The sequence below is a fragment of the Onychostruthus taczanowskii genome, unplaced genomic scaffold (genome assembly GCF_017590055.1).
Source record: "Onychostruthus taczanowskii isolate IOZ18803 unplaced genomic scaffold, ASM1759005v1 scaffold15, whole genome shotgun sequence".
In the NCBI taxonomy this organism is placed as follows: Eukaryota; Metazoa; Chordata; class Aves; order Passeriformes; family Passeridae; genus Onychostruthus; species Onychostruthus taczanowskii.
Window position 1 is genome coordinate 13,796,353 of NW_024498685.1, and position 142,355 is coordinate 13,938,707.

Sequence of the window (142,355 nt, forward strand, 5' to 3'; positions counted from 1 at the left end):
ACTCTGCAACCTTAAAAAAAATAGATAATTTTTTACTCATAACACCAGCACGATAATGCAGAAACAGCCCAAGCTCTCTGAAGCAAGGCTCACACCTGGACCAAGCTGTTGAAAGGACAGTGGGGAGGCAGGATGGGAGCACACCCAAACAAAGGTCTGTGGCCTTTCATCCTCTCTCAGCCCAAGCAGCAGGCAAGTCTTCCTCTGGACTCTGCTCCTGCTGAGGTTCCTCACCACACCTTTCCTTGGACAATCCCTTGTCCCTGGCTCAGTCTGCAGCCTGCTCAGCGTCCCCGTGCTGGTGGCTGGGATCACAGGAGGGCTTTGTCCCCTCCTCCTGGCTCAGGTCACCAGGCTGCCACCGTTCTCTCACCAAGGTGAGACTCATTCCAGTGGGTGCAGGCAGTAAATCTTCACAAAATGTCCAAGCTGGGTTGTAGCAAACGGAGGGTTGTGACACGAGCAGGAATTGAACCCTCGTGCTGTAATTTCAGTGAAATTCCAAATGCAGGATTTGAGAGGTTGCATGTCTCCCCAGCGGTGCTGTCTGTAAATGCACAGTCACAGAGGGTTTGTAAATGCATCCTTTTCCAACACACACAATGCACAGCTGCAGCAGTTCAATCAGGACGAGTTTCAAGATGACAAACGCCTTGTTCAGTGCCAAGACAAGTGTCTTGGGCCATCATGGCATTACTTTCCCAAATAAATCTCTGTTGTTCCTGTACAACACCCTTGGGACACCCCCTGCCCTCTGGATCATCCCCTCCCCAGCCATGTCCCACCCCTCCTCATCCTCACTGACCACCCTGGGGCTGCCCTGGGCACTGATTTTCACAGGAATTTCACTAAATGCCACTCCAATTCTTCATAAACTGAGCACACCTTGCTGCTGTTCATATTACGTGTGAAACCGGCTGATGTGGAAAAATCTGAGGATGAGGAAAAGTGGAACTGATCAGGGTTTATATGGAATTGAGAGGGGTTGATATGGAATTGATAGGGGATGATATGGAATTGATAGGGGTTGATATGGAATTGATAAGGATTGATGTGGAGTTTGTAGGGATTGATAGGGAATTGTTCAGGATTTATTTGGAATTGATTGGGATTTATATGGAACTGATAGGGACTGACATGGAACTGACAGGGGTTGATATGGAACTGATAGGGGTTGATATGGAATTGATAGGGGTTTATCTGGAACTGATAAGGATTGATATGGAATTGATAAGGGTTTATATGGAATTCATAGGGATTGGTATGGAATTGATAGGGGTTTATATGGAATTCATAGGGATTGATATGGATCAATATGGAATTGACAGGGATTGACATTGAATTGACGGGGATTGACATGGAATTTATAGGAATTGACATGGAATTGACAGGGATTAATTGACATTGAATTGACAAGGATTGACATGGAATTGATAGGAATTGACATGGAAGTGACAGGGATTGACATGGAATTGACAGGGCTTGACATGGAATTCATAGGTATTGGTATGGAATTGATAGGGGTTTATATGGAATTCATAGGGATTGATATGGATCGATATGGAATTGACAGGAATTGACATGGAATTGACAGGGATTGACATGGAATTGACAGGGATTGACATGGAATTCACAGGGATTGACAGGAATTGACATGGAATTGACAGGATTGACATGGAATGGACAGGGATTGACATGGAATTGACATGGAATGGACAGGGATTGACATGGAATTGACATGGAATGGACAGGAATCGCTGCTCCAGAGTATGCCGGGATAGGGCCCGGGCTATGCTGTGGGGAAAACCCGGACTGGATTTTGCCAGCATACGGAATGGGAGAAAACCGGGCCGAACTTCAGCGGAGCACGGAATGGGGGAAAACCCGGACCGGATTGCGGCTCGATCCCGGAATGGCGGCCCTAGGCGGGGTCTGACGCCCGTGGCTGGCACAGAGCCGCACACCGGGCGCACACCGGGCACACACCGGGCACACACCGGGCGCACACCGGGCACACCCGCACCGAACGGGCGGGCAGAGGCCGCTCGGGGCGGCGCACACGGGGCCGCTCCCGCCCGGCGATCGGAGGAAGTTGCGGCGCTGCCGCGCTCCGTAGGCGGAGCCGCGGCCGGGCCATGGCGGGGCCGGGCGGCGCCGAGCGGGGCCGGTTCGCCGTGGTGGGCGGCGGCATCGCGGGGGTGACCTGCGCCGAGAAGGTACCGGGGCCGCGGCTCTCCCTCCTTGCCCCGCTCGCTGTGGCCGGCGCGGGGCTGCTGCGCGCTCGTCTGCGCTGTAACTGCGCTAGTGTTCGCGTGTGTGCACGAGTTCCGTGCTCTGCCCCACACGCCCCTAATCCCCGTTTCCTAAAAATGATTTGTCTCGCTGGGGAAAAGCAAGCGCGGCCCCAGGGCAGCGTGGTGTAACATCAGGATGTTTATCTGTGTAGAAGTACGCCTCCAGAGGTTCAGAGTTTATAAGGTTATTTTGGGGCAGTTTATGGAACGCTTCGTAACAAGAGTTAGTTATGGATAACTAGAGAGCTGTCTCTCTGTGCCCTGGTCCGGAGGTCAGGGATTCAGGATTCCTGCTGGAATTATGCTGTGATGTGCTCCTTTTTATTACTGCTGCTCAGTTTTTGTAGGCTCCATGTTTTAGATCTGTATATCTCATCCACCCCTCTGTGAGCCCAAGCTCTAAAAATAAATCACTCTGTGTCTTGGTCTCAAGGCTTTTGGTTTAAAACAGTAACTGGAGTTAACTTTGTACCTGCAGAATGAAATCACGTGGGTATTAGTTTGATGAGGAATATTTTATCTCAGGGCTGCAGAGCAGCATGCAGACCGTGTTTTGGAGGCACGTCAGGGTCCCTGTGGCTGGCATCCCTTCCCCTCAGCAGCACCGCCTGTCACCTTGCCGTGTCACCTTGCCGTGTCACCTTGCTGTGTCACCTTGCTGAGCAGAGCACATTTAAAACCGCAGTTCTTCCCTTTGGCTTGGGGCTTTGTAAGTCTTGCATTGCTTTATAGCACCCTGAAGATGATCGGTTTACTAAATAGGGTATAAAATATCCAGGAGAAATCAGCATTTCCTCTGTGAAAATGAAACCTGTAAGGAATTAGTCACTGCTGTGCAGTAAAAAAAAAAAATGTATCCAGCAACTGGGTGTGTCAGAAATCCCAGGATCACAATCTGACCCATCAGATGGCCTTTGGAATATTGTGACAACAGTCCTTTACACTGTGGCTGCAGTTCTTGAAGGTGTATTTATGTGTGATTGAAATAAACGTTGTGTCTCCAAATTCTCCTCAGTCCTTATCCTTCTGTTACCCTCAAGTAGTGTTTTTTCAATAAGGTTCTACAAAACCAATACTGCTTTTCACCAGTAGTTTTACTGTGTTCAAGTCTCTCACCATGGTTTCTGTTTCTTTACAAGCTGGCTGCAGAATTCCCATCAGAAGACATTTTTTTAGTGACAGCTTCCCCAGTTATAAAAGCTGTAACTAATTTCAAGCAGGTAAGAGAGAGACTTCATTTTTCTTACATTAAGACATGTTCAAAGTTTATTTGTGCAGATAATTTAGAAGCCAGTGGTGAAGATGCTCACGACTTTGAGGTTGTTTTCATATTGTTGTCATTGCAGTGGTGTTAGTAAGATTGACAGGCTGTTTTACAATGATCAGTAATTGTGAATATATTCACACCATTCAGGCAAAGGTTCAACCAGGTACTTACACGACTGAAGTGTGTTCAGAGCTACTGAAGCTTTATTTCACTGCTTTATTAGTGAGTGACCACTTTGAAGCACTGGAATGGTATCACAGTCTTGCTTATGTTTGAATTTGGAGAAGAAACAGCAAAAGAAGGGATAGGCTTCTGGGGAATTGCTTTGAGCTTTGTCTACTCCAGCAGCTGCTGATTCAGTGACATCTTTCCTGCTGGTTTGAAAAAGAAAATCAAATGCATGCATGAATTTGTGGCTAATAGGGTGATGAAGCTGAGTCTGGGAGATCTCTGAGATTGCTGGAGTAACACCCAACTACAGAATGCTTTCTGAAAGTGCTGAGTGTCCAGCAAAGACACCTGCACAGTGCAGAGATGTCAAGTCTGTAATTCACATCAGTGGCAATTTACAGAGCTGAAGAATGAGGGAATAGCTAAGCACTATTGGGAGGCAGCAGCATCTGAGTTTTGGACATGAGCATTTTACTTTCTCTCTGAATTGCAAGCATGGTGTGGCTTCTTGTTCCTAGCTGTGTTCCAAACTCTGAGTATTCAACAAAGTAGCAGGCCTGGAGGTTTCCATGCAGCCACTCTCTTTTGGAAAAAACCACAAAATTGTCATCACTTACTTGAATGTTTTTCAAGTTCTGGCTTGCCTCTTTGGGGTTTTTATTTTGTTTGTGTTTGCTTTCTATTTGATGTTGTCCATTTCCCCCGAGGTCTCTGAAATATCAGATAGTGGCTCTGGACGAGTTATTTTATCCAAGTTACAAAAAAGAGAAAAACCAGGATTTTAACATAACATAAATGAAAAATACATACATACATCACATAAGTGGAAAAAACCAGTGTTAACAGCTCTGATTATAAACTTCTTTATGGAATAAAACATTGTAGCAGTTACAGCAACTGCCAGCCTTCTCAATTTTTTGCTTAATCTCTATATTTAGTATTAACATGTAGTATTGTGACTCTTCAACCAGGAACAGGCATGAAAATATTCTGTATTGAAAAAGAAACTTCCAGCACTTACATGATAACACATTTTCAGACAACATGGGCTTTATGTTGTGACATTTTACTATAAATGAACACAGCACCTTGTGTCAAAAGCTTTAGAAGAAGAGATGGATAAATGATCCATATTTTTAAATACTTCTCTTTCTCCTACAGGTCTCCAGAACACTTGAGGAATTTGATGTCGAAGAGCAACCAAGTTCCCTGTTAGAAAAACAATATCCCAATATCAGAGTTATACAGTCTGGAGTGAAACAGTTGAACAGTGATGAACATGTAAGCTCAGGTTTTCTTTTTTGTTTGTTTGGGTTTTTTTTTCAAATTATGTATATAAAAATAATTTAAGAGGTAGCTGAATGTTTTGGGTGAGAAATTTTGATCAAGGACATTTTGGTTATTGAATGGAAAAGTTACCAGAATTACAAGAAAATATTTCCTAATTCTAATTTCACTTACTGCTTAACACTGGTTTTCAAGTAGAAATATATATAGAGGACAAAACAAATCTGGAAAGAACCAACATTTCCACCTTTTCTTCCTTCTGTTTAGCAGGAAATATGTTGCAAATATGAGCATGTACACACCCTTGTAGCTCTGTGTCAGCATGTTGTTTTCACTTCAGCATGTATGAAAAATTCACATTCACATCCCAAACTGGTTTTGCTCACTTTTAAGGTTTGGAGATGTAATTCCAGGTAGATTCTGCTAACATTCTGAATCCAGTGCTTTTCTTACATCATTACTAGGATAGTGTTTTAATACAGGTCTTGGTGGACACAAATAATTAATCTATGGGGATTTAGAGGATGTTTTGCCCAAAACCTCTCTAAACTATGCAGCTTCTAGTTTGTAGAACAACAAATAATGCTATACAATGTTAAAATTTCAGGTCTTCTTTCTCAGAATGATGTAGCTTGCTGAGTGCCTCCACTTTTTCTTCAGCAAAGAACAGATTTGCAGATTTCTAAGCTGTGTCCCATCCTGTGCCTGCTGAACTCAGAGCACAGCCAGTGCTGTTGAAATGTTTGACTGAGATTCTCAGTTGCTGATGTCCAGCAGTGCACAGCTCTGTCCCTGGGCCTGAGGGACATCTGTCACATAGAAAACACAGAACTCTTTTGGCTCAGCCAGTGAGTACCAAGTGCCACCAAGTGGTTGATGTTGCTTTGAGTGCACTGTGGGCACTCCCCATTTTATTGGTCACATATTTGTGGTGAGTGTGGTGGGAATAAATGACACACAGTCATGAAGAGTATGGAGCCTTGTTCCTTAAGAAGCCCTTGCAGCTTATCTCATCTGCTAATTACTGTGACATTGAGGAAAGATGTCTCTTAGATGTCTTGATTTAGATGAATTCTCTTAGCTGGATTAATTTTTCTTTTTGTTGTTAACAGAAAATTTACACTGAAGATGGGAAAGAATACATATATGAAAAACTTTGCCTGTGTGCTGGAGCCAAACCAAAATTAATTGTGGAAGGGAACCCATATGTATTAGGAATCAGGGACACTGACAGTGCACAGGTAAATGTGTTTGGGACTTAAAAATGTGTAATATATTCCTGCAGCTGGTGCAAAATACCAGAATTATTGTGGAGGGAAATGGAGAAACAGAAAGTAATGTTTGTTATTATATATTCTTAAATAGGAACATTTTCAAAAGCAAAAAACCAGCCTTATAATGCCACTAAATTAATTAGCCAATATATTTGTTAAGTTTATAGATGGCTCATATGCATTATTTCTAACATGATAATATGGAATAAATGATATTTTTTCACTGTCCAGGCAGAATCCAATTGGAAAATATAAAGAAATTTCCCTGGGAAGGTGTGTGTGGTACCAGGTACAAAGGGCTGCTTCGTGCAGTGGAAAGCTACTGAAGGAATGACTTTTTGTTCTCTTGTAGTTCTACTGTAGCTTTTCCTCTTTGTACAGAGAAGAGGTAGAAATAGTCAAAGATGTGGAAAAGTTTTCACTTGAGAAATTACTTACTAGACTAAAAATGAAGCTTGGAAGGCAAAGGTGAAGTTTCACTGCTACAGGTCTTCAGAACTAGAGGTGCTCCATAACATGGAACTGCCATTCATCAAATGAAACTGGACCTTGAGGTAAATAAAGGAGTTACATTTTCAAAGAATCTGAAGTGACACTGAAATTGGTGTTTGTTACAACAACAGCTTCTGTTACAGGTCTCAGCCTAGCCAGATGTGTATCAGTAGTTGAGAAAATCAAGACTAAGAGCAAGAAAATACTGGAAAGGATATAGTTGATCAGTGTGAGGGAAAATGCTCTAATTGACATTTTTCCTTTCTTAATGCAGGCTTTCCAGAAGAATTTGGCTCAAGCTGAGAGAATAGTGGTGGTAGGAAATGGTGGGATTGCCCTTGAATTAGTGTAAGTGAACAAAAAATACATAAATAAAATCTCTACCAATGCAATTCTAAATCTAGTGTACATGAGTTTGGGAGAAGGTTGACTTGTAAAATTTTATCTCTTAGAGCATTTAGTAGCAAAACTGATTACAGGAGGGTTTTTTTTGCAACTGAATGGTTTCTACTGATACATAAAATTAGGAAAGCTGCAGAAGAAGCTTTGACACATAGATGTCAAGAATATACAGTTCATGTTCGATATAGTGCAAGCAATATCCAAATGCTTGTTTTTAACAGTGGGAGTCTGGCAGAAATGCACTTCTTTTTCATTGCAGGGAGCAGGAAATACTAATTATTAGTATTATAAATTGGATCTGCCCCCTACCCCAGTTCACTCAGGGTTGTGTTGGTGAGAAAGTATGACTTGTCAACTTGAAGAGATATTTTTTTTTGGCTTCCTTATGTAAATATTTAGAAGTGGATTTGACAGGTTGGAAAGTCTTGGATCCAGTCTTGGATCCCCTGGTTCTGGCTTCTGGAAGGAAAGTTGACACACTTCTGCTTGTGCTGCTGACAGTCAGATCCTTTCCAGGCAGTCTGTCACTTTATCCCTTGTTTCAATGCCCACAGGTATGAAATTCAAGGCTGTGAAGTAATCTGGGCTATCAAAGACAAAGCCATTGGGAACACTTTCTTTGATGCAGGAGCAGCTGAATTCCTCCTTCCAAAGCTCACTGCTGAAGGCCAGGAGACTCCCATCGAGTGTAAAAGAACCAAGTACACAGTGGAAGGTATGGGCTTTAGCTTCCTGACACTGCAGCAGCAGCATCTCATATTAAAGACAGTCTTCAAATCTCAATTTAGCAGCTTGGAATAAGGCTTACTGTTATCATTAAAGACATTTCCTTCTTCAAAAACTGAGAGTACAAACACAACATAAAAACCCATCCCAAATTTATGTAGACAATGTAATACAGTTTCTTGTGAGCTGTAAATTGCTTACCTTTGTGCCAAATTAATATTAATTCCCTGTATTCCTTCTGCTGAAGAACTTGTTCTATTTTTTGTAATGTTTTGATGTGAACTCACCATTACATAGGGAGGAGCTGTCATGTAGTAAGATATTGGAGGAGCAGATGAAACCACACAGATGATTACAGGTGGAGTGAAAGTGCAGTCTCAGAAACAAAAATTAACTAGGAGTGCATGAACAAACATCACACAAACACACGTAGGACCAAAGCCATAACAAAAAGAAGAGCATGGTTCTAGACATCAGGCAGGAAGAATGAGGATATTACCCTGGATGGTATTTTTCTGTTAATTGAGAAACCTTGTTCTGAATTCTGAGGACAAGGAAGGATGCACACTAAATCTGATACACTCCATGTCTTTGCTCCAGGAAGTGAGGAGAAGGGAAGACCTGCAGGAGCATCTGACAGGCTGGGCAGTGCCTTGGGCCCTGACTGGCACGAGGGCTTACACCTTAAAGGGACTAAGGAGGTATGGGCATAACCTTGCTGCCATATTTATTTGGGTCTTGTGGGCATGAGAACTGGGAAGAGTTCCATCTCTGCAATAAAGCAAAAATCCTCACATTTAATTTTGTTTTCATTTATGAATTCCTGAGCTGTTAGGTGTTTGCATCTGTTTTGCATTTAAAAAATGACCTGTCAAGGGTGATCAGTCATAAACCAGCTAAAGGATGTTCAGGATATTTAGCAGATTAATCAGTGGTGGTTTGGCTGTTGAAGGCTGTGGAACTGTATTTGTGGAGAATAAAACAAGGCCCAAATTCACAAAACAATTTAGAGAAACAGGCAACTTTCCAACTTCTGGCTGGAGCTCAGAATATGGTTGAAATGTGAGTTGATGGTACAGAGTATTTTTTCTTTTTACAGTGTTTAGAACATAAGCTTATTATTGTTACCAAAATTTAATTAATGATAGAAAAACAAAGGATTTGCAGTCCTGAAAGACAGAAAATATGAGTTTGCTTTCTGTTCTGGTAAGGTTTAAGATCTGATAAGGTTTCTGATGAGGTTTTAGGTCTCTTCCTGTAAGTTTAGGGTAACCTGTGTTTTCTGGCATGCCAGAAAAATCTAATTGTTATGAACTTTCAAGGAATGTGAGATAGCTGCTGAAAAAGCAGGTAAATTGCCATTGGCTGTGGTTAGATCTGTGCCAAAAAGAAACTGTAGGAATCCAGTTAACGGGCTGGGATATATGGTGGGGGGTTTTCCACTTTAGTATCAATTGAGGTGAAGATATCCTTGCTATTATCAATCTTGTGATCGCTAATCATTATGTTTATAATTCTGTCAATTTTTCTTTAGTTTTCTCATAAAGTACACATTGAAATACTGTGTGAAGTAAAGAAAATATACTTACAGCAAGAATTTATGCAACTGCAGCTGACTTCCTTGACTTTTCCTAAAGGAGAGAAAAATGTAGAAGCAGATGAGGGTGAGTGCCAGTGCTGATAAGATCTCGAAGATAAATCTGTGCTGGAGCATGTTTGATCTTGTTTGCTCTTTTAAAACAAATACAGTTTTGAAAAATAAATCTTTTATCTCTATAATTTGAGGTGTAGGAGTTTACAGTAATCAAATTTATGGGCTGCAATTAAATTACAAAATCTTTTGGGTCAGACACTTTTTTCCATAAAGTAACCAAAATCTTGTATGTATTCCATCCTAACACAATCCTTTAAATATTTTAATAGTGAAGTTCAAATAGGAGAAAAAAAATCACCAACATTTTGGATCAAAACTGAAGTAAACCTTCCAAGTAGAGGAAAATATCCATTTTTTAAAATGAATAATTATGCCTATAATTTCCACCTAATTAAAATGAATTTTTAAAATACTATTTTAGTAATCAGTTACTTTCAGCAAAAGTTGAATCTGTGCTGTTCTTTTTGCTAGTGAGGAACTTCTGTGCATCTTTAAATTTCTACATAAAAATATTTGGCAATTTCATACTTGAGAGAACACCCCACAGGACACAGTATTTACCCCCCTACAAATGAGGGCTTTAATTTAGGAAATTTCTGAAGAAAGGTATTAGTAGGATTTGGAGCTGAGATCCAAAATCTTTTTTTTCTCTAGTTCTAAGCGATGGTAAGAAAAGTTATAGGTAATTTCTGATAATTTTTTCCTTTTTAATTTTAACCTTTCTTTACCTATTCAGTTACCTCAAAGGTTTGTTTTTTTTTTCTTTCATATCTTACCATAAGATATAATTAATAAAATAACTTCTGTTGGTTACATTCTTGGGGCAAAATTTTCTCCTTTTTCAGTGCTCTGGCCTGTATATGTGGAATTAACTAATGGAAAAATTTATGGATGCAATTTCATTGTCAGTGCAACTGGAGTTGTGCCAAATGTTGAACCCTTTCTTGATGGCAATAATGTAAGTATACTGATTTCTTTTGGAGCTTTTCAAGTAATGTTAAAGAAACCTTTGCAGCTGGTTTGTGCTTCTGTTCTGACATGCAACATGGATTGCTACAGATTTAAATACTGTGCACCATCTCAAAATAAGGCAGGGCATGTTGATAGTGAGATATCCAAACGACACAAGTGTATTTGATTTGTGTCTTGGTTTGTTATGTTGTTCCCAGGTGTTTATATGCAGTACATATGCAGTATTAAGCTTAACCAAATAGAGAAAATCATCTGTATAATTGGCTAAAGTGGCAAAAACATAGAATAATTTCTGTGTTAGTTCTGTACCATAGTCTTACCTTGCTAATCTTGACATTTGGTCCTGGAAAGGAAGCAATTATTTCCAGTACTTTCCATCTGGGACACTGAGCTGTCACAGTGCTCATGTTCATTGAGGGAGGTCAGCACCTAAATGTGGATGGTGATTCTGGAGTTCATAACTGCCATGTGCATTTCCAACCTCAGGATCATTTTGTTTCTGTGTTCAGTGCCTGCTCAGCAACAACTCAAACATCCCTGGGTTATTAATTAACACTGATCACAAATCCAACAAACAGCCCCATACAAGCTACTACTAAAAAATGATCCCAGACAAACCAGGAGGTTGTGGTATTTCAGGTTAAGTGGTGCCATCTGATTAGGAAGTAAAAGGTTGTGCTCTGGTTAGAGTAGGAAATGTTGAAAACATAGATCTGATGTTGAGCTGTGAGATATTTCCAGGCCATGCATTTTGCAATGGTATTTTCTTGCCTTGGCAAAACTACAAAGTGATCTCTTAAGACTGGGTGTCCCTGTAACACACAGTGTGATCTGGAATTTGGCAAGCCCTGTGACTTCCTTGCCCAGGTATCAGTAATAGTCCTTTAAAAACCTGTGCTGTGCTCTAGAAATAATAACAGTAATGCTTTGTACCTTCCATGGAGCTCTTGCCACTCTGGATAGTCTCACAGTAAATAAAGGAACAGCTGATTGCTTAGGGTGGAGGGAGCTGGGTGCCTTGATGCCTCGTCTCACTGCTGATGTGTGAACCCTGCAGTTTGCTGTGGGCGAGGATGGAGGACTGAAGGTAGACAAGCACATGCACACGTCGCTGCCAGATGTGTTTGCAGCTGGAGATATCTGCACAGCAGCGTGGGAGCCCAGCCCCGTGTGGCACCAGGTACGTCCTGGCACGCGTGACCCACGGGAGGCACCCAGCAGCGCTCACACCGAGGAGGGAAAGGTTAACTGTGGGTAATCCTGGGGGTTGGTGGCTGCAAACCCAGCTGGGCAGCCCTTCTGGGAATTAACAGCACCAAGCGTGCACTGAGGACTCGGCGCAGCGAGTGTGTAGCCATGATATTAAGAAAATCCTTTGCTGGGATTTTGCCTCTCCTGAGAAGCTGAGGAGCCTCAGGAGAGAAATGTAAACACTTGCTATCTGCTGCTGTGGAATGCAACAGGTGCATCCATGATTGGTCCATGTGGATTGTTTTCCATTGATGACCAATCACAGCCACCTGTGCCAAGGCTGTGAGCAGTCACAGGATTTTTGTGATTCTATTCTGTTCTGTTCTTGTTGTAGCCTTCTGATCTCTCTTTCAGTATAGTCTTAATGTAGCATTTTAATATAATATCTAACATAATAAATCAGCCTTCTGAAATGGAGTCAAGCCTCGTGTCTCCACACACGGAGAGGAATCATCAACAGCGAGTGCTCGTGGCACAGTGGTGGTCTGGTGACTTCACTCTTGCCCATTCTCTCTTCCAGATGAGGCTGTGGACCCAAGCTCGGCAGATGGGATGCTATGCAGCAAAGTGCATGGCAGCAGATGCTTTAGGGGAATCTATTGAGATGGATTTCAGCTTTGAACTATTTGCTCACATTACAAAATTTTTCAACTACAAGGTCGGTACAGTCTGATAGTTGTAAACCACTGAGTAACACATACTGCTTGCTTATATTCACTTGCTGACAGTGAGCTTTGAGGAAACAGGTTTCTTTATATAGCAATTCATCCTAGCTTAGACTTTCTTGGTTTGTACTAATGTATAGGATATTTCAAGGGGAAGATTTTTGAGTCCATTGTGTGTTTGCAAGCCAATGATGGGGGGAGGGACCCTAGGAACGAATATTTCTCTGTTTGCATCATTTTTGAGGCCGAGAGCTGTTAGCAGCAGAAATGCTAAAAGCCAGTGCAGTGTTGTTGTGAGAGCTTTTTTTCCTTTTTTTTTCCTTCTGCTAGGTGGTGGTTTTGGGGAAGTACAACGCTCAGGGCCTGGGCTCAGAGCACGAGCTGATGCTGAGGTGTACCAAGGGCCACGAGTACGTCAAAGCGGTGATGCAGCACGGCCGGATGATGGGAGCTGTGCTCATCGGCGAAACGGACTTGGAAGAAACCTTTGAAAACTTGATTTTAAATCAAATGGATCTTTCAGCCTACGGTGAAGATCTCCTAAATCCAGATATTGACATAGAAGATTACTTTGATTGAACAATACCCCAGTCCCATTTTGTATGAAGCTTCGATAGCAAGTCATACATCTTAGAAAACTGTTTTCTCAGGATTGGGGATAAATGCAATCCTCTATTAAGGCTTTGGGTTGATCTTGCCAAAACACTGGCTGGTTACTGCCACAGGTACCAGCTAATGGTGCAAGCTCTGTTGAGCTGGCTCAGATGAACAGAGAACAGTTTTAGAGCACAGGGTGCTCAGAGCTCTTGCTACTTAGAATGTAGGTTGCAAATACATGGCCTTACTCCATTTTTTTTTTCCTTTTTTCCTCCTCATAAGTTTACTTCTGAAATAAATGCATTTTCTGCTCAGTTAAGTACAGAACAGAAGCTTTGCACAATGAAAGCCAGGATGAGATGTCAGTTGAGAGCAGCCTTTGAACTGCTTGTCCCTTCAGCTGTCCAGGTGTTAGGGTAGAGCTGTGCTGTACTGGACAGTGCCAGCCCTGGACAGCAATTATTTCATCCTGGCTTTTATTCTACGGTTGCTGCCTGAGAGTTGCTATTTATTTTGGGTCAAATTGGGAACCATTTATTGTACTCAATACAAAGCTGGCAGTACATATTGAGACTTGTCCCAGACAAATCACCTAATGTTTTTGAGGAGAATGACTGTTTTTAACTAAATTTTCATTTTTTGGCAAAGGTCTCAGCTAAAGGATGGGTGAAAGATTATAGGCTTTAGTCACCGTCACATTTTTACCAGAAAAATAAAGATGAAGAGCATGTTGATAATGGTATTAGTTGTGTATTTGTTATACATGTAAGTGTAAGGGAGAAGAGCTAAAATGCAACCACCCAGAATTTGCATTTATTAATGAAACTGAACATGCCTTTCTGATCTTGGGCTGCTAAGATGTTAAAAGTAAGAAAAGAAAATTGAATCTAGCAGTCAGCACAGGTGCCTGAGAATGCTTGCAGGCAGCAGTAGCTGTTGAGTGTTTCCTAGGCTGGCAGGTTGTCTTGTTTGTACACTTAAATTGAGGTACTTCTGCCAAGCACAGAAGTCATAAATTTCTATTTGAATAACAACCTAGAGAAGTCCAATTTTAAGAGCAACAGACATATTTCAAAGGAATAAATACACATAATATTTCACTCAAATACATACAATATTTCACTCAGTCATGCCACAGTGGGGGTAGGGACAGTGCCCACATGGGCTGGAACAACCAGCCCTGGCACAGCAGCAGCTCTGAGCCAGCCAGGGCTCCGGGGGAAGGATGCTGGAGCATCCCAGCCCCAGATGTCTGCTGTCACTCCCTGGGGCTGGTGACAGCAGCTGCCCTGGGGGGGCAGTGCCCTGGCTGCAGTGGAGTCACTGGTGAAGAGGAAAAGCACCTGCACAGCAGGCAGAAGGAACAGAGGCTCACAGGGCCTTTGTGCAGAGCTAAGGACCACCAAGTCCTGTGCTGCAAAGGAGAGAAATCTCTAGAGGACTCTCAGTGGAGCAGTGGGTGGAGACTCCCACAGGAAGGAAGTCTGGAAACCTCTGCACCTTTGGCAGTCCTTTCCAGACTGCAAGAACCCACCACAGTGTTACTGTATTCTACACTTCCAAAAGAGGTAAAAAGGCAACGTGGTCATTTATATAGCTTTTGTAATCATTGCTGTAACCCAAGATTGGCACCAATTATTTTGATATGAAACACTTTTTCCTCCTCTATTAGCCTTCTCGATTTGACAGTTTTTTAAGATATTTGTTCCCTGTTCAGTGTTTATTAAATAAAAACACCATTACTAAAGCACAAACTGAACTTACACACTGCACTGTCCATGGAGCAGCAACCATGATTAGATCCTAAATTTAGTCTGTGACACTCAGTCAATTAGTACTGGTTGGTCATCTGCACCTGCCTGAAGCTTAGGCTTCTTTGCTTTTAAGTTAGGACCACAGCTGGGCCGTTTATGTTCCTGTGATTTCTTCACCACTGAATCTTGGACAGTCTTTGTTCCAGTCTGGGCATTTTCTCTGCTTCCTTTTGAATTTGAAGATTGAGATGGTTTGACCTGTAAGATTTAAGAAGAGTTCAGTTAAAATTCTAACATTGTTTTCCTTCTTTTTCCATGTTCCCACACAAGAGAGAAGATATTTATGAGGTTGACTGCATTATTACAAAACATGAGCATATTACAAACATTTGGTATCTTTGAGCAGATACTAAATTAAGCTTCAATGGAGAAGATACCTATATGGCAAATCAGAACAGATGTAAATACCTTGAAAACACTTCTGCTGTTTGTTATCCCTTCTATGGTGATGACATGTCCCTCGTTTTTCAGCAGCCGGGCTTTGGGTCCCACCTTCAGGTAGGATATTGTAGCAAAGGCTGTGAAGCTGAAATCCTCCCTGCATGAATGAAATCACTGTTACAAGGGAAGGCTGGAGAATATGCAGGGGAAAAAAAATCATAGCATCAAAGTTAAAGACCTCCATGATTATCAAGTCCAACCATCAACCCAGCACTGCCACTACACCATGTCCTCAGGTGCCACATCTGCATGTTGTGTGAGCAGTCCCAGGAATGGTGACTCCACCACTTCCCTGCCTCCATCCCAACAACTCTTTCCATAAGGACAGGGACACATGAACCCTTCTGATGGATGTTCCAGAGAGCAGCTTCATTCTGCTTTATTTATTCTAGTAGACAGTCAGGTGACTTAGAGCTACTCTGATCAACACTTAACATAATTCAGTTTGTGGACCTTGACACACACAAAAACATTCAGATGCACACTTGTCAATCTCTTGAAACACGTGGAAGAAAATGAGATGTAGCAAAAAAGATGAAAAAGTCATCTGCTCACCCTCTTAATAAAAAGTTATATGGAGAGATGCAAAAAATTAAGTTAAAATAAAGGGATTAGATATTTATAGATATTCTTGAACTTAAAAATTTTATGAGAAGACAAGCAAAATACGTAGCACACAGCTTACAGAGGCAGCACTGTTGTTAGTTTCACTATGCTTTCTTAAAATTCCTGAGTACCACTTTCCACATTAGCCAGTCTCTCCTGACTTAGACATTGTGTGGGCAACCCCATTTGCTCTCCTTATCCATGGAATGTGAATGAGATCTGAATAACTGCAGACTTCTCCAAAATGAATCCTGCTGCAGATTTAAACATTCTACCTGAATACAGAAGACCCCAGCTTTTTAAAATTGCACAAGATGCAGCATCTCAACTGTTTCTCCCACTTTTGAAATGTAAATATAACAACACTTGAACGGTTTTTAAGAATACATTTAATGTATCTAAAATGAAAACAAGACTACAGAATGTATCCATTAATGTTACACAGAAGTAACAAGAGAGCAAGGAAAAACGACTACTAGGTGTTAAAAAACCAAAACAAAGAAAACAAAATAGTTATCTTACATACTTCAGATACTGCTGCAGCAGCAAATGGGCAATAATTCTCTCCAGCTCCTCTCGAGGGTGCTTGGGTGGAGTAACTTCAGGCACCCTGAACTTGGACACACCTTTCCCAGACCAGGCATCGATTAATTTCAGTGGGGTGAGTTTCTCACTCATGCTGTCAGCTTGCTCAAGGATCTTTATCAGATCCCTGCAGTATCCTGTAACATCCATCTTCTCACATGCTGCAAGTGAAGGAACATTTAAATAGAAAGCTCTTTGTAGTTATATATATAGTTATATGTAGCTGTAAATACATATCTTTGTGCTATATACAATAGCAAGGCTTTTTTTGTTTTGCTTTTAAACTAACTTGGCAACAGTAGGCCACCAAAAACTGATATTCATAACAAAATCTGCACCTTAAACAGTTAGTAATACAAGCACAGGTCCCAAAATTTGCTCAGTTTTTCTACACCAGGTATTTCTTTAAATCAACTTCTCCCATGTTCCCTGTCCTTTACCTACCATTCTCTCTACAGCAGTTATCACACATTCTGTTGCAGTTTGCAGAATCCCACACTTCATCGAAGTGGTGGGCTATGAGCACCCGGCGACACCTGAAGAGCAGAGGGGGGCTTTAGATCCCAGGTGAGTATGTCACACCTGCCTTCTACAGCATGAAAATGGCAGAAAAGGTCCTAGGGACAGCTCAGATCTCAAAGCAAGCACAAAGAATTATCAGAGGAAAAAAATCAGAGAACAAAGACAGCAACACCAGCATTCCCTACCAGCTATGCCAATACTGGTGTAGAACAGTTTGGTTGAAGCAGAGATTGAAAAATGGTTAGAATATGAACTCCTTGTTACACTGAGGCCACAAAAGGCTTTACTGGATTGCACCAGTTGTCCACAACACAGATACACATTTTCCATGAAGTATTCCAAATATCACAGTGAAGCAACAAATACACCTGGATTCCTATGTGGCCATTAAAGACTGTAGCTTGGAGTCAAAACCACAGAACTCCAGTATTTCCTCTGACTGGGACTTGAAATCCAAACTGTTTGTTGACAGGTACTTCATCTCAACACAACCACTTCCAGAGGTGTATCCTGAAGCTGGCAAGCTTGCTGCTGTTTTTGTGGGTGGCTTTGTTTGGTGATGGGTTCATTTTGGTTTTGTTTGTTTTGGATTTTTTTCCAAACGCCCCCTAAAACCCCCCTCACAAATTAGCCCATTTAAAAACTAAGTAACCAAGCCACCACAGTAACTTACTTGGTCATATTTTGGCAGTAAGATACCATATCATACAGCTTCTCTTGGCCAACATTTTCCATCACCACCATTGAGCTGATTCTGAATATATCTCCAAATCCATAATACAAAATGCAGTCAGCTTTTTGGTCATCTCTACCTGCAATGCATTAAAATGAACAGATAATTACAATCTCAACCCATTGCCCCTCAAATTCCTTGACAAGCTTTTCTCCACGTAGACTCAAATCTGTCTTTGAAAAAGTAACAAGATGAACAAAACCAAAAAAACCCCAAACACTGCAAAGTGTTTTTGGGGGTGGAGTTTGGCCCTAACAGGTATTTAGTGCTGCTTAACATTGATCAATCCCTCAAATTCCCTGCTCCAGACTCCCCATCCCACTTGTATTTCTGAAATTCATAGTGATTAAACATCATATAGAGGCAATCTGAGCAAATCACACATCCCAGGTGCTATACTATATTAAAAAATTATAATTGTACATCAAATCTGTATCATGTTATTCTGGTAAGCCACAGATTTCACAGAAAATCAAGTATTTAAAAAAATGCTGAGTGGAGGTGTAGATACCCAGTTATTTGTTACACTACAGTAGAGGCCTGGTCATGAATGTAGTTTATATTTAAGGCCTCTGTAAAGAGGCAAGTTTCATTACACCCTTTGAAAACTGTCTCAAAGGCAAGAGACTGCACAAATGCCAGGGAAACTGAAGGACAGGTTTCTGGTGTAATGGATGTAAGTGGCAATTTTGCAAAAGCCACTTCCTGCAATACCTGCACGTCCACTCTCTTGGTAGTAGTTTTCCATGGACTTGCTCATAGAGTGATGAATTACAAACCTCACATCAGGTTTATCAATTCCCATGCCAAAAGCAACAGTTGCCACTACAACCTGTGAAAAAGAAAAAGGTTAAAGAATCATCAAGATACCAAACCACAATTTGTTTACATAAAACTTGAAGTCCATGTAAAGTATTTACTTAACCTGGATTTGATTTGTTGCCCATCCTTTATGAACTTTGGTTTTATATTTAGCATCCATGTTTGCATGGTAAGTCCCTGCCTTGATTCCCAGTTTCTGCAAACTCACAGTAACTTGCTCAGAATCCTTCTGAGAAAAGCAGTAAACAATTCCTGCACAAAAGTGAAAGAATCCTCATTGTAATGCTTTAAAAAGACCAAACAATCCCCAATACTTAAAAACAATTGTGAAAGTTTTATTAGCTTATGAAATAAAGAATTAAAAAGCATTATACAGTCTTTGTGCCTATTTAGTCCATAGTATTGGTATTTATGAAGGAAAATTCAGTTATCAGGTTGGACCTGAAGGCTAAAGAGGAAATACAGGTGCCAATCCATAGAACCATGGAAGCATTCTGTTAATGTTCAAGGAGGACAGTGCTTAGTAAAGCTTTCTAAAGGGGTGCTATGCCTTATGACATCTATGGCATCTCAGCTGAGGTTTCAGTTAAATCTGCCTTTTGTCATTAGTCAGGCTGGGCTAAGCCAGGGATTACACACAAAGCCATGTGATTGTTGATCATCTTAGCACAGCTTGTGCTCAGGGAGCTGCTCCTCACAGCCACAGAGCTCCAAGCAGAGACAGGGACAGACTGCTGCTCTGCAACCTGGATTCTGCAGCCTTGGCAACATGCCTCTCCTCTACTTCCACTGCAGAATGTATTGATTACACAAGTCCAACTTCTACAGTTCTGCTTTTATCTGTAATTCACACCATGACACCCATTCTGGGCACTGAGTAACAGATGACTCTTCTGATCAAATATGAAAACCATGTTAAAGATAGCAGTATCCTGACACATGGATAGTAAACAATGTGTGATTTAAGAACATAGAGCCTTGCTTTTACCATCTTAAACCTTCCTATTACTACATATGTAAACATAGTTCTATAGACATCAACATTCCAGCCCAATACTTCAGAAGATAAAAGTAAACTGTAAAGACATTTAAACAGTAATGAATGAAGAGAGAAATTATTCAAGGTATGGATCTTACTAAATTTCACTTTTTCTAATGCTGGATGTTTAATGTATGGTGAAGGCAGAATTTCTCAACATGCTTCAAGATCATTTGAAAACATCCTAACATCCTTGCAATGCTGAAGGTCATGAAAGATAACATGTCTTTTGTGACACTTTTTACCTGACAGTCCTTTGTATCTTCCATTAATTGTCTTAACTATGTCCTCAATGAAATCTTCGTTATTTGAAGGCTTATGCCGAACCTCAAAAATATATTAAGCACATGTCAGAGTTCAGGTGGGCAAACAGTCTGCCAAACATCCTTATTTTACTTTTCCCAGTAGAATAAACACAACTATTCCACCATTTAAAAAGAAATACTATATTCTTTTTATGAACAGTTAGATTACAACTCAAAAGTCCATTGAAAAATAAACCCCAAAATAAACCTGGCAAGCTTTCCCCACCAAGAACAATAAACAAACCTGTGGCCAAAGTGAAAATACAGCACAACAGAACAATTCATAAGACATTTTCCAACAGGTTGAAGCAGTCTGAGCCTGCTGCCTGCCCCTCTCCCTGCAGGAGACAGCACAAAGCAGGTAACAAGACCTACCTCATAGTAAAGGTTGGGCCTGTTGAAGGAAGCAGTAAAGGTAATGCACTTCTGAACATGCAAGATGTTCTGAGCATCCTTTAAAACATGATTGGTAGCTGTTGCTGTCAATCCAATCAAGGGAGCATTGGGAAACTGTCTTTTCAGGATACCAAGAGACTTGTAGTCTAAGCAAGAAAAGAAAAAGGGAAAAGAGGGAAAGAACAAGATTTCTCATACCACAAATGCAAACTTAAAAAAGGCATTCATGTAGATCATATTTAATGGGGTAATACTGCAATAAATGTTATCACTGCTTATCTACTACAGAACTAATTTATACATCCAAAACAAGTAACAAGCAGGTTGCACTTAGGAAAAGAGATGTATTTCAAGTGAGTTTTAAAGAATCAATCACAGAATCATTTGGGTTGGAAGACACCTCAAAGGCCATCTTGTTCCAACCCCTGCCATGAGCAGGGACACCTTCCACTATCCCATGCTGCTCAGAGCCCCATCCAGCCTGGCCCTGAACACATCCCAGGGATGAGGCATCCATAACTTCTCTGGGCAGCCTGTGCCAGTGCCTCACCACCCTCACAGCTCTTCCCAAAACCCAATCTAAACCCACCCTCAGTTTGAAGCCATTCCCCTTGGTCTGTCACTCCAAGCTCTTGTAAAAACTCCCTCCCCAGTTTTCTTTCAGGCTTCCTCCAGGTACTGAAAGGCTGCAATTATCAGCCACAATTCAGAAGGCAAAAATGTATGGAAATAGAAAAATATGTGTGGCATTGCATTAACCAACATTCAGGTTATTTTGCAGGTCTGTTTTTACAAACAGCTTTTGAGTAAACAGAGCTTTTCTAATAAATAAGCAATGTAGAATTTGGATACACAGACCAGAGTGTAATAATAAAAAAATTTAAAGGCTCAGTACTGACAATCACCTGCTGCCTACAAACAGAAGTGCAGCCAGAGGTACCCATCCAAATTCCTCACTGCCTGCTGAACCAGCCTGGCTCTTGGCTCAGGCACCACTTCTGAGCAAAACTGCTAAGAGTGATTTTACAGTTAATATTGCTTCAAATCAGGTTTTCTTTCAAACACAAACAAACAGCAACCAACAATATTCTACAATCTCCAAGACAGGAAAAAGACTGAAGCACACTTTCTTTCCCTATAAGTGAAGGGCATTTGTTTCCACTTGCTTTAGAGATGATTAAAATATATCTCATGAATATTTACAAAATGCTCTGCCTCCTTCATCAGAAGTGCCAGGGAGTGGTGTACAGAATGACACTTCCATGTAGCAGATTAAAGGTAACTATTATCCGTATTAAAGATGCCAAATGAAAGTTTTGATTTTATACAGCTCCAATTACAGTAAGCAGAATAAGTAATTTTTCAGAATACTGACAGCAAAATCTATGTTGAAATCATCATTTGCATTAACCTAGCTGCTGGATGATTTGTGAATTAAAGTTCTTGAGTTAACACAGATATGTGTCAAGGATTAAAATTCACTTTACACACGAAGGAAGCAGCTGGCCTTGTTCAGGCCTAACCCAGGACTGACAGCTGCCTGAGCAGCCCTGCAAGGATTTCTGAGGAGCATACCAGGCCTGAAGTCGTGGCCCCACTGACTGCAGCAGTGCACCTCATCCACAGCGATGCGAGCCAGGCACCCGGCCTGGTAAGCCTTCTCCAGCTTGGACATGAACATTTTGCTCTTTGCAATCTTCTCTGGGGTCACATAAATGAGCTTCAGCTGGGAATTCCTCTTCAGCATTTCCGTGTGGACCCACTTCACGTGTTCCTGTTCAAAACAAAGTGAGACAGCAGGGGTAACAAACTGGGACAACACACTGAGGCTGCTTAGCGCTAAGGCTCTTAAGAGGGGATTAGCAATTCAAAAGGTGTAATTAACACAGACTGATCAAGTGTTCCACGGTATTGACCACTGTAAGCCATTGTAGAAGATCACTATATGTATAAATAAAATGGTCCTTTTAATACCTAGAAAATCTGTGCTGGAACTTTGAAGAAGCACATGTTGAATATGTGTTTTTGCTTCATCATATGGTATCAATATTTCCCCAATAAACTGTGATTACCAAACATCCCTGTGATACTGCAAGTGTAAAATAATTCCTTGCACACTACAGTGGTTTTATTACTGAGTTTGCAGAGTGCTCTGCATCAAAGCAGGCTTCAAGTCTGGCACATTGCATCAAGCCAATCAATCAAATCCAGTGTCATGTGCAAGTTAATGATCATGGCCTCCTGCTAGTCAGGAAAATAACTGTAAAAAAGCAACTGTAGTATGAGACTGGGAAATGAGTTGCTTCTTGGCCTCTGGATCAAACAGCTCACCACCCTACAGTAAGAGATAAATCATAATTATATGTAAAAGCCTGCACTGCTCAGCATGGTAAAAGAAGACAAAAATCATCTACTTCAAGTCTAGAAACTGAGTAAAAATCTACAACACTCATCAGCCAAAGGCACTTCACACCCTCTAAATAGTCCCAAGAGATCTATTTGTTCCACAGATGGTGTTGGTTCCCGTGTGTTGTTGTCACTAAAACATGAACACAAGATATTTAACCCCCTTCCTCCTATCACAGCACCCTCCTGGCCAGACACTGCTGCTAGAACATCATTAGCTGATAAATCTGTCTCATCCATTCAACATTCACAAGTGACTACACAGAGGGGAGACACCAGCACATTCACCACAAAACACAAGAACTTAAACACACCTTGCTGCTTGAGGCATTTAATAAAGCTGCAGAGATACCAAGCTGTTCCAAAACCATGAGCTGATCTTCCATGAGAGATATCAAAGGACATATCACCAGTGTGAAACCTGTAACAATCAATCATTGTGCAGTTCAGATGTCACAAATATCTCCTCTAATTCTTTATACTGATGCATCAGCCCTGCTCTGAAGAAACTGCCAAATGTAAGCTTAAGTTTTGTACACAGCAGGGGATTCCCCTCCCAGACAGCTGACAAGTGAGTGCCAGATCACACAGGGATAATTCTTATTAAATATCCACAACAAACACCTCCTCTTAGGGTCTAGACCACAAACACAACTGAGCTCCAACAGAGGATGAAAATACACAAAACAAAACAAGCTGGATATCTGTGTCATGAGGTGCTGATTTGCCACAGAACTAAGCAGTGACAGGGAGTGGTAAATTTGGCCTCTGTAAATAAGTAAACTTCCAAAGCAATTGGATGAGTTATTAAAAATACACCAACCAAACAAAACCAAATCATCCAAATAAAAACCACACCAAGCAATGTTCGTTCTCCAAATAATTATTAAAGGGAGAAAATACATGAAATTCTTTTTATTATCCTTTTTTCCCCCTTACATACCATCAGAACAGACAGCTGGTAACTGGTAACAAAGGCTCTTCCCACCACCTGTAGGCATGACAAGAAATATATCCTTCCCTGCCATTGCAGCATTTACTGTTTCAAGTTGCAGTGATCTGAACTTCTGGAGTTTAAATTTGCTCTGCAGTGCAGTTTTTATCTTCTCATACCATGGAAAATCTGTTAAGGGAAAAAACCAACTCAACAAACACATTTCATAAGCAAATTACAATATAAGAAGGAGGGGTAATTTACATATTGAATAACTGAATCTAGCAGTGACACAATTTTAGATCTGGGAAAGTGTTTCAGGATTTCAGAAAAAGCTTCACACAAGCTGATACACAATATTCTAGGGTGGACCTTTGAAAACTCAAATTGTAAACACAATTCACCTCCAGACCAAAGCTCTCATTGCACATGGATGTGAAAAGCTGAAAACAGATGAACTTCAGAGTGCTAATGAGCATGTTAACTCATTAGTCCAAAATAACTAGAAATTAGAATCCCACTCTGAAAAAAAATAAAACCAGACACTGAGCCCTACAATAGTTACTCAAATGCTTCCCTCATACAAATACAGAAATTACAAATAGCATAAAGAAGGAGGGATACAATTTTTCCATACATTCCATCAATAATAAGCATTTATTAAAAAATAAAGAGGGGGAAAAGTTGTTTAATCTTCCCCAAAATCACCACCCCAACATGCTTCTAATAGGTTTTTCTTTTCTTCAATAAAGACCTAAAGACTGCATTTTTAAAAGATGTAATGCTGTAAAAACTTAAACTATGCTTCCTGATGCATCTTTTTGGTACTATTAAAATTAAAATGCAGAAAAGCTGTGGGAGCTCCAGGTTACACCACGTGCAATGCACAAGAATTAATTCTGGGACTTGAGGTGACATTGCAGAGAAATTGACAAAGAGCACAGTTAAAATCCAAGGCTCTGTGAAACCAAGAAAAGCCTCTCACTGACTTCCATGAGCTTTGAACTGGCAACAAATTTAGCTGCTGCTCCTGTTTAATACACACACAGCATCTGACTGCAAAGACATCCATTTTCAAAGCACAGGAGGTGAGAATTAAGCAAAAACCTACACAAACCAAATTATTTGTTCAATAGCATAATCTGCATTGATAAAGTATCAGCATTCTTACATATGCATAATACTCCTCAAATACAGATAAATATGGATTCAACTACCACATTAATTTCATTTTTTAAAAGCCAAAAAAAGCTTATATATACAACATAGGCATTTAGAAATTGAAAATTGAATTAAAAAGGAGAAAAAAATTCATAATATCTGAGTCAAATTTGGCAAGGCATAACATGGCCAAGAAGCAGCAACTATTCAGGACTTCATTTAATGCCTGCCTTGAAAGACAGCAGCCCTCCCACCACCACGAGGCACTTGCCACTTGCACTAATTGTACAATAATAATGTATTCTAGGTTATTTTTGGCAGTCAGCATCTATCTGATTTGCATTAATTTGGTAAGACAGTGAGGCTACATGACCCATCATGAACACTACCAATGTCCTACCCACTCGAGCAAGAGGAAACACAAAAACCAACTCTAAGTGCAAAACTGTCATTATCAAATCCTGAGAAAATCCAGAGCAGTTTGCTTTAGAACACAAACAAGGAGAAGTATTGCAATATAAGCATTTAATATACAAGTACTGCAATCAAAATTTACTCTGGGATTTTAAGTGCAAATCAGATCAAATTGTGACTTTGCAGCAAGCAAAGAATTGAAGGAGTTACAACAGGCCATTCTGACAGAACAGATAGTTCTGCCCAGAACAGCTCAAGATTAGTGCTCAGGAATGTCCAGTGAGACAAGTACAAACATTACCCCATTCCCTGGCACGTCAGCCAGCTGACTAAAATGAAATAGGACAACATCATTATGCAAACAAAACTCTAAGTGCATTTCCCCCTACTGGATTAATTCACCTTCCTGTTAAAACATTAGACTTTGACTCTGCAAACCTTTTTTGTTCCATTCCTCAGCTGAGGTTTCAGTGTCTTTACTTCCACCTGCCTCCAAGTCTCCTGAGGACTGTTTTATCAGATTCTTCACCCTCATCTTCTTTTGAAGGAGTTCCTGCTGCTTATCCACAAGCTCCTGGATCTGCATCTCCACTGCCTGCAGCTCATTCTCAATGGACACCAGCACCTCCTCTAGCACTGCAGGGAGGAGCAAGGAGAAGGCACAACTGAGACCACAGCCACGTGCTGATGCCACTTTTAATTGTGTTAATTGTACTCCAGCCAACGATCAAGTTGCTCACAGAAAGCATTTATTTGCAAGTGAGAAGCAACATTAACCCCAGCAAGTTAAACTCCTCTGGGGCTGAAAACAGGGCCATTAGCAACAAGATGTGTTTCATGCACCAGGATCCCTCCTCCACAGAACAAGGGATGTGCTGAACAGGGTTTGGATGTAGAGGGAAAATGCTTTTACAAACACAAGCCAGCCTTCACACTGAAAGAAATGAAGTGCTCCCCAAAAGCTTGGGTTGCACAAGTGACTCTTTGGCAGGAATTGCCTCTTTCCACCCCAACACACACGTGTGTGAATTGCAGATTGTGTTCTAGAATCCAACCCCTGGAGTTTAAAAGAATAATTAACACACACACCTGCATGCCAAGCGTGTACCCCAGAGGCAGGTCACAAAAGCATCAGGAGGAATTACTGCCTCCCTCACAGCCAGAAAACCCCAAGAGATTTAGGCTCATCCAGAGCAGATATGGTAATATATAATGGTATATGGAAACAAAAATGTGTGAAAGGGACAAAATATCTTCATCTCAAATAGCACAAAATGGTGACTTGCTAAATGCTACTCAGCAGAAAACAGTTAGAGTGTCTTAAAATATGAAGCACATTTTTGAAATATTGAAAACCAAGTCATTTCCTTGACAAACTTGATTTTCATCATACAGTAGCTTGGGCTGGAAGGGACCTTAAAGCTCATCTCATTCCAACTCCCCTGCCACTGGAGCAGGGTGCTCAGAGCCCCATCCAACCACGCCTTGAACACTTCCAGGGACAGGGAATTTTGGTTTAGTTTCACCTAAGAAATAAAAAGCTAGCCAGTCAAAGACTTTTTTCCTTCAAATCTTAAGTGTAATAGCACAGATCCCACAAACTCTTTTATGTATACATTAAACCATGTAAATAACATCAGGTGATTGTGTTTTGTTAGCTAAGAGACAGCAAAATGAACATATGGAATATTAATTATGGATTACCTGCAACAGCTGTCATCTCTGGAGATTAAAGAATGTTATCTTTAGGAGATCTTATTTAGTCACTAAAAAGAAAATGAAATAAATACATTTTAAAATATATTTTATAAGTGAACCTTCTCAACTTAGAACAAATTTCCTGCAGGAGGTTCTTCGTTACCAGAGCTGTTAATGTAACAGTTTAGGTCCTGGTTAATTTAATTTGCTCACACAAAGAAGCCCCACTAGATGACAAATGCTTTTTCCCTTCTGCAAGATGGATAAACACAAACTCAGCTCCTGAGGCCACAGCTCACCAGGCTTCTAGATGAATCCAGGTGAATGTTAACAAAGTCATTAATTTCCTGCAGGAGGAACGGCCTAAGGCAGACCAGTCACTCACCAAGTGCCCATTGCCAGGTTTGATCTCTTCAAAGCTTATTTTACAGAAAAGTCTGGACACGTCACATTGTGCCCCTCAGAAAGGCAGCCACCATAACAGAGCATCTGTTAGGAGGAAATGAAAACGTGGCTTGGTTTAGAGAAGGGGATCGATTTTGAATACTCTTCAATAGAACTGAATTTATTGGCTCATTATTTGAACAATGGGTTTTGTCACGTTGTGCCTTAGCAATACCAAGAAAACAGCTACACAAGAAATTGATGTTTTCTGTTATTGCACTCTGAACTATTTATTACACGGATGGAAACAAAGTCCAATGGAAAATGAAAGGGAATAAATTCTGCATTACAATAAATACTAGGGGGAAAAATATCTCACTACCAGCTGATTCCACCACAACAATGATCTTCCCCGCTCCTATAAATGGAGGGAGAAATACATATTAAAAACAATGTGTGAATAAAACACTTCCACATCACCCAGGGCCTGACCCAGACACCTCTTAATCACCTCCCGGGGCAACCTACTCCAACGCGGCAATATTTACAGGCAAACAGTGCGAGCAGTATCCAAATCCAGTGCGCACACACAGTGCAACATTCGCAGCGCTCTCACCCGCACGCCAGCCGCGGGCACGGCGCTTGCCAGGCCTGAAGCACCCGCTCGGTGGGGCTGAGGGACGGGGCACGACAGACAGACGGACGGACGGGCAGGGCAGGCCCCGCTCGGCGGGTGGCAGGACGGATGGAGGGATGGAGCAGCGCCTCGCAGCCGTGTCCTCCCGCGCGGCGGGCTCAGCCGCCAGCTCCCACAGCTGCCCCGAGAGCTAGTGCCGGCCGCGCTGCCGCACCCCTTATCCTTTACCCCGCATCTTTTCTCCCTTTTTACCGCAGCTCCCCCTCCCCTCACGGCTCCCGCCCCGCAGCTCCCACCTGCGCCGCGCGCCGGGCCCCGCCCCTTCCGCCGCCCGCCCTCAGCCACTGCCGCGCGGGGCCCGGCGCCATCCCCGTCCCGCTGCCGGAGCCGCTCCCGGAGCCGCCGCCACCATGATCTCCCTGTCCGACACGCAGAGTAAGCGCTGCCGCCGCTCCCGCCGGGGAAGCGCGGAGGGGCCGCTCAGCTGCGGGGCTGGGGGCGTCGGGGGGTCCCAGCGCGGCCGGGCCGGCCGGGCCCGCAGCCTTTGTCCGCGGCGGGGCCTCCCTCCCCGGGCAGCGTCCGGCTGGAGCGCCCGGGGCCGGGGAGCTCTCCCGCGGCATGCCCGCGGTGGAAGGCGCGGCGGCGGCCCCGGGGCGCGGCTGGCGGGGAGCAGACGGGATGGAGCGGCCGGGCAGGGCAGCTCGGCCTTGGGGCAGCTCGGCCGCCTTCCTCCGGGTTTGGGAGCGCTCGGTGTACCGTGCAAGGGTCGGGAGGGACCCTAAAGCTCATCTCAGCGCAGCCCTGCCATGGCAGGGACACCTTGCGCTGCCCCGGCTGCTCAGAGCCCGTCCAGCCTGGCCCGGAGCGCTTCCAGGGACAGCCACAGCTGCTCTGGGTAATCTGTTCAGTGCCTGGCTAGCCTTACAGGAGAAAATGTCTTCCTTTACCTAACCTAGGTTTGTTAGGGTTTGTCAGGTGTGTGGGTTCGTACCCATGGCGCTTTGAGCGCCGTGAATGAATGAATGAACGAACGGTAAACAAAGTAACACTCAGCTCCACTCTTGCCGTGTCGTCAGTGGTCTGGAAGCGTTTAATTATCTCAGTAGTAAACAGCTTTGCTGCGCTGCTCTTGCTGGTACCTCACCAAACGTCTGCAGGTGACGCTGAGGGGGCTTCAAGGTGAGGCTGAGGCGTTGAAGTGGAAAAAAGTAAAAATACTTGTATGTGACCGTAGGGTTGTTGTTGTTTTTTTTCCTACCAAAGTGCTTGGAAATAGAGATCAAAGAAATGAAGGTGTGCCCGGCAGTCAGGGGCCGTGCTGCCCTCTGCTCGGCCCCACTGAGGGCACACCCGGGGGCTGTGTGCGTGCCGGGCTCCCCGCCGCGCCAGGGACACGGAGACGGTGAGGGCTCTGGGGCAGGGCTGGGAGCTGGGCCTGTTTATTCCGGACAAGGCTGAGAGGGGATCCATCCGTGCACGCAAACCTCTCGAATGGGTGCCAAGAGGACGGTGCTGGGCTTGGCAGACTTGGTGCTAGACTTGGTGCCCAGCGGCAGAACAAGGAGCGCTGGCCATGAAGCGAAGCACAAGGAGTTTAGCCATGGCCATGAAGCGAAGCACAAGGAGTTTAATCTCAACGTGAGGAAGCGCTTCCTTACACTGAATGGCAGAGCCCTGGAACAGCTGCCCGGGCGGAGTGTCCCTCTCTGCAGGAAGCCCAAGCCCCCGGAGCGCGTTTCCCTGTGCCCTGCCCTGGGTGGCCGTGCCCCGGCAGCGGGGATGCCCTGGCTGCCCTCCCCAGCTCGCTCCCGGCCCCGGCAGCTCCCGGGGCTCCGCTCCCGCCGGCCGGGGCGGCGCGGCCGCGCCTCGCCGCGCATGCGCAGGCGGCGCCCAAGTGAAGCACGAGGAGTTTAGCCATGGCCATGAAGTGAAGCACGAGGAGTTTAGCCATGGCCATGAAGTGAAGCACGAGGAGTTTAGCCATGGCCATGAAGTGAAGCACGAGGAGTTTAGCCATGGCCATGAAGTGAAGCACGAGGAGTTTAGCCATGGCCATGAAGTGAAGCACGAGGAGTTTAGCAATGGCCATGAAGTGAAGCACAAGGAGTTTAGCCATGGCCATGAAGTGAAGCACAAGGAGTTTAGCAATGGCCATGAAGTGAAGCACGAGGAGTTTAGCCATGGCCATGAAGTGAAGCACAAGGAGTTTAATCTCAGCGTGAGGAACCTTCCTTATGCTGAATGGCAGAGCCCTGGCAGAGCTGCCCAGGGAGGGATGGAGTCTCCCTCTCTGGAGCCATCCCAGACACATTCCTTTGTCGCCTGTTACAGCCCCCCTTAGCAGAGGGGTTGGGCTGGGTGATGTCCAGAGGATCAGCCCTAACCATTGTGATTCCCTGATAACAGCTTAAGCTGCAGGGTAAAGGACAATGACAGGCCTGTGGTTTAAATGACCATCTCATGGGTGATGCATTTCTGGTATGATTGCCACAGAAGGAAATGAGTCTGCCTGATAAGAACCGCAGCATCAGTTATGAAGGAGGGTGTGAAAAATCTAGAAAAAAAATTAAAATAACTTTGATAGCAGGGTACTGGAAATTGGAGAGCCAGTTAAGGCCAAGGATAAAGACAGGCAGCAGAGTTTAGCAGCATTCAGGGTCAATGATTTCTTGAGATACTCAGATATTGTGCTGTTACTAACCCTTGGGGTTAACTTTTAGGTTTCTGATTGATTAAACCCTTTTGGGCTTTGCTTTTGCCCTTAACTTCCTGTCTGGGGTATTCATTGGGCAAAAAAATAAAAATCTCTTCAGAAGGAGACTCACTGTTTTTATTTTGCTTAGTTCCTTATGTGGGACCATCAGCTATTTCCATGCTAAGACTGTTGGTTTTAGCTGTCAGAGACAGGAGTACTAAATAAAACACTCTGACATTTAGGGGTTTTAAGGGTTGGGGTTTTTTTCAGTTTTTCTGAAATTCTGAAGATAGTTTGTCATATATTTTAAAATTCACTGCTGTCTGGAAAAATACAGAGCTGGCCATAGAGTCCTGGTGGAGTAGTGTGATAAATACCTGGAGAGAACCACTGCAGAACCACTGCTGATGTTTGGAAAGTTAATTCTGCACCTGTAGTCTAGAACATCATTTTAAGCGGTGCATTGAATGGTGTTACAAACCACCAGTAACTGCAGAAGAATTCACTGAGCTTTTCCCAAATTAAATTTTCAATACTCAAAAATAGTGCTAGCAAAATAATAGTTATGCATTGAATATAAACTGTATTAGTTTTTTGTCTTCTAAAAGCCTGTAGCACGCAATTCCATTTTATTTTGCACTGTATTATGCACCATAAAAGACTGGGGATGTGCATTGTCTGCCCTAATCTTTCACAAACAATGTATCTTAATTTTGAATCTTAAAATCTACTGAGCTGTTTTGACACAGTGCTGCAGTAGTCTTGCACAGCTTGTGGAATTTCTGCAGAAGCGTTGATGAAGATTTTCTCCCTTGTCTCAGGAAGTCATAATCATCCAGAATAAATACAACCTGGCCAGTGGGTGTTTCTGCATTTCTAGGCATTGATATGTTGTATTTGACTAATGTGGGAAAGCTCTTCTGGCACAGAAGAAAACATTTTAAAATAGTTTGCTCCCTCTATAAATATTCATAGTTTGTTGTTGAAAAGATTTTCTACAAAATGCCAGCACTTTTTCTTTTCCTTCATCTGAGAAGCATAGTTAAATATATTTACAAATTCTGATCCAAATGAAGGCAGTAACACCCTCTGCTGAGATCTCAGCACTGGAGGATAATAGTCCTGGACCATTCATCTTCTTCCAGCAGTTATTTTGGGATAATGAGAATAATGTTCCTTTTTCTTTTCCCCCTTTCCCTCCCCTAAGCAGAGAACACGGGTGACTTGTGCAGTGAATCAGAGCCCATTGTGGCAGAATACAAACCGGTTTGGGGTGATCACAGAGGTGTCAGAGAGGGGATTGCAGCAGCTCTTGGGAGGTGGCTCTGCCTCCTGCCAGATCCATACCTTGAGCCGTGGCTGGGCAGGAGCAAATACTCACTTCCAGGACTGCATATTTATCTTGCTGGCAGCTGGTAGTTCCTCTGGAGTCCTGCCTCCAAGTGTTTTCCTTCCAGAATGCAGATTGTTTCTGCTCTTCTGAAGTAAAGAGTACTGGAGAAAAGGGCACTTGCAATTGTTACATTGCCTTCAGTCAGCAGATCCATTGAAAGTACAATTTTACAATTTGCAATTCTGTTTTCCATTGTAAACAAGTACGGAGAGCGCCTGTAGTAAATTTATTGGCTTGAGTTACTTAGTGCTTTTAATTGTGGGGTGTTAAAATGCTCACAGTGAAAGTTTAAAGTGGCAGGCTATACCATGGAACTACAGCTCTAAGCTGAAAACCAAGCCCTCAGAGAAGTCTGGGGAGTGGAATGTTGCTGTAACAAATCTCTGAGCTATGCTGAAATTTATTTCCAATAACTACTTGGAAGTCCTGAAATGGGCATAATTATCCTCCTTTACTCCCAAGCTCATCAAGCAACAGCAAATGACCAACTACATCAACAAAGTGCAATTAAAATACATGGAGGCAGGTCTGGCCAACAGCAGCAGTGAGGGCTGTGATTGTGGATGTGCTCTTTTGTTTGTTTCAGGACAGGCTTGGAACTTGAAAATAAATACACAGATATACAGGCATAGTATTAGGGTGGGTTTTGCTAAGCTGCTTTTGTTTTGCAGTTTACAAACCTGTAGGTTTCTGTGTCTGGTCAGTGAAAACAATAATAAATGCATGTATTTGCAGCCCTATTTACAAACCTGTAAGTTTCTGTGTCTGGTTAGTGAAAACAATAATAAATGCATGTATTTGCAGCCCTATTTACAAACCTGTAGGTTTCTGTGTCTGGTCAGTGAAAACAATAATAAATGCATGTGTTTGCAGCCCTGTTGCTGCTGCTCCTGGTTTTTCTCTCCCATTTGTCTGTGTGAGAGTCAAAGGAAGGCTTTGGAGATTAAAATTAAAAGCAGGATGTATTTCTAGTAGCAGTCTTTGATACTTTAGAGGCTATTGCCAAATGGTAGTTTTAATTCTAGCTTGGCATTTCCAGCCCTGTTTCTCATACAAACCTTCCATCCTACTCTTGGCTTCCCAGTATTTCTTGAGCATCCTTTGCAGAACTCAAAGTTTATAGAACTGTTTAGACTGGAAAAAAACCTTTAAGAGCATTGAGTGCAGCTGTTAACCCAGCACTGGCCAGTTCATAACATAAGCAAATATATGAACTACAAAAGGTAATTTTAAAAAATCTGCAAATTAAAATCATAAAATGAGAAATTTCATAAAATGAAACTAGCAGTCTAGAGATACTGTATTTATGTGTAATGTAGATCTACCATTTAATTAATAAAAATTAAATACGAAGTATGAAAGCTATAATTGAACATTTATCTCTCAGTATTTAATATCTACCAGTTTTGTGAAAACTGTCAATTGTCTGGAGACCCAGGCTAGTGTTTGATAGCTCTCAGCACACGTGTAACTTGGAAAAATCCTGCAGGATTCATCCAAGTTGTGTTCCATCTGGAAACTGGGGGAAATGGAACTGCTGTGCAAGTCATGGAGTGTGGAATGTGAGGTCTCAGGAGGATCGAGAGGACCAGGGTACTTAAATTACTATGGGAAGGAAAATGGGACAAGATTTGCAAATCCCAGTGTTCTGAATTAAAAGAGGAGGATCACAAGGATCCACTCAATGATCCTTGTCCAGCTCTTCAGTGAATGACTCATATGGGAATTAAAGCCACGATCCTGGAGTTACGTGTACCATGTTCTGACTGATCTAATCTGGATAACAAAGTTTCATTATCTCTACTAACAATCCTTTTCCCCATACCAGCAATTAATCAAAGCCATTAATTAATACATTTGCTGTATGTACATATATATATATATATATAAATATGGTTGCATTCAATTTCAGTGCCTTTCATTCCAAACATGGACTTTGTTGATAAACAGCTTCCAAAGATCTGTCTGTTGAAGTAATTGCTGTCTACAAGATTTACCATATTTGTACACTCAAGGAAGTTTCAAAATTTAAAATTTCTTTAGATTGGATGTTCTCATTTTTCCCCCAATTTTTATCCATGACTTTCTTTGTACCATGTTTTGTTACATGCCTGAATCTGCTTCTTTTTCAGAGATTGGAATGGGACTAACAGGCTTTGGAGTGTTTTTCCTCTTCTTTGGAATGATACTCTTCTTTGACAAAGCTCTTTTGGCTATTGGAAATGTAAGTGACTTTTCTACACTGCTTAGAATCAAGTATGTGATCTATTAAAGTAAAATTAGAACAGCATGTTATCAGTTTGAAGCTGCATGACAAAGATTACTGTGGTGACCTGGCATAAAGGAGGAGTTGTGCTCAGTGATAGGAGTGAATCATTTTTCCTGCTTGAGGTTAGAACAGCTCACACTGATGTGAATGTCACCATGGGTCAGGCCTGTGGGGTGTTGGTAGACAAGAAGCAGCTTGTTCCACAGTTGTGCTGCTGCAAATGTGATTTTTTGTGTTCCTCTGAGATCACTGTCAATTTAAGTATCTATTTGGATAAGAATCTTTAAGTACATGCTAGCAAATGTTGTTTTGCAGTGCTGTAGGAGGAAAGAAAGAAGCATGAATTGCTGACACTTCTGGCTTTAGAAGAGACAGACCTCTTTCAAAAAAGAGAGATTTGGTATCTGCAGCTTTTACCAAATCAAAGTTGTCGCTCAAAGCAGCACAGAAAATAAATCCTAGTTCTGGTACATAAATTTTCCAATCCAAATATCAAATGACAGGGTGTTTTCTGCATGTGCCAGTCTCTGTGCCTCTGCTGTTCCCAGCTGTGCCAGCCAGCCAAAGCACAGCCTGGTCAGGAAAGGTTCACCCCCTCTTTTCCTGATGCCTAAAAGTCTGCAGCCAAACAGATCACTTTCATTCTCAAACACTGAGATTCCCTGAAGGGAAATACAAAATTGTGGATCTGAATTTGGGTGCATTAGTTGAAGCATTGTTATGAACCATCAGATCAAGTGTGCAGTGGGAGAGTGAAAAATGAAATAATGCTTATTTTTTCTTTTCCTAATGTAAGGTGGAAATACAAGATCCTGTTTAGGGAAAATGAAAACGTAGGTAGGAAGAGACAATGACAGGCTATGTGGTAACCAAAGATAATGCAAGAAAAGGTACTGTATCCTTGCAGAGAATTGTTTTTATTAAAAAAAAAAAAATATCAAAAAGGGCAGGGGGTTCTAAGAAAGTGATTTATTAAATACCATCCAAAACTTGAGTTAAACAATCTTGAGTAAACCCAGAGATACTATTGCTTTCTGAGCAAAAATGTTGCTGAAATAATTCCAAGTCCTGTAGCTGCAGGACACCAGAAATAGTTCTAACTAGTTGGGACTGGTGTGATAGCGTTCAGTCTATACTGAACAAATAAATAAACAATTAAAAAAACTCTGCACAGTAAAAAACAACTGTTCAGCTTTTTCCTTCTCTGGCTTGGCACTATGAGTAGATCAGCAGAAGCTGTTGGAGATGTCAGTGGCACAGAACAGAGGTGCTGTTAGGTGTGCTGTTAGCTTTTAGGAACCTTTGCTGTCAGTGGGACTGAGCTTCAGCACCACCTGTGGTAAAGATGTGACAGGGCAGACACAACTGTTGTCAGCAGATCTTCTCTTTGAGTGTGTTTGGCAGAGACCACAGAGGACAGACCCTTTACTTTCAAGCAGCTGAGAGCTACAAGTGCTTTAAGATGGACCTTACAAAAAAAAAATCAAGAGTAAATTTATTCTCACCAACTGTCTCGTGGTATTAAAATAAGTTGTGCAAGAAAAGCAGTGTCATTTCATAAAATATATATATATACATAAGTGTTTACATCCTGTACTTGGGAACATAATTAGTTGTTTTCTTTCTTTGGTTTGTTTTTGTCTTTTCTAGGTTTTATTTGTGGCTGGCTTGTCTTTTGTTATCGGTTTAGAAAGAACGTTCAGATTCTTCTTTCAAAAACACAAAATGAAAGCAACGGGCTTCTTCCTGGGTGGTGTGCTCATAGTTCTCATTGGCTGGCCTTTAATAGGAATGATCCTGGAAATCTATGGGTTCTTCCTATTGTTCAGGTAAGTCTTGTTTGAAAACACTTTTGTGTTCATTTATCTCGGAATAAATGTATTTGTGTGATGTGTCTGTGTTAGAGTAGACAAAGCAGCATCCTTTAAATATTCCTTTTGGACAGATTTTATATGAAATTGTTTATTTACAAGTTGGTAAGTATTTTTCCAAGACTCAAATCTGCTAATGTTTGTGAGGTATTTATCAAAGTGACTTTGATAATGCTGATGTCTAGCCAAAGAATTGTAAAGCTTCAAAATGTGTGGGAGCCCAAATTGTTAGCAGTATGAAGTTTAAATATCTCCTCATGGAAAAGGGATACTTAGTACTTTCTTCAGGAGGGAGTTTGTTCTTTTCTTTAACAAATGGGGCAAAATATTTAGTTACAACCATCCTAGGTGTGTAACCTTACAATTTCATCACTGTGGCAGCCCAGGGAAAAGCTGTTTTCTGTCATGTTTTATTACAGTTGTGCCTTGGAGTCAGAACTGCTTGTTTGAGTTAGCAGGATCTAGACTGAGATAAGGAAAAATGGAAATTCTGTTTTTTTTAAACAGCAATCTTGAAACATGTTATAACTTTCACAATCTGTCATTTAAGTTCTTCATAAATGCAACTGTAATAGTGAAAGAATTTGACTTGTTGCAACCTGCATAGATATCTATATTTTTATCTCTATTTCCATGGTTGAAGTTCTATGCTTCCCTGCAGAACAAAGCAAAAAATATGCAAAAAAGTAGAAAGGGAGGCTTCTGGTTGTTCTTGGACTTCTGTCCAGATGCAGATTGTTTCTCTAATGGTTATTGATCAAGTTTCATACCCTGAAGTGTTCTGTGAATGGCTGAATAACACTGTTCCTGTTAATCAAAGTGAAACCATTGTTCTCGTGGAGGTTTTTTTTTGTACTCAGTAAAATTGTGTGTTCATCTGGTATTTCAGATAAAATGTTTATTTTTGAAAACAAATCTGAACTTGGCTCTTACTGGAGACAGCGACATTTCAGAAAATGAATTTAGTGGGGTTAATGTATTTCTTATTGTTCTGCTCTGTGTTACTCTGAATTCTGTCACTGCAATGCTGTGATAATCTCAGTATTTCACTGAATACATTGTCACTTCTTGCTTGGTTTAATCAGCCAGAGCAAAGCAAGTAGAACGTGTTTCCAACAGAACACCCTCCTTCTAAAAGATCTCAAGAGAGTTACAAGTTATTCTGTTTAGGCAGGTATGGTTATGGATTATCTAGTGGTGCTTGCAAGGTAAAACAATATTGAGAGGTTTATAAAAGATCAGTAGTTATCCCCAGGTCTGTCCCTTAGCCTGAAGGGAATCAACAAGGGATGGATAATTCCAGGTGTGAATGTTTACCTGATCTGTTTTAATTTAAAGCATCTGGAGACCAGTTGTTTGGACTGAATGATATTAATGTCTTTTCCAACCTTGATTCCATGATTCTGTGACCATCTCTTCCAGGGCTTATTAGTTGATAAAATCTAAATCCCTTGCTGCAAGGCTGACTAGTGACTACTTCAAGCAAAGCTTTTTGTTTTGCTTCAATCTCGTTCAGTTCAACCATCCTCCTGTTGCCAGCCACTTGCTCCCTTCTGAAGAAGTTACAAATGAAGTCTCTCCTCAATCACCATTTTTTACTGTTCCTCAGGATCCTGCTGCTTGGTGGCATAGCAGAAAACTGCCCTGCTATTATGGGACAGCTGTTGTAACCTAAGGTGCTTTTGGAGCCTTGTTCAGATGACAGCCTTGCGGAGTTAGGGCTGACAATACTGTCCCTGCTATTCCTTATTCTTGGACACAGCAGTTGTTTTAATCTGTTACAAGTGGTTTGTGTGCCCTGCCTCACAATTTACTGGGCTGCTGAAATGATCTGGTCTAAAAGAAAACAAACTCAATACCCCCCTTATTGGTGTGGGTATTACCCAGCAAATAGTTCTTAGCAGGGTGGTGAAGAGGATGATGACATGTGACACTTCACTGGTGCACTGTGGCTGGGGCCTCACTGCACATTAATCCTTATTCCAACAGGGAATGCTCAGCTGGAGATTGCTGGGAATGCCAGCAGCTGCCTGCAGACAGCTGAGATACTGCCACACAAAATTTGGTTTTGTGCTGCACAGGTTAGGTGGAGAGTGCAGGGGCTGCACCACAGCATCTGTGCCAGGCAACATCCCCGGGGTCACGACACAAACCACTGACCTAAATTTGGGAAATAAATGAATACACAACTCTGTCATGCTTCATTTTCTTTAGTTAATGTAAAGAGTGTCATAGGTGGTTTTAATTACTCACAACGAACTTCACTTGTTTCTACATTGGATCTTGAATGTATTTTCTATAACATAAAGAGGAAAGATATCAAAATATGTATGCTAATTTTGAGAAATCAGTTTTGCTGACTAAATTAATTATTCTCACTTATTTTTTGATGAGTTGTCTGAGAGTTGCCAGCTATGAGGAAAATTAAATCCATTTAAAAATACACCATTTCTTTCCTGGTTTTCTCCTTTCTCTGATTAATGTCTGTTGATATATTTGGTAAACAAATGTGCTGCTAACAAGTTGCAAGATTTTATGTAAACTTGGTTTAAAAATTACCTGCTATTTTTTCCATGTTACAGCAATATGAGAAAAGCTTAATTGCAAAAACTAATACAATCTTCTGATGTTTTACCTAAAGGGGGTTCTTTCCTGTGGTGGTTGGCTTTATTAGAAGAGTTCCAGTTCTTGGATATCTCTTGAATTTACCTGGTATAAGCTCGGTAAGTTTGGTATTTCATGCAACAACCAAAGCATGTTCTGGCTTTCATTCCACTGATATAGCACCTGTAGAAATGCATCAAAATTAAAGCAAATATAACTCTGGAGCAACAACTTCAAATGCACTCCTGCACAGTTCTTGCACCATGCACAGCCCATTCATTCCCAGGGAGACACTTGTAGGGGTAACAGGAACAAAAGGAGGCGTTGGCAGGAGCTGCCCCTGCTGTGGGCAGGGAAGTGGGAAGAGCCCTGCATTGTTCAGGGAATGCTGGCCTTCTTCTGCTTCACTCTTGGCCCTGGGTGACCACACAGGGGGATCCTGCCACTGCCTGGGCCTCTCCTGCCTGTACAATGAGGAGGGCACCGTGCTTGGTGCAGTATTTGGGTGAACTTAGGAAAAGTGGCCTCTAAAACAAACAGTGGAGCTCAGTGTTATGCTGCAGATAACAGAACCCAGAAACTCTCAGCATGCATAGTCATTCATCAAATATATTTATTAGGGTTCACTGCACCAGGCTACATATTTTTATTACTAAGATTTGTGTTTTTTCAAGTGGAGTTTTCCATTTTTTTAACCAAATGGCTGGGGATTTGAAGACAATTAACAGAGAGATGCTAAACTAGGGTGTTCCAGTCAACTGCTTTTACTGTGCTAATTTATTTATGTATTTTAACACAAGCATTTGTAATACCAGTTTTGAAAGCAACAGTTTTAATAGCTACTGCTGAAAATTAATAGTGGGAATAACTTACATGCATAGAGGCTGTTTTTTAAAAATGAGTGTTCCAGATCATCTGTTCCAGTCTCACAGTTAGGCCAAGTTGTGGCTCATAATTCATGATCAATTGAATGTTTCATCTGTCAATTGATCCTAATCATATTTAATTTGATCACAAAGGGGTTAAGTCTTGTTTTTAAAAGGTAATTGTTAATGTTTTATTCAAAGCCTACGTAGGCTCAGAAGAGAATCCACAGTAATGGTCAGTTGAAATATCTTCCTTGGTCTACTAATGCATGTGTGGCTGAGACTGTATTGTTTTGTTTTAACCATTAAGCTGGCAGTGTTATCTGCACTCTTCTATTTCCTTTCTCATTCTGTTGCATCTTCATGCTGCACTGTTAATGTCTATATGAGAAAAACATGTTATGCAGAAACACAATTGCAATTGTAAGAATTTTGGTTTTCACAAACCTAAACCATGAGACCTCGGTGAGTACTACTTGACTCTCATTTCCAGTCACATACTAACTGTGCAAGTAGCAAGCAGTATTTGAGAGCAGCCTCACTCTACACAAATGTCATCAACCTAAAACCTTTTTGTCTCCTTTTCCACAGCTTGTAGATAAAGTTGGAGAAAGCAACAACATGGTATAATGACGAGAGGGTGGAAGACTGATCTAAACTTTTACTGTATTATTTATAAAATCCCTTTGAAGAATACTCAGCACAAAGATTAAGTTGTGTACAAAGGAAAAAGCTTGTTACATTCTTTACATAACAGTTTAATTTAAAATGTATAGTCAACAATATACATTAGAAAAGAAGCTCAGCAAGTATGCTTCTAGGAAAGTAACTCCAGAGTTCGGGAAGTAAACTGAAGAGGGAAAAGTCATGGAATAATCCCTGTTCAAGACTATTTTTGTTGGTTTTGGAAAACATGCTAGAGGCAATGAACCCTTGTGGAATTAACGGTGCCTGTCCTTTACCTCCTTATTTTGAAGGTGCAGTAGAGCAAACAGGCCTACATTTTTAAGGGTGACCCAAACTTACCCAACCCTCTGCTTGCTATCCTCAGAGCGCAAAAAAATCAAACAGGAAACTTCTTGTGTAACAAGAGATGCATCTTTGCATGAAGGTTAAGATGACTATTCATCTACAAGTGTATTATGACAATAAAAAGGAAACCCTACACAGTTCTGTTGTAAACATTTTTGTAAATATGTGGCTGAAATACAGCATTTGTTATCTTAATGTTTCAAAGACAAATGTTAGTCGATTGTATTTGCCTTCCGTTTCGGAATATGCAAAAGGTCAATCTTTAATAACTTTGGTCTTAAATGTTGGTTCTGAACATGCAGAGCTCAGTGGGGAACTCTGGAAGCTGACTTGCAGGCCTTCCAAGTTGTTCTCCTTGAGCCATGTTCCACGTGCATCCTGATGAGAATGTAGCCCCTTGTCACTAACGTGAAAACTCTGTGAAATACGCTTAGTTCACAAAAAACTGCATTAGGCTGAGGTGCTGATGTGAACCCTGTGACATGTAACTTACCAGAATTTGGAGCTTTGTTTTTAAACAGTTTCAAACTAAGCTTTCTTTGTTTACTCTGGAACTACGAATTGACTTTTATTTTTTACGGTAATAAAATGGAAACTTAAAGTCCTGTGTACGTGAGTCTCTGGGGAGAAAACTGCTGGGGCCGACTACAGATCAAGTGCCAAGTCTCCAGGTGTTTGTAACTTGTTGCTGGGTTATCTGGTTATCTTCAGACAACTCCTGGCTACAGCAGCAGCTTTGTTGTTGTTACTGAGGATTCTTGGCTAACCTGGAATAAATGTCCCCTCCTAATGCACAGCTCACGTTTCTGCTCCTGTTGGAATGTTAAACGTTGTGCACTTGCAATGGTCTCAGTTACAGTGTCCTCACCTAACAAACCCTGCTTGTTCAGTGAATTGTGTTTGTGCAGGCAGGGGGGGTCTCTCTTGTGTTTCATTTTCTTTTCCCTTTCATGTAATCCTGAAATTATTACCCAATGTAGTATTAAAGGTAGCTATGTAGCCTAATGGTCTAATGACTGGGGTTTTTTGGGGGTGTTTTTTTTCTTTATTATGCAGTTAAAATTGGAATTTTCTAATGTAAGTTTTAAGTCTAAAAAATCCTCGTCTACCAAATCTTTTGAAAGTTGCTCTGAAGTTTATTTGTATAAAACAAGGGTTTTTTTCATTGTATAAATAGCCACAATCTACTACTATCAATATTTAATTTGCTTCCTTCTAAAACAGGCACAAAATTATCCAGGGGGAAAAAAAAAAAACACCTGTTATTTTGCAATTAATAACAACTGAAAAATCAGTGAGTTTATTTTATAAATAGCTATATTTGCTTGATGGCATGTGCATTACAATTTAGAGACAGGAGTAAATACGATTGTTGGCTCTACCTCAAGAGATAAACCATTTTAGATAACCCAATTTTAACTGCTCCTAGAGCTTTGCTGTGTGTTCCAGTGACTAGAGAATAACACTCCAGCAGCTTAGCCAACTCGTCCTGTTTGCTGTGCTGTGGGGAATGCTGTCTAGAGCAGGCAGTGTTCACCTTTTAAATCAGCTACCTGAACGTTTTTGTGCTTCTGTCTTGAAAAATAATGTGATGGAAAAGGTGGATTGCACCACGTGACCGTGGATCTCTGGCTGCAGCAACTTGCTTGGTAAGCTGAAGTACCTTCATCACAAGAAATGATGATGATGATTGATGATGATGGCTTTTGGAGGTGGTTCATGTGTGGCTGTGCATGATCTCAGCATCTCTGAGAAGCTGGGGTGTAGGCAGGTCATCTCATTATTTAATTCATTGTTTTAAATCAAAAGTCAATTTTTTGTCACATGTGAACTGTTGTGGAAAGCATCTGAGGGAACAGAATTGTGTGTTGAATTTAGCATAGTCTATCCCTCAAGGTAACGTTGTTTTTGAGACGGTTTTGCCAAGATAAATGTGGGTGGCAGCAAAGGTCAAAACAACTTAGCCTTAAAGTGTTTCTGTCCTTGTAAAAATATCTAACAGAAACATGCTTGGAATGTTTCCCCTTTTAAATGTAATTTATAATTGCTGCTTTAAAACTCATAAGGATGGATCTTATTCTGAGCAGATGAATACTGTAAATATCCTTGTCATACCTTGAATAAATGGGAACCTTTTTCTATAATTTGTCTTTGTGTCATGGTGTGCACATTTTAAAAAAGTCTGTTTACAAGTTTTCCTTTCCAGAGGGTCAGGAGTTACTGCTTGGCTGTCTTACACTGTTGTCACTTTTACAGTAAATAGGGGCTTGGGTTAGTCTTAAGGAAAGGTTTTCTCCCTTTTTTTTACAACAAACCTTTTACATAAGCATCCCCCTAATTTTTCCAATTCCAGTTTTGGACACAGCACAACAAAATACGAAATTTCAGTTTCATGGGAATCTACCTCCTTTTTTTCTGAGGAAATAACTGTGAAACTTCAGGAGAAAACAAGCAGGTGTCTAGATGTTGGAGCAGGTTTTTAGTCTAGTTCAAGGATATGACCATGAGTTCTGTGTATCCTAGAAAGTGGCCTGATAAGCAGGTTTACCATTCCGTGGTGTTCTGCAAGGTTGTAGCTCGTTGTGGAGGATTTTAGAGCCACAAGAGCAGCAAAGCAAAGCTTTTAAAAGGTTGTTGAGATGTTGTGTTGGCACTGTGTACCAGTTAGTACCCTAAAAACCTAATTTGACCAAAGTTGCTTGTATAGAAAGAGCTGGCACTTCCTAATTTGAAATGAAAAAGCCCCCACAGCAATGTGTGGTTACATCTGTTAAACTAGGAGAGGTATCATTTTAATCTGTATGTAGCTCATGGCCAGTTACTTTCAGTTGCCATTCATTAACCAGGAATACTTTGGCTTTGCTACTGCTCACCATGTGGTACCACATACAGTTTAGAGACTCAAAAGCAGTGCAAAGAAAGGAATCTTGTCCTTGTGGCAGATGTGAAAATGAAGGTTTTATGGGATTACTTTGAATTGTTCACTCACCAGATTTCAAGGCACAGACTCATCTACTTGCTGCCTTTCTGGATGACTGATTATCAGTCAGGCTGGAGAGTAGAGTCCATATCCCTAAACCAAACGTGTGTCTCCAGCTGGCTCTTCAGAGGTCACTGCTAGCCCTTGGGCTCCCAGCTCTGCTCCTCTGGCTGCTGTGCCCTTCAGACTGCCAGCACCAGCTGTGACATCACTGGCATGTCATTACCAGACTGATTTACCAGCAGAACTTGGCCCTTGTGGCCCATCTGTTCCAAGTTCTGCCCCTCTAGTGTTGATCTTGGCACATTAAAGCGTCTCTTAGAAGAGCTGGATCTCATGCTCAGCCCAACAAAGAGATTCTGCAGCTGCTGTAATCCCTCTCCAAGCCTAATTCACCACAATTATATGATAAAGCATCCTCCTCAAACAGAGAACAATTTACAGAAAAAGGACATGGCTACTGTGGGGTAATTTAGTGTGGAATTCATTAGCTCAGACTAAGTATTGTGCCTGATAACCTGGGATATGGCACAATATCTATTTATCGGAATGCATTTATGTGTTGGTTACCAGTCATTAAGCTTTAATTAATTTTAAATTTTAAATTTTCAGTTCACCTGCTGAGGTGGTGCATGCCCAGAAATGTGCTTGCCAAAAAGCATCTGTGCTGCTGCATGATACATTTCTAGCAGGCACCATTTTCCACAGCTTTTCCAGGGAATGTGGTGGATCTCCTATGGAAATTTATAACTTTGGGGTACCTTACTGCTCACAGAAGCTCTGGATTCATAGCTGAGCACCACAGGCCGAGCTGGTCCTGCAGTCAGGGTGTCCCCGTGGGCACCAGGAGGAGCCAGGAGGAAGGGAAATTCCTGGGGTCAGGGGTGGCAGGAGAGGACTGGGGGGTCCCCAGCTCCCCGGGAGCAGCAGCATGGAGCCAAACCAGGAGGGCAGATGGGGAGGGCTCGTCCTCAAGGACAAACACTCCTTTTATTGTCTTCTCTTCAGTCAGCCCCAGCACATGCTAACAGCTCCGAGTCCTGTTGCTCATAAGTGGAACCTGGAAAACAGCTTGAAGTCTCCTGCCTGGTTTTTTTTTTTTTTTTTTTTTTTTTTTTTTTTTTTTGTGCATTCTTTCTGCAGCCTTTTTAGGCACGGTTTAATTTAGGCTGGGGAACCGCAGTGTAGCTTTAGAGCACAAGGAGGATGTTGAGCTTTTCACAGAGTGCCATTCGAGCTGAAAGGCTGAACAGCCTTTCTCTGCCCCTCTCTGGGCTGGCAGGGATGGAAGCAGCCAGCTTGTACTTGGGAAGTTGGGAAAAGCAGGCTTTCCACCTGGGCACAGCCCAGCTGCCTCACTGCTTCCTTTCCTCCAGGCACTCCAAAGCTTCTCCAGAAACATCAGAGAAATCAGGATTTCACATCAGTTCCTACAATTTAATTCTACTACTTGGAAATACGAGGCTTTTTTGGACTCAAATGTTTTACACCACCAAACCCACACACCCATTAGGTCAGTCTTTAAATACTGATTTTCTTCTTATAACAAAACCAAGCAGTTCTGCATTGAATCTTCCAGATGCTCCAGCTGAGTGGCTTTTATCATTACGTGCCAAAGTCTGTGATCCAAAGGGTAACAAAGCTGGGGAAGGAGCTGGAATACAAATCCTGTGAGGAGCAGCTGAGGGACGTGGGGGTGTTAAGCCTGGAGAAAAGAAGGCTCAGGGGAGAATTTATCACTCTCTACAAGTCCCCAACAGGAGGGTCAGATGGGGGACAGGCAACCAGCAATAGGGCAAGAGGAAATGGCCTCAAGCCACGTCAGAGCAGGATCAGGTTCAACATCAGGCAGAATTTCTCCACAGAAAGACTAATTAGACATTGGAATGGGCTACCAAGGAAGGCACTGGAGTCGCCATCCCTGGAGCTGTTTAAAACAAGTGTGGATGTGGCTCTCAGGGACATGGTTTAGTGGTGGGCTTGGAAGCGTTGGGTAATGGTTGGATTCATTGATCTTAAAGGTCTTTTCCTACCTAAAAAGTTCTGTCATTCTATGAACCTGAGTGGAGATTTATCCTCCACTTGCTTCTTCCCCCCTGAACTGCACAAAACACTGAGTGTTTCCTCACTCTCACTTTCCCACCAGTTTTTAAGGAGTGGGGGACAAGGAAGCAACTTTGGGAGCAACATTGGACGGAAAAAATGGGCCAGCAACTCCTGGTGCTCCCTTTAAAAGAGAAATGAGGGCCTTGACTTTGTGGAGGTGGGGATTGACACAACCCAGGTGCTAAAGGCTCAAACAGAGCCAGCTGGGGTGGGGTAGGGCCTGCTGCCCGCCCTGTGCCTCCTCCACGCCAGCTCTGGAGCCCTAAATCCCTTTAAAAGCCTTTTGAAGGCTGTGTTCTGATGGACACGGCTTGAAGGAAGCCTGTTCTGTTCTACCAGGGCGGTGCAGCCACCCAGAACCTTCTGGAAGAGCCCCGGAGGAGGTAGCGGTGAGGTGAGTAGCTGGGAAGCGAAAGGCTGGAAGAGATGTTGGAAACAAACATTTCTGTTCCTGGTCAGTTCCCGGAGCATGGTGTTTTTCTTGCCTCTCCGGGCAGAAATAAGTGACACATTCACAAAGCGAGTGTTTAGGAGGAACGCGTAAAATGCTGCTTTTAGAGGGTGGGAACGAAGCGGGGGGAGATGTGTTTGTTTGCTTCCAATTACTCTGACACACGCAGGCCTTTCCCTTTCAGCCTTTTCCCCAGCATTTCCCCGCCTGTCAGACGCTGTGTGGCCGCCTTCCCTTTCATCTCCTCTCCCTCCCTCGCTTTGTGGCGTTTCTTTCCGCGGGGTTAATGGTGCGGCCCGTGCTCCTTGTGCTGAGGCTTTCCGCCCTTCAGCATCCCCGACAATCGCTTCCTACCCGCTCCCGGCCTTTGTGTCGGGGATTTCACACCCGGATCGCCCTGCTGATGGGTTTTACATTGGAGGATCAATCTCCACTCAGGGCCCGCACCCTGAGGGCTGGCACGGCCCGAGGAGGTGGAAGTGAGGAAAGGAGCACCGGGCGAAGGTGCTGCCGCAAAAAGATCCTGCTGCTCTGAAAAGAGCATCCCTGAGACCCTGCATCCCACCCCAGCCCTTCCACAAAGAGCCAGGCCACGCTGCTTTCATCTTTCTGTTGCTGCAAACAGTCCTTCCTCCTTTTCCAAAGGAAGAGCGTGTGGCAGGCATATTTTCTGGAAAAATCCCTTTGCCCAAAATTCCTTTCCTGGGAAGATGAGAAGCCTCAGAGGAAAAAAGAAAACAATATTATCTCGTTTGTTTCTGCTGTGTTTTGCTGCTTTGGAATGTGGTCAGAGATTGTTCATTCAGCAGGTGATTGTTTCATGTGAATTGTTTTGGCTTATTGGCCCATTGGGGCCAAGCTGTGTCGGGCTCTGGAGAGAGAGTCATGAGATTCATCAGTATCTTTCTCACCTTCCGTCTCTATCCTTTCTGTATTCTTTAGCACAGTTTAATATAGTATTCTTTAATATTGTATAGATCATAAAATAATAAATTAGCCTTCTAAGAACATGGAGTCAGCCGTATAATTCCTCTCTTTGTCTGGGAACCTCACAAATACAAGAAGAGTGTGGCAACCCAGAGCACTGGGAATATTTCTCTGTCTGCTCTGGGGTGCCCTGACCCCCAGGGGAGAACTGACTTTGATCCTCATTCACACAATAGTGAGACTGTTTCACTGATAAGAAATAATAAACACCTGAGTCTGAGCATGAACTGCTGTCTCAAGTGACTTCAATCCAGACCCAGAGAAAGTGACAGAAGAGCAGTAATTGCAACCATCTGCTTCTCTGGTCACTGCTGTAGTCCTGAATTACTGGTCTTTAAAGGACCTCTCCTTCCCCAAAATAAAAACAATTTAAAAAATCATCCCACCCTAACATTTTATGCATCTCTGAACACGTATCTGTGTATAATTACATAATAATTTATATACATGTATAATAATTGCATAATAATTTCTCTTCTCTGTTGGGAAATTTCTGTAGCACCAGCCTGATCCTTAACCGAAGGTTTGTCCTTCACTCACTTTAAAAGCTTTCCAAGCTTTTTCCAATTATGTTTCCACATCTGCAAGGCAGCTATATGGAAATCTTGTACTCCAATTGCCTTCTTAATCATTCTTAAGAGTTTTAATTTTGTGGCTGAAATCAGTCACAGGTTTTCTCTGGAGAATATTTTAGATGAAAGCTGATGTTTCCTTATTTTACATATTTTACAAAGAAAACCACAGAATCCTAGCTTTCTCTTACATGGAAAACCAGGTTTCTACCCAGCTTCTCCCTATCCTCTTCAGAGGACACAACCAGGGTTGTAGAGGAAAGTTTGCAGTGTATCAAGAAGGGTTTGTGCTCTTTATTCTTACAGAATTATAGATCTACAAGCTTCCTCTTTCAACACTTCCCATTTGGCTTTCTATCATACTGCCTTTTCATTTGCACAACAGTAGTTCCTTATGTTTCAGTGGCTTCAAGGTGAATTTATTCAGGTCTGGCTTGGAAAATGTGTGTGACTCAAATTCCTCCCCTCGTGAATCCCTACAACTTGTGGAAACACTTTGGACTTGGAGCATATAAATTACCTTATTCTCTCATATGTGTGAAAAATTTACCCATTAAAACTTCTAAAGTTTAACAGTGCTGTCAAGCGTTCACAGATTTCTCGGTGTTAATGGAAAAACTAGCGTTGAAATGAATAATGTTTTATGAAAATTAAATGCTCAGAGTGTAGACAATGTAATTTCTTACTGATGGAGCAACACAACTGAGTGAATCACCAGAGGTAAAGATCTAATGTCCTTTGCCTTGTGACTTTTGGAGTGTTACATAAAGGACTGTAACTAGTCTGAGGTAATGCAAACTATCCCTCCAAAAATACATCTTTTTGGCCTATTTACTAATGGCAGCTTCAGGTTTGGGGACGTTGCAGCAAGATGCAACTTTTCAAGTAAGTTCTGCAGCTTCTCTGAGTTTTTGTCTTCCTTTTCTGACTTTTACTTGTAAGTTCAGGGTTGGCTTGGCCCTGAATAAAAGCAAAAGATCAACACAAAGATCTCTCTCTTTTTTTTTTTTTTTTAACATATTCTAGAGATGGAATAAGTGGTGGTTTGGCTTTGCACGAACCCTCTGTAGTTCAGATAATATTTCTTCTTTCCCTTTCCTTCTCCTGTTTCTTAGTTTTGCCCAGGCCATGGATTCTGCTCTGTACCTCAGTAGTTGGCAGCAGTTTAAAGATAATTTGAGATGCATCTCTATGGTGAGCATGTTGCAGAGAACTTTGGTAAAAGACTGATTGTTCAGACTGGTAAACTGAGCTCAGGAAACAGTCAAATTGCACTCAAACAGCTTTTTTTTTTTTTTTTTCATTCATTTTTTGCAGAGAACTTTGGTAAAAGACTGATTGTTCAGACTGGTAAACTGAGCTCGGGAAACAGTCAAATTGCACTCAAACGGCTTTTTTTTTTTTTTTTTTCATTCATTTTTTTTGCCTTTTTTTTTCTTAAGGGATTCAGGCTACTGAAGTGAGAAAATGCACAAGCTGTAACAAGAAATTCACAAAGATATATGGATAAATCTGCCAGTGAGAGACTCGGCATGACTTTTCAGAAAGGAAATCCTGAACTATCTATAAACTCCTTCAGAGGAAGCAAAGGTCCAAGGAATATAATCCAATTGGATTTCCAAAGCATTTGACAAAGTGCCTTAGCAAAGGCTCATAGAAAAGAAAGGTGCTTTTATGGTTGCTCTCTTTAATTGGGTAAGAGATAAGAAACAGATGAGAGAGCCTGTAATTGAGAGAAGGGGAAATTGCTGCAAACAGAAAGAAAAGACAAAGTTTGCTGATGAGATTTAAAGCCTTCAGGACAAGGGTGTTAAAACCAAACTGGGGCCATCTGCAGCAGGACCTTATGGAACTGAATATACAGTTGTAAAAACAACATATAATAATGTCTGTGAGTATAAAGTTATGCACATAACCAAAAAAAAAGCTAAATTTATATAAATGGATGGGTTATGAATGAAGTGTTGCCTTTCAGCAGAGAAATCTTTGAATGAAGTAGTTCAGAAATAGATTGGTTCACTTTAGTGCTCTTGAACAGTCCAAACAGGAAACAGAACTATAATGAAAAGAAATAGAGGAGGAAAAAAAGGCAAATTAAAATTTAAATATGCTAATCTGCTTTTTGAGAGTGTTGTGTAGCTCATGTCCCCATCCTAAATCAAGGATGATCAAGGTTGTTGAACTGTTTTATAGTAAACAAAAAAGATTAGAGCTCCTCAGCTGGAGAAAGGAGGTGGCTGACAGAGGATTTGACAATTGCCTGTAAAATCACAAGTTCCATGCAGGGGGTAAAGTGCTCTTCATTTGTGTTTACAGTCTCTCAGTATCAGAAAAAATGGAGAATGATGTGAAGTTTTCAAGTGACAAATTCAAAACAAAGCCAAATTGTGACATTTCCCACAGAACAGAGCTCAACTGTGGAGCTGATGAGCACAAGATCTGAAAGATATCAAATTTTATGTAGGTACAAGGAACAAATTAATAGAACAAAAAGCCATGAGGAGCTGTTAAGCTTAGAGAATTAATGTTTCAAGAAGTTGATGTGGCACAAATCCTTTGAGGGATAAGAGTGTTCTGTGTGCTTATTCTCTTCTTGAAACTCTTCTGCAGGCATTATTACAGTGACAGGATATTGAGTTAAGTGGCCTGACCCAGCCTGGCTGTTCTATGGTGTTTATTTATGTTCCTATGGCTTTTCTGTATGGTTGTAACCTGAAGATAACTCCTTGTGAATGGATTGAATTGCTCTTATCAGCACTGGGTATGCCCTGGTGATGAGTTGAACCTATCTAAAGCTTCTTTGCTGCTTTTTCTGCCTTCTGTTTTTTGTTCCCTCTTTCTCCTCTCCTAAATAGCTGCTGAAATATCACTGTTCATGTGATCTTGTGTTTTGGGTAGTGCTGCTCACCTGTGTTCTTTTGGAATCCAAAATGCTTGTAAATCCACTAAGCAGCACTTTTTTACCTGGCTGAAGAGCAGCAGGAACAAAACCCTGCTTCTGTAAGCAATCTCTGGCACTGTACAACAGAGAATAATTCATGTGCATTGTGCACAGCAGAACCTGGCACTTCTGACAGTCACACGGAGATGAAACAGCTTCCTACAACAACTCTGAAGGAGATCAGAAGGGAAAAACCTTTACGAAAACATGAGTAAAGGAAGAAAAGACTTAAACGTAAATGTTTATGTTGTTTAGGTTTCATCAGTTATGATGAAAGGAAGCACTTTGTGAACATTATAGCAGCATTTTCTCTGAAAAAATCGTGAGTTTTTAATTTTTTTTATTAGTTTCACAGGAACGCATAGAAGCAACCCAGTGGACAGGCTGCTATATTTATTGTCTTTGGGTGCTGGCCAGCTGCCTGCCAGGGACCAGAACGTGGAGGTGGCTCAGAGCTCTGCAGGGACATCCAGACCTTCAGCATGGCCTGGGGCACGGCTGGGCAGGGAAACAGCACACCTGGCAGCCCCAGTAACCCCAGGTACAGTGTGTGCTGGGTGAGCAGGGAAACACCTCTGTTAAACCCCACTAATCCCAGATATGCCCCTGTTTGGGTGAGCAGGGAAACACATCTGGCAGCCCCAGTAATGCCAGGTACAATAGGTGATGTGCCCCTGTGCTGGGTGGCAGTGCTGGGGTACAGGTGGGCAGGGAAGCACATCTGTCAGCCCCAGTAACCCCAGGTACAGTGGGTGCTGTGCCCCTGTGCTTGGGTGAGCAGGGAAACACATCTGGCAGCCCCAGTAATGCCAGGTACAATAGGTGATGTGCCCCTGTGCTGGGTGGCAGTGCTGGGGTACAGGTGAGCAGGGAAACTCATCTGTCAGCCCCACTAATCCCATATACAGTGGGTGCTGTGCCTCTGTGTTTGGGTGAGCAGGGAAACACGTCTGTCAATCCCACTAATCCAGGTACAGTGGGTGCTGTGCCCCTGTGTTTGGGTGAGCAGGGAAACTCATCTGTCAGCCCCACTAATCCAGGTGCAGTGGATGCCCTTGCTGGGTGGCAGTAGGTGAGCAGGGAAACAAATCTGTCAGCCCCACCAATCCCATATACAGTGGGTGCTGTGCCCCTGTGTTTGGGTGAGCAGGGAAACTACATCTGTCAGCCCTACCAATCCCATATCCAGTGGGTGCTGTGCCCCTGTGTTTGGGGGAGCAGGGAAACACATCTGTCAATCCCACTAATCCCATATACAGTGGGTGCTGTGCCCCTGTGTTTGGGGGAGCAGGGAAACACATCTGTCAATCCCACTAATCCCATATACAGTGGGTGCTGTGCCCCTGTGTTTGGGGGAGCAGGGAAACACATCTGTCAATCCCACTAATCCCATATACAGTGGGTGCTGTGCCCCTGTGTTTGGGGGAGCAGGGAAACACATCTGTCAATCCCACTAATCCCATATACAGTGGGTGCTGTGCCCCTGTGTTTGGGGGAGCAGGGAAACACATCTGTCAATCCCACTAATCCCATATACAGTGGGTGCTGTGCCGCTGTGCCCGGTGGCAGTGCTGGGGCACTCGGCACTGCCGTGTGCGAGGGAAAGCAGCGAAGAGCCGCTGGCGGGAGGGTAACCGCGAGGTGTTGATGTGTCAGCGTGTCGGACCCAGCGAGACAGAGGAAATGACTCAGAACACCCTGAGTTGCTTAGTGCCGGCCGAGGAGAACGTGGCTCAGTGTGAATTACGGCTCAAACCCTGCTCTGTCTCCGCCGCGCACGATGCGGGGCCATTTTAGGGCGGGGGTGCCCCGGCTGCAGCCGAGGCGCTTCCCGGGGGGCGGTGAGGATGCCGGGGGAAGGTGAGGATGCCGGGGCTCGGTGGATGCCGGGGGGGCGCTGAGGGTGCCGGGGAGCGGCGGGGCGGGGCGGCCCCGGCTGCTCGCCGAGCTCCCCGAGCGCCCGCCGAGCGCGCCGCCCTCGCCCGCTGATGCAATCCGAGCCCGGCAGCGGCGGCAGCAGCAGCAGCGATCCGAGCCTCAGCGGCACCGGCAGCAGCAGCGATCCGAGCCTCAGCAGCAGCAGCCCCGGCCGGCCCCGGTCCCGCGCAGCGCCGCTCTGTCGCCCCCCGGGCTCGGCGATCCCGCTCCATCCCGCCCGGAGCCCCGCAGGAACATCTCCGCCTCCCGCCAGCATGATCAAGGTAAGCGGAGCGGCTTTGCCGCCCGAATCCTGCCCGTCCATCCTTCCGGCGGCTTCTCCTCGGTAGCTCGCCGATTTGTGTTCGCAGATTTTAGTGCTCCGGTTTGTTTGTGCTTTGCGAAGGGGATTTCTGTCCCTGGTGGATTTGATGTTTGGGATTCAGAGGCGGATTGTGTGTGGTTTTACCTCTTTCGTTGCAGACAGCATGTGTGGAGAAGAAATAATGAGGGAGGATGGAGAAGGGGAAGGGAAGGTGTGTGATTTCCTTTGGGGCGAATTTCTTGTTTATGGGACTCTCAGTGAGTAAAAAACCTCAAACAAAACTGACAGAAAACCAGCAAACCAAAAGACTGCAAAGGTTACGGTCTCCCGGCAGACATCAAGCCTTTTTTTGCCTGTGAGTTGGTTAAAGCTCTTATGTCTGCCCTTGTACTAAAATAGACTATGGGTAAAATCCAGTAACACGTGCTGAGAGGTTCTGAGTAATTTCAGAAAAAACTTCGACTCATGGAAGAGGAGTTTTTGGTCGCAAGCACTGATGTGGCAGGCGAGCATCTGTGGGCACTGCCCTTTTATAAATGCCACGTTTGTGTTCTTCAGCTTAGTGACCTGATCTGGGGATTAAAAACAAGTCTTGCCGGTCAAGGCAAAGGGCACGGAGTTATCACGGGTGCCTTTCAGCTGGACCAGGGGAGCATCCCAGCCACAGCAGTGCCCGGGTTTGGGGCAGGGCTGGCTGGGAGCTGCACAGCTGCAGTGTGTGCCAGAGTTAACAGCTGAGGGAACCCACGGCTGAGGTGTTTGCTTTCCTTGGGTCGAGTTAGCAGATGGGTACAGGCACAGCAGTGTCTCCCCAGCTCCTCTGTGCTGCTGGTGGCCAGTGTTCCTCACATCCAGCGGTGGTGGCAGGGTTGGGATGGCATGGAGCAGCCTTGCCATGCTGTCCCAGCCCTGTTTGCCCTCCCTGCTGGAAAGGGGCAGACCACCATGGCAGGAAACTGGCATGAAACTGCTCAGGGAAAATAGCTAGGAGCTCCCCCAGCCACGATGCTCAGAGACAGAATGGAGCATCTCAAGGAAGGGGCAGACTCGTGTTTTGTATCGCTTCTGATGTACCTGTTGTGTGTCCAGGAAACAGGGCAGGGCTCTGCTTTCCAGGGTGTCCTCCAGCACCTGCCAGGAGTGCTCTGGTATGGCCTTAAAAACAGCCAGTAACAGGGAAACCATGAACCTACCAACCTGTGTGCTCAAAGCAGCACTGACCTCTCATTGGGCTCTTCTCACCTGCACAAACCCAACCTTCACCTGGTCTTTTTCCTGGTCTTTTTCCTGGTCTTTTTCCTGGTCTTTTTCCTGGTCTTTTTCCTGGTCTTTTTCCTGGTCTTTGCTGTAGCAATAGCTACAGCAGTAAAAGGACTCTCTGGCCCCTTGGAAGTGATGTAGCCTTGAGCAAGTCAGCGCTGTCTGAGCCCTTTACCCTTTATTTGCCTCATCTGTTCAGACTGTCAGCTCTCCAGGGCTCTGGCTGTCACTGTGTGTTTGTAGACCATTTCTCAAAGGAACAGAGAATTACAATTTGATTATCACCATACTTACGTAAAACCTGACACATGTATAAATAACCCAATCAACAGCATCATTCCACCTCCTTGTCCCTTCATCTCTCCCTTCATGATTTTCTGTGTTCAGTCACAACCCTCCATTTTTCCTTGAACTATTTCCAGCTCAACCACAGCCCTCCCTTTCTGTCCTGCTTAAAGTAATGTATAAGAAATGAATTTTGCCTCCAGTTTCTGCAGTCTCTGCCTTGTCCACCTAATGCACTGATTGTTACTGACAGGCCTGGCACTTGTGTGTGATCCAGTGGATATGCTGGTTTTTCCCCATGGAAACTGAGCATTGAAATATGCTGCAAAGCCATAGGTAAAAGGGAAGATTGCAAAGTCATGAGATAACAACTGATACCTTGTTAAAATAGTCCACAGGCTGTATCCTTTGTTTAATTAGACAGATGAAAATAATTCAGGTGGATTTCATTAGTCATTAATTTATCCCTGGGAGGATAATGGTAGGAAGGGAGGTAAATCAGTTAATTAACTGTGTAAACACTCAGGAGCTCTGCATTTATTCAGGCATTTTAAAACAAATTAGGAGACGTGGGCATGGTAAAGAATTGGAACAGACATTTTCATTGCTTCCCTGTGTTAATGCCATTTTCTCTTAAGTAAATAATCATAGCTGAATGTATAATGCTGAATGTATAATGCTGAAAATTTCCAGTGGTTTGAGGGCAGGACCTTCAGTGTCAGAAGGAAGGAGCCAAGCTGTAAATTCTCTCCGAAATTTGCACAATCAGCCTTCTCAGGGCACAGATGTGGGCGCTGGCACGTTCACATCCCCTCGGTGACACGCCACGTGCTTGGTGCTGCTGGGGAAGCTCCTCTCAGAGAGGCAGCTCTGAGCTCCGGGCACTCTGCGCTGATTGTGGCTTTTGATAATAAACTGTGGCTACCCACATGCAGCCATGGCTGCAGTGGAGAGATGAAATGGCCAAACTGCATCTTAAAGCCTGGCTTTAGGTGGTGGTTGAGCATAAATCCAAGTAGTCTGTGACCCTAACATGTCATGTTTGTAGTCACTTCTGTGTGGGCACCTCGATGCCTCCCATTCTAGCACAGGATGAAGTCAGTGGGTGGCCCCGTTTACCTTGGAAACAGCCTCATTATTTTATGGCTTTACGCATTAAAGGTCCAGGTAAAATTACATCATAAAACAGAGCACCTGTTGCAGAAGGGCAATTTAGGAAGTATTACCATATGCTGTGGCAGAGGAAAATCCAGTGTTGCACTTATGCAAATCACCCTTTGGTGTGTACATCAGAGGAACCAAAACTTAGCATGAGAATAGTTGAAACTGCCTTTAAAAATGATCAGTAAGTTTTATCCATCTGGGGTGTTTTTTGTGCATCTTGGCCCATGGTTTATTACTAGTTTTGCAAACTAATGTCATAATTCCATTCCAACTGAGTTACTCATTTACTTCTTCCCCTGAGGTCTGCGGTGTGTTTTGAGTTTTATTTTAGAATATACCTGAAGCATTAATGAAATGCAGCATATAACTTCTCAGCAGGTACACAGCTACTGCTAATTCAGTGTGCCTGTTAGAGCACATCACACACCATACTGATAAAAACATTTCTAGTAAGCACAGAAAAGTGTTTTCCTGGTATACAAATGGGGTTTAATTCCACAAGGATCTGATTGCAGTAATTTCCACTAGGATTCAGAGACATCATGTTCACTTGTTTAATTTCATTTGGACTGTTGTGTTAAGAGTCATCACGTCCGTAACAAATGTTTGAATTTGCATTACTCTTACTGGGAATGGAGGTTTTTATACCTTTAGCACTCAGAGCTGGAAAGAACAGAGTGTGCTCAGTCTGGAGCTGGCTCTGGAGTGGTGCAGCAGCAGCCTTCCACAGTCGAGAGGATGATGATGGAGATGGGGCCAGGCTCAGCAGGGCTGTGTGGCAGGAGGGCGAGAGATGATGGCATTAACTGAGACCAAATAGTTCCCATGGGAAAGAAGGAAAACAGTCTCCACAAGCACAGCTGGGAAGTGGGTTAGCAGGAGAGACTCTGCAGTTTCCATCCTTGGGAGCTCTCCAGACCCAGCTGGATCAGGCCTTGAGAACCTGGTCTGAGCTCAGAGCCTACCCTGCTTTAGGCAGGAGGTTAAAATAAAGACATCATCAGCTTCCTTCTAGCCTGGATTTTCCTGTGGTCCTGAGAAAAAGCTTATAAATGATTTTTTTTTAAATCCAGTCTTAGTTTTTTTGACACACCCAGTGGTGTGGACCAGCACATATTTGTGCAGAGCCCTGAACGCTTGGCTTTTAACAGCACAAAGAAGTCTGTGTAAAGGTGGTGTCTGAAGGCACCACTGTAGGCAGTTTGCTTAAGAATTAGGTATATTCTTAACATGTCAGTATAGCAATATTATTTTCTTTGTTACCTTGAGGAAGTCCGTGTGCTTAACAGAAGAGAAACTGTAAAGCACTGAATAAAAGGAGATATTTTTGATTTTCAGGAATGTGGACTTGAAATTGCTGCATCTGAAATACGGTCTATAAGTTTACCACATGAGATTGCATATTCTACTCTTACAAAATGATACAATTGCTTATCACACAATTAATTAAAAATTATAGGTAGTCCACCTAAAATCAGCAGTAACAACACAGTTTCTTTTGATGTTGTTTCTCAACCTCCATTAAAATAAAGGAAATTCTTAACCAAACAAATATGGAAAATAAACTTCAAGTGTTAGTATTTACTATGAAGTTATTGTCAACATAGCTGGCAGGTCAGTTGCTGTGTAAATTTCTTCCCAGATGCAAGATACAGCTTTTACTTCTCTGGTTTTAAAGTTTGAAGAAACTGGTGGAGAGGCTAAGTTTTTGATCCTGGATGAAGAGACGCTCAAGGATTTTTTAATAGGCTCCATAGTTCATAGTTTGTTTGTTATAAACTGTCTTTATACCTTTATACTTCAGAGTACCATAATTATTTTTTAAGACCAGAACATGAAGATTTATTATTCAGTTATGAACATCACAGCCCTGAATTCTGTCCTGTGGAAATGCCTGCTTAAAATTTGGCAAACACCTTCCTAACTGGTAGAAAGTATTGCCTGAAATATAGAGGGTAAAGCTAGAAAAAAGGAATAAGCATGAAGAAGTAGTCTTAGCACAGAGTGTTACTATATGTGGTGGCTACACAGGCACAGGTTTGCTACAGCTGCATGCAGAAAAAAACAATAATTCTATTCACATGCTCATGTATTTGAGACATTTATTCATCTTGAGTATGTCATCTGTATTTTTAATATTACCCTTTATTTTCAAAAGTTTTTCAGAGGCCATTTTTGGTATTTACACATCGATTCTCTTCTTGACACCTGAAGATAGAAGTTCAGTAACAGCATTCCTTTCTGATGGTTCACTAAGCTGAAAATTAACATTTACAATTGTTTTCTTTTGGATTTTCTCTTGAGGGGTTATGCTGTAGCCAGCAATGTTTTCATCACGTTCATTGGGCAAAATATTTCTTAGAGCATATAAAGTGAATGTTTTTTCAGATGCAATTCTGAGCTTTTGAGGGGCTCAAGATGAGCTGTGTACCTTCTGAAATGTGAAAAATATTGATGTTCATGTGCACTGAAGCCTCACAGACCCTTTGCTCATGTAATAAATGAGTCATTGGTCATTTTAGGTTGGTGGAGCTGAGCAGGGCTGTTTGGTCATTGACACAGGTGTTGAATTGTAGGAGGACAAGGCTACAGTACTTGTCATAGGCCAGTTTCTTGTCTTCATTTCCATTTCTTACCATTTCAAAGCTGTCATTTTCCTAACAGAGACTCCTGATTTATGCTTGTTGCAGCTTTAACCATGCTATGATTTGGGCAAAAGTCCTCTCTTCATTTGGTGTGCTTAGTGTGTGCTTAATGCTGCCACCTCTACAAATACCTCATCTGTGACCACCCTTTTCTTCCAAGGCCACTTTTAATGTGCTGAGTGATATTTTGCTCTCAGATTCCCTGGGCAGCCTCCAGTTTGCTCTGGGCACTGTCAACAAATGATAGGGCATTTCAGATGAAGGACTTGCTCACGTTGTTCAGAAAGGACACAGAGGATAAGGTTAATACAGCTCCAGAATTTTGGAGCCTTATAATCCATTATTTTTTCCTGCCATGGAGTTGTTACACTGTTGAATGTATATTAAGTAGGTGGGATATCTGGTTCTGTCACCAGTTTGGAATATTTTACCTCTTTGAGCAGATGATATGGAGAAAAGCAGCTTCTTCTGGCTGTTATCTTGTTGTTGTACCACACTGAAGAGCGCAGTGTGTGACACTGCAGTGATGCTGTAGCTGTGCCCAGCTTCCCCTGCCTTGTTAGCAAGCTTCCATGGGATTATTTACATCTGCTTGGTGTGGTGGATAATGCTTTTTACCTTCTGTGGCAGCCCCTGCAACTCACAAAGAGTGTAAAGCAATTAAATCCCTAGAATATTCTGCTGAACATCTATCATGCAGATGTGCTCCCTCTCTGTTACTGGAACAAGAGCATTATTGTAGAAGCTGTCCTCAAAGAGATCCCAAGGATTTTCCCTTTGGTTCAGCTCTGTTCTAGTTACATCAAGAGGAAAGCTTCAGTTTCCTTTCTGCTTTGCTGAACTGTGTCCACTTGAGACAAATCAGGGCAGTGTTTGAGCACACAGCAAAGCACACATCACAGGGGTACAAGGCAGGCTTTGGAGAGCTCTCCCGTTGCTTCAGACCAGTTTTGGCAGGTTTAAACCCCACTGGAGCTGGTGTGGGCAGGTGTTCTCAGCCACCTGAACAGGTTACAGCTGTGAGCAGTGAGCAGCCAAACCCCTTGTAAATCAGTCATTTGCACCTGTTCCTCTTCCTTGAGAAGGACTGTGATGGATTTGGTGTTTTAGCTCCTGGGGAGCTGTGCAGAGCCCGTTCTGGCACCCCAGGGAATTCCCTGAAGCAGCTGCTGAGCAGGGTGAGGTGTGCCAGTGGGACAATCCCTGCCTCAGTTTCCTTTTTGTGGAAGAGATGGGTATTTCTGCCTTCTTTCACCTGGCTGTTGGGAGTGCAGAGCCAGGCTTTACAGTGAGAAGAGTCCTTTAAAGCCTATAAATAATGAAGGTCTTAGTTCTTTATCTGGAGCAAGCAGTTCCAGCCCATCAGAATCCAAGAGAACAGTATTTGCAATATTTCTTGCTGTCCTTCTGGTTAAAAATGCATCCTGCTTAATTTTACTATAAATTCTTAAAATGCTGATTTAGTACTTGGCTTTTAGAATACAAGAGGAAAGAGAAATGTTGGAGAAAACATAAAGAGCACAAGAGCAAAGCCTTATCTTTATAGTAGTAGGGGAAAGCATGTAAATAGCATTTATGCCCTTTCTTGTTGCCAGTTTAATGCAGAAGATCTCATATCAAAGAACTGGGCATAAATGCAATAAAACTGTGGTGTCTTTCAGAATTTTTTTTTTGGGCAATCACTGTATCATCCAGCCATGAGACACTGTCTAGTTACAAAACAGGCAGGTGCATTTTTAGGTCAGCTGGTTGCTTTAACATGTTTTCCTTCGTGCCATTCTAACAAACAGTGCATTTGTTAAAAACCCGATTTCTCCCACCAGAACTGCCCCAAACCAGGACAATGACCTGTTTGAAGAGACACAGGATAACTTTAATGCATCTCTTAGCAAGACCTACAAACCACTGTGAGCCCCAAAACTGGAGTCAGGGTCGTGCTGCAGCACGGTCCGGGCAGAGCCCGCATCTGGGTGTGCAGGGTTCTGCCTGCCAGCAGGGAAATGGGCTTTGCTCAGACACTGGAGAGGAAGGAGAACAGAGAAACATGTTCATGGGACTCTGTGTGACCAGTGGGGCAGCGTCCCTGCAGGTTTGAGCCCTTCAGATGCCCAGGTTAGATAGCTGCTGCCGTGCCTTATCAGCCTGGTCTGCTGGGCACTTGAGGGACGCAGCAGCCTCTTGGGAAGCAGGGACAGGGAGCAGCAGCCAGCACACAGTGCTGCTCCTTGTGCTTCTCAGCAGTGCCAGCTGGTGATGGGCTGTGGTTAAATAGGCCATGCAAGGTCACCAGGGCTGGATGTGGTGCTTTGCACAGCAGCAGCCCCACGTGTGCATTGCTTTGAGCCAGTCATGGTTCTGTCACCTCCAGTGGCGCTTACACAGCGCTCACGGTGAAAAAAGGAACTCCTCCTTCCTCCAGAAGCTCTTCTGTTCTTTTCCTCCACAGAGCCCTTGTTTTCAGTGTGCCATTCATCTTTCCTCAGTGTCTTATGTAAAGCTTTGTTCCAGTGCAGAATGGGTTTAAATGGGACACGGTGTGAGCACTGAGAATAGCTCCCAGTGACCCTTCCACAGGCCAGTGATTCAGGGCTGGCCTCGTGCTTCTCCTGCTGGACTTGTGCTTGCACACAGGACTGTGTCCTTAAAAACAGGTTTTTTGTCTGCTGGCTTTTTTCTTTGGGCACGTCGGTTCTCATTTTGGAATCCATCACTGTCTCTGCTGTGGCTTGGTTGGGTTTTTTTCCCCCCACCAGGAATTTACAGTGATGTATTTGCATACTGCAGAAGCTTGGGTCTCCCTCACTAAATTGTTTGCTTCCAGTTCTAAGCCCTCAGTAAGTCTTCAGACAATGATTTGATTTGTTTCTGCTCTCTATGCCTTCATGTTATTTATCTTTTCATTTGGTAATTGCATAAAGCCAATTGCCTTGGTCATTAGCTGCAGAATCTGTGTGGGGTTTCCACTGTCGGGCAATTTCACAGATAAATTGCAAGCTACATTTTATGCATCTTTAAATCAGATCTGTCGTTCATCTGTGCAGCTGTCTCAGAATAAAAAATAGTAGTCAGTGTAACTGAATCTTCAAGGAAAATAAATTAGTTTTTATTGTGCTTAGGCTCATATTTTGTGGTATAACAGTGCAGTTAAAATGCATCCTGCTTAATTTTACTATAAATTCTTAAAATGCTGATTTAGTACCTGGCTTTCACAATACATGAGGAAAGGGAAATGTTAGAGAAAACATAATGAGCACAAGCTTGTTATAAAGAGCTACAGTGTTAAGGGAAAGCATGTAATGGCATTTATGTTCTTTCTTGTTGCCAGTTTGATGCAGAAGATCTCATATCAGAGAACTGGGCCTAAATGCAATAGAACTGTGGTGTCTTTCACATTTAATTTATTTTGTTTGGGCAGTCACTGTATCATACATCCATGAGACACTATCTGGTTAGAAAACAGGCAGGTGCATTTTTAGGTCAACTAGATCCAGCTGGTTGCTTTAACATGTTTTCCCTCGTGCCATTCTAGCAAACAATGCATTTGTTAAAGACCTAATGAATGCTAGGCGGGACAAACAAACCAACAAAAGCCTCACTTAGAGGCACTGCTCGCAGGAGGCAGAGATGGAAGAGCCCCATTAGGTCATCTGCCTCTTCCCCCCATTGTAGCAGGCTGCTTTCCCAAATCAGAAGGGCAGTAAACTGTAAGGACAGAGGAAATGGCCCTGGGGAGATAGAGCAGCAGAAGGGTCAGGGGAAGGGAAGGAAAGCAATCAAGAGCAGCGTGTTTGGAAATGGAGGTTAAAGCACACAGCACCTGGATGTTGTTGGTGAAGAGGGTTTCTTTAGAGTACTTGCCTGTTCCTGCTAAGAAAGCAGGAGGAGAATTGTATGGATGTGCAGGAAATGTACTAAGAGCCAAGTGAGTACTGAATAAAGGCACCACACCGAAGTTACATCTGCTTTGTGTCCTGTGGTGGATGGCAGTGCTGGGAGGCTTGCAGTGTTTTCCAGCTGGAAGGATCACACCTCACACTCCGTGGTGTATGGCCGTAATTCACAGGTCAAGTTGTACATTTTTCTGAAACATGTGACAAAATCAATCCAGCCTGAAGCTGGATAGATCCCTGGTCAGGTTGTTCTTAGGGTTAGTTTCAGCAAATTAATTTGTTTTCTCCTTCTGCTGGTGTCTTTGGAGTTCTTGGTAGTTCAGCTTGTCAAGCCCACGTTCTTTTTGGACTTTAGGAGTACATCTCCTTCAGCTTGCCTAGCCTTGCTGTCTTCCAGGTGAACTGAGACAAGCTTTCTTCTGCATCAGTTCAGGCTTTACTGAACTCACTCAAATACTAATTTAAGCCCTGAGTCAAAAAATTGGCATTAGTTTTAGAAGAGGTTTTTCACCAGAGTGCTGCTTGTAATGGCTTTACTTTGCAAGAATTGTTCTGCATTTGTTTGTTCTCATGGAACCAAGTTTGCCTGCTTTTAGAGATGTGAATCAGCTATAAATGTTATTAAACATGAGTCTGGGGTGGACTAGCTGAACATTTCTGCTTCTTGATGGCCTCTGTTCTAAGGCTTTTCTAACCAGCAAGTTGGGCTCATATAATCTGAATTGTCTTTTATTTAAGCATATTAAAAACAGTGATGCTTGTTTTAAGAAGAACATATTTCAGTTTTAGGCAGACCAATTAAACTGGTTTAAGTTAAAGCCAATGAACAGCTCAAGTCAAGGGATAAGTGCCCGCGCAGTTTTTCGGACTAATTTAATTACAATCTATTTCAATTCAACCTTATTTCATACAATGCAGCTTTCTTGGACATAAAACCTCTTGTATTTTCTAAGCCCCAGTGCCCTCACTGTGAGGCAAATTTATTATTAAATAGTGTGGAAGCCCTCTTTTTGTGCTACACTAGTTGCCTTGTGTTTTTCTTTGTTTGCTGTCATTGCACAGCCTGTGTTTAAATAACATTAGTGCCAGCCCAAGGTTGGACAGGCAGCTGCAGTGAGGTGATAATGCCACGCTGACAAGGAAGATCAGGGAAGATCTCTGTGAGGAGGAACAGTCTTAAAAATGTACTGCAAGTGCAGAAATTGTCAAAATTGTAAATTGTGTCAATGGCCCAGCCCAATGAATGGACTAGGTGACATTTGCAGGGTGGCACAGACGTGTGTTGTGTGTGTTCATGTTCAAATACCTGCAGTACAGAGACAGGATTAAAGTGCTTTTGTGGCTCTTGGCTTCCATAAATGAGCTTCTTAAACTGGAAATCTTTCACAAGTGTCATTAAATAAAAAAAAAATCTGGTTGATAAGAATATTATATCACTTGGGCCTTCAGCAGCTTTTCTGTCTGAGAGTATGTGGGGTTTTTTTTGTTTTGTTTTGTGGGTGTTTTTTTGGTTTTTTTTTCTTTTTCTGTCTGAGAGTATGTGGGTTTTTTTTGTTTTGTGGGTGTTTTTTTTGGTTTTTTTTGGTTTTTTTTTCTTTTTTTTTGTTAAGCTGTGAACATTATTAGTGGGGTTTTTTTTTCTGCAAATTCATCTTTGATGTGACGTGGCTGCCAAATTGTATTAACATTTCCTGGGGCCAGATGAAAGCTGTTTGGAAGCCGTGGCAGTGTCCTTGCCTGGCTGCAGCGATACAGAATAGATGGCATTTGTGCCCTTTGGCTTGTGTTCCATCCTGGAGCAGGAGGGCAGCTCTGGTTTGTGTGGCTGTGGATGACAGAGTTCCTGTCACCACACACCTCACTTGGTGTGTGCCAGAGTGTGATTCCTTATTGGATTTATTGATCTGCTGTATTCCTGCAGCCTGGCAAGGGCTCTGATTTCATTATCCTTCCAGGGCAAATTAGAGCATGAAGTATTTCTTAGACACTTAGTAGCCAGAAGCAGGCAGGGGAAAAAGCAGTAACACACTGTTTTATCTTGGAGAAATGTCTCAGAAAGGACTTTCTTCCTTGAAAATTGCCTTTCTTGTAACTTCTGACTGAGAGGCAGTTTCTGATCCATCTTTTCTACAGGATTGGATGCAGGAGGTGGGTGTGCTTCTGTAGGAGGAGCTCTGTGCAGACATTGCTGTGTGTCTGTGGTTTATTTGGTTTCTTTAGGTTCTGGACCTCCATGAACAGCCAGTGCTTGCCCAAAAATGCACTGTCTGCAGTTATTTCGTGGGCATGAAATTGGGTTTGCAGGCGTTCCCTGTCACTGCTAGTACTCAGCAGGGCACTGATGAAAATCTCCCTCAGGGTGGAGAGATTTGGGGGAATTTCACACAGGTGACTGCTGAAACCAATAAAGATGACTGAGGCTTTTGTGAGGCTGCAGAACTTGACTTGTTTTGAAAAGCATCCAATATGATTTCCTAGCTGAAAGTGTAGACAACATTTTCAATTTGTTTCCTTACTCTTGCCTTCTGCTAGGGAAAGTTTTCTGTTCCCTGGTGGTCAAGAGAGTTCTCTAATAACAGGGAAAAATAAGTAAACAGGGAACTGAATCAAGAGCTATAGTTTTATTTGAGAAAGAGTGACAAAGTACATGGCATATAGAGGTAACTGGAAATTTGTTGGAGAACTGGTGTGTACTGGGATTACTCTGTCAGTGCTAAAGGATTTGTAATGGTCATTAGAGCATTGAGATCTCCAATAAAAGTAATAACAGATTTACTGCTCAGCAGGTCTTTATTTCAGTGATGTTTCACAGTGATAAAATGACATACAAGCCCCATTTTTCAACCAAGTTTAATCCATTGTAAAATTTTATACCTCGTTCTCATACATGCTTTACAGTAATGTGAAAATCAGTGTGTGTTTTCAGTATTTTCGAAGGAAAACTTTGAAATACTCTTCTATTTCCTATTTAGAAAAAGCAGTTACATACACCACAGAGAGAACTGCTATCTCTACAGCACAACATAGGAAATAATGTCATGCTTGTGTAATTGTACAGCTACTTGAGACAGTCTTGAGTGACTTTTGAGAAGTTGTTGACCCCGTGGCTCAAATGTATCTTTAGGATGATAACATCAGTGTTTTCATGGGGGCAGGTTTAAATCTACCATGCTCTTAAACACCAAGGGCAGATTTATGCTTGGCATATCTCCCTTGGCAACACTGGCACCAAACCAGGGAGCAATTTTCCCTATTGCACTTAGCAACATGTTTCAGATTTGTAGTCCATGGAGCCATTAAAATATGACTCCATTAATTAGAAAGTAATTGTGGTATTTCTTTCTAGTGCTGAGGGATTAACTCCGTTTAATCTCGGTGTGGTTAACAAAGGCAGTTAGCTACTTGCTTTAAATATGAGTTAAGTCTGTAAAAATTAATAATGACTTCATGGAGAGCAGGACTGGCCCCGTGGCACGTGCCCAAAAATTGGGCTGGTGACTTCACTGAGTTCAGTGCTGATGTTGAAATGAAGGGCAATGTGATGGAGCCCCAGGGGCTGTTCTGTAGGTGGTTTGCACTTCAAATCCACATGCAAGCTTGCTATCTTTAAAAAAGATCATGAAAGAGAATACGAAGCTGTATCCAGCTCCAGCCCTCTGTGCTGATGCCAGCTCTTGCTTTAGGGCACCCTCCATGAAGCAGCAACAGGAAGAAACTGAAGCAGAATTGTTGAGCACTTGTCAGTATTTGCTGTCACCAGTAATTATTATTAGCAAATCCATCTTGGCATGCTGGATGTTAGACAAAAGCCAGCAGTGGAGCTGGAGTCTTTGAGATATTTTTCTTCCAGAGCTGGGGTGATGGCATTAGGATATTCTTCTTCCAGAGCTGGGGTGATGGCATTAGGATATTTTTCTTCCAGAGCTGGGGTGATGGCATTAGGATATTTTTCTTCCAGAGCTGGGGGTTCCCATCCTGTTAGCTGGTAACCAGCACACTCTCCATCCTAATTCATTGCAGTGCAGAGAAAAATCAGCTGCCTCCATCCATCTGTGGAATTCTTCACTGCTGTCAGCTGGTGGTGTCAGGAAGGCTTTCTAGGATTTTACCACTGGGTTTGGAAGTGTTTGAAAAACAACAGGTAAAGCAAGGAGCTGTTATTGTACAGTGTCCTTGGCTTTGGGTAACACTTTAGTCCTGCTTGGGTCTGCCACTCTGCCAAAGTCTTGTCTTGCTGGAGTAGAAAACCCTCAGCTTTAAGGCAAGTAAAACATATTTCTAATGAAGGATATTGTAAGGAGATTTATGATCTCTCTTGGCACATTCTCTTTTAGTGCATAGGGAGGGTCCTGCAGCCACGATTGCCTGCCTTGCTGTAGAGAGCTATTAAAAAAAAAAGAGGAACAGAAGGGTTAAAGCTGAGAAGAGGCAGCAGGAGGGATGTGGGGGGCTCCCTGGGGGGAAGGGGAGAGGAAGTGAGATCTGCTGTGGCTGGAAGTTTGCCTTTTACTTTTTGCTGGTAGCAAGGCTGTGATCTGTGGAAGGTCTACTGAAAAGACTGCTTTTTTTTTTTTTTCTTTTTTTACCATATTCCCAAGATCTGCAAAAAGGGAAAAGAATCATGTTATTTGCCCTGTGTGTTACCTGTGATCCATGTGGTGCCAGCCTTGCCCCACGTTTTGGTGGCTGCTGTCCCTGACCCTGCTGTCCACCTGCACCATCCCTCCCTGGGGAGCAAGGGCTGCTCCCTGTGAGGAGCTGGGATCTCACAGGCTGACCACGAAAGGTTTCCTCTGCTTCTTTTCACCAGGGGGTTGTACCTTTGATCTGGGGCTTTCCCATCTGGACTGGGAGCTCCCACCTGAGGTGCAGCACCAAGTCCTCTCCATCCTTCCAGCTGTGCTCCCTGAAGCCATCCACCATCCTCTTTCCTGAAACCAGCCTCTTGCTCCTGGTCCTCCTTCCCTCTCCCAAGCCTCTGCACCCACTTCACCTTCTCAGCTCCTTCCTGAAGGCTGCTGGGAAGCAGGAGCCCTGCTGGGGCTGTCTTTGTGTCCTTTGTTCCGTGCTGGTGGGTGTAACTGGCAGGGGAGGTGCAGGGGCTGCAGGAGGGTCTGCAGAGATGCCAAGGTGATGCTGTGGGAGCTGGGAATCTTGTTTTAAGGTAGATGGCTTCCCCCTGTCTGTTACCCCTCTGTTGTTGAACAGAAGGATGACTGGAGCTAGCACTCCTTTTTTTTTTTTTTTTTGGTCTTCTTTCCCCTCCCAGTTCCTTTGCAGAAGCCTGAAGTTCAACATTGTAGAAAATGCAAAATAATCTCATTATTTATTCATGTAGGTGAATAATTACTTATTACTCTCTTTGGTTAATGAAGGATTTAACAAAACCAATTGTTTCTTTTTTCTTCCATTCTGCCTACTCAACCCTCTCTTAAAAAGGCAAAAGCAAACTGCTTAGATACTTCAGTAGAGAAACTTGAGTAAAAACTCCATTTATTTATTCAGAATGAAAAACTTGTGATGTTGCCCATACCCCCCTACACTACAGAGTGGTAATCTAATCTAGGATGTTATGTGTGTGTTTTTATGTTACACATATGAAGCCCTGACATGCAGCTGCACAAAGTAAAACTGAGAGCCCAGAAGATGGAAAGCTGTGCTAAGAACTCACCACAAAGTTCTTGGTAATGTATTTACTGATGGCAAAGTCTGCTGGTTCAACACAGTCTGTCCCTGAATGAATGAACTGGATGTGTATCACCTTTCCTGCAGCGTGCAGTGGATTTCATTTGCTCTGGTTTTGTTTTTCCTAGGGCTGCCAGAATGAGCACACAGGTGAAACAGGAAAGCAGATGACTGAATCTTTCAAGGTACGTGCCAGTGGCCTTCAGGAGAAGGTTTTTTTCCATTGGGTTCCAAAGTAAGGATCACAGAAGGGCTCCAGAGCACTGCAGCTTGGGAACATTATCAGCACTCCACAACAAACAGGGCTGTGAGAGTCAGGAATGCTGAGCAGCTGCCAGGAGCTGACATGAAATTGCATCCCTCTCTTTTTATTTTCATCTTATGCCTAGAAATGAGCTCAGTTAAGATACCATTCTTTGCCTCCTTCCTGAATGCAGTGCTAGTAACTAAGAGCTCATTTTAAAAACTGTATGGGTACAGATGTCAGCTTCCAGTTTTCTGTTGAGAGTGCAGAGCCTGTCAGCTTGTGCTCCTTTGAATTCCACATCTGTCCTAATTTCCTTTTTCCTGCCTTTTCTGCATCTTTTGCCTTTATTCTTTGTCACACATCTGTAATTCTTTTTCTCTCTTAATCCCTGATTTACAGTCTTTAAAAAAGCCTTATCTATATTTTGCAGAAATATAAAAGTAGTACTCGGAAAAATTCATGTGTTTTTTTTAGCAGTTCCCTTCCTGTTCTTTCTGACTATTGTCAGCAGGACATGAGATGAAATTAAAATGATGTGCTTTTTAAGTGTTGTGTTCTTCCTGACTTTTTTGGGCAGTGCCACAGCTGTGCAGTCTTCTGAACTATGCTTAAGTGATTATTTCCCCTTCAGTTGTCAGGCTCTAAACAGATGTGAAAAATTAATGTTGCAATAAATATTTGATAATGTATTATAATATATATTATTATATATATATTATTATATATATTATTTTTATTATATTATATATACTATTATAATATATATTATTACTATATATATTATTATATATATTATATTATTATTATTATATCTTGCTCTATCTTAGTATCTAGTATCAATATAACCTACAGATATAATATCTTTGATAAGGTTTATTCTGATGTTGGTCTCTTTGAAAACAGCAAGGAATTCTTGAGAGAATTTCAGAATTTCACCATGTAGCAGCATGCCATTTAATTTCTATTTCCTCATTCTCAGCCCTTCCCAGTTCTTCTCTTCCTCGTTTCTTCGTCTTGTGCCTCCCTGGCAATTCTGCCCAAGGAGGAAAATTCAGGGTGACTTTTCAGCTAGAAGGTCTGATTGAAAAATGCTGACAAAACCAGGCATGCAGCCAGTTTTGAAACCACAAGAAATCACAAGTGTGGAGTGCAGGGGCTGTTTTGTGGATTCACCTTCAATAAACAGACAGATCTCAGTAGATTCATCCAGCAGAGTGTACTGGGGTATTTGCAAACAAGAATTGCTGTGCAAGAGGAGATCCTTGTGTAACTGAAGCACACTTTCACTCACTGAGGCAGTCCAGAAGGAAGGCAGTGACAACAAACTTGTGTTTGGGTCACAGGTGAGCTTGGCATAAACTAAACCAGGCTTAAGGCAGATTGAATTGTACCAGCAGTCAAGCAGGTGCCTTACCAAAGCTCCAAATACCGGGTGGCACAAAGCTGGGTTTAGTCCAGGTTCCTTTGCTCTGATATTTGTGTGTCAGCCAGAATGGCAAATCATTTTAGGGGAGAGGCTGGGTGAGGGGAAAAACACATTAGCAGGTGGGACAGATGGTCATAAAGGGAATAATGCTAGGGGAAAGCAGCTGGCTCAGGCTGAAGTCTGATTTGTAAGACTTCATTCCTGCCTTATGGCTCTGTTTCTGAAGGTGAGCTGAGGTTTTCTAGAAATGTAGAGATTTCTAGAAAATGCTGTACTGTGGGAAGTGTGTGTTTGAAAGTTAAGGTGAGAACATAGGTCCTGGTTGTAGTATCGTGCATTATAATAATTATTTTTCAGCCTCTTTATCTTCGCAGTAAAATTAAGAAGGAAAAACTTCATAAATGAAGACAAAACCAGCAACAGAAAATGAAAATAAAATAGCCTGGATTCATTCTAGGGAGCTTCTCAAACATTTTTGTGGAAGACAGTTACGGGGTTACAATTTCAGAAACTATAGCTAATAATATTTCAAAGGAATCAAGCTGACCCATGGGGCTGACTGTGCTGAGCAAAGCTGCAATTTTGTGCCAGTGACCTAAGCAATCCAAGATTGTGGGAGTGCAGAAAACAGGGTATGGTTTTGGTTAAAGCTTACATAAAACATATTGTTCACAGTGGGTCACGGCCAACATTTGAATGCCAGCTTAGCCCTCTGAAGACGTTTCTGCTCAGAATGCAGTGCTGAGCTTTTTCTTTTTAGGTGGGCTGAGCTGCTTTCAGTTGTGCTGCAGTTTCTGCCTGGCTTTGAAAGGTGGAGTCAGAAAGTCCCTATACCCTGGGAGGGAAGGCATGAATGTTAGCAAAGTTTCTGGCACTGAGCCCCTCTGACTGCTGCCTGTTCTCTGTTCTCATGCTTTTTAAAAGCAGCAGGTCAGAATTGGCATTTCCTCCATCCTGACTGCCACTGAGCTACCTTAATTTGACTCAGTTCTGCAGTTAAAAGTCTCATCCTGGCAGGTCTGTGTTTACATTTAATGTGTGGCATTTAGAGTTGGCTTGTGAGCAGTGATCTTGGAACAGCTGAGAAACATTGAAGGAAACAGTGATTATGCTGCAGTTTCCTGTATTGCAGAAAGTGCCAGATCTCCAGGATTTATCTGCCAAGCTCCTTCCACGTGAGTGAAATCATCTTCACTCCCTCAACTGCTGTATGCATTTATAAATGTATTTGTTTAAATAGCAGATGGTGACTTGTGGCCACACCTAAGTTGCAGTTTTTGTCTATAGCCAGCACTGGATCTCTGTGAGGGGATATCACACCAGTCATGGGGAGTACAGTCATCCTTTGTGCCACTGAATGAATTTTTGGGAAGTTGGATCAAGAAATGCACGTATCTGATTTTGTTTTTACACTTGCACCCAATAATTCCATGAAACAGCACACAATTATGTTGAAGGCACTTAATTTTTATGGCTAAAAATCTGGTAGCTCCTTTAATGCGTTCATTCTGCTCATTGTGCTGTCACAAGACAGAATGAATGTTGTTTGGAGAATGCAGCAGTCTGTTTCCATATGTAACTCTGATTTGGTTTCTGTAATGTGTGAGTTCTGACTTGGAATCCCTGACATTTGATGTTAAGAAACTGAAGGTGTCTGTTGCGCCTTTTATTTCTCTCATATCCCAAAAGATGATTTAATGTAGCCTTTTGTCTTGGACTTTTTCTTTGTTTTCCCTTTGAGACTGATACATGGAGCACTTCAGAAAGGTATTAGCTACTCCTGTAATGTTTCTCTGAGTTTCAGTGATCTGAACCTCTGGAAAAACTGGCATTGTCATGGTGCAAACTTCTTTTGTTTCACTTTTTACCAGCCTGCTTAGTGTGCCAAAGTGGTGCAGGCTTTCTAGGGAGTTTCTAGGGAATGCTGGCTGCTTTGCCACACCGAGGCAGAGTGGAGTAGCTGTAGCTTACAGGTGGACCTGGATTGAGTTGCTCATGGGAAGGCTTGTGGTGGCAGAAGGAGAAATGTTTAACTCTTTAATTCAGTGCTTGTGCTATATTGGTGACATTTTCCTCTAATGTTTGGGAGGAATGATGAGGAGGACTCCATCTTACCAGAAGGCTAATTAATTACTTCATTATACTGTATTATTCTATACTATATTACCTTACATCTAAACTGAATCTGCCAAGCACTCCACTGCACAGAATCTCGTGACTGACAGCTGACATTCCCAAAACACACAAACACACCTGGATCCAGTTGGTCACTGAATGAAAACACACCAGAATCCAATCACCAATTCCCTTCAGGTGAACAATCTTCCACGATGCATTCCACCTGTGAACAACCCCAGGTGCAACAAATGAGAGAAGAACTGTTTTTCCTTTCTCTGAGTTCAGAGAGTGAGTCTCAGACTATCCTTGGGAAGTTGTGCCTTGCTTTTCCCTGTGGAATGTGGCCACAGTGCTACTCTGAATATCTGTGAGTGCTCCCACAGTTTTCTGCCAGGCTCTGTGCCAGTGGGATGTGAGCCCCTGGCTGCAGCATCTTGGGCTTGCTAGACAAAGTGCAGTCCTCTCCTGATGCTCCTGCAGGGCTTCCAGTTCAGGCTATCTCCCCTCCAGCCAGGTGAGGTGCTGGATACACTGAATTTTCCATAGGGATGTATGGCTTGGTGTTTGTTTCTTGCATTGCTGTAACGTTTTTAGGCTGTGAATTAGGTGATGCTGTGCTACGTATTGTACAAATCTGAATATAAAGATTATTTCCACTCTACATGTATTACCCCCCCCAAAAAAAAAAAATCTCTGATAATTTTTCCACAGAATCTAAAGCTGTAGTGTATTTACACAAGAAGAAACTGAAATTCTTTTTCCAGTGCAGGTTCAAATTTCCATTTGTGGTTCAAACTGAGAGATTGCCAGTGAAAGTTTTACATTACTGTGAGCCGTAATCATTTTTATACTAAGGGAGCCTGTGATTTGTGGTAAATGCAGTGGGATATAGAATTTCTTACTCTGGGAATTGGGAGAGAAAACAATCCATTTTGAGAAAATAGATGGTTTTAAGCTACCCCCCCCAAAAAAAAAAAATCTCTGATAATTTTTCCACAGAATCTAAAGCTGTAGTGTATTTACACAAGAAGAAACTGAAATTCTTTTTCCAGTGCAGGTTCAAATTTCCATTTGTGGTTCAAACTGAGAGATTGCCAGTGAAAGTTTTACATTACTGTGAGCCGTAATCATTTTTATACTAAGGGAGCCTGTGATTTGTGGTAAATGCAGTGGGATATAGAATTTCTTACTCTGGGAATTGGGAGAGAAAACAGTCCATTTTGAGAAAATAGATGGTTTAAAGCTTTATTTTAGAAAACTATATGGTATGTGAGAAGTTTGCTGGCAATGATAAATAACAAATAGTTCTCTGATCCTGGGGCTTTTTTTAATGAAAGGTGAAATTTTTTTTTTACCAAATTTTCTTGTTTCCCATCCAGTGCAAAGATCAAAATATGTAAAATACTGAATAGTCTGCATTTTGAAACATCATCATAAAGTCTAAGCTAATGGGCTTTTTCACATTAGCACATTAGTGTGGCAGGGTTAAAGTTCCACTTATGGAAGAGTTTAGGAGGCACTGAGCAGTTTTCCTCTATTTTCATTTTATAGAGCAGTAGGTAAAGGTACTGACATGCTCAGAGCATATGGACCAAAGGAACACTCAAGTATTTCTGGAATAAGGAAATATTCACAGTCACAGTTACCATATTACCTACAGGGCTAATAAATACTAAGCAATTTACATGATTTATATATTTTCAAATATATTTATTATTTCCTCCCCAGCTTGTCCTCAATTTGTCATTTTCTACTGACATCAGTAAATGATTTACCTGCCAGAGCAGCTGTGCACTCAGTGAGGCTTTCTGTCATATTGCAGCTGTTGATTCTTTGGGGGTTGTGAGTGTTAGGGGGGATATTAGAAGAATGCCCTGCATTGCCATTTTAAATTCTTAGAAGAATGCCCTGCATTGCCATTTTAAATTCTATATTAGACTCCATTTAAATTTTTGCTTGATGAAATAGAACGTTTCCTTTATATTAAATTGTATGGGGGAAGATTTGTTATAGCAATGACATCTTGATGCTGTGATGAGCAGTAGCTCCCTGGAATGAGTGTATAGAAAATCTGCTCTTACATAAACTGTGTGGAAGCAGTAAGAGAGAAACAGCTCACTGGAGATGTGTAACAGGATACAGTAAGTAAGTAAATGCTTTGGCAGTGGGGCTCCCATCAGCCCTGGAGCAGGCTCTCTGTGCCTTTGCTGAATGCAGTGCTGGGCTGCTCTCCTGAAGAATTCCTGTTCTCCTGGTGCCCAGCCTGATCCTCTTCAGCTGAAGCCCTGGAAGTTACCATTTGGTAGCTCACCTCAGCATCACCTCTGTGGAAGAACATAGCTGTTAGCTCAGGAGTGCCAAGCTAGAGGCCAGCTCTGTTGTTGTCATAACAATATTTAGCATGTGTGAGCTGGGCCCTGCTTAAGAAAAATTTATTCTGATTTTATTTTTATTTTGGCGGAATCTGTTTGCTTTGTGTTACTGTCAGTGGTAGCAAACCTATTTGTGTTTTGTGTGGTGTTGAATTTAGAAAGATTGGTCAGTATAATACTGTTAAATCATTGTACTTCCACATCACCTGGTTATGCATCCTAGCAGGTATGTGTATGCTGCAGAATTATTTCAGGTGATTTGCAATCAAATCCATTCCCTCATCTTTACCTGCCAACAGGAAAACTTTATCCAGTTCCAGGATAAAGAGTGCTGAGTGGATTTTGTGATACTCTGCATCCACATGGGCATGGCACAAACTCTTGTTGGTATTACTGTTAATAGGTGCACCAGCCTGACACATATCTGCTGCTCTCATTCCAGTTATTAGGAAAGAATTTGGGATCCCTGGCAGCTCCTTTCAGTTTCATCTCGATGGCAAGTGGTTCTGCGTTTCTCTTCAAGTGGGTGATGTTCTTCAAACAGTTACAGGCTTTTAGCAAATAGATTCTCTAAGCTGGAATAGAGGAACTGACTGTCCTGTTATCTGGAGCTGAAGGATTTGCAAATAAAGCTAATTGTCTTCGGCAAGGAACAGGAGCTTTTAGCCAAGATAAAAGGAAACTGCTGAAAAAACAGCCAGGGGCGGTTTGGCTGAGTTGATGTATAGCACGGTGATGATTTGTCACTTTTTTTCACTAGGAGCTTAAGATGTGTCTGTAACAGCACAGAAATTGCACTGGAATTTTGGAGATTGCATTTAGCTTGTATCATTTTCTGGATTTGTTTTTCCAAAGGTAAAGAGTTGGTTTTAAAATCACCTGTCAGTGATCAAAGAAAACTTACAGACTGTCTCCAAAACTTCAGAAATCCATAGTGTCCGTACCTATTTCCAAAATTTCTTAAATTTTAATGTTGTTGTGATGTCATGTCACCAGTTTTGAGAGTAAATGTTTTCTTTGCTGAACACACTTGCATAGAAGCTACAATTTAGGAAGAGAATTAAGTTGGATTGGTTTTTTTCCACAGGATTCTCTTGGCCTTCCTGCTTGCTCTTGAAAGGATATCCTAACTTTCCATGAATTAACAGCTAAGAGAGTTGGAAGAGCTTTATGTTAATCCCATATTTAGTCCCATTTTTAAGAAAATACTGATTGGACTGAAATGGCAAACTGCAGAATTTTCACTGGCAGATCAGACACTGAATTTCATGGCAGTATTTAAGTTTACCTTCTGTCTGCCAGTGTGAAAGGGAGATGGAATCTGAGGAAGAGCCAGGTGTGGTTAACTGAGTGTTTGAAATGGTTCCCATAACCTCTGTGCAATATAGAGACTGTACCATGAAAGCATTTTATATTTCCAAAAGGTTTTGAATGCCTGCATTCCATGAATCCACTTCCCTGCTTGTCTGCAAGCTTATTAAAATCAGGGTAAGGAGATTTAATTGCAACTGCTCAGGACTTGGACATACGAGATTATGATTCTATTCTTGGCTACTCCACACAACACGTTTGTGACTGGCCAGGCTACTTAGGCAAAATACTTCCAACTTGGCTGTCTGAAATTTAGGTTTGCAGTTCATTTCTTCCATCAGCATGGCTACTTCTTTCAGAGAAGGTTAGATGCCAAAAAATCTCATTTTTTGTTTCAGTTGCTTCGTGTGAAATACAAATGGTATTTTCCAAAGCAGGAGACAGTAGTGTTTTGAATCTTTGTGCAAGGATGTGTTATTGGTGAAATGTCAGAGACCTCTCTGTTCCAGTCTTGTGTCACAGGCCAGTGTGAGCCCTCAGCTTGTGTTAGACTCAAGCCTTCTCCCAGGCAAAGTCTTGCTAAAAATGGAACACTGTGTTTATGCTGCTGTGCAGAAATGCAGTGGTTGTGAGGCAAGGAGCAGCACAGCATCAGGAATTGCATTAACCCAGCTGTCAGATCCTTGAGAAAAGCAGTTTGTGTTAATACTGAACCCCATGAATGAGGGAACTGCCTGTCTGCCATTAGTGAAGAATGGTCCTAGCTCTGGGTCTTTTTATTTTATTTTTCTGTTTTAATGTTCGCTCACAAACATGTGAGAGGACTTTCTGCTGTTGTGGAATTGCAGTCTGTGTTCCCTAAATGGAATTGCTTCTTTCTGCTCTGAATCCCAGGTGTGACTACCCTGCCAGAGAGGGTTTTTAGAGCTGACTTGCCCAAAGGTAACGGAGCTTACAGCAGTGTGTTTGTGTTTTTCTCAGCAGTGCAGTGGCTGCATTTAAGCCTGCTCACACTGCTCACCCCACTTAGCTGACTGGAGCAGCTGTTACCAAACCAGTGATTCGTGGGACCAAAATACAGCCAGCCTGTCTGGTTTTATTGCAGTGTTGAATACTTATCAACCTCTTCGTGGTCTGAATTACACAGAGAGAATGATATTTGAAATGTTTTAGAGAATTTTTTGATAGGAAACGTACTAAGTGACTGTTTTTTGTAGATCTGAAAATACAAATAGCTGGTGTAGAGGAGGCAGACCCACTAAAATCAAGTTGATTTGTTTGTTAAGATTTCCTTAATATCAGGTGGAAGGTTTCCTTAGGATTGTAGGAACCCCAATCCAGCATCTTTCTTAACCTTAAAAACACATCTTTTGAAATATGTCAGTGGAGAAGAAACTAATGTGAATAATGGAGGAAAAAAAGGCCCCAAACCTATTTAAACTATTATTAAATTATAAATCCATTTAATTTTCCTGAAGCAGAAGAAAGGGATGGGGCTGTAAAGATTCAAGTCGTTTTCCCTGCCTTACAATCCAGATTCCTACAAAGCTGGAAGAAAGGGTCTTGATTAATTTAAATGGTCTCTGGATCAAATCAGTGGGAAGTTATGCAGGCAGCATTTCAGCAACATGGAAAAACTCTTTAAAATTTAGCTAGTGCCATTGAAATGAATGTTTTTAGGGCAAAAGAAATTCTTTTATGCTTTCTCCGTCATCTAGCCTGACTGTAGCTTTCCAAAATCTTTATTTCCCCTCTGTTGTGTTTTGAGGACTTCAGAATATATTTTCAACTGTGCTGCTGCCCTGGGTGTCCTTTTCATTCCTTTAGGCAAGAAATTCATGTCAATTCCAACCACTTTTCTGTTTTCTTGTCGGAACAGGCTCACTTCCCTTCCTACTGCTGCAGATCAAACATTCCTGCAGCAGAGCTGGAGCCCCTGTCAGATCAGGGGAAAGGTTGAAGGAGCCAGCAGGAGGTTGTGCTGCCCTCCTTTTCTTGCAGAGTGTGGCAGGGTTTCATTCTTTGGTGAGACAAATATTTGGGGAGTATCTGTTGTGAATGGTTTGGGTGAGATGCCTTGCAGAGGATGGACATAGTCCTTCCTGCCATATTTCCTGCTGTTTCCATGACTGTCTCACAGCTGATTCAGAGCCTTGACTCTCTTTTGCTTTGTCATTTCTTCTGTGGTTTTATTACCCAACGTGCAGCCAACCTGATGCAATGATTCCAGGACTCAGTCCAATTACATGTGCTAGCATACTTCTCAGATGATGTTACAAGGAAGCTTTATGTTGAAAGATATGTTATTTTTGATATTTACCCTGGGATTGCAGAAGATGGATTTATTTTAGTTTCAAGGAAGCTTTATGTTGAAAGATATCTGTTATTTTTGATATTTACCCTGGGATTGCAGAAGATGGATTTATTTTTTTATTTTTTTTTTTTTGTGGTGATAGTAGTAGTAGTAAAAACAGGGCTTTTTTTTCCTCCTCAAATCTTATTATAATATCTTGGCACACTTTCCATTCTCAAGCCTCAGGCTCTGTTGTAAATTTAAAATAGTATTGATGGTAAAGGGATTATAGGATAGCTTACATAAATGTTACTTTATTCATTCTCTCCAGCTCGCCTCAGCTATGCTTTGTTACCTTTCCCCATCACAGTAATTCCTTATGCTTTTTGTAATCTGTCTCCTTCTCAGGATTTGTTCCACTGCTGTTCTCAAGTGCAAGGGCAAAACAAGTTATTTGATTTTGCCTGTGCTTCTGTGTTTGTTTTCGCATGAGAAGGCCCTGATCTTTACTAGGATATGCTTACAAATTTCACACAAGATAAAAAATTATTGCAGTTGCTTGTGATCTTGAATTAATTACCTGGACTGGAGGTCAGGGAGGTTACTTTTTCATCAGAGGAGATTGCAGTCAGTCTCACTTGGGTGCATGTTAATGTTTTGAGGATCTCTGCTGAAACTTGCTGCTGTTTTTAGGTGACCTGTGAGTTATTTTACAGCTGGGGCTGCCAGGTCTGGTTTTACTCAATTAAATGATAGAAATGCCTGGCCTAGCACAGTGCTTAGAAGAGCTTGGGTGTGTCAAATGAGTTAGACCTGTCACAGCTTATGGCCTGGGATTTTCAGTGCAGTGCAAATAACTGCAGCCAAGGATTGTTTGGGAAGGCATTGCCAAAACTTCCTAGAAAGTGTGGGACAAAATCTGCCCTTGCCATCTGCACCTACCTGAGATGGCTGGCTGGGGTGAGAAAGGTGGGAATGCCACAAGGAGAGCAGCAGCTCTGGCCAGGGGCTGTGTCAGCCCCAAATCCACACAGAGCCATTGCAGAGGTGGGGTGGAACAGGCATTGGAGTGCCAGCTCAGCCAGGCACCGGGGTGGCTTGTCACAGCCTTGACTGGAAGTGACATGGACCAGCAGGTCACCTTTAATTGGCCCAGCTCATAATTGAGGTGTTCTGTTTCGGTCAAATGATGAATTTTAGTTTCATGAGGTCGCAGTGTGTCTTCTGTACTTGGGCTGGGTGAAGCTTTGGCCTGGAGGAAGCTGCACTGGAATGAGCAGGCACTGTTCATTCATCACTGGGGGGGTTCTCAGGTGTCTCTTGGGGCCAGCACCCTGTGCAGGTTTAATGTTGCCATATGAGCCCTGAAAATCCACAATAAGCACCTGCTTTCCATACCACTCCCTTTTGCCTACCACAGGCAGGGCAATCTGATATTTCCTATTCCTTTCCAGAGTGTCCTGGGCTGGGGTGTTGGAGGGACATCTTTACATCCCTTTCTGCTGTGACATGGAGATTTTGCAGGCTTGGGACTGTGTGATTTTACTTTAGAAAACAGGTGCCAAATAGCTGCACTCTGTTAGACCATGTGCCACATCCACTTCTTTTTTTAATCTCCCTTATCCATTTTGTGCAGCATTTACCAGTTTTCCTTCCAGGTTAATGGTTTTATTAGGCAACATCATCAGGCAGTGCTTGAGAGCATGTTTGATAAACAAAGCAAACAAAACACGAGGCTAGCTGAAAATTCCCCTTTGTGTTAGCAGTACAAACAGTGGAGATCTGGATGGGAGCTAATCCAGTCCCTAGTGCATCCTTAACATGCTGCTCTTAGGGCTTGGGGAATGTTGGCAAAGGAAGCAAGTAAATTGCTGTTTGTGAAGGTCACCGGTGATAGCAGTGACAGTCTTTTAAAGAGTGATGTTAACATAATGGGCATTGATTAATTAATCAGATTAATCAGACCCTGGCATTTGTCAGCTGGCCTTGCTCTGCTCCCTTTTGTGGGTTCTTCTGAGTGTTTGCTTTCCCTCCCCGAATCCCAAGGGGTCTGTGAGCCAGGTGAGGTGTTGTGTAGGGTGTCCTACTTCTCAGGCACCCAGAAGAGGCTGAGCTGATACTTCATGCAGACCACACTGTGGGAGAGGATGACCCTCCAGATCCTCCTCTCAGTGTGTTCTCCTCCATGGAAAAAGGAGACCAAATGCATTGCAGCACTTGATGCTGCCTTGACATGAAAACATTTAGATTCTGAAAGATTTGGGTGCTGTTGCACGCTGTTAATTTGCACTGCTTGGTAAAAAAAAAATGGAGAAAAAGACATAATGGGTGAAGGAATAGAGTCCTAAGAAGGGATATGAAGAAAGTAATGGCCAAAAAAAGTGGATCTCCAGAGAGCTTAACAGGATTATAAGAACGAGAGAATAATAAGAATGAGAACAATTGCCTTTTTGCCTGTTGAGTGATTGCTGCCCTGCTGGTCTGTGCAGTTCAGCCTGTCTCTAAGGTGTTGGCCAGGCTGTTCCTGCTGTTGTTTGAAGGAATTGTCAGGGTCAGGTGCTGTACCTGACGCTGTTGACTCAGGTGTTGGCACAGCATCTGCAAGAAAGCTGCTTTGCCCGGGTTCTGAGGGAGGTGAGAAAGAGCAGACAGTGAGATTGTGCAGTTCCAGCAAGCCCTGTGGGCTGGGAATTGGCTGCTGCTTTTCTGGGTAAGGGTCGGGGTTTCCTGCCTCTCTGGGCTTTCTGCCTTCGAGGGGCTCAGAGTGAAACACTGTGTGTGCTTCTTCACTTGTTCAGCTTGCTGCTCCTCAGCGCTGCTGGTGGGTTTATGAGAAGAGCCAGGTTAAAATCTTTTCCCATCCTTAAATAAAAGCTATTGTTAACCCCAGCCAACTTAACAAACTGTTTGAAGTGATGCCTTTGGAGCAGTTGTGCTACCACCAGTGAGGAGGCAGCAAAGGGAGTCGTGAAAGAGAGATCAGCACGCTGATGGGAGTTCTAGAGAAGAGGCTTCAAATTATAATTACGGTCCCCAGGCCACTTTATTGTACCCTAATTAACCTAATGAAAGTGACCCGAGATGCAGGAGCCTGGAGTCCAGGGGAAGCAGTTGATAGCACGGGAAGGGAGAGCTCTTTAGCAGCTGTGGCTCTTGCAGAGGTAAACCCAGAGGTACAGCTGTGTTCTGCACACTCACTTCAGCCCCACTGACATCCCTGCTCCCCTGTAATTGTTTTCCTGGGCTGAGTCCTGCACTGTGGGTAATTGCAAACACTTCTCTGTGGTTTTTACTCTGATCCACATCTTCTGTGATACTTTTTTTTCCTAAAGCTTGATAAGAGTGCTAAGAGGTTGCCAGGTAAAATTAGTTTCAGGACATCATTAGCTGGTGCTTCTCCCGTTGGAGTGTGCACTATCAGAAGAATAAAGGGAAGAGTTAAGAAGAGTAATTGTTGTTTCATCAGATTATGTATTAATTCAACCAGACTAATGCACTCTAATATCTAGACAAGCCTTATAATTGCAGATAGTTGAAACAAGCTTTTAGCTATTCATGTGCTCCTGCTCTAAGTTAATTTCACATCTAAGCCATTAAGCAAAAAAAAACAAACCTAAACCAAAACAACTAATCCATAAGAAACAGGTCTTTGTTCACTAAAGACATCTGGAAAATTAGGTTGTTTACAGAGATGGGGGGTACACTTCTTCAAAAGCTTGGGACTGGTTTTGTCTCTTTCAAAATGCATAGAGGGGATGCTAAGTCCAAGACACTGAAATAAATCTCTTGCAGAAACACCTTTTTAGATCAGATAATAATTTTGCAAATTACTTGATCAGTATTCCGAGCTGTCTATTGCACAGAGGAGCAGGATTTCACCTGGGGGTCTGCAGTAAGGGCCAGTGCTTTCTGAGTTACGTTAGGAAGGAAAATGGAGCTTTGAATGTGGTTCTTTGAACTCTCCCTGGCCTCTGAGCAGCAGTTTAAATGCTCAGAAGGAAGCATAGGAGGAGAAAGGAGAGGGTGAATCAAAGCTCTGCCCTCTCTGGTTGTTCAGCCTCTACCTGTGAATAAAAGGGGACTGACATGCCAGAGGTCTGCATTCCTTATTTCCCTGCTGTTCTTTAGGATGATTCACACCACACGAGCTATCACAGAGAAAATTAACTCTATCCCAGCCAAAACCAGTACAAAACCTTGTCTGCAGCTGGTCATGGGCTTATAAGAGAGTCTCTGCAGTCCCTGGTGCTGGGAAACATTTAGCCTCTTTGCTAATGGGATCTTCCTAGGATCATGAGTGTTTGAAGGAGCAAATTATTGGCATAAGTGGCATAAGTGACTTGGCTGGATCTGATCTCTCACATTGGTTTTATGTATTTAAAGGAAAATCAGTGTAACATCTGCTTAGTTGTAAGTGTTTGAAGGAGCAAATTATTGTGGCATAAGTGACTTGGCTGGCTCTGATCTCTCACACTGGTTTTATGTATTTAAAGGAAAATCAGTGTAACATCTGCTTAGTTGTGATGGTGATTAATTTCTGATGATCAGCTTATGTTCTGAGGTTTAACAATTGGGTGTTTGTGGAACTTGTACAAGGGTGTTAACCTAAGTGTCCAAGAGATTTCATGTGCTAGTTTTCTGGGTTTGTATCTTGTACTGCTTCTTTAACTTAATTCTTAAACAGAATTTCAAAATATGCTACTTTTTGTATAACAGCACTGTGTATACGTTTGTGTGCACTTTATGAATATTTTGCCAGCTACTTAGAGGTTAGTTGCCTTTAACCATCATGTCATTAAATATCCCTACAGAGAAAATATTAAGGCTTGTCCTTGCTTACTGATGCAGAATAATTTTGAATCAGTCTGACTTCATTATTTTGATACACTTCGTTCTTGTCTCCGTGTTCCTTCAGGCTTCCGACTTGATTATCACCCCAGCTACAACATTCAAGGAGAAGCCAGACCCCACTGGTCTGGTGTTTGGAACTGTGTTCACTGATAACATGCTGACAATTGAATGGTCCTTGGATTCAGGATGGGAGAAACCCTGTATCAGGCCTCTGGAGAACCTCTCCTTACATCCAGCCTCCTCAGCCCTGCATTATGCTGTGGAAGTGAGTAGTGCATTGATTTGGAAACCACTGTTCTGTATTATTAGCCACAGTTCTGTAATACCAGGAGTATTACTGCCTTAAGTTCATTAGTGTTGAGTTACATCCAGTTCTACCTTGTGTTCTTCCAGAGTAATTGCATTGTTTACAGCAGGGTTATGTGTAACACAGAAGCAGCTGTGGCCCGGGGATGCCAGCACACTTAAAATCCTAGCCTAGGGAAGGTGAGCTCTTTCTTGAGCGGTAATAAATTTATTTTAAAAACCACTCTTGGTCACTGACAGTGGGTTGGTCCAGTTGCTAACTCTGATGTGTGTCAGACCGTGAGCTTCTCAGAGTAGCTTTGATTTGGGGGCTGAAGATGCACTCTGTAAAAGTCACTTCAGGCTGGTTTAAAGCTGGTAGCTTGCATTGCAGGACAGACTAGGCACCTGCTTGTTGGAACTGAACCAGTCCCTCGAGCTCAGGGCTAGATCTGATGCACTCAGTGTGTCCAGGTGTGTTTGAGGAGGGAACAGACAGCAGGGAGCTTTGGGAAGTGCAGTGTTAAGTCGGAAACCAGCGTGGTTAAAGTTTCTGTGCTTAGCTGATTGCTGCCCGTGGTGCCTGGAGGGCAGCTTGGGCTGTGCTCACACCTGTGTGGGAGCCCCAGCAGGGCACAGAACCCAAAATGGGAGCCAAAGTCTCCCACTTCTAGGTAGGTGGGAGTTATTTTGCCTTTTTTCCTTTTTAATTTTTTTTTGGTGTGCATTTTAACCACTGGTACAAGGGAAGCTTTCCCTGCTTGTTGTCCCTGAGCTGCCGCCTTCACCATTTTTATTTTGACTGATTTTTTCCTCATCTAGTCACCAAGCCTCCAGAGGTCCTGTGTAAATTACAGCAGGTCCCTGGGACTGAGGCTGCAGCTCTTGATCTGCCCAGGAAGTGAGAAACCACGCTGGAGTCCCAAATCTGTATTTCACTCTTAGTAGCACATTGCTTTAATGCTCGGCCTCTGGCCTGGTCTGAAATCATTGCTAATATGAATATGCTCTTATTTTTTTTTCCCATTTTTTTTTTATTCTTTTACCCTTATTGCATCACGTTTCCTCTAGCCAAGAGGACAGACAGAGGAGAATCTGGTGTCATTGCTGTGGCTCAATGAATACACAGTGGGTATAATGAAAGTGATGAGTTTGGCATTCCCTCCCCTTTCTCCTTGCCCTTCATGATGCAGTGTGGTAATCTGGATCTGCTGAACTCCAGATCCAGCTCCTGTGATGTACAGATAATGCTGTTCTCACACCACTGTAGCAACCAACCATCCAGCAACCACAGCAGTTGCTTTCATTAAAGCTGAACATTTCTGGAACACATCACTGTCTCCCTTTTTTAATGAGTGAAAGGTTTTACTGAGCTCTGGAAGATGAAAAATACTTCTTTTTGGAGAAAAATAGTTAACATCTTGAGAAGGCTTTGTGTTTCAGTAATGATGTGATTCTTACTTCTGTCAAACCATTGATCAACTCTTTGTAGTGACATTCCTCCCTTTTTCCTCTCATTAAAAGTTCTGTGAATGTGTTTGGGAGAAGGGTGGGGGGGGGAAAATGTGTTCTGTGATGAGAAAGCAACATTCCAACCATGTGCTATCAGTTAGTGACTGGCCCAGTAAAAATCATATCAAAATATCAGCTAGATGACCAGCTATGCTGTCCTTTATTAAAGACTTTTTTTTTTCTTTTGGGCACAGTGTCTACCCCAGGAACAGCTTCTTTCTCAAAATTGTGCCAAGCTTTTTATAAGGTTGGCATTGCCATAGGACTAAGATTTTGAAGGCAGAAAGTTCTGGGTTCTAATTCTGGTTCTGCTACATAATTGGCACACAGCCTGAGGAAAATTGCTGGGATTCTGCAACCCAGTTACAACCCAATTAAAATTTGTCATGTGGAAGGACCTGGCTCTGCCATGGAACTGCACTCATTTTTTCCAAAGATTGCATTTCACTGGTTCTTACAGAAAGATACAGAATTTGATAACAGTGAAACCTACTCTGTTAAAATTACTTGGGCACAAATACAGGATTATTTTTTCCAAACAAAAATAATGTTAGATAATATAGATATTTAGACTTCCAGCCACATAGGGTGCAGTTCCAGCCACATTTTGTGGAACAGTCAGAGGAGGAGAAGCCTGAGGAGACTGACAGAGGTGATGCAGTTAAATTCATAGAACTTACACTGAAATTTAATGAACAAAGAAATGCTTTGCAAGATAACATTCTGAGAATCTGACCTGTTGTCTGTAAGCATAAGTGAGCCTTTAATACTTAATCTAAATCAGAGTTGTGTATACATATATATTAATGTGAGTTTATATAGTACACGTGTTTTCTGTCTATAAGCATAATCGGAAATTACCAGTCTGTAACTGAAAATAACTGGATATTTGGTGGGTGTGGTTTTTGATGTGGTTAGGAGGCACTGGGAGGGCATTGATAGGATTATAAGGATTTCTGATTGTCAACTCCAGTTGTCTGGATCCTGCAGTCTGATGGGATAACGATGTTTAAATTCCATGTAAAGTATATAGACAAAATAGTTTCATGCTTTTTATCTTTAAAGTAAGGCTGCATCTCTCTCATGCAGGCTAAATCCCATCCCACAGGATAGGGGCATGAGGGGGAAATAAGTGGCCAGCTCCTGCTACACCTACAGCAAGGACTTAACAAGAATTCTCTCAATTACCTTATTCTATACTTCCTAACAAAGATGTGTTTTGGACAGAGCTCTAAAAATAATTAACATACATACATATACATGTGTGTGTGTGTATATATATCTGTAGTGAAATTCTGTAGATTCCTTATGTAAGCAAAATCGCTGTTTTGACTCAGGTATTAGTAAGAAAGTGAGGGAATTGTTAAGCCAAACACATGCCACAAATTTTAATTGCTGTAACCAAATTATGAAAAAAAAAAATAAAAAAAGGGATGCTGTGATGAGGAATTCTGAAGTTAATGCTGCAAAGATGACCTGCCTGTGCTGCAGGTAAATCTCTCATATGAGTGCCAGATCTCACTAGTTAGCGTCTCCGTGTCTGAGTGCTGTCAGCAGGAGGGTGAAGCTTTTCTCTGCTCCGTGGGCACGGATCACCACGGCCTGAGGTGTCTGAGTTGCTGTTTGCTCTCTCCCCCTTCCCTGGCCCGGCAGCTCTTCGAGGGGATGAAGGCGTATCGAGGCGTGGACGGCAAAATCCGCCTGTTCCGGCCGGCCCTCAACATGGACAGGATGGCACGGTCAGCCCTGAGGACAACCCTGCCAGTAGGTACCAGGGCAGCTCCTGCTCCTTCAAACAGGCTCCTCGGAGCAGCTTTTCACTCTGAGTGCACATCTCCACAGCTTTTCACTAATAATGTTTATCAGACACTCTCAAGCCTTTGGTAGCGCAGTAAAACTTTGTTAACAGATCTCACTCACTGAAGGAAACCCTTTAAGTGCTTATTTTAAGATCAGAACAGAGGGTGTTTTGCTTTCCTTGTTGCCTCCCTGCTGCCTCAGAGTGGTTCTGAGGGATGGGTGCTGTCCTGCAGGAGTTTGCATGCAGACAGCTCTCTGACTTGCTCTGGTGCTGATGTTCTCCCTTTTCTTCTGTGCACCTCAGTTAAGTTGTTCAGCCTCTTGAGTGCCTTTGGTTTTGGTCATGCCAGTAACTTAACGCTGCTTTAGCAATTGTATCTTGGCCAGTGGACTTCCTCCCAGGCTTGTTGGCTTAATTGCTGTAAGAACCTGGGAACTTTGGGGGACTTGCTGGCCTTGGAGTTGTAAAGCAGAGTACTCTTGCGTAGGAGAGGTGGTGCTGTATGCCTGGCTGAGTTGGCTGCACAGGGAGTTCTCCACATGCTTTGGAGGCAGGAAGGGTCAGTGGCTCCTTTTTACCATCTCAGGAGGACACTGTGGAGCAGAGGAGGTCACTTGGGATACTGCACAAAAAGGCACAGTAGCTAAGACCATGGGATAGTAAATTCTGTAAAGAATGAACCCAAGGAAGATGTGAACCACTGCAGCGTGTCACTGTTGCATATCCTGAGGAGCTATTCCCTGAAGCATGTGAGGACTACAAAGTGTTCCAGCATTATTTCTCCATTTGCTTTTTTCCCTTTCTGTTCCTTGCCAGTCTTTTGACCAGAAGGAGCTGTTGGAGTGCATCCGTAAGCTGGTGGAAGTGGAGCAGGAGTGGGTGCCCTACTCAACCTCTGCCAGCCTCTATATCCGTCCTACCCTCGTTGGAACTGAGGTGTGCAACATTTATTTTCCCCTCTCTTTTTATTTTTTTGTTTATTCAGGTACGAGGCAAAGCCCTCCATCCATACAGGGAGATATTCAGCAGTCAGTAGGTGACAGGATGAAGTCTGGGGGCAGATTTGTGGTTTTACTTGGGAGTCCACAGCACGAATTTAAGGTTGACCACAGTGCCACTCAGTGGGCACACTGGCTCAGAGCATGGAAAATAAACTGAATTTCCTCCCACTTCTCACAATGGGAATGGAGCAGTGCTTGTTAATTGGGGTTGTGCTGAAAGCATAGTTCTACCTGTCATGGTAATATTAAAATCCTAATAATTCGGAGATGGATCACAGCTTGCTGTGTACATTTTGTAATTTCAAGTTGTATCTGAACATAAGAGTTTTTGGAAGATTTTACCCTGTAAATTAAGATGTCTCAGAAGAGACACTTTCAACGGAGCTAAGGACTAGCCCCTCTGTCAATTATTCTTGAAAACTGAACTTCTGAGGGGCTCCTTAGCAAATAGCTGTTAATGTGTCCTCTCTGAGTTTCATGTGTGAGTCTGTTGTGTAGTGTTGATACAGGGAATTAGAAACAGAGAGTTTATTTTATTAAATCCTTCAGGGTTCTTTTTTTTCAGCATAGCAAGACAGAAGTGTACAATGGTAGAGCATAGGACAAGGAAGCTAAAGAATGTAGGTCCCAGACTAGGTAAGCCAAACTCCTGCAACGTCCCTGTCTGTGAGTAGTTACCATATGTGAGCATTTTACATTTCACATAAGTTCTAGGACTCCATTAATTTAATGCTTTCAAACTAGCTGCAGATTTTCAGATTAAAGAATCTCCTCTCAGTGACTATAAGGTACTGATATTAAAACGGGGGTGTTTACCCCAATTTTGTTTTTGGAAATTCTTTTGCTCCGAGCTTTGTTTCAGGATAGCCACCCCTTGTGGCCTTTCCACGATCACATGGTGTTCCCAGGTTGCATGTTTATCAATCACCCCAATCAGAAACCCGTGAAGCACAATCTTTTGAGTGATCACATCAGCAAAAACAGCAAGCTCTCAGTGAATCCTGTTAGAAGTTTTCCTGAAGCAGCAGGGCAGACAGAAATCCAAGGAACCCTTTCAGCACCTGGAGAACTTTGGCCAACACCAGACTTCTCACCTGCACCTTCAAGTACTGGTGGTGATGACTTGGAGTGTGAGAAGCCATCTCTCAGAGATGAGGGGCAGAAAAAACTCTGACGTTGTTGGATCTTTCCTGGGCTGTTGTGTGAGCTGTTTTTAGCAGGCAAATAATTTCAGCTGTCACACAGACATTCAGAAAGCCAGCACTCAACTCCAGCAATGCCAGCTGGCACTGCACAGTTCTTCTCACTAATGCGGCTGACAGTGGTTTCTCCACTGCTGTTACTGCTGTTGTTGCCACTCCTTCCCCTGGAAGGCTTTGTGGGCTTCTGGTTTGATTAATTAATATTATTATATTCATATATTGTATTATATATTATGTTGTATTATGTATTGTATATTGTATTCTATTATTTTGTATTATAGTGTATTATATTAATATAATTGTATGGCACTTTGTTAAGCTAATCTTTGAATTCTCAAAAACTTAAAACTGTTTGAGAGTGTTAGAATAACATATAGATCAATGGAATGGCTGTAAGTGAACGGTGATAGGAATTAAAATTAGGGTTGTTGTGTTGCTTGGATGGAGGGGAAATGATAGAAATATTTTTTATTTGTTGCAGCACTCTGCACTGTGCTGGTAAAAGCCCTCTCATGCTGCAGTCCCACTGAGAGCAGTGTTTGACAAGCTGATGGTGCAGCCCCTGATGTTTGGAGGACAGCAGTAACTTTGGATTTGTTTACATTTATTTTCAGCCTTCCCTTGGAGTGAAGAAGCCAACTAAAGCCCTGCTGTATGTCATTCTGAGCCCTGTGGGCCCTTACTTTGCAAGTGGAAGCTTTAATCCAATATCCTTATGGGCAGATCCAAAATACGTGAGAGCCTGGAAAGGGGGAACAGGAGACTGCAAAGTGGGAGGGTAAGGAAACATCATCCTGCCTTTTCCACACAGCTCCCAAAGCAGATTGGGATTTTAGTGAAGTATCTAATCCAGCAGAAACAGAGACATGAAGTGCAGCAGTTAAATAAACAATGTGCTACAGAAAAGAGTTCAGAACTGTACTTGGCAAATATTACTTATGCAACTCAGTTGCATATTTTTATTTAAATATTACAGCCAGTTGATTTTCTTTTTGCAGCATCTCAAGCTGAGGAGCTGCACCTGGAAGGTGTCCATGTGATATTTTGGCTCTTGCCCTTGCAGCTGTTGGCACTGGAGCTGCACTTTGTGCTGCATCATCAGTGCAGGAGCTGCTGCCAGCTCTGGCTGCTCACCTCTTTCCTTGGATTCTCCTAGCCAGGAGTTTCTTTGCCAGGCAGGAGTCAGTAGCTGTCAAGTACTGCTGAGCTGAGCTGCTAAAATAGTCAGAGGGCAGGAAAATAACTTTCCTTCTTTCAAGCTGATGTTCTGAATCTTTGCTCTTTTTTTTAAAAAAAGAGACTTTTTAAAATGAGATTTTGTTCTTGAGGTTTTAAATGAGGTCTTGGTTTTGAAAGAGATTTTTTAAATGAGATTCTTACTTCTAGAAATACATTGTTTCCTGTGGATCCTTCATACATCAGCTGTGAAAAACAGTAGTCTGGAGTCATTACTGACTTGATTTGTGCCCAGAGATGGGAATTTGTCTTCAGTGTAGTCAGCATTTTGGAGCTGCTGACTTTGCATCTTGAAGGTTGTTGAAGATCAGAAGCAAAAAGGGTTTTTCCCCCCCTCAAAGCAGCAGGCTTTATTCAGTCAGGTTCAATCTGTAGGCAGCATTTTAGAAAAATTTGCTCCTAAAGAATATGGAATTAATGTAGACACAGTTGCATTTCCTGAAGGTGATAGCTCTCTTAATATCTTTTATTAGGGATAAAAACCTCTCACCTCTGGTGTTATTTGTGCTCCAAGAGTTTCATCTGACATGAGGTAGATGAATTAAAAAAAACAAAAACCCCAAGAAAAACACCAAAAGATCCCAAAACCTGGAGGGAAATGATGCCAACCACTAAATAAAGATAAATGCTTTCTGAGGGTTTTCAGTTGCATTCATTGCAATGTCCAGTATATGGAACAAGAGGTATGTTAATACAGTTTGGATGGATATGTTTGAGTTGTTGGTGCTGTTCAGCCCTTCAAAGTTTTTGGGTTTTAGGTACAGACAATCCAGTAAAATACTGGTAGAATATTTCCAGTGGAAATATCCCAGGGCCAAGCAGAGACTGTTGCAGAGCACTTGCTCATGAGGCAGATGTGCACAAAATCTTCTTTAAATTGAGAAGGTGTCCAGCCTTCATAACTCATAACTCATTGGATTCTTTTTTTTGCCCTGAAGGAATTATGGTTCTGCTATTTATGCCCAGCAAGAAGCCCTGGAGTTTGGCTGCCAGCAGGTTTTGTGGCTCTATGGAGAAGATCACCAAATAACTGAAGTTGGAACAATGAATCTGTTTCTCTACTGGATAAATGAAGATGGAGGTATGCTAACACAAAGAGTGAAAACTTTAACAGAGCAGATGATTGGGACTGTAGTCCACAAAATGATTGTTAGAATGCAGATCACAATCTTCTTAATGAAGATGGTTTAACAAAGCAAGTGCCTGTTCTCTTCTGCAAGTCACTGGGTGAGTGCTGGTTGTGAGAGAGGGGATTCTGGAGCAGCTGTGAGTGCTGCCTGCTGGGAACAGACCAAACTGCTGGGCTGGTCCCTGTGCTCAGAGGGCAGAGCTCAGCCCTGCACAAGGTCACACTTCAGCTTGGGGGCCAGCAGCGTGGTGTGTTGGCTCAGAAGCAGTGCAGATGGGCTAAAAGGCAGCTTGGGCTGTGCAGCCCTTCAGGCTCTGTAGCTTTGAGTATCAGTGGCTCCCATCATCGTTTCCTGGCCAGTCAGATATTCCTGGGCCATATCCAGAAGTATTGCAGCATCCAGTCCAAAACGTTTTCTTTGAAGAATTTGAAGTTCTGTCCAGTGGTGGCAGGGAGAGAGAAACCTGCCAGTGAGTGTCAGGTATCAATAATGCCCAGCAGATGCTTTCAGGATGTATCATCATTCTTGAACCTATTTTTACCTCTTTCTACCCACAGGCATCTCTGAGCAAGGGACAGATTAAACTATTAAAAGTAACTATTAAAAACAGCCAACTATATGGGCATCTAAAAGCACCCACTGGGTATGCAAGTGTTCAGTGCTTGTCATAGCTGTGATAGCTGCACCTGATAACTGGTTTGGAAGACTACAGGCAAGGGAATAAAAGACTTCTCTTCCTTTTTTTTTTTCCCCAAGAAGGCTTTCTTCTTGAATAAAAGTGATTTTCATCTCTGAATTTTTTCCTGGCAGCAGATGCAGGGGTCAGACAGATATCATTGCAGTGCCATGGGTACCTTTGACAACTGTCATCTTTCTGCAGAAAGCAGGCAGCATTTTGTGGGGATAGCAGTGTGCCTTGGATAATGTGGTGTGGTTGGGATCCAGCTACCTGCCTTCCACCTCCAGTTGTGTTGCTTGTTCTTCTGCAAAATCTTTACCACGTTTGTAAGAAGAGGAATAACAGTCCCTCAGTGCTGAGCAAGTCTGTGAAGCTTTGTGAATGAAGTGACAAATATCAGACATTTTCTTGCTGCTGCAGCAGCAGTTGATCTGTCAGTGTAGATAGATGGCCAAAATTATGCCTGGTGGAACTTAGCTGGAAAAACAGGAAAATAGATTTTGGCTCGTTCTGCCCAGGGAAGGACACAGAAGCGGGGACATAATTAGAATTCAATGTTCTCATTGTCCTTAAAGCAGGAATATGCTGGAATTAGGCAGCTGCAGCACGGTGCTGTTCCAAAGGGCTGCCAATCACTGTGCCACCAGGGCAGGGCTCAATGCTGCTATTGTGAGGTGGCTGGAGCAAACAACTTGGAATTCCTGCCACCCAACAGGGCTGGCTGCTGGCAGACCTGTCCTTTCACAGGACATGGGCACTACCCTCGTGGAGCACTTTGCTGTCTCCCAGGGTGCTGAGTAGCTCTTCATTTGTGGGATTTTTTGGCTGAGAATGTGTCATCACCTACCTGCCTGTGGCTTTGCCGTGGGGGTTTGGAATGTGTCTGTCACTGTGTTCTGTCACTTCACAAAGGACACCCACTCAGGCTGTGCTTTGGTTTTCTTATGCCAGTGCTGCAGCTGAGAGGGATCAAAAAAAAGTGAGGCAGAAATTGCAGATGATCATCAAAAGCAAATGCCCATCTTTGTGTGTTCTGAGCTCGCTGCTGGGAGCTGAGCTGCTCTCCCTGCTTTGGAAGCAGAGCTTATCCCAGTAAAGCCTGGCCTGGAGGACAGCCATGCTCCCAGTGGGAGTGGGCTTTCCCTGCAGCCTTTTTGCCTAAAGGTGACATCTTGTCCTGCATGGCAGGAGGAGCCTGAAAAAAATATTTTGTTTGTAACATCAGGGAGGGAGTAGGGGAAAAAAACTGCTCAGTTTTTGGTAAAACAGCAGGACTTGCTCCATGCTGTTCTTGTATTCCCACTGCTGCTCTGAGGCTTATAATGTGGCCAAATCTGGATCTCTGCTATTACCTAAAAACCTCATTGATCAAATCCTGTTTATGTTCACTAAGTGAAAAATTTAGATGGCCAAATCTGGATCTCTGCTATTGCCTAAAATCCTCATTATCAAATCCTGTTTATGTTCACTAAGTGAAAAATTTAGTCACTCTACAGTCCCTTCCAAATGCTTCTTCAGAGCGTGTAGCTATCCCAGGAAGTTCTTGATATTGAAACTCACTTTCTCTCTCAATGTCTGTTCTTCTGCCTAGAATATAGGCTTGGCTGTATGGAAAACCTTAAAATTTAAACACATGTCCAACCTGAAGATGCTAGCTGTGAAATCTGTGTGCAGTTTTGAAAACTTCCATTTCTTCAGAATGATTTGCAGCCATTTGGGCTCTACTTCTGTCTTCAGTGTTAAGGCACTGTGAATAGTATTTGGGCATTATTTAATATTTGTGTGCTGCAGTTGAAATGGTGATTAATAGTCCCCACTTCAAAATTACATAAGTTAAGAAGTAAATCTGTTAAAAGTTTCTCTGAAGCAATCAGGTAAAATTTAAGGCTAGTTATTCTGTAGTTGGAACATTAGTTGTGCTGCAAAAGTGTCTTGTGCAATTACAGTGCTAACAAAATCAGGATTGTAGCTTCTCTTCTAGTAGAGAGCCCCAGAAATAGAGTGGAGGGGAGAGCAGCAAATGAATGAGGTGGTGGACAAAGCAAAGGATGGAAAAGTAATTGAGGAAAGCAAATTAACAGACGGATGCAAAGGCAGTGATTGCATGAGGGAAGAGTTGAAGGAAAACCTGAGGGAAGTAAGGAGAGACCCAGCACAAGCTGGTAGAGGAAATTAGCTGTTAATACCAGTGAAAATGGGGTTTTCTGGTTTCTCCTGGATCCTGAAGTTCACTTGGAATGTATCACTCTGCTAAAATGTGTATTTGGGTGAATTCCTCAGCATTGCTGCAGCCTGGCTAGTCCTGAAGGCGTTGCTCTGTGTTCAGAGGCACAGGTCTTCAAAAGCCGCCCTTGTGTAACATGGAAGAGCTCGGTTTAAAAACCCTCTTAAACACTCTGGTGGAATTCTGCTGTTAGAGCAAGCCTGTAGCAGGTTGAACAGGGCACTGGGCAGGCTGTGCTGCTGGTAGAACGATAACAGGAGTCAGCTGAAGAGACACCTGACATTTCCCCTGAAACGCTTTCCTCCCGCTTTTTGCAGCTATACATCCAAGCCCATCAGAAGAACTCAGAAGGCAGGTGGAGCCTGTGAGCCCACAGTCTGCTTTTTGGGAGATGGACACGCTGATGTCACATGGAGCCTGCTTTGGCACCAGTTCCCAGAGAGGATGAGCTTTTGGCATGCCGTGTTGGATGGTGTTGCCATCCCTTGCTGGATCCCAGGGGAGCAGATGTTCCCTGGCTGGCCCCAGGCTGGGAGGCATCATATGCACACTTGACAGAATTCTACAGAGCAGCCTGTTTGGAACATTTTGAGACTTCCATGTCCTGTCTGCTCGGTGTTGTTTGGCAGCTGGCTTGGCCTGGCACCTTTTCAAACTAGCTCAAATCAATTAATATATGTTATTGGGCTTAAACGGGTCCTGGACAAGATCTGTGGCAACATCACCAGACAGAGAAGTGTAATCACAATCTTTGGTATCAAAGTCCACGTTATCTGAAGTTTTCTGTTAAAGAAAGGAGTGTATTAGACTGTGACTGGGTCACAAATGCAGAATTTCAGGTTTTCAGTGTTTAGAATCAGGTGAGCCCTGTGGCTCTTGGGAAGTTTTAAAGTCTTCTCCTTGTGATAGCTGTGCCAGAATGAGGACCAGACATGCACCACAAAGAGGAGTGATGCTGGACAGACTCCAGAAAGGAAATGCAGTTATTCCTGGCTGTATGAGGAAGAAGGGAGGGCTGATGGAATTAGAAGTCTGGGATAGGTTGGGGAATGGCACTCTGGGCTACTCAAACCAGAGCAGAGCGTACAGCCTGTCCTAGGGCAGCATTTCTGTGCATTTTGGCATGGCACTTTTCCCCCTGTTACTGATGTGTTTATAGATCCTCATAAAAGGAACGTGGAAGCACTGGTAGGAGAATAAATCAAGGGGTGGCTGCATGAGGAGGTAACAGATTATTTCCTGAGAGAGTGGGCAGTGAGTAGCAGATTCAGTGAATTTATCCTCCACCTCCCCTGTCCCATCCCAGCTCCCAGTGCCCCTCCTGCAGGGTGGGCAGCCCAGGATGTGCTCAGGCCAGAGCTGGCAGGCAGTGTTTGTGCACAGAAATCTCTCGTGGTGTGCTGAAAACAGCACTGAGCTGCTGAGCTCAACCTGCTCCCACACACCAAGGACAAACACCTCGTTCCTCTCTTCTACCCAGCTGCAATATTCACAGCATCTCTAGAAATACAGTGCTGAAAACAGCACTGAGCTGGCTGAGCTCAACCTGCTCCCCCGCACCAAGGACAAGCACCACGTTCCTCTCTTCTACCCAGCTGCAATATTCACAGCATCTCTAGAAATACATTCATGAGAGCTTCTCCTTGGAGAAAGGTTCAGTCAGGCCTGGACTCAGTGATCTTTTTGCAGCCAGGGAGAAAGGGGACATAAAATATATACCTTCATGTTTTAACTGGGTTTTTTATCTGACCTAGGTAAAAAATAAACAAAGCTCTTCATGGTTTGTGGATTTATTGAGCAGGGATAGTATATAAGGTAAAGAAAGAAAAAGGATTCTAAGTAGGGAAAGAAAGTGGTTAGGAAACAATATGAAGAGTACTACTGAAGGACTCTGGGTGTCTTCACTTCTCAGTGCAGATTTGACACTGTCTTACAAATCTCTGTGTGAAAAGAGTAAAAGGTCAGTCTTCTCTGATGATAGAAACCAGTGAGTGCATTATGTGATGGCTTAAAATGAAAAAGATTTGCTCTGATTGCTGCAGAGATCAGATGCAAGAACAAAGTCTGCATAGAGACCTGTGCTTTAAGTATTTTCCAAGCATGGATTGTTTAACCAAGTGTTTATTGTTTGCCATTTATCCACCATTTCATTAGTTTTGTTAGATGAACGTTTATCTACTGCTCTTTTTGAAAAGCAAACAAGAAACACTCACAAACCAAACAGATTAACAACTTGAATTATTGTTGTCGTTGTTGGATTTTTCTTAGGATTGCTCTAATTGTGTAAAGAGAAAATTAGTACAGAAAAAGGGTGTCTGGACTACAACAAAGGATCAGTAAGAAATCTCCTTCCAAAGAGGGTTGGCAAGCTTTCCACTGCTTTGCTGGTTCATTAAATGAACTTCAGAATTTTTGGTAAATGTTCTGTATTGCTGCTGTGAAATGGGTATGCTAAATCCCCTATTCCTGAATTAGGGAATACTTTTCAAGGAGAGTTGTGATGTGTCCTGGGTTTATTAGGCATGACTTTCCCTCTGCCTTTCTGCTGTGCATCTGGAGACTGAACCATTTAATGGTTTGCAGTAGAAACACAGTGCAGTTACACATTTATAGGTGCAATATAACCTCCAAGGCATTAGGCATGTGTATATTCATGTATTAAATGTGTTTCTTCCCTGCCCAAAAGGTGGGGGAAAAAACATATTTAATACGTTAATACCTAAATGTTATAATGAAAGGTGAACAAAAAACATTCCAAACACTCAACAACAACTTAACCTGAACTGAGTGTCTGTTTGTGTTCCTGGAGAACTCGGAGAAATGTTGCATCTTACAGGGTAGGGGTTGTTTTTGCTGCCACAGAACCATGGAATATCCTGAGTATCCTGAGTTGTAAGGGACCCACATGTTTGGTGTAATATCAGTAAACTTTTATTTATTTGTTTCTTCATTTGTTTTACAACCAATGCTTTTTTTGCTTGGCAGAAAATGAGCTGGCAACGCCACCTTTAGATGGCATCATCCTTCCAGGAGTGACAAGGCAGAGCATTTTGGATCTGGCACGCAGCTGGGTGAGTGCTTTGGCAGTAATGCTTTCAATTGTCATGTTACAACTTCAGCAGAAGTCAACATTTCTGGTGCTCATATCCTAAAGTTCCACTGATTTGATTAAATAATGTGATCAGTCTGGCTTCCTAGGATCATACAAGGGTCTGAGTTGGAGGAGACCTTAAAAGTCATCTCATTCCAGTCCCTGCCATGGGGCAAGGACACCTGGCACTGCCGCAGGCTGCTCAGAGCCCATCCAGCCTGGCCTTGGAAAGGACCTTGGGTTGGAGGAGACCTTAAAAATCATCTCATTCCAGCCCCTGCCATGGGCAGGGACACCTGGCACTGCCCCAGGCTGCTCAGAGCCCATCCAGCCTGGCCTTGGAAAGGACCTTGAAGGCCATCCATTCCAGCCTCCCTGCAGTGAGCAGGGGCATCTTCCACTAGATCAGACAGCTCAGAGCTGTGTGCAGCCTGTCAGAAACCCTGCTTTCAAGGGTTTCACCCCTCTGCACGGCACCTCTTCAGCCTGTCAGCCCTGCCACGCAGCACAGAACTGGCTGAGCATTCCCTTGAACCTGCTGGGAACTCAGGGTGTGCTCATTCAGGGATTCTCAGGAGCATCACCCACACCTGTCACACAGAACAATACCCAGCTTGTTGAAGTAGCTCCATGCAGTATTTCACATGAAAATTCTCATTAAATCCACTGGTACCAGCAGCACTTAGAGCAAGGAAACAGAGAATTACTGTGCGTGACCGTAGCTGCACTTCAGTCATCAGCTCAGTGTTTCTGCATTTAGTTCTCATGCTTCCAACCTTGTTGCTGCTAACAAGCATGCAGCCTGCCCAGCCACAGTCTGGTTCCTGTTCTGTAGTGCAGCAATCCAAGGGCTGATTTGGACACTTGGGACTGCAGCATACCTGGAAATGCAGCACACTCTGCCTTGCTGTATTCAAAGGTTTTATTGCAGCCTGGGGAAGGGTGCTACACAGCCAGAGGCTCATCAAGCCCAGGATCCTGTCTCCTGGATTTGGCTGGGGTTATGCTTAGGGTGGGATAACAGGAATACCATGTACATAAAAGAAACATTTATATGAAATAAAAATTTCAAAGTCTGACATTTCTTTTTTTTTTCTTGAAACACATCCCTTCAATTGATTCCTGTGCATTTTTCCACTCTTGCAGAGGGTAAAACACTCCCAGTGTCAAGACTGCAGTGCAAATGGCTTTAGTCATACCTGTAGTGCAGTTAATTTTTGTATGTGACAGCTGTTTGCAGGATGCAGTGGGAAATTTCACTAGAGATTAAAAAAATACATTTCATAAATTGGCCTGACAGGTGAAATTAATCAACAGACTGTATCTTGCTTAGGAATTGTCTGAGGCTGAGATGCAAAGGCTCTCTTGATATCATTGAGTAATTTTGGGACAAATTCTAACAGGCTGGAGACCATGAGTGGAGAGATCCGGTGTCCCGTAACAATTCTTCTTTGTTATTCCCTAACGTGGTACTGATACCCTGCACCAAACCAGAGGGCAGTGCCACTTAATCATCAGCATTGCACCTGGCAGACCACTGGCATCTTTTGGGGCGTTTTCTTTCGATGAAAATCTGTCTTGTGTGAAACTGGCATGTTTGAAAAGATCACAAGATCAGAGTCAAAACTTGACTTACTGTCACTAGGCTGAAATCCTGTTGGAAGTGGTTCAGTGTAGAAAACAAAAACAGTAATGGGGTTTTTTTTTAAACTTTTTCCAATTTTTATGGTTGCTGATTCTTTTGCAGGGAGAATTCAAAGTGTCTGAGCGATACATCACCATGAGTGACCTGACAGCTGCCTTGGAAGAGAACAGAGTAAAGGAGATGTTTGGTGCTGGAACAGCTTGCATTGTATGTCCCATCTCTAAAATTTTATATAAGGGCAAGGTAAGGAAGTGTCTCTTTTTAAACCCCTGTCCTTCTTTCTTCTGAGTTTTATCACAGTTAATTGCAGCTGAAAGCCAAAACCAAGGGAGATAGAGAAGGTGCACTGCCTGGAAGGATAAACAGTGTCAGTGTGTTGTTTCCCAAGTGAGTTACTGGTTGTCAGAAGGGAACTTTTGTCATCTGGGGTTCTTCCTAATAGCTGAAAACATAAAATCTCAAGTTCAGGAAAAAATGAAAGAAAAAACCAGTTCCCAGCCTGTTTGCAATTGCAGAAAAAGACATTCTTACACATTTCTTTTATTCAGTATTTTTTGCTAAGGTACCTGGGGAGGGTGAGGAGAGAAAAGGCTTTTACAGGGAACCAAATTTCTGTGCCACTGCTGTCCTTCCCTCTCAAGTTCCTCTCTTGTTCACTGCAGGGATCCCAGCTCTGTTTCCAAGCAGTGCACAGCTGCCTTCACCTGCTGCTCAAAATTTGGGAGATTTCTCCTGCACAGGTGGAACTCCCCAGGCATTCAGACTGTTAAGCTGACTTGGTGTTATTTAGTCAGCACCAAGTTAGCTCAGAGAACCAGGGGCAGTGCAGCTGCATGAAGGGCTGTGCTTTGTCCACTAAACATCATAAGTACAATAAATGTCTGTTGGGTGATACTTCCTGAATGAATAAAGTAAAATAAATGTATTGATGTTGCATGATGCTAAGATAATCTGAGACATTGAGGTGCTGAGTGGGAAGTACTGTACATGTAAGTGTTGTGTTTCTACACAATATACCTTGAAATGAAATGCTGTATATAATGTTACCTCTCTTGCCTGCACAATATCCCCTCCATTTTGGACAGATCTCTTGGGAGGCTTGGATTAGCCTTTTTTGAGCAGGATCATAACAGTTTAACTCTCTAACTTTTCACTGGCTTAACAACACCCTCCTGTTCAAAAAAACCAACCAAAAACCCCAAACTAACCACCCTTTCCTACTCAAAAGGAGGGCTAGATAAATACAAATATTGATAAATACTTACTAAAACTTCTGGCAGCCATAAGGTATTCATATATATGTAAAGCTGTTATTACATGTTATTCTCTTTCTCTCCCCTTGTCCCTCTCCTTTATTCCATGGCAGCACTTGCACATCCCAACTATGGAGAATGGGCCTGAGGTAACAACCCGTTTCCTGAATAAGCTAACTGATATCCAGGTAAGGTGTTTGCTCTTCTATAACCAGGTAAAATAATAAAAAGCGAACGTTTGAAAGGAATGGGAAATAATATTTTGGTAGTGATGCTACAGATGGCATTATACAATAATGTAGACCCTTTTGTCTAGTGGGATTATTCTGCCAATTTTCTTTCCTTGAGAAAGTGTGGTAGAGATGAGGTATAGTGTAATTTTTTCCTGCATCTTGGAAGGTGGATGAGAGTTGGAAGGTACAACTGTTACCAGTGAAGTCTAATACTGTTGTTAGAGGTTGCTTTTTAAGGGAAAAAGACAGGATTATGAAACATCTTAACCACAACCACAAATGAGTACAGGTTAATCAATAAAGAGATGAGTGAGGCAATTAAACACTCACTGGGCACAGGCAGCTGATCACCATTTCTCATTATCTTTCCAATCACACGATCACTTCTCATCCTTAAAGCAGTTTCCTCCTCTGTCATGTTCTGAATATCAAAGTCTGTTTGGAATCTGTGCTTTATCTCCATGTCTGGGCATTCCAGGAACCATTTCAGGTGAAGTCTGAGAGCAGCAGGTATGGCCCTTCTTATTAAAGTTGCCTGGGTTTTTTTCCTTATTTAGTGTAGTTTATGGTGTGGGGGATTTGGGGATAGGAGAAGAAATTGGCAAGTTGCACAGCCCCTTTTTTTAAGATCTGATAGCAGTTTCTTGGCAGTATTGCCAGGATTTCTTCAAATTGACTCTGGTGGTTTCCGTTCTACATTTTTGGCTCTGAGTGTTCTTAGATTTGCCACTAAAATTTTTATGTTCCTGCCAGTACTCCTGTGGTCTGTTCTTCCTCCCTTGAGGCAGTGAGCAGTGCAAGACAAGGGTGTCCAGGCTTTTCCCTGAGGGAAAGGCTGATGCCCCCCTGAGCACAGGGTGGGTCAGGCTGGAAGGGCCCACAGGGGTCACCTGGTGCCACCTCCCAGCTCCAGCACATGGCCCAGGACTGTGTCCAGACAGTTTTGGAATATTTCCAGCTAGGGGGACTCCACACTCTCTCTGGACAGTCTGTCCAGTGCTCGGGCACTGCACGGTGAAGAAGTTCTTCCTCATGTTGAGGTGGAACCTCCAGGGCATCAGTTCCTGCCCATTGCCTCCTGCCTTATCACCCTGGTGTTCCACCACCAGCCAAGGCTGGAAAACTGTGGATTGTTACTAAACATTATCTTTCCTGGGATTTTTCACTTTATTGCCTGTTGATGTGGAACTTTTCACCTTTCAGCTGTGTGTAGCTAGTCTGTGTTCATTACTTACGTGCCAGGAGTAAATTTGTTACTCCTGGAAAATGCTGAACTGTTATTTGTATTCTTAATTCTGGGTTCTCTTCCTTCTTTAAAAAAAACAAAACAGGAGAGTTAGAAGACGTAACCATTGAAAACCATCTTTAAAATCATTGATTTTAAATAGACTGGTGGTTGCTTCCCCATTAAGAGTCAATCAGTGGTTGCTGGTTTTGTTTCTGCACCTTCCTATCTGTGGAGAGATGGGCTCATATCCAGAAGGACCCCATGATGTCACACAGAGAACAATGCTGTGACTCAAAAAGTGGACTGTAAAATAATCCTAAAAATGTTGGAGGAGAATCTTTGATCAGGATCTTCTGTATTCTCTACCAGAAGAAAAAAAATAACAGATCTCTTTGCATTATCATTGGATTATTGTGGTGTCATTTGGACAACCTGAGGCTGTAATTCCAAAGAATCTTCCAGTTTTGGATCATAAAGTGCAATAGAAATAGCAGTCAAACACAGCTCTGGTCTCTGTGCTGTTTTGTTGCCTGGGGCAGTGGGTGCATTTCATGTTGAACCATGGGAATTTGTAAAAAAGTGGGAATTCTCAGCACCACCATGTCCTGTGTGAGCACCTGTGACCAGGAGGTGCAGGCTCCATGTCCATTGTTGTTACACCAGTTCCCTTGTGTAGAGCACATGCTGCTTTTGTTATTTTCATGTTCTCTTCACTGTTGTGTTTCCAAGTCTGGTTTCACACTGATCTCTTGCAAGAGTGCAGTGTTCAGTGGGATGTCTTCAGATGTGAGCAGCTGCTCAGTGGAACCAGAGCTGGAGTGACAAATTAGAAACTCGTGGGCAGAACTGATTCAATTTCTCATGCCAGTTGAGAGGGACAGTGGTGGCACTGCACTTCACATTTCCCTTCCTGTCACTGCATAGATATCATGGTTACTAAAGGCTGATAAAGACTTCAAATTAAAGAGCATACATTATATAAATGAGTGGTGTGCTTATGAATGAATTAGTAACAGTGCACTCTTCCATAGCTGCTTGAGTGGGAAGATTTAGGGATGAGGTTCTTTTCTCTGGGAATACACTCACTGAAATGCCACTCGTGTTCCTGTGGGTTTGCAGCCATGCTTTGAGAATAAACAAGCTTTTGCTGTGCCCTTTAAGACATGGATTAAGCTGCAGCTTGGAAGGGATGGATAGAAAATAAGATCTATTGCTTATGCTACATGTTATTAAATACATTTAAACACTGCAGGCAAAACAGCAGAGAAGAAACATTTAATCAAAGCCCCTTTCTTTCTCTGGGCAGTGAAAAACATACAGGAAAGAACCATGGATGTGTTAATTTTTATAAAGAATGACCTGGAGGTGGTGGACAGTGGAAGAGGGATCAGATTGACTAGCCTGAGATGACAAAGCCCTTGAAAGAATTAAAACTGGAAGCTAAATTTGCTTTTATTTGCAGAAAGAAATTATTTTCATCGTGGTATTGCAGCTTCATTCCCCTCTTTGCAGGTGCAAACTCTAGCCAAATGGCAACTCAGACTGGCCCCTGCAACAATTTCTGTATTGGAGCATTGGATGATACTGCTGCCTAAAGATAACAAAATTTGCAAATAACTGCAACTGCAGAACAGGAGCAGCAGAATTAATAATGAAAGGAAGATGTGGTAATTTTGAGGGTCGGTTAGAGCTTTGCCTGCTGGAGTAAGGAGTAAAACACGAACCCACTGAGCACCATTCCTTTGTGGATCTAGAAGTGTGTTTCTTCTGGCTCATCCTGAGGTGGAGCTGTTGTCTTTTCCCTGCTTTAGTGACCTGTTCTCACATTTCCTGCTGATGCAGAACCTGTACTGGAGGAAAGTGATCTTTTTAGCCTGCCTAAAGCCTCCAAAATCAGTTTTCATTTCTTGGTTGAAGGTGTTTTCAAGCTCTCTGAGTATAACACTCTAAGGGAAGGGACTCCCATCTGCTGCTGTCCCTCCACCTCTGAATTACTTACCTGCTTGAGCCCTGTGTGTGTTCTGGGGTCTCTCTGGAGCGTTGTTTACAGGGCTGGTGACAGAGCTTTAGAACATGGAAGCAGTCTAGCTGTCAGAAGTGCAGCCTGGGGGCTGAATCCTCCCCTGGATGTGGCTGCATGCCATGGGTTGCCTTCATTTCTGCTTGGTGATCCCATTCGTTTGTGCACGGAAAGACAACTTGTTTTATTTTGGATTACAGTTCTCCCTAATTGTACTCTGCGGTATTTGTGATGGTTTTATTTCACATTCAATCAGAATGTTGTAATAAAAAGCCACCTTGACAATAAAAGGAAATAAAATGAAATGTGTTTGTTTATTGGAGCTTGAGCAGGGGCATAGTTATAGTGAATTAGTGAGCAGGCCTCAGGGAGTAACTGCATTAAACTGATGGAAGTGAAGCAGGGCTGTTCTGTGTCATCTGTGATGAGTATCAGCTCTGCTCCTTCCTGAACCAGCTATTGTAATGTGGGTAAAGCAATCTGTCTTCAGTCTGTGCCCAAATCCAAGGCAAGTAAAGGCATAAAAACCAATGTAAACTACTGCCAGAGCAGTGAAAATGAACCTTTCTGAGGATAGACCTGAGAAGTTGTTATAAACATACACTGAGTCTTTCAACTTTTATTCTTAAACTTCATTTTTTTTGCTTTGTTTCAGTATGGAAGAGAAGACAGCGACTGGGCAGTGCTGGTGTCGTGAGGGTGGCAGAGTTCAGAGCCTCCAGACAGACCTGACATCTGAACAGTGACAAATTCTGTAGCTGCCAGTGCATAATCCCAGTATCAATTTTCTCCCCAGGATGATTGTTTCCACAATCTGGCAAACGTGAACACAATCATTTTGATTTCTACTGTAATCCTCTTGGTAGAAGCCTGTCTTCTTGGTAGAGGTGCTAAATGTTAGCAATAGAACTTTCCCAATGGTTTTCTTAGTGCCTCCTTATATAGAGTCTGGAAATTTGTAAAATGCTCTTCAACTGCTCTTCAGTTTGGTTTGTTTACTGCCTCCACCAACAGCACGTGTGTCACAGGAGGATGTGGCCTGTTAGCTGCCCACAGGGTTCTGTTGGCATTGTTCTGCCTTTTGCTCTGGGTTTGGGAAACAAATTTAGCCATACACTCCATCCTTTCATACTCTGCTGGTATGGGAGATTCCTGAGTTGCATAGCCTGGTAGGTGCCCTCATACTCTGTCCAGTAACTCTGGCCTTTAGCCCAAAATTCTCTGGGTCGGTGTAGCCTGCAGGATGGTCCCTGTGGGCCTGTTGCCCTTCCCTCCCTGGGGATTTGCAGTGGCTGCTTGGGCAGTGTGTTCCTGTCTAAGAGCTCAGTGCATCCTTCTGGACAAGATCCAAAAGGCTGTGTCAGGCTTTTCAAAATGAGATGAAGTTCCCCTCTGGCCTAGCAGGGCTGGGCTCTGCAGACACGCTGTTGCCTTCCAGGTGAGGTCTGGAAAGTGAGATTAGACAACTTTGGCTGTGAAAATAGAGCCATTCTTCACAGCAACCAAACCTTTGGATTGAGGAGTTTCTTTCATCACCCACTCACATAATTTAGATCAGAAAAATGTTGTCCCTTTCCCATACTTGCTGTGTCCAGCCTCCTTTGACACGTGTGCTGTGGAGGGGCCTTCCTGTTAAGGAACAAGCAGGGTTGTCAGCAGAAAATGTCTGGAAGGAAAGGGCTTTGGTTCAAGCCCTGATTTCATTCTGGTTAAGCAGATAATCCATAGAATGCTGCTTTCCCACATGCAGTCCTGGTTCTTTGGAAGCAATACAGAGCATGTAGCTGGGGAAGTAACTTCTGCAAATGTTCCCTGACGACCATCCTGTAATATTTATTAGCTTTCTCCTTCTGCACACAGCTTTGTTGAACAGCTTTAAGATACCTCTTGCCAAAAAGGATAACCATATTCTGTATCCATGTTCCAAAGTGCTACTTCAGTATAAAACTGGTGGAACTTTATTAACACTTTATTGGAGTCCTATAAGAAGTAAAAGTGAAACATTTCTTGTTCTAGTTTGCAGTAGAGATGCACCAGTATTAAGGGAAACATTTAGCACTTTAATTTTTTTAAGACCAACAGTATCTCTCCCATGCTTAATAAGTCTTTTGTAGTTACTGGCATTTGTTAACACAGCTTAAAAACGCAAAATATAATTTCTAGTGGACCATCCATGCCTTATGCAGCTGTTAAAGAGCAGCCTTATGGCTTCCTGTTCACTTTTGGTCACCTTTTGAAGACCCCTCCTTAGCCATCACTTTGTTCTGCTCCCTCAGATGATTTTTCCTGTCTTTGACTGCAGTCCAGTCTGATCTTTTAATGAAGAACAGTTGAAGGTTCTCTCTGACAATGTAACTATCACTAAAAATTGATGGATAATTTTTTCTTTAGTCTACAACTGCAAACACAAAATGTTGTTTCACTCACGGTAGCCATAGTGTTGTGACCATTTGAATTTGTATCCTGTGCTGGTCTTTGTTCAGTATCTTACTATGTGTTATAAGCTGCTGGTAGTCTTTCCTTTTATTTAATTAGTCGTATTTCCTTTTTTTTAATTAGATGGCTGGAAATATAAACATGGGGAATATGTCAAGGTGCAGCATGGGGTAGAGACCAGTACTGAAATTCAAGAGTGCCTTTAACCAGAGTGTGGAGTGGAGCTCTGTAAAGATTTGTAATGAGCAACCATTTGTGGCTTACTGGTACTGAACAATCTATTCTTTCCCTTAAGTTCATCTTTGCTTTAGCAGCAAATGGAAAAGTGAAGATATCTAAGTTCAGGTGCATGGTGAAGTGGTGGTGCAACACTGAACATCTCAGCTGTGACAGAGCTGATAAATTATTCCATATATCAAAAATCCCCATGGAGGCCTCGGTGTACCAGCAGCAATCTGTTCACTAGGCAGAAGGAATAAGGACCAGGCAGAAGAATTACTTTTACTGAAATGTAAGCCTGGAAGTTGTTAAATTGTTACATTGGGTAAGCTGTTAAATTGGTTGCAAGTCATTTACCATGAACCACCTGGTTTCATTTGTTGTGTTTTGCACTGCTTCCTGCACTGACCAGAGAGACACCTCCCTTTTTTCTGCTGATGGACACTCAAAATGGGGAGATTTGATAGTGGAATGACCCACAGAAGTGAGTGGTCTTTTCTCCCAGGCAAGAATGAAAACGTGGAGTGTGTGTATGTAAATTGTTGTCTTTCACATCTTGGTTAATTGCCTTGCTCTCTGTGTCAGCTCGAGGCTGTGCTTGTTTCCAAGTGGAATCCAGGTGAATAGGTTTTAGGTTTTAAATTTTGAAACCTAAAGAAGAGAGCTGACAGGTCATTATAGTACAGGAAATTCTTCTGATATTGCATGCTGTCCTACTCTGAATTCTGGTAGTGCATTTTATCCCATTAACAAGAGGAAAGAAATAACATGTGTAAATAACAATCAGTATTTGATACTGCATTCTCCTTGTTTTCACTTGTAAAATTTAGGAGGGAGCTGTGGTATTCCCTGAGCTGGTAACAGATTGTAAAAGAACATCTGCACATCTTTTCTCCATGTGCCCTATTTGTTTAATTGCAACAGATTTACATAGAAAGAGTATGGTACATCATAACTAGGCAGTTATCCATTCTTCATCACTTAGTTATGGTTCTGGTAATTGATCATTTAAGACATAAGATAGTCTAACATTAGGAAAATTTGAAACTGTTCAAAAAAAGATCAACAAATTAATATTGTTGTGTGATATTTGCATAATTGGCTGCAATTATTTAATGTTTAATTGAGTTGATCACATGAGATTCAGCCTTTCACATGCTTATGTTGTACAAACACTGGTACTTTAAAATGATAATAATGAAATCTAATTTTCATACGTTGTTTCTTCTTCTCTGCATTCTTTTGATTATTATTTTCAGTATTGAGAGTGTCCTTAATTTTCAGTTTGGTTAGCATGATTCATGACTAGGAAAAAAGTCCTTAAAATAACAGAATTTTCATGAAACTGGCATTTCATACAAGCTGCTCTGGTGCCAAGAATTATGGCTTCAGCAACTGGCATTACTTAAACAGATTGTTAACTGCAGTGAGGGCAAATTTACTGGGAATTGGCAAGGACAGAGCCAGGTGAGGATGCTGATAAAGGTTCCTGGGGTAGATAATCTGTTCAGTCCATAGCAGGGCAAAGCAAATAGGATTTTTCTGGAGTATAGAAGGGAAGACTGATAAGACAAAGGCAAGGTGGTGAGATCTCTGTGCCCAGCCATTGTTCACACCTGTTCAGCTATCTCAAGCCAAAAAGCAGTTACCAGCCAGCCCTCCTCTTTGTACATAACCTCTTGTTTGGGTTTGCCTAATTCAGCACAGACATACCATAGACCCTTTCCTTTTATTTTTATTATTTATCCTCAGGCACGAAGAATGGTAATTTGGAAAAATGCGATGACTTGAAAGTCATTTGGAGTGCGAGTTATTTGAAATGTCTGTCTTCCAAGAGGTAGACAGAAAAAACCAGCTGGGTCTGATCTCAGAGCTGCTTAATTAGAGGAGGAACCCTCTTGAATTCAGCTCTCCAAAACAACGTGCATGGTCCCAGCAGGTTGCTGGGTTGAGCTGTCAGTGCCTTGCTCTGGAGCAGAGCACAGGGGCGTGCAGAGCTGCTGGCTCAGCCTGGCAGGCTGTGCTACACTGCTTTTTTCTGCTGAGGGTGAGTTTCAGAGTTCTGGAGGCAGGCTGCTGTCCTGTAAATGTGGCTGAGATCATTGTTGCCCCTGTTCCTTGCTGTCTTTTCCTCCCTTTCACAAAGACTTGCACCCCTTTTTCCCCAGCCTGCTATTGTCTCATACCTAAAAGGGGCTATTTAAGCAATTTTGCATTCTTCTTGCTTTTAGCAGAAGTGACAGTTTAAAAGTAAACAACAAAAAAAGTAGGTTTTTTGTCATATTCCAGCTGTTGAAGGATCAGAATTGTGCTTTACCACCAGGACATGTAATCCCTGGACAGACTGCCACTGACTTTGTGACCCTGGACAAGTTACCTAAACTATTTCTGACTGCAGTAGCACTGCCACTTACACCACTTCTAACTCTAATCCAGACTTCTGCTTAAAAACTTACTTTGTTACAGATGAAATTAAGCTTTTCAGAAAAAGCTTTTTAAGCAACAAGAAGTGTGCCATGTAAAGTCCAGTATTTCAAGGATTACATTAGAATAGACTAACTTGGTCATGCAAGGAAAAATGTTACTTAAATGAGAAATATATTCATGATTTGCTGCATAAACCCATAGATGTGTAAGAAACATAGTTCATAATGTAAAAATTAGTATACAGAATGATCTTGACAAGAGAATTTCATCTCAGACTGGGCTGTCCTGTTAGGAAAGTGATGCTTGAAGGAATCATGACACCTCTCAATGTAAAGTCCTGAGCATGGGGCTGTCGTAGAGGTGCACTTGGTCATGTAGCACTGGGACAGACCTCTTTATCCATCTTGACCAAAAATTTGCTGAACTGCAATGCTTATCAACTTGGAAGCATGAAAAGCCTGTGTTTTACTGTATTTTGACTCTAACCTCAAGATTTTGAACAATAATTAATAGGTCCTAAATAATTTAAGCTCAAAAACTTCTTAATAAGTTATTTGTATTTTTAGCCATAAGAGCAGAAGAGAATACTGGCATTGCATTGGTGAAAAATATTGTTGTAGCAGTCCTCCTGTCCATGCCTTGCTGTGAGCATGATTCTTATTTATAGGAATTCCAGAGTATTTTCTCTGTGCAAAATCTGAGTGCCATCTATAGTAAATATATATATATTGGCAAATATATCCCCAGCTCCATAAACAAAACTGACTTTGCCATTACCTTGAGCTAGAACATGGGGACTTAGCAGGAGGAGCAAAACTGAATTACAACAATAAATAGATTTGAAATAAGATTAGTCAGATTTGGAATTAGTAGCTCAGATACTAACAGAAGTCTTATCAATTATACTAGCAAGGCTAACTTAAATATACTAAAACACTATTTTGGGCACTCCCAAATATACTAAAAAATAATGGTAATTATATTCACCAGTAGTAACAGCAGTTCTCTCTGAACATGAATTTATACTCTTAGCTTATCTTAAAATTTAATTTATCATATCTGATTTTTAGCACAATCCTGCATTTTCGTGCCATGCTTTACAAAAATAAAAGAGTCATGAGAAGATCTTAAGGAAGATTTACGACCTTGATTTAAAATTTTAAAGGCTTTAAAATACCTGCTGGGTAAAGTTAAGGTAGAAACAGGGAAGACAACTTTGTGCAAGCATTTGATTCGTGTTCCAAATGGTTTACCAGCACTGGCCATTTTAGGTTTTTACCAAAGAGGTATGCAGGGAATAGTTGATAAAAAAAGCTTATTGTTTGTTTTTCTAAGCAAGAGTTGGGGGAGTTCCTAAGAGCTGGTTCTCTTAACGCTAACTCTGTGTAGTTCCTGATTCTGTCACGCTTGGAGCAGACATTTCAGGGGGAGGTGGAGGAGCTCAGAAGCTTTTCTCAGGCAGTACTGTCTAGCAGAAACAGATTTTCTGTCCTTTTGCGGTCAAAGTGATCGAGGTATGAACGTGGACTCTTTTAAACTTTGCACCTTTTTATAAAAAATTCGTTTTTCATTTTAGAGTTCTGATACAGTGTTGCTGAACTGCTGTCTTACACTATCACATTGCAGTAGCTTATAGGAAGAAAGCAAACATTCTTATTCTTCCTGTAATCACCTTCTTTGTGTATTGGTCACTGTGATTTGGTCACCACTAGAATTGTGATTATTTTGGCTGAAAGAACTGCACCCTGCTTGTGCTAAAGTGAGTGCTGGCAGGAGAGGCCAGGGCAGTGAGTGGACATCTGCTGTGTCAGGAAGAGGCATGGCAGGAGCAGCAGTGGAAATGAAAATAAATACCCATCAGGTCAGTGAGGCAGGAGGTCAGCAGCACATCACATCCAACATCACTCCTGTTCAGTCCCCTGAGGGATCACCACAGGTCTGGCAGGATCAGAGGCTGATGTTGGTATTTAAGTTGGTGTTAATGCTCTTCACTTGCTTAAACACCTCCATCTGTGCCTACATTTTCGACTTGGGCCCCTGTATCTTCACTGAAAGCTGCATTACTTTTGTTTGTTGTAAAACAGCGGGATATTTGGTCAAACAGCTGATGCTGCACACCATCTAACAGGTCACTGATGTATTCTCTTCCCATCATTTGTATTAAGCCCAGTGGTGGACTAGAGCTGCAGGCAGGAGACAGACACATCACTAACGCTGTTTCATAGTCCAGAATGTTCACAGAGGGTGGATCTGCCCCCTTTGTCCCCTGGGACATGCCTTGGACCCACCTTGGCCACCGAGTGACAAGGTGCAGAAGGTTCTTTGCCGTAATGGAGACAAGTTACAGTTTCATCTGAAGCTATTGACAGACAGTTTCTGTTGGAAAGCCAGAAGTCCCGATCCACTTGACCCTTGAGGCATTTAGAAGGGTGCAGTGGTGGTTACTGAAATTGCAGTGGGAAATTAGCAACTTAGGGAGGGAGAAGTAAACACCTCTGAAGGGTTTCTGTTTTCTCAAATGCTGAAAGTTAACTGGGTATTTTACTAGAATCTGAAGCATATAAAAGCAGTAAAGGACAGATGTGTGAAAAAGTACTGGATAAACTAAAGGAAACTCTACCTCATTCTTCTCTAAAGGTTTTTAGAAGCACAATTAACAACTCCTAATGGCATTGTGACGTAGCGACCATCTGGCACGAAAGAAGCACTATATTTGTACGTCTGTACATCCTGTAAGAACTGTGTTTTGCTGGCAGTAGAAACAGTCTATACTATTTGCAGTTTTCCTTCATCAAATCTCTATTCAAATGTTCTGTATTCAATGTTTCTGTCTCCAATAAAGGAATTGAATTGGCACCTGTTTGTGGCACGTTATGAAATCATCGGTGTTGAGTACAGCTAAGTAATTATCCCAGAGATGGGAGCTGCTCTGAAATAAATTCTTTAGGCTGGATTAAAAGAAGAAAAAAAATCTCCTGGATGAAGTGTGGCATGTAAGAACAGCAGAGCAAGGCTGAAGTGGCAGACATGCACCTACCCTGCCAAGCCTGGAGGCCGAGCCAGTTATCTCACTTACAGTAAAATGCTGGACAAATTAAGCAGCAGAAGTACCTACCTGCTAACCATGGGGTCATGAAGGAGTTTTTAATATGCCAGAACTGTGTAGCAGTGATTGAATACAGCTCCCATTCTAAGGCTTTGGGGGTGATGAAGTCAAGGGAGAGAATGCCAGAAAACAGCTTTGTACTTGGAGCACTTACTTCACAGGGCATTTTTGAGCAGTCATTACTCCCAAATACTTTAACCAGTGGGAAGCCTTTTGAAGATGGAAAGTACTGAAAGCGAGTGTCATTAAAATCTTGACATTTGCCGTGTGTGGTGGCTATGTTTACAAAAATCCTCTACGAATTCCCCTTTTCCAGGGGAGGGAATGCTGTGATTAAAGGTAGTACTGATCCATGCTGTGGTAAAGTAAGCATCAGGGTACATTTTCCACCTGGTTTGATTCTCAGTGACTCCAGAGGAAGCTGGCATGGACACAGGACACTTTAAAGAAGCTGTAGATAGGTAAGTACTGAGAGTTATTAATTACTGCTAGGAGAATGAACCTAAGATGTCAGAATCTGACTTTTTTTTTCCTGTGTCTTGGCCTCTCCCCCTCCTTTCTTCCTAAGGGAACCTTTAAGTGTAACTCCAGCTTTCAAAACTCACCTATCCCAAGCAGTACTAAGTTGGGACTGATCATACAAGATGCTGAGTGGGCTTCAGAGACCAACCTGTGCCTTTTAGCAAGATTTTAAAATACTTTTTGTTTTCTCTGCCATTTGAAACATCCCAGCAGCAGGCAGTGTCTTTCCAGTAAAGCACTTGCAGTGTCACCACCAGCACTGGGTTGTTGGGGCTGCAGGGTACCAATTCTCAGGGCTTTGATCCAGGAAACAAACTCTTGTGAAGTTGATGTGACCAGAAAAACTCCAAACCCACAGTTTTAAAATAATACAGTGAGAGGGCAAAGCAGAAAGCAAATAATCTGTGCAGTGTTCATATAAAGAGGGCATGAGAAAAAAAAAAAATTGAGGATTCCAGTATAGACAGTCAGAATTAGAAATGCCAGTTTTAAGAGCATATCAACAAAAGTGTTGAATTGAAGCTTTTCTTTGCCCTTTAATTTTGCTCAGTGTTTTCTTACTGTGGCATCACAGTGGTGATTTTTAACAGCTGCTAATGAATTACCCCCTTGGCCAAGAAGAACAGAATTCTTTGTAGTAATATCTTTGTTGTTCTGGATGCTTCTCCAATGACAGACATGTAAAAGGAGATACAGGAATGTGGGAGGTGTGTCTACTGCTCTCTCTCCCAATGGTTTTTAGTGCCCAGGAAGAGAAAGTTTGTTGTGCTTTACCTGCTGGTGATACCGTATTGTATCTGTACAAATTAGGGTTTTTAAATTCTGAGTTTTCAAGGAAACTGTTCTGAAATTATTTCAGAATAACCTCTGTTTATTAACACTTCTCATTTTGCACATAATTCTTTCTGAAGATTCCACTTTGGTTTATTCAAGCTCTTGGTGGTATTTAGACAATTATCCTGGACTTTGATGGGGGTGTAAGTTAACCCCCTTTATTTTAGAATGATGTAAAGAAAGCTTACACAGAAAGAAAGGATCCTCACCAAACTGAGTATTTGTGAGACAAATAGATAATTACCTTACCCTAAAGGAGAAACAACAAAAAAAATTAACAGACTAAAGTGCACCCACACTTAAAATTTTGATACTACATAAGTAATGTAATGTTTTAAGTTGTCTAAGTTAGTTGTGTAAGGCTCGTTTGGATATTCACAGCCTTTGAAAGACAAAGCTGATGAAGCCCATACTGGTTTGCTGTGTGGATCTGTGAGGTGGCACTGTGGATGCCCAGAGCACAGCAGCCATCCTCAGAGCCCAGCAGTGTTCATTGAGGGAGCCCCGGGCTCTGCCCAAGGCAGATGCAGGCAAAGCCCTGATCCAGATGTGCAGGTGGAGCTGTGGCACAGTCTGGGGTTGTGTGCTCTGCAGGGCTGTTACGTGTGAGGGAGTTGATTTTATATCTGCCCTTTATAATGTGCAAATTAAACACCTGCTGGGAGGCTGCCACTGCCAGGAACACCAGTGAAACAGCCAGGCCAGTTCTGACACTCACTGGCACAGGGCTGGAATCCACCCACTGTGCCACACCAAGCAGACTGGGGCTTAGCTGCCCTTAGTGGCATTTACACAGCTCGTCACCAAGCAGAGCCACTGGGAGCTCCAGTTTCAGAGAGACCGCAGCTGGTGTCAGCTCAGAACTCCACTCCAGGTGGTTTCTGTGCTCTGAGGGGGATGGAGAGAGCAGCTCCACTCCTTCCAGCTGCCCTGTCCCTGCTCCAGCTGCAGGGTGCCCAGGTCCCTGCTTGGCCAGGAAGGCAAAAGCAATGCCCAGATGCCAAACACAGGAAAAGCAGGGCTGCTCTCCTACCCACAGCAGCATTTGTAAGGATCTGAAGCCAGTTCAGAAATCAGCCCCTATGAAAAATCAGGATTTATGTCCCAGGTGCTAGACACTTTTATTATGGCTCTTAAACTTTAATGCACCAGACTTCGCTTAAGTCATTGCTGAGTTCTGGGTTAATTAATTTTTTTTTAACCTTCCTTTAGCTCATACAAACCTTGTGCCTGAGTGAAGTCTGTAATATTTGCTTTACTGTGAAGTCCCAGGTTGGATAAGAAAGGACCTTTTGAAGAGTTTGTGTCATGAGGGCATGTCTGAAAACTGACTAGAGCAGACAGTGAAAAATATGCCCATCTATTTAGGAAACCTCAGTGCTTTAAAATTGGCAGAAAAATGTCACAGCTCAGCCTACTGTCCTAGGATTTGTTACCTCTAGGGATGGGGTTCTGACCATCCTATTCTTCTGGATCCTCCCAGCTAAGAATCACATTGCTTTTAAATGCTTAAAAACTTCGTACCATCCCCACCCACCCCTGCAGAGTCTGTCCTTGATCATACAAAGAACAGAAAATCTGGGAAGTTTGTCAGGTGTTCATATTCCTGTCTTAAAAGTACACTCCCACAAATACCAGCACAGGCACCTTTTGCTACTCTCCCCTTTTGCAGGTATAATATTTTTATGGCTGAGGTTAAGGTTAGAAAGGTTTTAAAAGTTAGAAACTTTCTCTAATCCCTTTTCCATGGAGGGGAAGGAGTGGGTCAGTCCCTCAGCAGTGGGGACAGATCCCACCTCTGCTCAGTTTGTTGCAATCAGAATGTTTACTTTGCTGTCAGGTGGCAGCAATCACCACACAGCTCCCCAGGCAAAGTCATTTTTTGCTCATTTTGTGGGGAGAGCTGTTTGGAGGGACACTGCTGGGAGAAATGGCATTTCCCTGGGCTCTCTTTGGTGTCTCCATCATCACTGGAGGTGCTGGTGGCTGCTGTCAGGTGAGTCAGAAATCCAGATCTGAGTCCCTAATCCAAATCTGAGTCTCTAATCCAAATCTGAGTCCCTAATCCAAATCTGAGTCTCTAATCTAAAACTCTTCAGGTTTCCCCAGGGCTTCTCAGACTGCTGGCTTTGTAGGCTCTGGGTGTGCTGAGGTGGGAAGCAGAGTTGGTGTGTGTGTTTTCCTCAGGACCAAAGAAACACAGTTTTGGGGATGCAGGCTTTGCTTGCATTGCACACTGGAAGAATTCTGACTGAGGAACCTTCTGGTGCCATCACATTGCTGAAATAAGGCTTCTTTTTAAAAAATGAAGACATAGCTTACCTAACTTTGATGTCATGGAAGGAATCCAGTGAGACCCCAAATGCTGCTTTTTTTCCCTTGTGCAGTCTGACTTCCTAAAGAGGCAAAGCACAAATTATATATTTATTTTTTTGACTTCAGGGAATCCAGACTGCAATCTGCCGCAGAGGCTTCTTTAACAATATGTGCACAAAATAACTGGGACTGGTATTGTGCATATGGGCCATGACCTATCAGCCCATTTTTAGGTCAGATGGCTGCCTGGTTTTGAGAGGTAAATGTTGTTGAGTTCCTGCCTTGCAATTTTTTACATCTCCTAGGGTGAATCTCAGAGCTTGGTGGTTCCTCTGGGCTCTTTGGCTCTCAGTCCCTTCTGCTGGTATATCTGAGTGGCACAAAGGAAGACTCCTTTTTCCACATTCCTTCACATTTCAACAGCAACAAAACATCAACATCCGCCCTATTTACCCATTTCTGCATACGTGTAATATTGACAAGATTTTTAGTACTAAGGTAACACAACCCAGGAGTTAAGAGAGATGTCAATAAGGGAAAATTTCAGCCTGAAAAAAGGGAAAGTTGCCCCAGTTTTACAGAATAAGATCGTATTAAAACCCCAAACTTATTTTCTGAACACATGTATGTCTCTGCCAAGCCTCACAGCCTCTTTATGGCAACTTTTTCCTGGAAAGAGAAAGTAGCATGAGCAAGGCTTTATTATCTGTTACTGCAATTTAGGCAGCATGAAGGAGAGCCAATGTTTGACTCAATGAAACTCTCATCAAATTAGATTTGAAGTTCAGGGCAAAATTAATCTGCTGTAGAGTTGTTTAACCTGTTTTTTTTCTCTGAAAAAACAGATATCATCAGGAAAAATAATTTTTTGTTTGTGTAGAGCTGGTAGCCAGAAAGTGTTACGGTTTTTTATTTTAAAAAATAAAAGTAATTTTTCAGGGGAAAAATAACATTATGACCCACAGATAACCAGTAATCAACCAAGAATATTGCAACAGTTACTACTTCATTCAGTCATCAGATGATAAGTCTGAGATCATTCACAGGAAAACTGAAAAACTGCAATTACAGTAAATTGCAAAAACCAGGGTGTCTTGCGATGATTTATTTTGAAAAGACACCGCTTCTCTTGGTGTGCACAATGCACACTTCTCTGCAGCCCACAATGTAAGTTTATCAGAGAAATGATTTTCTTTAGGGAAGAATTCCCAGCAGTGTGGAAAGGAAGAGGAGGTGAGCAGTGACCCCTGCTCAGATGCTGTCTGTGCCTTGGGGCAGGAGCTGTGCCCCTCCTGGCTGTGGCAGGGGAGCAGCTCCCTGGAGGCAGAGGTGCCCGCCTGGCAGGCTGGGTGATCCAGGGCGCAGGTGGAGCTAATTCAGACTCCACCAGGCTGCCTTCCACATTAATTGGTAATAGCAGGCTTATTCTTTCAATTAAACCCTGCGATCACATCGCTGCCAAGCGCAGCCTTGCCTCCAGTTTCAGTAAAACTTCACAAGCTGGAGCACTGCCTGCAGCTGACAGCGACAGTGAAATGCGAGAAAAATCAAGTTTATGCGTGGCCAAACCTTCTAGAATTCCAGGCCTTGTCAGCCCACAGCATGGATTCTGGTTTAAACAAACAAACACCCAGCTCATTCTCACCTAACCCTAGGAGAGCTTGCATTGCCTGAATGTTCTGCTCGCAGCCCCAGGTGGTACCTTCTGGGATTCTGAGGGTCAAGAAGCAAATTAAAAAAAAAATTAAAAAAATTTTCTTCTTTTTATATATATACACATATATACAAATATATATTATATTTTATTTTAATATACAAAACTATATCAATATATAAAATATATTTTTAATTTATATATATAAATATATATATAAGCAGCAGGCAGCTGGGCACAGAGCTATGTTTTTGCAGAAGACTGTCTGTCCATTTTAATCCCTTCTCCTTTGTGCATGAGGACCAAACACCTCAGGGGGGGGAAGGCAAGCTGCAAGGAGGACTTTGGAGTCTATTCCAGAAATTGAGGTTTCTGTGCATGTCCACTGGCCATAATTTTTGCATGTGCACTTTTCCTAATTAAAGACCAGCTGCTTTGCAAATACAAAGTTCCTTCATGTCCCTAACCAGCATGAAAGAATCCGCACAGGTGAGACTTGAAGCACTTACTGCGCTCAGCTTTGTGACCTTGACCCAAGCCCCCACAGCGGGGAAGCCCTCTGTGGAAAAAACGCTGTAGTTATTGTTTCGGAGAGAAAGGACGGGCTGAGCTGCAGTTCAGCAGTTTCCCCAGTCTGCCAGCTCCAGAGCTGAAAGGTTTGGGCTGAGGGGGGTTCAGCTGGCTGCACGTGCAGGAGCTGCAGGAGCCCTTTGCTCCCGCGCGTGTTGGTGAAGAATTGGGCGCCGTGGCCTGTAGGCCAGGCTGGCTCTGCTCGCTGTGCCTGCCTGTCCCACAGCTGCCTTCCTGCTCCTCTGCGTGTCCCCACACGTGTCCCTCTGGCAGATCATCTCTGGGGGTACAGCACCTGGGGAAGGGGCTGAGGCACACGGAGCAAGAGCCACGTTTGGCCTCTTCCTTCCTGCTCACCTGTCGGGGTCCGCTGTTCTGTAAATGTTTTTGTTGCTTAAACGCGCGATGCAATGGTGGTTTGAAAGAAAAAGGGGAAAAAAGGATGAAAAAGGTTCTTCTGTGACCTCCACTGCAGAAGGAAGAGCTGGCATCTGCCCTGGAGCTGCTGCAGTCAGTATCTATCACGTCCACGTCTGTATCTTGTTCCTGCTTTTACTTTTCCAGGTTAATGCGATTTTCAAATGCCTGAGCTGCAGGAGCATTTGTTCCCTGATAAAACGCTGAACTCCCAACTTTTCTTCCTTCAGCTTGCACCTAAAACCTGCCTTGTCTCCAGCAATCATGTTGTCACCCCTCTGATTTCCACAGGCAGGATGACTCCAGGTTCTTTATCACAATTCTAACTTTCTAAGCAAATTATTCCTTTACCTTGAGATGCCTGCTTGGCTCTTCTACCTGAAGGAAGACATCCATGGAGGGCTGGGCGCAGTCCTCCCTCCCCCTGGAAATTGTAGGGAACGAAAGAAGCTGTTTTCCGTGCACAAAAGAAAAACAGAATAACCTTGCATGTTTTAAGTTCACAGCACAACACCCACAAAGAGAACAGCAAAGCCTCTGTGAGGATTTTTAGACCTGCTGTACACAGTCAGCCTTCAGCCCTGCTGAGCAGCCCAAGTGTGACATTCTGCCTGTGCTCAGGGCCATTCCATCAGGGCACACAGAGGGCTGCAGGTCTGCCAGAGGAGCTGCATTTGGTGTTTGTACAGTAAAACCACACCTGGCCAAAGCCCCACACAGGAAAACTTGGACAAGGAAATACACTTTTTTTTTTTATTTTTCTTTTTTTTTCTTTTCTTTTTCTTTTTTTTTGCAAGAACAACAGAGTCTTTTGGAGCTTTGGCTGGCACAGCCATGCTGGGGAAATCACAATTCACCATGCTCCTAGCTGGCATTGCTGTTAGCAGAAGTTTGGAACGGAGTGCCAGTCTCACAGGGCTCTCCCAGCTCAGGAAGAACAGATTGCCTTTAAACTTCCTGATCCCAGGCGACTCGGGCCTTTGGTGCTTTCTTGACAGCCCTGGGAGCTTGTGTGAGCTAGAGCAGGCTTTGCAGAGCTTTTCTCATGTACTGTGATTTGTTTTAAACTAGAATATCCTTCCTTCATCCCTAACTGCTCCTACCACGTTCCTTGTTGGAGCAGACTGGAGTACCTCTCCAGAAGGTAATTTGTAACCATTTATGCTTTAACCCATAACTACTTATTTATCTGATACCAGAAGGCTGGGAAATTGGATCTTGTTCTGGTTACCTTCCCAGCTTTAAATGTGGTGTAGGGAAAAAAATAGGTCAACCCTCCAAACAAAAAAAAAAATTCTCTTTCCCCTGCCATCAAGTACCCTGTCCTCTTAAAAATAATAAAAAAAATAGCAAAACCAAATACAGAGAACAGAGGTAGTGTATTTCAACATGAAACCTTCTATATTAGTCCTGCCAAGAAACACAACAGTATTAATTAATTTTGTACTTATTTAAAAGCTTTAGTACTATGTTCCTTCCAAACCAAACAAAAACCAATATAAAATTGCTCTTATACTGAAATAATGTACAAAGAGGAGCCTTTGGGACAGTCTACCTAAGAGTGGACCACAATCACCATCATCTTAATCCCCAGAGTGCTACCTTGTAAATTTATTTTCTTGCACCACAATCTCTATTTTTTCATTACCGCTCCCCATATTGTTACCAGCAGTATTCAGAGTCAAAACAAAGTAATTTTAAATCCTCTGCCGTTTGGATTCCAGCCAAGTTCAGCCTTTCTGAAGGTCTGTTCAGTGACATTTTCCTGGTGGGAGGATGCCCTTGGCAGGCGTGGGCTGGGGCTGCTGCTCCTCAGCCCCCTGTGCTTTTCTGCCAGGGAGGAGAAGGATTGGTCAAGCACCTTTGTGAGGGTGTACCTGCTGTGGGTCAGTGTCTAGGTGTCCTGAAAACATCCCTCCCCTCCAGTGTCTCCTCATCCCACTGGGGGTCCTGTCTAAGGACCACCACTCTTTCCTGGAGTAGAAGCAGCAGCCACTTAGAGACTGGGACAAAACCAAACTGGAACAACACCAGACTGGGACAAGTTTTCCCCTGCAGATCTGCCAGCGAAGCTGCCTTTGGTGTTTGTACAAATGCACCAAGTGCAGCTGAATGTTCACACCTGCCTGGTCCTTTATATTGCTCCCAGTTCCACCTGTGCATGGGTGAGACCTGCCCCTAATGCAGCTGTGCTCCTCTGCTCCTGGCAGTGCTGATTGCTGCCACTGCTGCCAGGCTCTGGGAGGAGGGAAGGAGCTGGGCATGGAACAGAGTCAAAGCTGTTGGAAAGGCTCAGCCTCAGGCAAATGTGAACCAGGCCGTGTTTTCCTAACACATTTTGGGAGATGAAAGTGGTCTCCTACGTTCTAGGCAGCAGTGAATCATTATCTGGGCTATGGGATATTAAATGGAGGGAATCCCAGAGGCTCAAGGAGAACACACCTGAATTGGAATGATTTAATTCTTTGTTTGATTTCCTGCTCCCCTTTCTGTTATTTATGAGGAAAACCAGTTTTATTCATTTACAAAAAGCAAGGAGTCATTAGCATGCCGATTACACAGTTAACTTTTGAATCAGTAACAAAGCCTAACCCAAAATCATGAGCCAGGTCTTAGAACACTTCAGAACAACCTTGAAAATCCTTAGGATATTTTGCTAAATAAACCAAACATCTCTCTCTTCCTCGGATTTTCTGTTTTTAAACTGCCTGATACAAATATTTCACCTTTCATCTCCATCATATGTGCTAAAAAAATAATGTTTAAAAATAATTTATTTCCTTCCAAGGCATGTAGAACTTTATAAAAAAAAAATGTAGCAGGTATTATGGAGCTTGCAACAAACACAGCTGCTTGCACTGTATGAGGGATATTTTTTTTTCTAAGAGTTTGAAGATGTCCCAACTTTTTTGCTGCAGACACTTTGAAGTGGTGTTGCTCATATTTTTTGTCATCTTTACCCTCTCGTTTTCTCAGGAATCTCTGCAGCCAGATCTATTGGAAATATCACAGAGTCAGGCAACACGCTCCCAGTCTTTGCAGCTTGTGTACAGCAGCGTTTTGTTTTCATGTTTTCAGATCTCCACCCATCAGTTCTTCTAACTTTGTCCTCACTCCAAACCTTTGCATTTTCATGCACAATATTGCAATAGTTGCTTAAAGTGAGAAGCAGAAATTAACAACATCATCATCCAGTGCTAACAATTAGCGTCCCTTCAGATATGTTCAAAAGTTGTGTGTGGGACTCAGAAAAGATACAGCTTTTCCTTCTGTCATGGAAATCTATCCACCCTAGGCTCTTGGTAGTATTTCTAGGGTTTTTGTTTTATTAGGGATGGTTTGTAAATTATTTTATATCGTGCAGGAAAGTCCCAAGACCTGTAAGAAGAAAATTACCTTCAGCTTCACACTGATGCCTCGTTACAAACCAGCAGCAGCAGTGCTGCCCACTGCTCTCTTCCTCAGCTTTTTGGGGTGCTCCTTGGCTGGAAGGAGCCAAGGAAAATGGAAGGATCTTCCTTGGGGGAAGATGCTTGTCTTGGGGATTACTCCCTTCTTCCACATCAATTGCTCACAGTTGCAAAAGGGGTGCAGCCAGGGTTGGGACTGCAAGCTGTGTAGAGACCAGCTCTGTAGTTCACCTGTGTCAGATATAAACACCACAGAGAGGTTCATGCTGTAATATTTCAGGGCACAACTAATTACATAGTTATACAAATATTACAGGGAAGCTTCTTCTCACAATATTTCCAGGCTGGAGAAATTAGCCAGGGACACATCCCAAACTTACGGACGTATTTTCTGGAAAACCTTTAAGGTTTAAAGGAAAAGTTTAAAGGTTTTTTTTTTAAAACCTTTTTTTTTTTTAAGGTTTAAAGGAAAACCTTTAAAGCCTTTAAGCATCAACTGGAATTGTTTCTGGCCGCCGTGGGGATGCTGCTGCTGGATCGCAGGGCTCCCGCAGCCGAGGCCAGCGCTGCTGCCGCATCCCTGGAGGAGCAGCCTTTCACAGGCAGCAATAGATGGCGCTCAGTTTCCACCTGCCCGGCGCCGTCAGGCAGAAAATGTATTTGAAGTAATTAGGGCTGCGAGATAACACTTAAAAGGGTTACTGCTGAAGTTGATGAAAGTGTGTGGGCATGGAGAGGCAGGAGCGCCAAGATGCTTCACCAGCTGGAGAAGTCTTAGGTGAGATAGTCTGGCTGCCAGAACAGGCTGCCAAGATAGTCAGAGGGAAGGAGCCAGGAACTGGAGAAGGATTTGCAAATTCTTGAGAACAGCTATCGCGATCCCCGAGCTGGCTGGGTCAGGTAATGCCTGTCATTATCAGCGATTGAGGATCCCAGGCCAGACACGTTAAAATTCCGCTCGGGATTCTCAGTCTAGTTGTTGGTTTGTCACAAACTCCCCTCATCCTGGTGATACCTCGGGTTTTAGCTTTTATTTTATTTTATTTTATTTTATTTTATTTTATTTTATTTTATTTCTGATTCTGTACTGCTTTGGTGTGTGGGTCTGGGTTTCACATAAAGGGATTGTGAGCTCTCTGCACAGAGCAGGGAGAGAAAACAATTCCTGCTCTAGCTGGGCATCAAGGACAAATGATCCAAATCTCAGCCCAAGAGCACAAACAACGTGGGCTGGAGAGAGAAAAACAAGCAGGATGGGACTGCATGGGCTAAAGCTGGAATTAGACAATTAACTGCAATCTGCAAATGGACCAAAACTTAAAAAAATGTGAGGTCTTGTGACCAAGCCCTCCTTTGCTTCCATCTTGGAGCCATCTGGGCAGAGCCACGACTGTGGCTCCAGTGCTGCCAGGGTGTGGCCTTTGAAGGCCCTTCAATAAATATCCTTTTTATTCCCCTTAACTCTGTCTAGCCTCTGTTCCAGGTGCTTAAGGCACCTCTGGGATTAACCATTCCCCAGCTTGGGGGATGTGCTGGGGCTGTGTCAGCTGGGCGAGGCTGGGCTGGCAGAACCCGAGAGAAGGGTTTGTGACAAAAGGGTTTTGTCACTAAAAACAGCTTTGTGACAGTCCTGCTGGCCATCACCTCCTGGCTCGGGGCATTTTCAGGTGTGGCAAGCAGAAGGGGCAGGGAAGAGGCTTCCCTAGAGAATTTGGTGCTCCTTTTTGGTGGCTCATTTTGGAGCACCTTCGCAGAGTAGGGCTCAGAGCTCACAGTTTTTTCCGCTGTCTTTTTCTTTTGTTCCATAGCCTGAAGGTGATGAGTACAGGTGAGGAAAAGGAGAGGAACAGCTTATTGCAATAGCAAATCACTCTTGTGCACGCTGTGGAAATGATATTCATGAGAGGAGAGGTTGTCCTGCTGGGAGCTGGAGCACAGCTGGTGCCATATGGCTTTCCCTCTGCTGCTCTGATAGCTATTCTCACCTGGCCACTCCGAGCAGCTGCCCGCAGCCCCCTCATGGATTCCTTACTGCTGTGCAGTCTGCCCTCATGCAGGATCATGCCCCAGATCCCTGCTTTTTGAGGCACAGGCGTGGAGTTACTCAGAAAGATGTGGAGTGTGTTTGCCATGATTAGCTGGGGGTGTACCACATGCTGTGGGTACCTCGAGCCCTCAAATGCTGTGCAAAAATCAGATATATCCTGAAAACCTTTGACAAACTAGTTTTCTTAAACAGTTTCCCTCCCCTGACACACCTAAACATACCTTGCATGGCTCTTTTTTTTTTTTTTCCATCATGGAAAAAGCTGTTTCTGCATTTCCCAGAAGGCTTCTCCTCAGAGCTGCTTTGCATAATGGAGTGAGCTAAGTCAGAGTGTTTTGTGGATGATGGCTGCACTGTGCACGCTTTGCAGTACACTGCCTTCTTTATTAGGTGGGCAGGAGCTGGCACTGCAGGAGTCAACACAAGGAAGGGTGTGCCAAAAGAAAAGGAATAGCCCAAAAAACGAAATCCTGACCAAGGATGTGAACGAGGCATGGAAGATAAAGAAACAGTGTCAAAGCAAGGAACGCAGCAAATTTTGCTCAGAGACACCCAACTTGAAAACTAAAAGCAAAATGGAAATCTTGTGTTAACTTTGCATAATCAGCAAAACCTGTCAGATCTGACCCCGGGTTGCTCCTCAGGACCAGACCAGAACCAGACTGTGCCTTGCCTTGTCTGAGGCAAGGCATCCAGGTTTATGATGCTCATCTGACTCTCAGTCCTGCATCCTCCAAGCCAACTGAATATTGCAGCAGTTGATAATCCTTCTTCTGAATAATGCCCACAGTTCTGGAATAACACCATTCACTAGTTGGGTGTTGTTAAAGCAAATTTTGTGCTTGAAATGTTGTCAAAGTTTAAAGGTGGAAGCTTTTTTGTCCCTCTCCTTACCTCCTGTCCTTTGATAGTGCCTTTCAAGGAATCCAGTTCTCCCTCCCTGCTTCTCTAGCAGAACTCATCTTTCCAGCAGTGGTGTGAAAATGATTGCACCTCTGTTCAAAGATCTAATTAGAGCTGGTATGGTTATTATTATTACTGCTGTTACTACAACTACTGCTGCTCTAATGGCATCTCTCTGCAGTACTTTGCAAAAGAAAATATTGCCATGGATTGAAGTTGAAGAGAGTTAGAGGAGTCCTCCTGCCAGCCACCCTCTGTTTCCTACTTGTGCTTGCAAAGCTGTCTTCTAGCAACACTCCAAAAGGGCCTCCTGTCTTTTTTGGCAAAAACGGAAGAGCCCCAATGCCAAAGGCAGCTAAAGGCTCTTCAGGGGCAGAGTTCTGTTTATAAAGACACCAGGAAGGCTGTGGTGCTTATCTGAGATTGTAGGATGTTAAATGTAGGCCACTGCACATCGTTTGCTGGGCTGTGGTTCCGGGAGCTCTGCTGCAGGGTTTGGGAATGCTCCTCTTGGTGCTGGCAGCTCGTGCTGCTCCGAGGGGACAGGAGGTGGCTGCTGCTTTTTCTGCTTTTTCATCTCACCAGACAAAAGGTGGACAGAGCAGAGACTCAGACTCATAAATCTGGTGCAATTAAAAAGCTGAATATTAATTGTTAAAAGTACTCTGAATTAAAAGGCTCTGAAAGAGAGATTAAAAAAAAAAAAAACCAAAAAACCAAATCAACACAGAGTTTTCAATTACTGCTAAATGAAGCAACAAATGCCCATACAGCCAGTGATGTATTTTAATTATTATTCTCAGCTTCTGCCTTGTTAGTAATGTACACTGGCTGGTGAGTGCAACAAGCTGCAAGGATTCTCCAGTGCCTCCCTTCTTCCAGAAGGTGTTGCTGTTATCCAGCTCTGCTGCAGACCCACAGAGCCCTGCAGAACACGGTGGAATAAAATGTGGTGAGGCTGGATAAAAAATGTAAACCATACTAAGTATATAGAATCCAGTCACAAGGATTTCTATTATGCAGGGAAAAGAGAGCCTTTAGTGTAGTGTGTGTCCACAGTATAAATAGTTCAGCAAAATGTAAACACCAAATATTTCCACCAGAGTTCTTTGCAACCTCACATACAGTAGCTCTACTTTTCTTTTTCATTAAGGACTTCTTGTAATAAAGGGGCTTTTGTGGACTGAATTGGGGAAAATAGCAGCCACCTGTAACTTTTTTTAAACCTAACAGTACATACAGTACCTCTATCAAAAGCGGAGGAATTTGAAACCTGCAGACTTTTTAAAGAAGCAAGTTCCACACATGATATAAAACAAATGCCATGTGTACACCAAGCCAAGCAAATTAACAAAAGGGCAGGGGCACTTCTAATATTGCTTAAATAACTCAGGCTTAATAATGAGGTCTTTTCACACAAGCTCACAAAGGCTAAAATGTGTTTAAGAAGAAAAACATGCATTTTTATTGTATTGTGTGGCAAGAAACCTGATTTTTGACATTTTTTGTTAAAAGCTATTAGCCTAAGCACATGAATTCCCTGTGGGGCTCTTGGGGGTGAATGTAGCACCTTGGTGTAGAGCTGGTCTCTGTGGATGAAGGGGAGAGGTTGGTTTTCCTGGACCACTGTGTGTTGCTGGTCTGTCAGAAGTTACTCCAGGCATCACAGAAGTCGAGTGAGTGCTGCTTTGTTTGCTATCAGCACTCAGGGAGAAGCCAAGTGTACGTGGGTGCAGAGAGTGATGCAGTGAGAGCCTGCTTTGTGGAGCAGCAGAGCTTGTTCTGTTACTGTGAGAGCCAGGTTGGTGTCTTTGGATGCTCAGCAGTTCTGTGTCAAACTGTGAAACATTCCCAAAGGCAGCACCTTGGGGTTGGGGCAAGTGTATGCAGTTAAGTTATTCTTCAGAGTTAGCAAGTCCCTTCTTTTTCACAGCCCCAGATAACTCATAAAAGCCTTGGCACGACCTTTCAGCTTCAGCTCTTGGTGGCTGGCGTGCTCCTGATGGTGCTATGTAGAGATCTGGAGTCACTAGGGTTTCCTTACAAAGGAAAAAAGAGTATTTTTAACATGATCATGCTAATGCTTTTCAGCTCGGTGGGGAGTGACAAAGACACAGGACAAAAAGATACCAAAAAATGATTAAGACAGGAAATTTAAAACTAGGTGTTGCTTGATATAAACAGTTCTTTGTATGGATCTGTTGGGCTCCTTCTTAGCTGGCTTTGAATAAGCAACACAACATGTCACATTTTGCTTTTCCCGTTGTCCTCCATTTAAACTTCTCACTTTCCTGTAGCCAGCATTCAAAGGTCTTGTGCATAAAATATTTGTGACCCTTCCACATAAAAAACCAAAGGATCTCTACCACAGATCCACTAGAGATGATCTGTCCCCATGATACAGAGCTCTGTGTGAGCACAGCATTTAAAATCCTTTTGACTCCAGCCCTGCCTGGTTGTCTGTGCAGGCAGAGATGAAATGCTGGGATGGGCTGTGCCAGTGCTGTGCTTGCCAGGTGTCTGGAGCTGCTGGTGGCTTGCTCTGTGTCTCAGGTGTTACTGGGGCTTCTGCACCAACTGCTCAAATGCAATTGGCATTCAAGAATTCCAGGAATGCTCCAGAAGCCCTCCAGGTGACATTCTGCCAAAGCCAGGGGCCAAAGGTGTGAAGGAGAGCCACCTGCACCCAGCAGAGACTGTCACACTGGGGTAACCTCGAGCCAACAACTGGGCTTTATTGTGGTCCTTTTGTGACAACCGAGATTTCCCCTCTGTCAAAACTGCTTTGCAATCCTTAAAAATTGACTGCAAGGGTTTTGTTCCCTTTGGAAAACACAGATAGTCAGGGAAACAGAGAGGACCAAGAATCACAGTCATACCAAGGATGTGAATAGAAATCATTTCCCAGTTCTCCTTTATCCAGCCATGGGGCTCTGTTCTAATTTATTTTTAGTGATCTCCTATTGTCTTGCCATGAAATTAGAGCTTTTTGAGGCAGAGGCCATCACCCTTCTTTTTGCCTATTAGGCCCCAATAATTGCTCTCTGTGGGGACGTAATGAGTGCCATGAGCACTACTGTTGGGTTGGACTTTCAGCTGCTTGGCTGTGTGACTTCAGTGCACTTCCACCAGAGCCTGAACCTCGATTCAGCTTTGGCTGCAGCAGCTCAGGTGCACAACCAGGTCACTCTGGGCCCACCAGGGTGATGCAGGGATGCTGAGGCCTGATGCTGCTGCAATTCCTCAGATTTGCTGGTCATTTTGGCCTTTCCAGCTTACCTGAAGTGCAGCTGTTAAGGCTGCTCTTTGCTATTCTACCAAAAAGAGACTTTTCTTTATTAAGTATTTTTGATGTTCAAATTGCATCATGATGTATCTGACACATATCTGGCAATCGAAATAATTTAGTGTACTCTATGTGTTTGCATATCAGCCAGTGTAAGTAAGCTGGTGGCTCTGCAGCTGGTTGGAATTTGGTTGTTTTCTCCACACGTACTTGTTTTTATTTTTTATCACTTTTTAAAACAAACAAAATTTAGGTTTAACTGAGAATTAGGTGTCCCTCAGCCTCTCACCAGATTCTTCAATATAAAAAAGGAAATCCAACAGCTAAAAAAATTCCTTTAAACTAAAGATTCTTTAAAGAGCTGAACAGTTATTTGCAAAATGCTCTGAATTTTAAAGGAAAAAAAAGTCGTTGTTGTTTTTTTGGGTTTTTTTTGTTTTTGTTTTTGTTTTTTTAAATAAAAAAAACAGCCTTTAGGATGAAACATTGCAGGCAGCTTTCCCACTGGTGCTGCTTTCCCTGACCTGGAGAGGCGAGGGGCAGCCTTGGATCAAACAGGGGTTACTGGCACTCTGTGACAGTCATTTCCAAAAACAGGCCTGAATTTCAGGGAATTCCCAAAAACAGGGAATTTCAGAGGCCAGTTCTGGGCAGCGGAGTCACTGGATCAGTCAGATTTCATAACAGCTCCTGATCTACCTGTAGCAATAAGAAAGGGCCCTCTTGAAGAGCAGGAATGGAGCAATCCCTGATCTCCAGTTTGACCAGCACAGGTCACTGTCTGTCTGTCTGTCTGTCTGCTGAGGAAGTTGGGGCCTACTACAGGTGCCACTAGCTGTAGGCCCCAAAGGAAAACAATTGCATCACGCAGGGATTTATTTTTTTTTGTCTCCTGTGGAAGGAAGGGCAGGCCACGCAGCCCTCCTCAAGCTGTAGGTTTGTTTTTGTTTTGTCAGGTTTGGTTTTGTTTTGCTCAGTGCTGAGCAATGCCCTCAGCCACTGAAGCTGGCGTGTCCCAGTGCCAGCTGCTTGCGGCCTCAGTGCTGCTCACCCACTGAGACTCTGGGGGTTTTTAGGCAGTCTGGGTTTTAGCAGGGCTCCTCTGGGGCTCTTCCCCTGATGGTTTCAAACATAACCCTCACAGACAGTAGGTGAGACTCAGTTTTTCCCCCTCCCTCAGCCTTTGTGGCACCTGCAGCAAGGCCCAGCTCCTGCTGCTGCCCTCCCTACCCCATCCTGCTGTAGGAGATTCTCCTGTGGCAGGGAGCGAGGCAAGCCAGGAGGAAATTCAGCCGTGGTTTTCAACAGGCACACAAGTATTGCTGGGGACATGGCCCATTTTTTGGTTTGCTGGCTGGATTCAGCAGCAGGAGAGCTGCAGTTAATCAGCTCTGCCTTTGCCACTAGGCTTCACAGCAGCTGGAGCCGCATCCCAGAGGAGGCACAGGTGATTCAGCTGCTGGACAAACAAGGAATTAACACAATAACACTAAGGAAGAAATATCACCATGAGCTCCTACTTCTTTGCCCTCTTCCCTTATGCAAAGCTGTGTTAAAAACAGATCTGGCAGGAGTTTTAGAGTGGAACATTTGCCACGGGGAGCTGGATGACTGGGAGGAGTGTCAGGGCTCCCTTTGGCCAGGGCACAGCTGGGAAGGGCAGCAGACTCTGCTCTGCTGGCTGCTTGTGCATGGCCAGCAGCCCTTCCCAGCTCCAGCTTTTTGGCATGCTGGGCCGCAGAGAGCTCGTGGCAGTGTTTTGGAGGGAAGGCCGGGGCAGCCCAAGCAGGAGAGTGCACCCTGAGGGCAGAGGAGAAGGGCTGGGGCACGCTGGGCAGCTCAGGATGCTCAGATGTGCCACAGCATCACTTCATCCCAGTGGGAGAAAGCTTTCCTGAGCCTGGGGAGAGCCCTGAGGGATGGGGCTCCTTCCTTTCACTGTCCCAGCCCTTGCCTCTTCATAAGCAATGGCTGAAGCTCAAGGCCAAAACTGTGTGAAAACATGTGAAAACCATGGGAATGCAGGGTTCCCTCACTGGCTTCCAGGATCTCAGTGCACCAGGGATCCAGAGTACTCTTGGACCCTGAAAAACTTCTTTGGCTGGTAAATAAGGAACATCTCAAGGTGTCTGCTTAGGAAAAAGGCACAAGAGTGACATCTGGAATTCCTGTACTTTCCTGCTCTGTCCTGACAAGTAAACAGCTGATGAAGGACCTGAGCATTGTCTGCCCTTGTGGCTAAAAGGGAAAGGGTTGCAATTGTCATCCAATTCAAAGTGCCCAGTCAGCACTCAGATGAAATCCTCTGCTGGATGTGATCTGTATTTTCATACATCAGCCCACCATGGCAGCCAGGAGGGAGATTTAGACATTTGAAGGATGTGCATTGTCCCCCACTGTTGAAAGGAAATTATTTGGGATTGCAGTTGTCCTTCACTGTTCCTTAGTATTATTTAATACTCCCATTTCAGCAGTGCCCTGAGGTTTTGGTTAAGAACTGGAGTGCAGCCAGCCTGCTCTTGCTCTCATTGCAATGGTGCCCTGCTACCTGAGCAATCCCCTCTCCTCCAGGGCTCCTGAGGCATGCTGTCAGCTCACCCTCTGCTGACTGGATATTTATGCATTGCCTCTCAGCCACAATAGTGATTTTTGGTTTGTATGTGCTTCTGGAGATGCAAAATGCTGAGCATATGCTGACTGCTGTGGGTGGCAGAAGATAGATGGGGAAAATAACATTGTTCTTTATCTAGAACTTCACAGATTGTAAAAACTGCTGCATGTTCTTTAACTTCTAGTCTTGTTCTGCAATGCCATTAGTAATAGATATACATCTTGGAACTTGCTACATCACTTCACTCTCCTTGTCTCCTTGTCCCATCCACTAGGTTTATTATGTTTTATAGTTGTCACAGGCATTTGTTTTGCCCAGCTACTGATCTTGAGGTGGTATGTCCCAAACCTGGATCCTTTACCCAGTCAGTGCCCTGGTAGAACATGGATAGCAATAATCCAAGTGACCTCGTGCAATTTCCATAAGACAAAGTTTTGCTTAATCCAGTCAGGAAAAGAAAAAAAGCCCTAACAAACAAATAAACCCCATAGAAATAATCAGAAATTATTTTAAAAGAAGAAAAATACACCAATACCTGTGTCATATCACCTAGTGAACGTTATTCTAGTGCAACTCTCTAGTCTTCCCACTTAAATATGCAAAAAGATTGATCTTTCTACCACTGAAGATAAACATAGGTTATTCAGTGTCCCTAAGGTCCTCCCATGGGTCCTCTGCAGCAAGTAGCATTAAAAAATCTGAAAAAAAAAGTAAATTTTATAAAAATATCTAGATTAAGGAAAGTGGGAAATTTGGATGTACAGAATAAAGAGCTTGAACCAGGAAACAACAAAGGAGATTGGGAGTATCAGTTGTAAAGTCTTAATTTGTGCTAAGAGACAAATAACTGGGGCTTTTATAATTGTTCACTCACTCCTAACAAAAATAACTCTTGTGCAGCAGCCTGCTGGATTTGTAAAAATGGTTTGTTTAATTTACAAAGCATTTGTGAAGCATATGATGACTGTGGAATGATAATGCTTACAAACACCACCTGTTGAGGAAAGTAAGTGTTAATATTTCCTAATTTCACAGGGAGAAATGGAGAATGAGGAGATTAGTCTCAGACTAGATCCTGAAAACTCAGCATTTCTGCTTCCTGTGCCATTGTCCGCAGGCATTAGCCCATGGAATGGAGATGTCCTTCCCACCACAGGAAATGCAGGATGCAAAAAGGCTTCCAGAGAAGTCACTGATGACAGCTCAAAGAAAAGGCCTGCAGATGTTGGAAGCAGTAAGTGATTACACACCCAGTATCTGCCTTATTTTGCCTTGCTCATTTATATCAATCCAATCTCATAAATTCATGTAATTTTTCAGTACACCATGTTGACTATTTTTGGTTTCTTAATTCATCAGAAAAGTGTGGGATCTTGACAACCCAGCTGCTTGACCACGCAGGAACTCTTTCTCCTTGTGTTTTTGTTTTTGTTTTTCCCCCTTTTAGGTAGTATATTAAGGCTTATTAAATTGTTGAAAACTTTTTTGCAACTCAGGAAGTCAAGCAGTCAATTCAATTATGCAGCCAAGCGTCTTCTTCTTCCTTCCCTTGCTTCTTAGTTAGCAACTATAGTGGTTTTGATTTGCTAATTAGAGATTTTACTAATTTTGAGATTTCCTGGTTAATGTATTAAAGAGTGTGGTGGGTTTGGTGCTGGTTAATCACTAGTGTATTCACTTCTTGTTGTGAGATAGATAGGTTTAGGAGGAAGGTAAAGTAGGTTTAAAACCTTAAAAGGGTATAAAGAAAATTTTATTAACAGTAACTGAAAGGAAAAAGTAGGAGGAATTAAAACAAACCCTTCAGAACACTTTTTCTCACCCTATAAACTTTTTCCCACCCTATAACCTTTTTCCCACTGATAATGCAAATTTATAATTTTACAACTGCTGTGAGTATGTGAACAGCTCTCATCCTGTAATATTTAGATGCTTGCTTTGTTCTAAGGGATTGTTTGGTGTGCAATGTGATGAAAAATCTGATTTCTTGTCTTGTGTGAGTTAGGATAGGTTCTGGATGGTGCTCCCCTGCCCTGGTAATAATTCAGTGTCATATTTAGAGTGACCAGTTTAGCTGAGTACATTTTCATCAAAGCTAGCATGACGATAAGTATCTGATAAGTTAAATGTCCATGATATTTTTTTAAATGGTTAATGTTGGAACAAACAGTATCCCATATTGGTTCTGTAATTAAGATGTGCATATGTTGGCTCCAAAGATCCCTAATTACATCTGCTTGGGGGATGCTGTTAGAGAGAAGAGAATCCTGTGCAGTTGCTGCAGAGACAGTAGAGGAGTTTAATCTGAAATATAGGCAAAGTTTGGAATAGTAGCTTCAGACCTCCATTTATCTTGTGAGTTCTCATCCACAGAAATTACTGCAAATGTGCATTATCCTACATGTTCTATTTAAAAAATGATAGATATTTATATTTTGGATGTAGCTTTTCTACTCTGGGCTTCCTTTTCTTGATTAAATCAATGACAGAACTCCCATAGATTTTAGTGACGTGGTCTCCAGACCCAAGTAATCCATATTGCCCTTGCTGAAAATGGCTTTCATGATGTAATTTCTGCCGTCCAAAGACTCCTGAAGCACCCCAGACTACATGAGCCAAGTTCAGCACCATGAGGTATCAGTTTCTCTGGGTCTGGATTGAAGGCACTTGAGACAGTAGTTCATGCTCAGACTCAGGTGTTTATTATTTCTTATCAGTAAAACAGTCTCACTACTGTGACGTCTGCAGCAAGGGAACAAAATGGCCAACAATCTCTTCTTACAAGGTCTTTTAAGATTAAACTATCCAATTAAGAACTGACACCTGGATTATTTTCCCTTTTAACCCAATAACTGATCCCACAGAGCCCCAATGCAGAATTTTCTGCCCAATTACAAAATGCCACCCAAACCCATGAAGAAGAAGGAAAAAGAAGCATGAAGAACAAACTCAGGACAACTCCCTGTGCCCTCCATCCTGCTTCCATCCACAACATACTAAATAATAATCCCAAACCCTAAATTTCTCAACAAATGATACACCTACATTACTCTCTGTAATCTATTTCACACTTCTGTGGCTTCCAGTCTGTCTTGAAGTCTAGGAAACTTTCTCCATGAATGAGGGTCAGAGTCAGTGCTCCCCTGGGGGTCAGGGCACCCCGGAGCAGACAGAAAAATATTCCCAGTGCTCTGAGTTTCCACAATGACAGATTCTTAAGACCAAGCATAAAACTTTGTCAAAAAAAGGACGTGTGGGTGTGTCAGTAAAAACCTCCCACAGCAGATTTCTGTGGGTGGGATGTGTGTTGGTGCCCTTTGTGTGGGTGAGGTGTCAGAACACAGGGACCAAGGAGCGCATGGCACGGGGATAAAAGGACAGGAATTCCCTGGAGCTTCCAGCCCCAGCGTGCCAGAGGCTGGTGGCAGACTGCAGGAAAAGAGCAGTGGTGAGCTTGGGTTAGACACACAAGACAAAATGGCTACAGCCTGCCAATGACTTAGAGAGTCATTTTAAAATTATCCCTGGATGGATGCTGCCTGGAGTTGTGGGCAGCATTTGAAGGGATGCTTCCCGTCTGCGTGCTGGCACTCGTGCAAACAGCAAGAGTTAAAAATTAACAAGCTGAGGACAAGTCAAAATACACTCCCTGTCTGTAAATCAAAAAGTACTGCTTCAAGCTCAGCCAAATCTGGCTGCTCCCTTATCCCCCACAACCACCATCATAATTACAGCAGCTGATTTTCCTCACACCCACCTCGGAGATTTCTGGGGGTTTTGGCCAGGTTTGCATCCCCATATGATTCAGCCTACTTTTACTTATGTTTAGCTCATTGTGTAATAAGTGAAACTTACATAAGCTGGGGACTGTGGCTCCAGTTCCATAAACCTTCATCAAAAATAGGAGTTTGGAAGCAGAATAACAACTCGTGTAATTTTTTCCTTTAGCGCCGATACAGAATCAACCGTCTTTGGATTAAATGCTCAGCTCTTTCAAAGCTGGGCAGAATCATTAATTCCTGCTCAACTAAGTTAATTTACACCTTGCTGAAGGCCTGGTTCTCATCAATAAGTGTCCCAGTGTTGAGATCTCGACAGTAACGAGTCAAAGAGAACAGGGATGGAATTTTGACACCTTAAATTCACGGGGAATTTTCTCATTACCACCAGATAAACCCTCAGCTTACCCCAGAACAACCAGCTATTCAAAGCAAAAGACAGACCCTGCTGTGTATCTCTGTTCCTGTCCTGAAACTGTTCCCACCAGAACAGCCAGCAGTTCCTGCTCCAGCTCATTTTATCTGGAAAAGGTAAATAGAAGCCGCCAGCTCCTCACAAGAAGAGGTCTGAGCCTTGCTGAACTGATACAAACTGCAATCAGTGAGCTACACATGCATGGAACATTTCCACAGGGCCCAGACCATAATGAGATTAACTGTGCTTCACTAGCACCTTACCAGCCAAGGATGTGTTTCCTTGCGGAAGGAAAATATAATAAATGCTCCAAAATGCAGAGTAAGAAAGCTTATGAAGAAGTCAGTGCTATCTACAGGATAGCTGCTGGCCTGAATGGTGTTTTCTAAGGATTAAAATAATTCCACTGGTATATTTTGTGGTGATATTGCTTCTAAAATGATATATATACTTTCAGTTGTTGGCCAGGTCTGTGATCACTGTTAGGTTGATGTAGAGCCAGGACTGTGCTGCTGGAGTCAATGGTTATTGCAAAGTGATGCTGCACTGGAGACCAGGCTCTGCTCTTGTGTTTTAAACCACGTGTGTTCCTGTAAATCCAGGGGGTTTTACTTTATGAAAAGAAATTGATAAAAGCATGGCTAGTAATGGAGGAGTTAAAAAGTACAGTCCCAAAAGGGCTGAGCTGCAACCCAGGCAGTTTCTGCATTTAAGGATTTATTTTTTCAGTGTCTCTGCACCTTCAGGTTTTGTTGTTTATTTTGAGGTTTTTTTTTCTTTTGCTTTTACAATTTAATCTTCTCCATAATGGGACAAACACAAAGCCTTGGTTGGAAATCTCCCCCTAGCCTGTTGCAATATTTATAAAGCTGTGCTTTTTAAACATGCTGAGAGATGGGCTTAGTAAAACAAAAGGCATTATAATTTATTGTTCCAAGATTATTGATTCAATAAATTAACAATAATTTCCGTGGAGGGTAGGAGCCCTGGCACTATAAAAATTTATTTATCTGCACTTTAACTAGCATTGATTAGAGTATTCAAATTGTCCCAGTGCTATATAATTGCTCTTTATAGGTGGAATGTCCTCTGCTGTGCAGGAGACAGTAAAATAAACATTCAGCTAGAAGTGACAATGGCTCTTTTAAAAGCCAGGTTCTTTTTTTCTTTTTTCTTTTTTCCTTTTTTTTTTTTTTGAAAGGGGACAGAAAGAGTTTGTGTAATGTTTTACAAACACAGCCAGCTTTGGCCAAGCTACCTTGCAACACTGCAAGGACAGACAAGCAAAAGATTGCAAAAGGTTGCTATTGTTCTGAGAGGCACAAGGCATGGCCAGAGCAGTTATATCTTTGCATTTGACTATATCCACATGGAGAGGCCTTTTTCTGCTGCTGTTTATCTAAAGAGCCATTCTGTCCTGCACTGAAGTGCCAGGTGGAATGTTTTGCTGCACATGTTTTTCCCTTTCTCCCTTTTGTTTCCAAAGCGCCCACTGAACCTGTTCAAGGTAACTCTGAAGCTATTGTAGATATGTTAATAATTCAATCCAAACAAGCCACACTTCCTGATTCACATTCACCAGGCAGGCTTGCTCAGAAAGGAACATTTTGCCACCGTGGAGAACAATAGCTGGTTTAGTTCACAAGCAATTGTGTTTTTCTTATGTAAAATACTTAAGACAGTTACATTTTTCAGACATGGAGCTCTGACAGGTCTATCTTCTGATACTTATGATAACCCTGCTTTTATTTTACAGCTCTGTTGATGGAAAAGATTAACAGCACTTTTTTCCTCTTTTGGCTTTAATAAAACATCCAACTGCTAGAAATGTCACTTAGAACCACGAGCTTGCAATAATGAAAACAAATTATGCATCTTAGTAACCCAAGGTGGATGATTAATGCAGGCTTTAAATGATTGTTTGTGTTAAATTGTTTCTCCGAACGCAATTCAGGAATTTGAAGTTGTCAGATTAACTGCTGTATTTACTGGTCTGTTTGATTAGGTGAGCATAGTTTTATATTCCCTCTTGGAGACCTAAATAGCAACCATTTCCTACCAAAACAGCACACAAAACAAAGGCCCCATTCAGAGGACTCTTCAGAGTGGGCAATGCTCTGTAGCCCTTTGTATCCTGAAACAACATGGTTACTGAAGTGCCTCTAAAAGGTGCAACAGATTTAAAAAAGAAAATAATAATGTTCATAATAAAAATAATAATAGTTGGAATATTATGGGTTTTTTTTTTCTAGAAGTAAATATATTCCATCATTGATTAATGGATTAATTTCATTAATGAGCTTAAAGACATCTCTCAGAGTCCTTTATGATTAATACTGTAAAATTGGGTTTAATGAATGCTTCTAAAAGATGGCTAATACTCATTTGAAACTGTAATCCGCACTGCCAGAGTTTGTTCACTCTGGATGCTTTTCATGAACATCCATGGAGTTGAATGTTAATAAGTATTCCTAGGAAATGGATGCTCGGCTTGGACATTCCAATTTTTAACCAAAGTGAATTTTAATTTATTCTTCTTTGGGACTTTTGCACCAGAGACTCGTTCATCAGAGACAATCAGGTACAGGGATAATGTCACATGGGTCCTTTCTCTTTTTACATTCAACAAGTGCATAATAAGCACGGCTTGAACTTTGATCATCACAGTTCAAACATCAAAACAAATGAAGTGTTTGCAGTAGATTTTGATGAAAATTGCATAGTGTCTTTCTGTGTCCAGATTAGACACTAAGAATTTTTCTCCTGGTTTGATGATAAGTGCTTTATGCACCTTTCAAGAGCAGCTGGCTACCAGCTTTGCTGGGACAGTGGAAAAACACTGAGGAATAATAAATATTATTAATAATTTGGTATTTCTGGGCAAAGCCAACCTGATTGCCACATCATTCCTGAGAAGGGAGGGAAATCAGAGGACACAACATCCCTCACCTTCTCTTGATGCAATTTATTTTATTCCTTTTGTTTGAGGGAGGGTAGGGCCCCAGATATCTGACCCACTGCAGGGTTTTTTTGCTCCTATTTCTTTGGGATTTTCCTTTCTAGACAAAGTTCCTTCCTCATTCCTATGGCCATAGCTAGAGCAATGCAACATGTGCAATGTGAGATTTTGAGAGGCCAGAAAATATCTGCCTTCACAGTTACTGGTCTGAGGGAATCACACGTCACATGGGATGAATTCAGGTGAGATTCAGAGAGGTTTTTATGCTTTTCCAGCTCAGGAAGCTATAAAGTCTTTAGCAGCACTGAATCCAAAGTATTCTTGGTAAGAAGGCAGCTATTTCATTTTACTCATCCTCATGGACAGATCCATGATGTTCTGGCTGGTTAGACAGAAGAAGGTACAAAAAAATTGTGACTCTAGGAAGTTTTTGTGTCTCTGTGCCCTGGATTGCTAAAGCCATATTAAAGCAGCAGAAAACTGGAAAAATCAAATGGATGAGTTCCTGGCATGAGGACACAGGCTCCTTCTCCACAGATCTTTGAGTTCCAGGGTTGGAGACCTTCAGAGGATGCCCTGCTTTCTCCTTTCCAGGATCTCAGGTGAATTCTGTTGGATTCTGCTGTCAAAAAGGGCTGCACTAATTCCAGCCTGTCCTCAGCCCCTGGCAGCAGGGAGGCACAGCTGGGAGGCTGGCTGCATCCTGGATGGCACAAGGGTGGGACAGCCAGAGCTGCAGGAGCTGGAAAAATGCTGCTTGGAGAGCATCCCCAGGGCCCTCAGAGAACCTGAGAACACCTGGTCACGGCCAGTGCAGGAAATGAGACACCCAAAGAGAAACTCTTACCCTGAAACTGTGCTGGGGTTGGATGTGGTGCTGCTGTGAGCATCTCAGGTGCTGGATGGCTGATTGCAAAGGTGTGAGCAGAGGCAGGAGCTGCCTTCATCCAGCAGGAATGTCAGAGCCCTGGAGGAAAAACAGGAAATCTGTTCATCACATTTCTTGTATTTCAGTTAGGAATTTACAGCTCATATTCCCAACAAAGAGATGAGGATATTTCAGAAAGTGGTGAACTATTTCTGCTCCTTTTCTGCAGGTACTTGTACCAGCCACATAGAGAAGAGCAGCCTGGGAAGCTGGACAGTGATTTTAGTTTGTAGGAATTGTGGGTTGTAGGAAACTGCTCTGGTTTCTTCTATTTACATTTGGAGTAAAGTATTTCAGCTCAGTTGTGTTGCTCCAAAAGGAGCAGCTGGATATCAACTTCCATAAAAACCTGCCTTGGTCCCTGGAGTTCTCTCCTCTGCAGGCTGGATCCTTGTCATGCACCCATCCACTCTCTGCTTGAGCTTGCAAAGTCTGCCTGAGTTAGCATTTAAAGATCTCCCTCATCCGCTTTCTTTTATGCAGCAGTTTGCTGATTAGCATGTTTGTTTCCCCTTCCTTTTCCTGGATTGATTATTACATGTAAAACTTGGTCCGTGCAGGGGGACCAGATCCTAACTCTCCCCTGTTAAAGAATTGCCTGGCTGCAAAACTTCAGCTACTGAAAATGCCTTTCTCTGGCAAAGCAAAACAAATCCCATCACACTGAAAACACTCAATTTCTGAAGGTTGTTCCACTAGAGCAGCCAGCTCTGAACAGAGCACTCAAATGATGTTCAGAGGCAGGTGGAACAATTCTGCAAACATGAAGCAGAAGTGGCACAGCCAGTGTGAATTGCACTGTTTTGATTGCATTACCTGGTTTTTATTTTACACTGGATATTGTGTTGGGTTTTCCTGGCAAGGCTGAGGTAGCAGGGAGCTCCACAAGTGAGAAGCTGCTGAAGCTTCACCCTTGTCTGATGCAGAAAATGCCAGCTGGGGAAGCCAAGGTCCTCAGGAAAGGTGGTAGCACCTCTGAGATAACCCATTTGAGAAAGGGGGGAAAAACTGCATGGCAGCACTCACACAGAGCAGTGACAGTGTGACAGCAGCAGCTCTGCACTCACGGAGGGCCGGGAGGAAGGACAGGCAGGAGATGCTCCAGGCTCTGGAGCTGGGATTCTCCTGAAGCCCCTGGTGAGGCAGATGTGCCTCTGCAGCCCAGGGAGGTTCCTGGGGAGTGCAGCCCAGGGATGTCCAACAGTGGAGCAGAGATCCACCTGCAGCCCAGGGAGGTCTCTGGGAGAGCAGAGATCCACCTGCAGCCCAGGGATGTCCAACAGTGGAGCAGAGATCCACCTGCAGCCCAGGGAGGTCCAACAGTGGAGCAGAGATCCACCTGCAGCCCAGGGATGTCCAGCAGTGGAGCAGGGGATGCCGAAGGAGGCTGTGACCTGGCAGGACCTGTTAGAGAGGAGCCCCCATGCTGGAGCAGAGTTGCTGGAGGAGCTGTGACCCTGAGGGGTCCCTGCTGGAGCAGCCCAGTCCTGAAGGAACTTCCTCACCGTGGAAAGCTCCTGGAGAACTGCAGCCTGTGGGAAGAACTGGGGTTGGATATGTTCATGGAGCACTGTCTCCTGTTTGAGGGACCCCATGCTGGAGCAGGGGAAGGGGTGAGAAATCCCCCCTGAGGAAGAAGGAGCAATAAACTGCTGCTGCCCATTCCCAGAATCCCTGCACCACTGCAGGGAGGAGACAGAGAAATGGGGAGTGGAGCTAAGCCCTAGAGAAAGGGGGAGGTGGGCAGAAAGTGTTTATAAAATTTGGTTTTATTTCCCATTACCCTCCTCTGGTTTGATTGGCAATAGATTAAGCTGATTTCCTTAAGTCAAGCCTGTTTTTCCAGTGACAGGAATTGGTGAGTGATCTTGCTCTGTGTCTATCTCGAGCCATGAACCTTTTTTTGTATTTTTTCTCCCCTGCCCTGCTGAGTAGTGGCTTTGGTGGACACCTGGATCCAGGCAGGGTCAGCCCATCATATCTATCCAAGCATTCAAAGATGACACAAGGACTAAGGATTTAAAACCCCTAAAGACACCTGGTATATACAGCAGTTTTTCACTTATTTCTTTCCCTCTATGGGCTATCTCTGACAGGACTAAGTGCCACAAAAGGTGTCAGTCTCTAGGTCACAGGTGAAACATGTCTTCAATGTCAGAGCTGGAGCCTGTGCTCAGTGAGACCCACTGAAGTTCAGTGCTCAGCTTCTGCTGAGTGCCATCATATTTTGGAAGATAATTTCCTTTGAAAATCCCAGCACGAAGGAACATCAAAGAGCAATGACTGAGCATCATATTATTGTGAAATGAAAGAAGTAGGGAATGTACAGTGAAGGTTTTTTTCCTTGCTTTTTTTTTTTTTTTTTTTTTTTTTCCCACAAGGCTCCATTAGCAGTAGAAAACATAGGGAAAAGTAGAGTCTGTCTAGTATAGGTAACCCCAAAATATATGTGGCTAAAATACTCAAGACCTTTTTATTTTAACAAAGTTCAGATTCTTTTTAAGGAAATAACATGTTGGCTAGCAAAAAAGTCATTCTTCTAACAGAGAAGTAACAGCAAAGGCTTTTTGGCTAGCTAAGATGTACAATTGCACATGAGGCAGGGACTGAGCTGCTCCTAGCACTAAAATGGAAGGGATGACACCTTTCTCTGGAGGTGTGAGTTGCACTGGCAGCTGCAAGAGAAGATCCTACAGCTGGATATTGTGCCCCCTTCCAGAAGATCATTAGTTAAAGCAATTTGTGTTGGCTCCCTGCCCAGAGTCCTTCCCCTCTGCCCATGGCCCACTGGTGGCACAGCAGATCTGCTCTCCAGCTCCCCACAGCCCTGCCCTGCCCAGCTGTGGGTCCATCCCACACTGGAAATGCTGTTCTGTCTGTGGTAGCCACACACAGCACAGAAATAATTCAACTACCACTATGCAGGCTGCTTTTGGCCATGCTTAGATTGAGAAAATATATATATATTATTGAGATTTTTTTTTATGAAAAGAAATATTTCCATTGTTTTCAGTCTGCTTCCACTGCCTAAATTGAGATTTTTTTTTCTCCCTTCAGTTTTCATGGGATCAAAGGCAGGTCAGGATTGAGCATTTTGAGCTCTTGTCCAGTATTGCTGTAAGTTGAAAGCACTTGATACAGAAATCACTGAGGTCTGTTTCCACTGAAGTAGGAACAAGTGTATTGCCCCTAAAATGAATCCTGCCGACACAAAAAACTCCTTAACTATTAATATGAGTTGTCTGGCTTGTTGTGGAAAGGAGGGGGAATTTGCTGTGGTTCACACACCTCAGCTGTTGCTAACCCTGCAGCAACTCAAGTACTATTTTTCAGCATGGCTTTTCTCACTTAAGCCTCCCTAGCTGTAGAAGTGGGTAGGCAAATGGAGCTAATTCTGTAGCAAATGTATAGCAGGAGATGCTTAATTTTACTGAAATATTTTACACCACAGCATGCTGAATTATAGCTCATGTGGCATGAGACCAGGTTTATGTATTTTTTTTTCCTTAAAAAATTTTAGAGTAAAAACCCCCAACCCTTTGTGCAGAGCTATATTAGAGTTTGCAAGGAGAATTACCCAGAAGAAAGAAATGATATCTGTAACTGGTGACCTGATGCTAAAAGGAGCAGACTTTGCATGGCTACTGGAATTTTTGTAGACAACTTTTAAGCAATAGCTGTTGACTGGATTAACATCCTGCCTTGCCTTCTGCTGATCTGTTCCTCATGACTAAAAATGGTTTGCAGTTGTGGCGTGCTTGCACTGTGCACAGTCCTGGAGCAGGATTCACTGGTAGCCATTCACTGGTGTGCACTGGTAGCTTGGATTCACTGGGAGCCATTGAACCAGTTAGTTAATGAGGCTGGCAGATCTGGCACTGGCATCCCTGAGCTCACAGCAGACAGGAATATGTAGACTCTGTGTGTATACATGCTGAAGCTTAATTTGCAATCCTATTTAGAGTGGAAAAAAAATGCCACACTTAAGGAAAAAAAAAAAAAAAAAGAAGTGCAAACAGAGTTCTTTTCACAGTGGGCAGAGAATACTGTTAAACAGAGGAAGCACAATATCCCTTTTCATAGCAAGAGATCAAATGTCTGCAGAAGAGTTTAATTTATACTTCTTCATGTGCCAGAGCTGTGTCTGAGACATTGCAGCGTTTCAGTACTTTCAATCAGGTCATAGTTTCCAGCACAGATGATTTCATCCCTTTTAAAATAGAACAAATAGAATAAATGGAATTCCACATAATCATGGTCGGACCTGGGATTATAGGAAATTAAACCACATATTTAAAAGCAGAGGTCTGTGAGGTAAATAACCATTGGAAGGCAGAGCTGGGTCCCTTCTCAGCACTTAGTAGACAACAAAGCCAAGGGCTCTGCAGCTCTCTGTGGCCTGAGGGAGTGGGTGTATCCTGGAGGAGGATGAGGAGGGTGATGGTGGATAATGCCCAGTGTCACAGGCAGT

At 42.9% G+C, this 142,355-nt stretch overlaps 4 protein-coding genes across 8 annotated transcripts; 3 read left to right on the forward strand and 1 right to left on the reverse strand.

The window, feature by feature from the left end:
• The first annotated feature begins 2,030 nt into the window (after positions 1-2,030).
• Positions 2,031-13,786, forward strand: PYROXD1 (pyridine nucleotide-disulphide oxidoreductase domain 1). The gene is made up of 12 exons (XM_041398727.1): positions 2,031-2,216; positions 3,434-3,514; positions 4,894-5,013; positions 6,132-6,260; positions 7,060-7,133; positions 7,742-7,902; positions 8,514-8,614; positions 9,448-9,577; positions 10,413-10,525; positions 11,597-11,719; positions 12,311-12,448; positions 12,786-13,786. The coding sequence occupies exons 1-12, from the start codon at positions 2,136-2,138 to the stop codon at positions 13,032-13,034; spliced, it is 1,500 nt and encodes a 499-aa protein (XP_041254661.1). The 5' UTR covers positions 2,031-2,135; the 3' UTR covers positions 13,035-13,786.
• On the reverse strand, positions 13,544-28,266 carry RECQL (RecQ like helicase). 5 transcript variants are annotated; one of them, XM_041398722.1, is made up of 16 exons: positions 27,929-28,154; positions 27,314-27,417; positions 26,935-26,996; positions 25,669-25,866; positions 23,665-23,844; positions 23,036-23,142; positions 21,891-22,089; positions 20,295-20,461; positions 19,860-19,941; positions 18,679-18,827; positions 18,468-18,585; positions 17,694-17,832; positions 16,943-17,034; positions 16,440-16,659; positions 15,275-15,404; positions 13,544-15,064 (listed from the first exon to the last, which is right to left on the reverse strand). In XM_041398722.1, exons 3-16 carry the CDS (start codon positions 26,948-26,950, stop codon positions 14,876-14,878), a joined length of 1,986 nt encoding a protein of 661 aa, XP_041254656.1. In that variant the 5' UTR covers positions 26,951-26,996; positions 27,314-27,417; positions 27,929-28,154; the 3' UTR covers positions 13,544-14,875. The 5 variants fall into 5 exon arrangements, with proteins under 5 accessions (XP_041254656.1, XP_041254658.1, XP_041254657.1 ...); XM_041398724.1 differs by lacking the exons at positions 27,314-27,417; positions 27,929-28,154 and adding an exon at positions 28,246-28,266; XM_041398723.1 differs by lacking the exon at positions 27,314-27,417.
• Positions 28,267-28,312: 46 nt separating this feature from the next.
• On the forward strand, positions 28,313-42,823 carry GOLT1B (golgi transport 1B). Its single transcript, XM_041398828.1, has 5 exons — positions 28,313-28,384; positions 34,170-34,261; positions 35,957-36,135; positions 38,819-38,900; positions 40,239-42,823. The coding sequence occupies exons 1-5, from the start codon at positions 28,360-28,362 to the stop codon at positions 40,275-40,277; spliced, it is 417 nt and encodes a 138-aa protein (XP_041254762.1). The 5' UTR covers positions 28,313-28,359; the 3' UTR covers positions 40,278-42,823.
• Positions 42,824-52,576: 9,753 nt separating this feature from the next.
• BCAT1 (branched chain amino acid transaminase 1) lies at positions 52,577-110,983 on the forward strand. The gene is made up of 11 exons (XM_041398831.1): positions 52,577-52,917; positions 68,016-68,072; positions 82,570-82,770; positions 85,956-86,066; positions 86,920-87,039; positions 88,921-89,084; positions 90,481-90,623; positions 96,561-96,646; positions 98,414-98,554; positions 99,678-99,752; positions 103,701-110,983. Exons 1-11 carry the CDS (start codon positions 52,705-52,707, stop codon positions 103,740-103,742), a joined length of 1,353 nt encoding a protein of 450 aa, XP_041254765.1. The 5' UTR covers positions 52,577-52,704; the 3' UTR covers positions 103,743-110,983.
• The last annotated feature ends 31,372 nt before the right edge of the window (positions 110,984-142,355 follow it).

Bases quoted from the DNA above. Each gene is read 5' to 3' on its own strand.
- BCAT1 (XM_041398831.1), top strand. From the start codon at position 52,705: ATGCAATCCGAGCCCGGCAGCGGCGGCAGCAGCAGCAGCGATCCGAGC. The intron at 52,918-68,015 runs GTAAGCGGAGCG...TGTTTTTCCTAG, and splicing joins CTCCCGCCAGCATGATCAAG to GGCTGCCAGAATGAGCACAC. The intron at 82,771-85,955 runs GTGAGTAGTGCA...CTGGCCCGGCAG, and splicing joins CCCTGCATTATGCTGTGGAA to CTCTTCGAGGGGATGAAGGC.
- RECQL (XM_041398724.1), bottom strand. The intron at 19,942-20,294 runs GTAGGTCTTGTT...TATATTTTTGAG, and splicing joins GGCCCAACCTTTACTATGAG to GTTCGGCATAAGCCTTCAAA. The intron at 15,405-16,439 runs GTATGTAAGATA...TCATTCATGCAG, and splicing joins CTGCTGCAGCAGTATCTGAA to GGAGGATTTCAGCTTCACAG.
- GOLT1B (XM_041398828.1), top strand. From the start codon at position 28,360: ATGATCTCCCTGTCCGACACGCAGA. The intron at 34,262-35,956 runs GTAAGTGACTTT...TGTCTTTTCTAG, and splicing joins CTCTTTTGGCTATTGGAAAT to GTTTTATTTGTGGCTGGCTT. The intron at 36,136-38,818 runs GTAAGTCTTGTT...TTTTACCTAAAG, and splicing joins GGGTTCTTCCTATTGTTCAG to GGGGTTCTTTCCTGTGGTGG.
- PYROXD1 (XM_041398727.1), top strand. From the start codon at position 2,136: ATGGCGGGGCCGGGCGGCGCCGAGCGGGGCCGGTTCGCCGTGGTGGGC. The intron at 3,515-4,893 runs GTAAGAGAGAGA...TTTCTCCTACAG, and splicing joins CTGTAACTAATTTCAAGCAG to GTCTCCAGAACACTTGAGGA. The intron at 11,720-12,310 runs GTACGTCCTGGC...TCTCTCTTCCAG, and splicing joins CCAGCCCCGTGTGGCACCAG to ATGAGGCTGTGGACCCAAGC.